The sequence below is a fragment of the Phascolarctos cinereus genome, unplaced genomic scaffold (assembly GCF_003287225.1).
Source record: "Phascolarctos cinereus isolate Bilbo 61053 unplaced genomic scaffold, phaCin_HiC Scaffold_5;HRSCAF=322, whole genome shotgun sequence".
NCBI lineage: Eukaryota > Metazoa > Chordata > Mammalia > Diprotodontia > Phascolarctidae > Phascolarctos > Phascolarctos cinereus.
The window spans coordinates 296,366,216-296,510,394 of NW_027555958.1; the positions used below are offsets into that span (position 1 = coordinate 296,366,216).

Below are 144,179 nucleotides of genomic sequence, written 5' to 3' on the forward strand. Positions count from 1 at the left end.
ATTTCTTTAAGGACAGGAATGAGTCGACAATCAACGAGCATTTTATGAAACATTTGTTGTATACCTATGCTATGCTAAGGGCAAAAGTTGTAAAGTCAAAACTGAAACAGTTCCTGCCCTCAAAGTCCTACATTCATTCTACTGGAGGAGATGATATCTATATATATAAGTATATCCATAATATGCTTCAAATTAATACAAGATAATTCTGGGAGGGGGGCAGTCACGAGTCTTGAAGACTCATCTTCAAGAGTTCAAATCTGGCCTCAGACACTTAATTTTCCCTAGCTGTGTGACCCTGGGCAAGTCACTTAACCCCATTGCCTAGCCAAAAAAAAAAAAAAGGACCAAAAGGTAGAAAGTTTCTGGGTTGAGAAGAGCTTTCTATCTTACCATTGAGGCAATAGGGAGTAACTAGAGTTTATTGAGTAAGAGAGGGACATGATCAAATCTGAATTTTTGAAAATTACTTTGGTGGCTGTGTGGAGTATAGACTGGAATCATTGAGAGAATGAAACAGGTAAACCAAATGGGAGGTAATAGTACAGGCAAGAGGTAATGAGGGTTTAAATTCCTGTGGTAGCTGTATGAGCACAGAGAAGAGGACTTATACTCAGGTGTGTGCTGAAGCCAGCTCAAACCTGTTTGGATTGTTAAATTTTCATTATAGGCTTTTATACCTTGGAAATTGGTAAAGGCTACAAATTAGGGCTTGATTTATTGATTGTCTAGACTTAAGAAAGTGAAGGGAAAAATGCTAGTGCAGATTAAACTTAAAAGTGTGTCATGGGTGTGTTTATTTTTTTCAGAAGGCTGGTTGTTAAACATTTACCACCATGTCCCTGAGTTATGGTGTGTTGTTTGAGGCTTGAGGAGAAAAGATAAGGTTTGGAACTCTGCGGAGAATAGGATAGAGAATTAATTAGGGAACAGTAGATACATTGCTTCTCTGGAGTGAGGGCCCATTTGAGATTAGATAATATGGATAAGCTCATGGCTTCCAGACAAGATGGCAACCTGAACAGGAGAGCTCCCAGCTCCCACAAACCTACTCCAGCAAAAACAAAACAAAACAAAAAAAGGAAATTCACACCAGATAAATGATCAGTCTTCCTTGGAGACTGAAGAAAAGGAGTACAGAGTGAGGGTGATACTGAGGTGTCTTGAAATGTAGAATTAGGAAAAAGGAAGAACTTGTGGCTTCAGTATGGTATAGATGGCTTAGGAGAGAAAAGGGAGGGGAATGAGATAAAGAACGAACCTGGATGACACTAGCCGTGTGACCCAGGGCAAGTCACTTAACCCCTGTTTGCCTCAGTTTCCTCATCTGTAAAATGAGCTAGAGAAGGAAACAGCAAACCACTTTAGTATCTTTGCCAAGGAAACCCCAAATGGGGTCACAAAGAGTTGGACATGACTGAAAAATGACTGAACAACAAAAAAGGGGCAGATCACAGGAGCTGAGGTTAACCAATTGTAAAATCAGGTCATTTAAAGGGACTTGACATCCTTTTAAATGACTTTAAAATGACACATCTAAATTGATGTCCCCATTTATTAGACCAGGAATTGGCATAGAAAGGAGGACGATTAGGCTGAAAGTTTCAAGCTTTTGTATGAGAGCCGCCTTAAAGAGGCAGATTGCCCACCTCCTGCAGACCCTGAATTTCACACCAAGTTGAATAAAGGTAAGGAAGTCCAATGAAATTCTGCCCTGTAAAGTTAAGCAAAATAAACTTAGTATCATAGGATCACAAAAAAAAAAGGATGATGGTGAACCAGGTGCAGAACCTATACATACCCCTACTGCATTCATTCATTTATTCAATAAGGATCTATTTTAGAAGCAATTGTACTAGGTGCTGGGGGTACAAAAACAGAAATGAAACAGCCCCTGACACCAAGGACCTTACATTCTAGTGAGGTGAAACAACACATACATAAATAAGTAACTAGAAAATACATACAATATACATAGCTGCAGAGGATAGAGTGCAGGACCTGGAGTCAGTAAGGATTGAGTTCAAATCCCACCTCAGACACTTAACTAGCTGTGTGACTCTGGGCACTTCACTTAACCTCTGTCTGCCTCAGTTTCCTGAACTGTAAAAAGTGAGAATAATAACAATAGCCCGTACTACCTCCTAGGGTTATTGTGAGGATAAAATGAAATAATATTTACAAAGCACAGTGCCTGGTACTGGTACATAGATCTTTTTTTTTGTTTGTTTTTGTTGGAAGGCAATTGAGGTTAGGTGACTTGCCCAGGATCACACAGCTAGTAAGTGTCTGAGGCTAGATTGGAACTCAGGTCCTCCTGACTCTAGGTCCAGAGCTCCATCCACTGCACCACCTAGCTCTTAATAAATACTTGTTTCCTTCCTTTCTAAATACAAAGTAAAATGAGATAGGGAAAAGCACTAACAGCAGAGGGGTTGAGGAAAGGCCTTCTTCAGGAAGTAACATTTAAGAGCTATATATTCCAAGAGGCAGAGGTGAGGGGGAAGAGCAGTCCAGGCATAGGGAACAACCCACGTAGAAGCCTTGCATGTGGGAGATGGTGTGTCAAATGTAGGAACGGTAACTGGACCAATTTGGATAGAATATAGAGCATGTGATAGGGGATGATATGAAAATCAGTCTAGAAAGATAATTTGGAGTTGATTGTGAAGAGTTTTATTTATTTATTTATTTTTAGGATTCTTATCATGGCTTTTATTTTTTCCACTTTTTAATATTTTTATTTAAAGTTTTGAGTACCAAATTCTATCCCTCCCTCCCTCCCTCTCCTCCTCTCACCTCTCCCTGAGATGGTAAACAATCAAATATAGGTTATACACATGGAATTATATAAAACATTTCCATATTAGTCATTTTGTATAAGAAGACAAAAAAAAAAAGAAAAAATGAAAGAAAGTGAAAAAGAGCATGCTTCAGTTTGTATTCAATCAATATCAGTTGTTTCTCTGGAGAAACATGCTTCATCATTAGTCCTTTGGGATTGTCTTGGATAATTTATTTCTGAGAATAGCTAAGTCATTGTGAAGAGTTTTAAATGCCAAACACAGAAGTTTGTATTTTAGCCTTGGGGCAGAAGTGTCTTCTACTTCCATTATATCTTTCCCCACAACCTGGAAGAGCAAGAAGCACATCCATTTAGACCGGCATCCAGAGGATACTCCAGCAACCTTCACCTTCAGCCTCTAAGTCATCACAGATGCCAAGCCTGAGGGTGCCCAAGGTATTGGGAAAGGAAGAGGTTACTTTTATTTCCAGGGACTCTGAGAGCTTAAGGCCTGTACAACATTCCCATGTACCTCATTCCATGCCATCTTGGGGTAAAGCATATATCCCAAGACAGAGTAAGGTGGGGATAAGGTCAGCCCACCTCCATGATTTTCTTCTTCATTTGCCATCAGCTACACATTGCAATAATCATACCTTTGTTCTTACCCATAATTACTTCATTTCCATGACTGAAATTGTTCTTTCAAAGCCTTAACCCCTTATATTTCAACCTTTCCCTTTTCCTCTTTTCTCCTATTTTTGGTCCTTTGACCACTTATTGTATAACGTTTCTTATTATACATTTTAATCAATTCCCAATATACTTTGGAGAACAGACTTCCATCCAAAAAAAAAACTTGCTGCAGAAATTGTTTTCCCCAGTAAATTGTTTCCCTTTGAATTTCAACTACATTGATTTTGTTGTGCCAAAACTTTTCAATTGGATATAATCAAAATTGTCCATTTCATCTCCTTTGATCCTCTTTGTCCCTTGCTGGTTAAAAAATCTTTCCTTATCCACAGTTGTGAAAACTATCTCCTTCCCTGTTCCTCTAAGTTGTTCATGATGTGACCATTTTTACCATCTGGAGTGTATTGCGGCATGTGGTGTGAGATCTTAGTCAAAACCTAATTTCTGCCAGACTAGTTTCTGTTTTTCCCAGTGTTTGGAGAATAATGAATCCTTATCCAAGTACTTAGGGTCTTCCACTTTGACTGTGCTATTATTTTTGTTTGTTTCTGAATCTTATATACCTAACTGTGCCACTGATCAACTATTCTATTTTTTTAACCAGTACCATGTAGTTTTAGTGATTACTAATTTGTAGTATAATTTGAGATATAGTCCTACTAGGTCCCTTTCCTTCTTAATTTTTTTCTCTATCATTTCCCTTTAGATTCTGGATCTTTTATTTCTCCAGATAAATTTTACTACTATTTTTTTCTTGCTGTGTAAAGAAACCCATAGGTAGTTTAACTGCTATGGCACTGAATTTTTTAAAAATTAATTTTAGTAATATTTTCATTTTTATTCTATATACATTCCTCAACCATGATCAATTATTATTTCTAGAATTATTTAAATCTATCTTTATTTCTATAAAAAGTGTTTTTAGTTGCACTTATATAATTTCTGTGTAGGCCTTGGTAGATGGACTGACAAATATTTTGTGTGTTCTATAGTTATTTTAAATGGCATTTCCCTTTCTATTTCTTGAGTTCTGTTGGTAATAGAAAAGTCTGATGACAGATATGGGCTTATTTTATAGCCTGCTACTTTGCCAAAGTAATCAATTTTTAGTTGACTCTTTAGGGTTTTCTCAGTAGACTATTATATCATCTGAAAAAGTGGTCATTTTATTTCCTCTTTATTTTCTCAATGTCTTTCTTCTGTTATTTACATAACTATAATTTATAGAGCTATATTAAATAAAGTGGTAATGGTGGTGGTAATGGACATTCTTCTGTGGAAGCATATAAAAAACATCCTTTTTATATGTGAGATCTTTCTTTTTTCTAACTCTCACATTTCCATTTTAATTCAACTAAAATATTAAGAAATCATATTTTTCCTCCCTATAATCCTTTCTAGACTTCTCTTTTTAGGAAAGTGTATAGGAAATAAAAAACGAAAAACTAAGGCATTGGAAAAATGGATTAAGGGTGGTACTCAAACTTGGAACACTTCTTGTGTTGAGATGATTATGTTAAGATGTTGCCTTTCTGGTTTCCAGGAAATTAAAGTATGGATCACAGGTAGGATCCTTCAGTTCTTGGAGGGAGTGGTCAAGGAAGGAATTGAGTAGTTCTACTTAAAGATTAAGTGGTGATTGCTCTAGAATTTGAACCCAAAATAGCATTTTGACATATTGTGATCTTTTCCTTTTTTAAGATTCCTGTAAATGTGACTTCAAATTATCTTAGGGCAGAGATGTCCAACAGCATGAAGAGACTGTGTCAATTTGCACATTTCTCTCTCTAAGGTAGAAATGCTTAGATTTAGAAAACAGTTAGGTTAATAAAACTGATTCTGGCAGACTTGTGCTTGAAACATAGATTCCAGTATTAATATATTTTTCTTTAATACTTTCTTCACACCTTATCTTATTGGAAAGGCCTCTGTTGTTTTTCCAGGACACAGAATGATGGCTCTCGGTTTTAGAGACATACTGTTTGCCATATTAAGGAAAAGTCCATTTGTTCCTATTTTTTTTTAACAGAAATTAATGTTGTATTTTGTCAAAAGTATTTTTTCTTCATCTAGTGATATAATTATGTGACTTTTATTGTTTTTGTTATTTATATGATCTATTATTTTATGGGTTTCCTAATGTTGAACCAGCCCTACATTCATAGTATAAATCCAGCTCAGTCATCATGTGTATATGTGCATACACAATACATATATGCATGTGGACATATACATGTATGTGTATATGTACATGTACATATATTTAATATACTGCAGTAGCTTCTTTGCTAATATTTTATTCAATATATTTGTGCCGATATTTACTAGAATATTGTTCTATAGTTATATTTCTCTGCCTTGTCTCTTCCTGCTTTAGGACTATATTTGTATCATAGAAGGAATTTGGTGGAATCCCTCTTTTTCCTATTTTTTTAAATTTAAAAAAAATTTTTAATGAGCCAATTAGGGCTAAGTGACTTGTCTAGAGTCACACAGCTAGGAAGTATTATGGGTCAGGAGCTGGATTTGAACTCAGGATTTGAACTCAGGTCCTCCTGATTCCAGGACCAGTGCTCTATCCACTGTGCCACCTAGCTGCCCCTCTTTTTCCTATTTTTACAACCAGTTTATCTAACATTGGAATTATAACTATTCTCTTTGCTTATTCTATCTTTCTTCTTAAACTCCTCTCTCTGTCCTTGCCCATTTTCCTATTTAGTTGAATGTATTTCTACCCCAAACTCTTTCTGTGCATGTAAACTTGTTCAACTCTCCTTTGTGTAGTTCAGAAAAGACTAAGATTCATGTGATTCCATTTCTCCCCACCCTTTCTTCCATGTTTATATACTTTTCTTATGTACCCACATTATGAGAAATAGTAAGTTCTATTCTTTTCTTCTTCACTTCTTCCCTAGTGCATTCCTTTTTCCATCCCTTTTATTTCCTTTCTTAAGAGCACTGAATCAAAACAAAACCATATTCACACCCTATATTTATCTTATTTAATTCTATGCCACCCTTGAAGACATTAGGATTCTGAAGGAACAGTTATCTCTTCCCTACTCCCCATTAGAATGTAATATGCACTTTAACATCATTTTAGCCTTTTTCAATGGGTATTTACTTTTCTATGTTTCTCTTGAATTCTGTTTGCACTTCAAAGTTTCTAATAAATTCTGGTCTTTTCATCAGAAAAACTTTAAAATCACCTATTCCATTAAAATCCACTTTCTCTTTTAGGATTATAGTTAATCCATCAAAACAAATAATTCTTTATTGTAAGCCTCTATTTTTTACCTTTTGGAATATTTTATTCCAAGATTGTCTTTCTTTTATGGTAGTAGCTGCCTAGACTTATGTGATACTGACTATAGCACCTCAGTATTTGGACTCTTTCTTTCTGGATGCTTATATTTTTTCTTTGATCTGAAAGCTCTGGATGTTGGCTATGACATTCTTAAGAGTCTTCATCTTTGGGTTTCTTTTAGGAAGTGAATAGTAGATTCTATATTTACTTTGCCCCTGGTCCTAATAGATTTGGACAGTTTTCTTTTATGATTTCTTGAAATATGGTAGGTAGGTTTTCTTGGTCATGATTCTCAACTTATATCTCCTTTCTAGGTCAATTGTTTAAAAAAAATAGATACCTTACATTTTCTCCTATTTTTTTCAATCTTTGATTTTGTCCTAATATTTTTTATTGTTTCATGGAATCATTGAGATCTGCTTGCTCCATTCTTATTTGCATGGAATCCACTACTTGGGCAAAGTTTTTCACTTTTTGTTCTAGATTATTTATTCTCCTTCCAATTCTTTCCTCTAGAACTCTTATTTCACTTATAATTTCATTTTTTTCCAAATGTATTGATTTATTTTTTTCTAGGAACTCACAGTTCTTGGAGCTAAGCCTTTTTTTTTTCTCTTAAGGCTCTACTTATAGTTGTTGTGGAATTACTCTTTTTTGAACCTGCGTTAGGGGAAAATCTCTTGATCCATAATATTTCTTCATAGTGTTTGATTATCATCTTCTTTTACTCATGACTTTAGCCTCAGTTCCTGGTTTGGGACTTTGTGCCAGGGATATACTCTGTCTCTTCCTCTACTTTTAAATGACTTAATCAGGCCCTTTTTGGTCTTGGCCTCCATTTTCTAGGCTCCAGTAATGGGTTTCCACTTCCCCTGGTGTGTCCATGCAGAGCCCTGCTGGCAAGTATTATTAGTATTCAGGGACCTCTTCTCCCACCACCATCACCATCACCACCATCTTGTTGTCTCAGTTAGAACACTACCAGTTCCTGGATCACCTCCATGGCCAGAGTTCTGAAACTTTCAACCATCCCTCCTCCAATCTGAGTTTCCCAAACAAATTTCTCTAGTTTTCTTAACCACCAGGAACAGAATACTACCTGAATGCTTCAGGTACATCTCTGGAGTATCTCTAGTCAAAGCATTGACAGGCTCCTGGATTATTTACCTGTATTCATGCTGGCTTCCCTGGTAAGATCTCTTTCCCAGTGCCTATGAGCTTCTAACTGGTTTTTTTTTTTGAGATTTTTTTTTTTTGGCAAAATCCTGAGCCATGTGAAAAGGCTTACTGAGTAGCCAAGTGTCAGGGGTCAGCCTTAGCATTGTCTTCCCTGGCCTATAATCCATGTTTCCCTAAGGCAGAACCCACACAATGTGTTATAACGTCCCCATTTGACTGTTTTGTTGTGACACAGCTAAAGTTCCCTATATATGCTCTAAGGATTCTCTTGCTGATTGGTCCATGTTGAAATGGACCAATCCCACTCCCTACACTAGCCCATAAAGTCCAGCCTGGCCTCTGCTTGGGGCCTTTGACCAGAGCACACTCATCCCACTGCATGGCCAGGTCACTTCTTTTTTTTTTTTTAATTTTTTTTTTTGGCTCGGCAATGGGGTTAAGTGACTTGCCCAGGGTCACACAGCTAGTGTGTTATATGTCTGAGGCCGGATTTGAACTCAGGTCTTCCTGAATCCAGGGCCAGTGCTCTATCCACTGTGCCACCTAGCTGCTTCCAGGTCATTTCTTGCATGCTTGTTTCTTGGGGTTGAGTTGGGCCCAGGGGACCAGATGCATTCTACCCTCCTGAGTTGTAAACAATACACTTTTGCCTCTAAACTCTCTGGTGTTCAATGCATTCTACCCATTCAAACTCCTATCAAACACTTATTCTTATTTCTCTTTGGGTTTCTTATTTGGATCATTATTTGCTCAGGGATACTTGTCGGAGTATACATGGTAGATCTGGGCTTCTCTATGACTTCCACACCTTCATTTTACCTGGATGTCCCAGCCTATTTTTTTAATGCCAATATCTTCTGGTGTGTGGCTAGAATCAGAGAACATCACAAAATCTGGAGAATTTAAGTTGAGGCTCAACCCGAGGACAATAAAGAAGTGCATATTGGGCATGAGTGAGTGGCGTGATTACAGACCAGGAAATACCCAGGAGAAGTAGTGTAGAAAAAGGCTTACGATGAAATAAAAGGGACTGGTCACATGGCAAGGTCCAGGGACAACCAATGAACAGCCTTTATACTACACTGGTAGCCTCGTAATATCAAAAGAACTCAAGGAAGACCATGTTGAGTGGACTTCCTATGATGAACTTAAAGAATGCCATGGACAAGCACCACACAGGATGGGAAGTCATGGATTGGTTACAATCTGTATCTTGGGAGGGAGTACCTGCCTTATTGAGATCCTAGATCCACTGGGGTAATGGAATTTCTCCAGCACCTGGCACAGTGCCTAGTACATGGTAGGCTCTTCATAAGTGTTTGTTGAATTGAATTGAATGAATGAATCTGTATAAGTCACAAAATCCAGATTTTTTTCAGATTTGGTTATAAATCTTCTATAGATACCTGGATCATTTTGTGAGCAGAAAGGCAGCAGAAAGGCAGGAAATAATAATAACTCATATTTATATAATAATAATAAACATAAAACACTTTAGAACTGACTAAATTTGTGCATACTTCAAGTTACCTCATTTGATCCTGATTCTACCACACTCCCCCTAAGATCAGGACTACAGGAGAAATTATTCTCCATTTTATAGATAAAGAAATTGACCCTCTGAAAGTATAAAAAGCATGTCTGTAGTTAGACAGCTGGTATGGATCTGGGGCAGGCTTTGAAACCAGGTATCTTGACTACAGGTTTAGCCCTCTATCCTCTATGCTACCATGGAAAGAGAAGAAAAGGGAAGGAAGAGAGAAAATTACTCTTCAAAGGATTAACTGTGTGAACAATCCCACATAGTCCCTCTTCCTTCTTCTGAATCTCCTCACTCCTCTCCCCACCCGTGACAGGCACCACCCCCAACAGAAGGCTTGCTGGGCTGACTGACCACCACCACTGTGAGTTTCCAGCAGGTGCCCACTTCTTCAAACTCAAGATTCATCCTCCAGTGCTCTGGCCCTCCTCCATTACCCTGGAAGCCAAGCCTTTCAGCCGGAGGCTCTGTCTGGGATTAGACATCTCACCTCCAGCTGCTGTTCTCATTTTCCATCCAGTTGCCCACAGTGAGGAGGGTAAGGGGGGATCTCAGTAGTAAGGAAATAAGCACTAAGGGTGATGGGAGTCATAGGGCTTTGGGGAGAATGCCCCTAGTCTACCCAAGTGGGAGAGGGAATTATGGTTATGGCTTAGGATCCATTCCAGGCTCTTTCATCTGTCCACCTGCCTGGCATTCCATCTTTGTCTCCATCTATTTGTGTGGGATGCACCTGCCCTCTCTGTTTCCTAAGCGTGCTCCATTTCCAAGATAATTTCTACCACTCCATGCTCTGACTTCAGATACTATTCCTTCTGGAATCTGCCCTCATTGCTTTTTTTGCCACAGCTCTGTCCCTCCCCCTCCTTCCCAGTCTTGCTCCATATTTCCCTCTTTCAGGAATCCTGCCCTGACTTCATTTATCCAGTTCTGCACCCCACCTCACCATCTCTTTCCACTCTCTCAGCCCTGATATCCAGGGCTCTGTATAGCTGAAGAGTCTAGTGTTCTTTTATCTATTCCAATCTGTGGTTCTATGTCCTGTCTCTCTCATCATATTTGGGGGTAAGGGAGGGTTCCCAAGAGCAGATTGTCTACCCACCATCAACCTGGGAGCTCAAAAAGGAGAAGGAGGAAGAGGAGGAGGAGGAAGAGAAGAAAGAGAAGAAGAAGCAGGAGGAGGAGGAGGAGGAGGAGAAGGAAGAGTTCACCCCAAGTAGCAAGGGACCTGGCCAGATCCCAATTGCACACGGACCTTCCTCTTCCTTTTCTACTCAGTGCTCTACCTTTCACCATCATGCCCCCCTCAAAACCCAACAACTCCAAAACCCGCTGAGCTGAAGGTTCTGCATCTCACCCGGGCTTCCTTCAGTCTTTGCCCATGTTTCTAGGACTCTCCTATTCTCCTAGCCCCTCCTGACCTGAGTGTAGATCCCCTCCTTTTCTTCCCCTTAGAATAATGGTTCTTAACCTGAAAGGGGGGGGGTCTGTGAATTTTTTAAACAATATTTTGATAACAATTTCAATATAATTGGTTTTGTATTTATTTTATTTTGTGCATATAAGAACATTATTCTGAGAAGGGGGTCCACAGGCTGTCAAAGGGGATCAAATAACTGAAAAGTACAAAAACTCCTCCTGCCTTAGTCCCTCTCTGAGTGAGGTAGAGTTTTTCAAATTGGTTTTTCTAGGGCTTAAGGGAGAGAAGTCGATCAAGCAAAGCAAATTTACTTTTCTTCTCCTTCTCCTCCTTCTCCTTGTCCTTCTCCTTCTCTTCTTCTCCTTCTTCTTCTTCTCCTCCTCCTCCTTCTTTTTCTCATCCTCCTCCTCTTCCTTTTTCTTCTCTTCCTTCTCCTCGTCTTCTTCCTTCTCCTTCTTGACCTTCCAAGTTGATAGAGGATAAACAGTCTGCTCTTAGTAAACCCATAGTGGCAGCTAGGTGGTTCAGTGAATAGACCACTGGACCTAGAGTTAGGAAGACCAGAGTTCAAATCTGGACTCAGACACTTACTAGCTGTGTGATCCTGGGCAAGTCACTTAACCTTTGTTTGCCTTAATCCACCAGAGAAGGAAATGGCAAACCACTCTAGTATCTTTGCCAAGAAAATTCCGTGGACATAGTCCATGGGGTCATGAAGAGTTGGACACGACTGAGTGACTGAACAACAAGCCAGCCATAAAGGCCAGCAGAGCTTCCTGGGATAACTCCAGTGAGTTACCAAACCTAATGACATCAGGAATAGACAATGTCCAGTTATGTCCCTTGTTTGGACTCTGAGAACCACATACAATTCTATCTTACGGAAGAAGGACTATTCCTTCACAAAGGTCCAAGAGCAAGGTTCTCAATCTAGGAATTCTGTGAGGTAGAGGTGAGATGGAAGAGTATTCAAAGCATGCAGGGGAGTGGGGCAGTTTGTGCAAAAGCACGGGGCAGGGGAGATAAAATGTCACATAGGGGAACAGCTAGGAGGTCACTTTCACTGGAAACATACCTTGTAGAAGAGAGTAATGTGAAATCAGTCTAGAAAGACAGGTTGGGGTCATATTTCAAAGTGTTTTTTTTAATATTTAAATTTATTTAAATTTTATTATTTTTTCCCTTTTTTCTGTTTTAGGCAATTGGGGTTAAGTGACTTGCCCAGGGTCACACAGCTAGTAAGTGTCAAGTGTTTAGTCTGAGGCCGAATCTGAACTCAGGTCCTCCTGACTTTTTCAGGGCCAGTGCTCTATCCACTGCTCCACCTAGCTGCCCCAAGAGTTTTTTTTTTTTTTTGGCTAGGCAATGGGGTTAAGTGACTTGCCCAGGGTCACACAGCTAGTAAGTATCATGTGTCTGTCAAAGTGGTTTTAAATACAAAATGGAATAATTTGTATTTTATCCGAGGTGCAGTAGGGAGCCATAGTTGCATCTTGAGCAGGGGAGTAAAGAAAATGACAGAGTATTTTGTCAAGACTGCATCCAACTTTTATGATTCTAAAACAAATGCCCTTTTAAAAATGTTTTTATTGATGTCTTTTTTATTATCACCATTATTCCCCCCAGTATCTCTCCCCCTTTCACTCCTAGAGAGCCATACCATATAGCAAATAGAATTTGTTAAGACAAAATAAAGGGGAAAAATCAGTATTAACTGATCAAAAAAAGTCTGAAAATATATGCCATGTACAACATAAGTGCACTTCCTACCAAAACAAGACAATTTCCCTTCAGATAGAAGACATGAGCAGGGTTTTCTTGAAAGCTCATCTGCCCAAACATGGCCATTTGCATGCCCATGTCAGGTTATATATAAGGTCATCTTTTTACCCTGGAACAATTTTTTTTAATTTATCTTGCCAAACCAAGGAGTGAGGGAAGAGTAAGGAAGGAAGGAAAAGAGGAAAGAGAATAATTTTAAAAAGGAGGGAGAAGAAAAGAAGGAGAGAAATATGTTTGTTTTAACAATACTTGTTTATTACAAGGGAGGGTTTCTGGTGAGGGGAGGGGAATTGATGGGAAGTAATAGAGATGGCCCCCCCAAATGCCCCAAAGAAAACAAAGAGAGGTTCAGAAGGGGGGGCACGAAAACAGAGCAATTTTGTAACTTTTGTAACCTAAACTTGTTAAGTTTCAATTACATTTTTTAAAATTACATAATAGCTCACAGTCATATTCAATCTTTTTTGCTCTTGTTTAGTTTTGCATTTGTGTGCTTTAATGATGATTAAGTTCATAAAAAATTAAAGTGAGAGAAAAATGAAGATGAAAAGAATAATGAAAAGAGAGGGGTAAGAGGGAAAGAAAAAAATAAGTAAAGAAAGAAGTCAAGTCAACAAACATTTACTAAGCCTGCCTTTTACCGAAGTATCAAGCATTTCTAGAGGAAATAGAGGAAAGGAGGAAAAGAAAGGTAGAGCTTGGAAGGAAAGGTCAAAGGGGTCATGAAGCTAGGGGGGTTCCAGGACTGAGGGTAGGAACACTTTTGTATGAAGACTCCCATTCTCCTGTATGTGTAGGGGGAAGGGGGGTACCATCACCCAGAGAGGAATGTGCTTTGGAGATGCTTGGCTCAGAGCCAAGAGGGGACCAGCCCCAGCAGGCCCTGGGAGCTCCATGGGGAGGAGAGAATAAGGATCAAACAGGCCCCACAGCCAGTTTGGGGTTTGCCTGACACCTCGGCCTTCAAGTCAGATCTGTCTGGGGCGGGACCAAAGGTATGCAGGAGCTGGCAGAGCCCCAAAGCATGGGAACTCTTGAAAAAACCTTGCCCTTCACCAGCCCCCAGGGAGGAGGGTTTTTCACCCTTACTCTAGAAGCCTCTGAATTCTCTTTGTCTGGCCTTAAGGGCAAGGTGGGCAGCAGCCCAGGTGCATACTGGGGGGAGCTGCCTGATGTTGGAGTTCTACCAGGAATTCAGCTACCCTCCGAGCAGAGGAACGTCGAGCTGGGAGAAACTGTCCACAGGGCATCAGTGCCTGTGTCTGGGAACTCAGCAGGGAAGTTAAGAAAGAGACGAAAGAAGAGAAAAAAAGAGGAAGAGAAGGAAAAAGAGAAGGAAAAGGGGGGAGGCGAGGATGTTCTTTTTCAAGCATTGGAGATGACAGAGGGGTCCTGAATCCCAGGTCACTCCCCTGGCATGTTGGGGTTTCTAGTTGGCTAAGAGTAGGAGGGAAAACATCTGATATTGAAGCAGAGGTCCTGAGGGGGAGGGGCAAAGTGACAGATATTGTCTTTAGAGATCAGTCTACTTACATTATGCCTTCTGAAGGCAGTTTCATAGGATCAGGTCTAGAGCTGAAACTGACCATAGCAGTCATTTAATTCAACTCTTCCATTCTACAGATGAATAAACAGAGGCCCAGAGATATGATATAACTTGCCCAAGGCCACACAGGTAGTAAGTAGCAGAACTGGGATTGCACCCAGGTCTTCTGATTCCAAATGTAGAATTCTATCTCCTGCACCCCTCCTGGCCACTCCTATGAACCAAGTCCCAGGTTATGGGACACTTTTACCCTTCAGGGTTCTAATAGGGATTAGTAGGACTAGAGAGTTCTGAGAGGGATCACATGCGCTTAGAGAACAAAATATGGATGAATGATGCTCAATAGCATTTTATTTATTTTTTTTTTACACAATTGGTGTTAAGTGACTTGCCAAGGGTCACACAGCTAGTAAGTGTCAAGTGTTTGGTCTGAGGCCAAATTTGAACTCAGGTCCTTCTGACTTCAGGGCTGGTGCTCCATCCACTGCGCCACCTAGCTGCCCCTCAATAGCCATTTTAAAAGCATATTTTCAGGGGCAGCTAGGTAGCGCAGTGGATAGAGCACTGGCCCTGGATTCAGGGGCACCTGAGTTCAAGTCCGGCCTCAGACACATCACACTGACTAGCTGTATGACCCTGGGTAAGTCACTTAATCCCCCATTGCCCAACCAAAAAAACAAAACACATATTTGCTACAAAAACAGGGTGATAGGGTAGAAAGGGTCAGTGTTCTTGCTGTTCGTGCTGTTTGGCCTTCATTTTCGAAGAGGGCCAATAACATCACAGCATAGGACTTGGAGGCAGGAGGCCTGGATTCCAGTTCTGCCTCTTGTACTATGTGACCTTGGGAAAGTCACTTAAGCTCTCTAGGGCCTCAGTTTCCCCTCCTATAAAGTGAGGTATTTGGATTAGAAGATTTCCAAGTCCCCTTCCAGCACCCTAGCCTCTATGACCCTGGGAAAATTGAATAGAGTGTCCAGTACTCAGTAAAGGCATGCAAAGTCCACCAATACTGTTTTAAGACCTACAAAATCTCTCAGGAATTCTATTCAACAAGCATGTATGAACCACCTGCTCTAACTAGACACCGTGCTAGGTTCTGGGGGTACAAAACAAAAAAGAAACAATCCCTGTTCTCGGGAGTTTACAATAGATTGTGGGGCGAGATTAAATATATTCAAATAAGGAGGAGAAGATAACAGGAGGAGGGGGAAAGCTTTAACAATTTAGGGCAGGAGTGGGGAACCTGTGGCCTTGAAGACACATGTGGCCTTCTAGATCCTTGAGTGCGGACTTTTGACTGAATCCAAATCTTACAGAACAATTAAAATTTGGATTCAGTCCAAAGGCGCACTTAAAGATCTAGAAGGCCACATGTGGCCTCAAGGCCACAGGTTCCCCACCCCTGATTTAGGAGATTAGAAAAGGCTTTGGGGAGGAGATGGCATCTGAACAGGATCTTTTTTTTCTGACAGAATTTTATTTCTTTATTTGTTTAACATTCATTTTTAAAATTTTGAGTTCCAAATTCTCTCCCCTCCCTCCAGCCTCTCCCCCACCCGCTGAGAACACAGGCAATATGATAGCCATCATACATGTGAATCCGTGCAAAACACATTTCCATATCATCTACCTTGTAAAAAAAAAAGTGAGAAAAATTTTTAAAGTGAAAAAAATATGCTTTAATCTGCATTCAGAGTTCATCAGTTTTCTCTAGAGGCAGATGGCATTTTTTATCCTTTGATATTGTCTTTGAACTGAGTCTTGAGGGAAAAAAGAATTCCCCCCCCCTTTTTGGTGAGGCAGTTGGGGTTAAGTGACTTGGCCAGAGTCACACAGCTAGCCAGCGTTGAGCATTATGCGTATGAGGTCACATTTGAACTCAGGTCCTCCTGACTCCAGGGCTGATGCTCTATCCATTAACCAACCTAGCTGCCCACCTGAAAGGACTTCTAAGAGGTGGAGATGAAGAGGGGCTGGGGGAGACAACTTGTGTGGAGGGAGGGAGACTGAAGAGGAAATGACAAGTTTGAGAAACAGTTAGCCATCCAGTTTGCCTAGAACAATGAGTTATGCAGAGTCTGGAAAGGTGGGTGGGAGGTTGTAGAAAGCTTTAAATGGCTGGCTGAGGAGTTTGTTATTTTGTATCCTAGGGGCAATAGGGAGCTCCTGAATGTGTTTGAATGGTGGAGTGGTCAGATCTGAGCTCTAGGAATATTAATTTGGCAGTTTTTAGAATGATCCAGGTGAGAAGCAGTGAAGGCCTGAATCAAGTTAGGGGCCACGAAAATGGAGGTAAGGGGATAGAGGTGAGATACATTATGAAGATAAAATGGACTAGCTGCGGTTGGGTAAATACTTTTTCAGAGAAAGGAGGGGAGGGTTTTAGGTGCATACTTCAGACAAATGAGTCCTCAGAGGTCTTCTGATTTATCATGCATATATGCATCGTATGTGCATAGTACTGTCTCCCCCATTAACCTCTAAACTCCTGAACAGCAGGGATTATCTTTTGCTTTTCTTTGTAACCCCAGCATTTAGCATAGTACGTGGCACATAGTAGGTGCTTAATAAATATTAGTCGACTGTCATTCCTTTGCGTCTTGGAGGGCTGAACTTTCTGAATCATTGTCCTCTTTTTCTTTGACACCATTTCTGTGTGTGTGTGTGTGTGTGTGTGTGTGTGTGTGTGTGTGTCTTTTTTCGGATCTGTGGTTACTGAATCCCAAGAAACACCTCCCCTTCCCCACCGCCACCCACGTGGCCTTTTAAGAAACTTCTCTGTCCATCCCTCCTCCTTTCAGACTCTGTGCCCCGAGAAGAGAAGCCAAACCCCAGTCTCTCTTTCTCCCCAACCTCTTCCCACAGTTTGAGGTCAGCCATTGCACAAAGATGAATCGGTGCCTCCCTTGGGAAAGGAGACCTTCAGTCTCATATCTGGTATACGCATACATACCGCTGTCCTGTCAAGTAGAGGCTCCAGGGCTTAACATTTTCCCTGACCATCATCCGAGCTCCATGAAGGGCAGAGGCCTCCCTAGTGGTTGGTGGGCCTGGGTCAGGGAAGACCCAATTATAGTTGCAGCAGCTGTCACACCATCAATCCTTGGCATCCCTCCAAAGTCCTCTTTGGAAGCCAGGGGTGGGGGCCAGAAGACCTTCAGATGGTATGCTACGGCCCCACCTACTCCAAAGTGGTGCCAAAGATAGCAACCTCAGAAACTTTCTTCATCTGTAAAATGAGGGGATTGGCCTCAAAAATCCCTTCCAGCTCTAAATCCATAACCCTATGAAATTAGGACTGGAGGCTTAGTTAAGCTCTCTGGTCAATGCAGTGACCAACTACAATTCCGGAAGACCAACGATGAAACCTGCTATCCATCTCTTGACAGCAGTGATGGACTTCAGATACAGATTGAGTTACTTTTTTTTTGGACATAACCAATATGGAAATTTATTTTTCTTGACTATGCATATTTGTCATAAGTTTGTATTGCAGTAGGGGAAGAGGAGGGGAGAAAAAATAAGTACTTGCTAATTGAAAGGAAATTTGATGATAATAATAATTAAAAAGAAATTAGGACTAGCTGAAAGTCAAACAGCAAGATAGATAGAAATCAGACATCGGGTCGCACCTTCCTTTCCTCTTCCATTCCCACTACTGCGGATGCCCACAGTAGGCCCGCTGTTCTTTATCCAGTGTCCCCCTCTTTGTGTTTCTCTGTGCCCTAGGTGTGTCTTATCTATCCCTTTAGACCGGGAACTCACTGAGGGCAGGGAGTGCATCTCCCCTCCCATCAGACAGGAAGCTTCCTGTGGGCAAGGTTTGCCGCCTCCTCCTCCCCCTGGCTCTCCTCTAAGTATTCAGCACAGAGCTCTACCCACAAAGCACACTAGCCCAAGGTGGAGATGGAAACTGGTGTTACATTGGCCCAGATCGCTAAGACTCTTCCGTGGCAGAACAACATGTACAGACAAGCCTCTCTAATAGGGAAGAATCTAGGCACAGCCCAGATCCCTACTTTCTAAAAGCAAAATAAACACTCTCTCTCTTAATCCCCTTTGGGACATGCTTCCTCCTTTTCCTCTCTAAATTCTCCTTGATCCTCCTCTCTTAGAGCCAATGATCCAAGCCCAGCAGATATTCTGTGAGTCAGGCGGAAAGGGCAAAGTTCTCTGGTGTAAGAGAATAAACGGTGGAATAAAAGGAGGTGTGGTTCCTTTCTGGGACCTAGCATGCGTGGATTCCCCATTCCCAATGACACTAATTGGGGAAAAGAGATACATTCTTCAGGTCACTCTCTCCCTCGCTGTCTAGCACCGCATATAACTGAGGTCAGTGCTGGGAGACGTCACCAAGGCTCTAGGAACCTAGGCCCCCTGGCCTGGCATTGCGGAGATATGTTAAATAGGCTGGACAGAAATGCGCACCTATCAGAGGCTATTTGTGGACCTTTTCCCTTTCTCTCTGCACCTCTTCCCCCTGCTCAGGAGGACAAGGGGGAAAGGAAGGAGGAGGGGGAGGGGGAAGGGGATGCTGCTGGGGTGAGAAAGACTTCTGCTGATCTTGCAATAATTTTGCGATAATTTATTTCTCCTTAGGGAGAAAGCAATATGTTTAGGGTCAAGGCAGGGAAACTGAGCCACAGAAGTAATTCATCAAGGTGGGTGATAAGTCAGGAAAACTCATTTCAGTTCCAGCTTTGCCACTAACCAGCTGGCTCAGTTTCCTCCACTTCCAGTCCCAATGTTCTTTAAAATTTTTTTTAAATTGACATCTTTTTTTTTTATATCACCGTCCTTTCCAAATATATTCCTCCTTTCTGATTTACTCATCCCTTGTAACACAACAAAATAAAAAAATTAAAAAGGAAAAAAAAGTTTGGCAAAACTAACCAACACATCACCTGAGTCTGAGAGATGCTATATGCAATGTTCCATACCCATAGTCCTCCACCTCTGGGGGCCTTCTCCAGTTGTCCTGATCCATACCTTGCCATTGGACTTAGATGGCTCCGGAGGAGAAAGTGAGGCTGATGACCTTGCATGGCCCTCCCTCACTTAAATCCAATTCACTTGCAAGGCATGGCATCCTCTTGTAGAACAAAGGACAACACAGTAACAAACCTCCACTTCTGCAGAGGTGTACATTTTCCCATCTCTTCTTCTGGCCCAAGCTTGGTCAATATAATCAATCAATCATATAGCATCCAGTTTGTGGTTTTTGTTTTTGGGTTGTTGTTGGGTTTTTTTTGCTCTTTCCATTTATATTATTATGCTGATTGTTCATATTGTTTTCCTTATTTGGCTTAGTTCATTCTGCATCAGTTCATGTAAATCTTCTCAAAAAGACTTATGAAGAGGAGGAGGCAGAGCCAAGATGGCAGAGAAAAGGTAGCAGCTCATCTGAGCTCTCCCCCAAACCCCTCTGAACACCTTTAAATAATGCCATAAAGCAATTCCTGAAGCAGCAGAACCCACAAAAGGACAGAGTGAAACAATTTTCCAGCCAAAGACAACTTAGAAGGTCGGCAGGAAAAGTCTGTTGCATCTGGGTGAGAGTGGAGCACAGTCCAGTGCAGGTCGCACCAGCATAGATCAGGCCCCAGCAAATCACAAGCAGGCCTTGGGAGCCACTGAATCAGCAGCAGCAGCTGCTGCTTCCAGAGCTCTCAGGCCACAAACAATAAGGGGGTTGAACAACTGATCAGAAGGAGATTACAAGGGTCTCTTTGCTGGCATTGGAGGCAGAATTCTGTTGCTTTGCCCATACTCAGGTCTAGGTGGCAGTCCCAGGGCAAGGAGGAGCACTAACACACCACAGCTTGCAGCCGCAGTGGAACAGGGACCCTCACCACAGTTCCAGGGAAGGAAAGAATGTTTGTGGTCACAGACCAGAGCACATATCAGGACAGTAGTAAATGTACCTCTTCTTAGATCATACCATCTTGGAAGAATGAAAACTTCCAGGTCCTTAGAAATATCTCTGAAAAGAGGTACACAAAACCCCTGAAACTTGGGACGTGAATCCTCCACCCTGGAGAGTTAAAAGTCAAGAAATAGGCTGGAAAAATGAGTAAACAACAGAAAAAAATTCTGATCATAGAAAGTTACTATGGTTACAAGGAAGATCAAAACACCTACTCAGAAGATAACAAAGTCAAAACTCCAACACCTAAAGCCTCCAAGAAAAATATGAATTGGTCTCAGGCCATGGAAGAGCTCAAAAACGATTTTGAAAATCAAGTAAGAGAGGTGGAAGAAAGGAAAGAAAAACAAGAGTGATGCAAGAAAATCATGAAAAAAAGAGTCCACAGCTTGGTAAAGAGACACAAAAAATACTGAAGAAAACAACTCTTTAAAAAACAGAATAGGCCAAGTGGTTAAAAAAAAAAGGTGCAAAAAGCCCATGAGGAGAAGAATGCTCTAAAAAGCAGAATTGGCCAAATGGAAAAAGAGGCACAAAAATTCACTGAAGAAAAAAAACTCCTTAAAAATAGAATTGACCAAATGGAAAAGGAGGTACAAAAGCTCACTAAAGAAAGTAATTCCTCAAAAATTAGAATTGAGCAAATGGAAGCTAATGGTTTTATGAGAAATAAAGAAACAATAAAACAAAACCAAAAGAATGAAAAATTAGAAGACAATGTGAACTATCTCACTGGAAAAACACCTGACCTGAAAAATAGATGCTGGAAAGATAATTTTAAAATTATTGGACCACCTGAAAGCCATAATGAGAAAAAGAGCCTAGACATCATCTTTCAAGAAATTATCAAGGAAAACTGCCTTGATATTATAGGACCAGAGGGTAAAATAGAAATTGAAAGAATCCACTCATTACCTCCTAAAAGATGTCCCAAAATGAAAACTCCCAGCAATATTATAGCCAAATTTCAGAGCTCCCCAGGTCAAGGAAAGAATATTGCAAGTAGCCAAAAAGAAACAACTCAAGTACTGTGGAGCCATAGCCAAGATAACACAAGATTTAGCAGCTTCTACATTAGAGGATCAGAGGACTTGGGATATGATATTTCAGAGGGCAAAGGAATTAGGATTATAACCAAGAATAACCTACTCAGGAAAGCTGAGTATAATCCTTCAGGGGGAAAAATGGATACTCAATGAAATAGAGAATTTTCAAATGAAATAGACTTGATAAAAAGACCAGAACTGAATCCGAAATTTAGCTTTCAAATACAAGACTCAAGCATAAAAAGGCAAACAGGAAAGGGAAATCATAAGAGACTTAATAAGCTTAAACTGTTTACATTCCTATATGGGAAGATGATACTTGCAACTCATAAACACTTTCTCATTATTAGGGCAGTTAGTATATACAGACAGAGGGCACAGGTGTGATTTGAATATGAAGAAATGATATTTTAAAAAATTAAATTAAGGGGTGAGAAAGAGTTACGCACTGGGAGAAAGGGAAAGGGAGGCATAGAATGGGGTAAATTATCTCACATAAAAGAGGAAAGAAAAAGCTTTTAGAGTGGGGGGGAAGATGGGGGTGGGTGGGAGGGGGAGGGAATGAGCCTTACTCTCATCAGAATTAGCTCAAAGAGGGAATAACATACACACTCAATTGCATATAGAAATCTATCTTACCCTACAGGAAAGCAGGAGGGGATAGGGATGAGAGAAAGGGGGCGGGGACAGAGGGGTGATAGAAGGGAAGGCAAATTGGGGGAGGTGGTAGTCAAAGGCAAAACACTTTTGAGGAGTGACAGGGTGAAAGGAAAGAATAAAATAAAAAAATCAAGAATAGAATAAACAGGAGGGGAGAGGCAAATAGGATGGAGGGAAATACATTTAGCAATCATAACTGTGAAAAAGTTTGAAGCAAGTATCTCCGATAAAGGCCTTGTTTCTCGAATATGTAGAGAACTAAGTCAAATTTATAAAAATAGGAGCCATTCCCCAATTGCTAAATGATCAAGAGATAGAAACAGTTTGCAGATGAAGTAATCAAGGCTACCTATAGCCAAATGAGAAGGTGCTCTAAATTGTTATTGAGGGGCAAGATAGGTGGCCAGGAGGATAGAGCTCTGGCCTTAGAGTCAGAAGGACCTGAGTTCAAATCCAGTCTCAGACACATAGCACTTACTAGCTGTCTGACCCTGGGCAAGTCACTTAACCCCGATTGCCTCACCAAAAAGCAAAACAAACAAACAAAAACAACTAAATTGCTATTGATTGGAGGAATACAAATTGAAACAATTCTGAGGTACTACCTGGTATCTATTAGATTGGCTAATAGGACAGAAAAGGAGAATGACAACTGTTGGAGGGGATGTGGGAAAAATGAGGCATTAATGCATTGTTGGTGAAGTTGTGAGCTAATTCAACCATTCTTTAGAGCAATTTGGAAGTATGCCCAAAGGGCTACAAAACTATGCATACCCTTTGACCTAGCAGTGTCACTACTAAGTGTGTATCCCAAAAGAGATTTTTTAAAAAGGGAAAAGGGCTTGCATGTATGGAAATATTTATAGCAGCTCCTTTCTGATGACAGGAAATTGGAAATTGGGAGGATGCCCATCAATTAGGGAATGGCTGAACCAATTGTGCTATGTGATTGTGATGGAATACTATCGTGCTATAAGAAATAATGAGAAGGATGCTCTCAGAAAGACCTGGAAAGATTTACATGGGTTGATGCAAAGTAAAATGTGCGATGTGCAAAGTAACAGCAATATTGTAAGATGATCAGCTGTGAGCGACTTAGCTATTCTTAGGAATACAATGATCTAAAACAACTCTGAAGGACTTAAGATGAAAAATGCTATCCATCTCCAGGCAAAGAACTGATGGTGTCTGAACACAGATTGAAGCATACCTTTTTTAAACTTTTAAACTAAAGAAGTTTTCCTGAGGTTTTTTTTTTTCTGGTCTATATTTTCTTTCACAACATGACTAATATGGAAATACGTTTTGCATGACTATACATGTATAACCTATATCGAATTGCTTGCCTTCTCAATGAGGGGGATGGGGAGGGAGGAAGGGAGAAAATTTGAAATTCAAAATTTTAAAAACAAATGTTAAAATGTTTTTTTACATGTAATTGGGGAAAAATAAAATACTAAATAATTTTTAAAAGACATGAAGAAATATAAATTTTTCATTTTTATAATTTCTTACAACACAGGAATAGCTTGGAATAAAAAAAGATCTCAGTTCAACTCTTGCCTTCGGACACTATCTGTGTGATCCTGGGTATGTCACTTAACCTCTTAGCCTCAGTTTCCTCATCTGTGAAATGGGGATAATATTAGTACCTAATCTCCCAGAGTTGGTTCTGAGGGTGAAATAAGATAATAGATGTAAAGCACTTTGCAAATCTTTCTAGATGTCTAAATCTTTCTATGTTTCTAGTGAAACATAAATGTCAGTTGTTATTATTAATAATCACAATCTGTTTAGCCATTCCCCCAATAAATCTAACTCAATGTTAAATGACCAGTGGGTTACTAGGGCAAAAGAAAAAGAGAGGTGTCCAGGAGTTAGGTTTCTTCAGCAGGAGGATGCAGCTCAAGGATTCCTGGTGGGGTGGGGAAAGGAGGTCCAGAATGCTGAAAGGAAGCCAGACCAAGAGTATGGGGCAAGGAGATGGGTTGGGAGGGAACAGGTGCAGTAGGCAAAGAAGAGAAGAAAATGGAAACATCAGAGCCTTTACAAGCACCTATGCTCAAACGCACCCATGCACAAACACACTTACATATACGTTCCCTCTCTTCCGTGCATACACATAGATACACATGCACTCACATACTCACACAGGGGCATACACATCCCTGGGCCCTCCTCCCCAAGTGGCACGGCTCAGCACAGGGTGGGGCACCACCCTCAGACCTCCCGGCACCTGGAGCAACCACTGGAACCAAACAAACCACTGGGGCTGCTCCAGCCCTGGCTCCCTTCGTACCCCCTCTTCCCTTGCCAAGCCACAGCCTCTTCAGAGATCCCACCCATCAGGGCCTGCAGGAGCTTAAGCTGGCTCTTTCAATTCAGCCAGAAACCCCATTCATCCCCAGGCTTCTGCTCCCACCTCCCCACCTGCCAGAAGGGTATACTGCATGCTGTGTCAAAAGGTGCATCTAGCCTGTCAACCCCAAGATTGAGGCTGGTGACTTTACCCAGCCCTCCTTCCCTTAAATCCAATTCACTTGCGTGTCATGGCATCACCTCCCTGATGTTATGGTCCTCTTCAAGAAGGAAGGACAAACAATAATGACACTATGTGCATGGAGTAAGGGTGGCGTTGCTCACCATTTTAGGCACCCACAGTTGGACATAGAAGGGCCCATAGAGAATTGCAGCAATGCCCATGTCTAGAATAGGTGTTGAGGTCTGGGACCAGGCAACTTGGGGAGGGGGCCTCCGATGTTTGTCCATCGACAGCCAAGAGCAAAAAGCCTAAAGCTTTTTGAGAGATAGAGGCCTAAATCTGGAGTCTCTTGACTTCTGGCCCCAGAACTCAATCTGCTCGGCTCTCCTGGGGACCTGCTTTACTCTCTGCATCCTGAGTAGTGCGTTGAGAAGACACCTCCTCTGGCCAGAGGTCCCACGCCCCTTTGGAAGGGCAAGCAAAGCAGGCACTACCTGGTCTCTGAGATGTTTTCTTGGTGTTCAGAGCACTGTGAGCTCCAGAAGGGAAGGGACTGTGTCTCATCTCAACTTTTATCTCCTCTAGAACTTAGGAAGATGATCATTATTTAGCATACAGTGCTACATAAATGTATGCTTTTAAAAAATATTATTTTATTTTTAATTTATGGGCTAAAATGAACATTTCTATAACATAGTATAAATAAAAAAGGATTGCACATGAAACTGAAAATCCATTATGTACAACTTGCTATTCCATTTACATATATAATGAATTAATATATATATAAAATTTATGTAGAATAAATTTTTTCTTTTTTTATTCTCTGCCCCCCTACCCTAGAGATGACTACCATTAGACACAAATAAGTATGTATGATTTTTTAAAAAAGTTTGATGTGTTTTGTTTTTCCATCCCTATCATTTTTAGACAGACCTAGTACTCATCCTACCCATCCACCCCCAAACTCTCAGAATTGAACTGTTATAAGAAAGCAAAACAGCTTAGCAAAAAGAATCAATATATTGAGCCTGATAAGGTAGGCATCATTCTGCCCACTAAGTCCCCCACCTCTCTGCATTATCTGCTCTCTGGGGGGCCATCTCCAGTCGTTCTGATCTACATCTGGCCACTGGACCCAGATGGCTCTGGAGGAGAAAGTGAGGCTGGTGACCTTGCACAGCTCTGCCTCACTTAAATCCAATTAACTTGCAAGTCATCACCTTCCAGATGTCACTGGTCCTCTTCGAAAATGAAGGACCAGGGGGCAGCTAGGTTGCACAGTGGATAGAGCACCGGCCCTGGATTCAGGAGGACCTGAGTTCAAATCCAGCCTCAGACACATAACACTTACTACTGTGTGACCCTGGGCAAGTCACTCAACAGCAATAAATAAATAAATAAAAATAACTGAGAATGAAGGATCAACAACAATCTTAAATCCTCAGAGTTCCACTTCTTTGGGGGGAATCTTTTCATTTACATTATTGTAATCAATGCTGAGGTTGTTCTTTGGTTTCTACTCTGGAAATAATAAGATAATACATGTAAAGTGTTTTGCAAACCTTAAAGCACTACATAAATGCTAACCATTGCTGTATCACTTTCATTATTATAATTTAAATACTTTTTTTTTACGCAATTGGGGTTAAGTGACTTGCCCAGGGTCACACAGCTAGTAAGTGTCAAGTGGTTGGTATGAGGCCGGATTTGAACTGAGGTCCTCCTAACTTCAGGGCTGGTGCTGTATCCACGGTGCCACCTAGCTGCCCCAATACATGTCTTTTGAATGAATGATGTTCTTCTGGTTTGGGGCTATGCCAGGTCATTCAAAAAGAGTGGTCAGAGGTTAAGGTCTCTATTCTTCCCCCCCAGCCCAGAGCCTTGTAGCACAGAGGCCCAGCTTGCTCTCCACTGTCACTCTTCCCATGCCCAGAGAGTCGCTGACCAAGCCAACAATTTCTGCCATCCCAGGAAGCTCTTCTCACCATCACCCCCTTCAGCCCCGCAGCACTGCCTGCCTCTCTTCATTTTTACCTCTACCTGAGCAGAGCCATCATACCACCATCTACACTGAGTGTTGAGGGCCCCAGTAGGTGAGAGCTTAACTCAGCCAGAGAAACCAGTCTTGGGCAGAGCTTGAAAGATAAAGTAAAAGCGTGGGAGAACATGGGGGTGTTGAGTTGGAGCCAACTAGTACCCCCCTCCAGGAACCCCGGAGGGCTCACTGAGGGAGAGAGAGGGTTGGCCTGTATGATTCTATAAGTCTTGGGCTGGGTGCCTACCCTAGGGGCACCATGCCATGTCACCCTGAGTTCTGCTATATTTGGGGGAGGAGGGATAGAGGAAGTTTGGGACAGATGGTGACATTCTAGGTGGTACCTCAACATAAAAAGGAAATGGGTACTCCAGAAAGGAGAGAGAGAGAGAAGGAAAGAGAGAGAGAGAGAGAGAGAGAGAGAGAGAGAGAGAGAGAGAGAGAGAGAGAGAGAAGCAGGAGGAAAAGAAGGAGAGAGGGAAAACTCTAATTACTGCCTGGCAGAGACAAGCTCTGTACTCTCCAGACTGTTTGATGTTTCTGGAGGAGGGGCAGCATCAAAGGAAAGAGGGAGGCAGGAAGATGGGGAGAGGAAGGAGCCACCCAGTTAGGACCCCCGACTCCTCCCCCCCTAAAAAACTTTCCTGCTCTGTAGTTAAATAGGTCAGGAGGTGAGCTATGGCCTTCTGGAGCTGATCTCTGGACAGTCTGCACGAACTTCAAGGCATGGCTGTACCACCCTTCCCACACCCTGGACACAAAGCAAGTTCCTCCCATCCCATAATTCCCCAAGCACCAGCCTCATAGCCTTCTAGAAGAGTCCAGTTTTAGGTGAGTATAGGAAAACATGGGGCGAGGCTTCTTCTCCAAAGATGCAGTTAGAAAAGAGATAGGAAGGTAGAACTCTAAGCACCCTCCACCGCCTGACCAGGAAGTCCTTCCAGCCATCTGACCTTGACCACAACTTCTTTACTTTTTCTTTGGTAGAGTTTAGTAGATAACCCATTATCCACAGGGTAGCTCATTCCCTCTCAAGTTCTCATTGCCACGGGTGTCGTGTCAGTTAAATCCCCTTCTCCTGGATTCGTATTCTTTCCCTATTCACTCTACTCTGTGTCTTTGGCATAGAGGTTATCTATTCCCTAGGGAAAGCCTGAGCTGACTCTTTAGGCTCAGGCTGAGATTCTGTATTAGAAGGTAAGTAGGGGGAAAAACAAAAAACAAAAAACTTCTTGTCAGAAGACCTGGGTTCAAATTTTAGCTTTACTACTTTAACTTGTATGACCTTGGACAAGTCATTTCCCACTTCTGGGCCTCAGTTTTCTCATCTGTAAAATGGGAGGGTTGAGGGGGCAGCTAGGTGGTGCAGTAGATAGAACACCAGCCCTGAAGTTCAAATCTGGCCTCAGACCAAACACTTGACTCTGACTAGCTGTGTGACCCTGGGCAAGTCACTTAATCCCAATTGCCTAAAATAAATAAATAAATAAGTGAAATGGGAGGGTTGAAATAGGCTGACAGTGTCTAAGATTTCTTGACATCCAATAAGCTGGAGGCAGGATTGGGAATCCAAAGAGATTTCCTAGTACAAAAAGAGAGTTTTACATGTGAATCCCTAAACTATCAGATCTCAATTTAAAATCAGACAAATTGATTTTTTAAATTGTTATAATAATAATAGCTGGCATTTATATAGTTCTCTAAGGTAAAGCACTTTACATGTTATTTCATTTGATTTTTAAAATAACCCTGTTAATAGGGGCTATTATTATCCTTCTTTTACAGATACAGAAACTGAGGTTCAGAGGGGTTCAGTGACTTGCTCAGGGTCACACAACTAGAATGTGTCTGAGGCAAGATTTGAACTCAGTGCTCTATCTACTACACCACCTGACTGCCTTCTGGGATGTTATAATGCCTTGTTTGAGAATTTTCACTCATTGCTCCATCCCTTTTCCAATCTGAGCCTCCATCTCTCAGCCCCTCAGATCAACTGGTCAACCAACCAGTATTTATTGAGCACCTCTTATGTGCCAAGCCAAGGGTCAGACCGACTGTGGTCTTCTTGGCCTCCTCCCTTGAACACTGAGAAAACTCTAGCCCTTTCCCCCAGCTCATTCAAGAAAGACTTCCTGGTGACAACAGGCCTTTCGATGTACTCCCACTAAAGGGTTGTGACCAGCTCCAGAATGAGGGTTTCTGGTTAGACTTGCAGATGGATACCCTGACAGGGAAGGGAGGGAGGGTTTCCAAGAATAAAACCCCAGTCTCATCTATTTGGCAATAGAGGGAGGCCGGGATTGATAAGGCCCAGCAGAGTCTGGGGGATGGGCTAGCTGACTTCTGTATGGAATTGGGCTGTGACCACAGGGAGCCTCAGCTGCCTGAGGTGCCGGTTGGGTGGAGAACCATCAGCTGCCTAGCCTGCACATCTCCATTCCTTAGGTGGCTCTCGGCCCCATGCAGGACAACCCTGCAATCCTCCTCTGAACACAGCAGTATACAGAGTCTTACCCTTGGGTGCAAACTCCTGATTCCAGGGCTCTTCCCATTATCCCATACTGACAATCCTTCCCGCTCCCCTTCCCTCATCCTCAGGCTAAAGGTAAACAGCATCTCAGATCGATGCAGGCTAGTCAGTATGCCCTTTCTCTAAGTTTGCTGGCTCATTTACGCTTTTCCTGAAGGGTGGGTGTCTAGAGCCTCCAAGCACATCTCCGTGTGTTGTCTTCACCCATTAGCACACAAGCTTTTTGAGGGCAGGAACTGTCCAGCTCTTTTTTTATTTGTATCCCTAGCGCTTAGCATAATGCTTGGAACGTATTATGTCCTTAAATGTCCCTCTCTCCCGGTCCCCCTCTCTCTCTCCCCTAGCACTTAATGAGCTTCAGTTAACATTGAGTAGGAGGGAAGTCACAGAAGTGTCAGGCACGGTGCCTCTAACCATGTTGGCTGGGTTACACATTCCCTGAAGGGTAGGGGAGGAAAAAGGAAGTTAGGCCAAATGCATTTGAACAGTTTCTGCCTTCATGCTTCCTTTATCCCTGGGACAGGTCTCTTTTCTCCTGGTGTCCACTTTCCAATCCCCCCTGCAGGCTGGCCTGCAAGAGGAGTCTGCGGTGAGGGCACCACCGCCCTGCAGGCTTTGTGTGCTGTTGATGCCAGCCGGGTGGGCTGGCATGGGGTGGGGAGAAGAAGGCAAAGACAGCTAATCCCCCCAGCGTCTCCCAGACGCCCACAGAGACCAGGGTGAGCTTTTTGTCTGTGAGCAGAGACGACAGGGAAGAGCTGGTGGATGTGGGAGGGGGAAGGTTGGGGGGGAGATTGGGGATGACAGGGAGGAAGGCTTTCTCTTTTTGTCTGTCTCCCCGCCTTGCCGCCTTGCTGGAGGGCAGGTAGGAGCCTGCAGTGGGAGGGGTGAAGGTGGGGAGGGGGGAGAGAGGGAGATTAGAGGAGAGACACACGCTCACCAGGTTGGGGTCCCCTCCCTCCAGTCTGCAGGGGCTGTGGCTTTGGGGTTTGGACAGGGTGAGACTCCCTAGGAGGGCAGTAGGGCATGTACCAGGGGAGGGATCTGTTTGTCCTTCTCTAGGAGGGGAAAGAGCATCAGTGGCCTACCTCCACCACATTCTGCTCCTTGGCCTGGCCTCAGAGTCCCCCAGAGGCCCCCCAGAAGTCCCCCTAAAGTCATCCCTATGGATAGCCTTACCAAACACAGTCACAATCACACACGGACCGTCACACATACTGACTCTCAGGAGCTCAGTTTCCCAGCCATCCATGGTTTCCATCCCAGTTCCCAGAAAACACAAATAGCTTCACGTTAAATGAAAATACTTTTTGGAAAAGAGTGGTGGATTGTCTCCCAGGATCACAATGATATCACCCCTATAGTCATAGCTGTATGCCCATCACACACAAGTAGCCTCACACTACACAATCACACTCCTTAAAATAGCTATACATTGTCTCCTGGGAGCAAAATTATACCATCACCCAAAGTCACAATCACAGTCACTATCACATGAAGCCACACAAATAGCCTCACACAGGTCACACAGCCCTACATTGGTACAGTCATACACAACATCAAAACCACATCTGTACAATCTGATGTCATTGCAAGCACACCGGTCACAATCCTACACAGATCAAGCTAGTTGCTCCTTGGTGTATGCGCCCATACCTTTGCACACAGATAAAATCATGGTTCGTCTCCGTGCCTCTCGCAGGATGCCCCCAAATCCTTCTGCTTTCTAGACTTTTGTTTTCTTGGGAAAGGGCAAAGGAATGGCATCCCTCCTCCTCCTACTAGTCCTATCTTGGCTGAATTCTTATGGGGACACTCAGAAGACATCAAGAGAAAGGGAAGCAAGATTCCACCAGAGCCCTGCTTGCCACCCCCATGGGTATGACAAATGTACAGTGTCCTGCTGTCTCCTAGATTGGGGCCTCTGGGTGCATAGAATGCTAGATTCAGGAAGACCTAAATTCAAATCCTGCCTCAGACATTAGATGCATAGTGGATAAAACACTGAAGCACTTGAGTTCTAATTCTGCCTCCGAAACTTGTTGTGTGACCCTGGGCACTTACATCAGCCTCAGTGTCCTCATTTCTAAAATGGGAATGATAATAACAAAACCTACTTTGTAGGGTTGTTGTGAGGATCAAATGAGGTAATATATGTCAAGTGTTTTGTAAACCTTAAAGTCTGCTAGCTATTAAAGTGCTAGCTATTATTAGTAACTCTCCTCCAGAGCTCTGAGAGAACCCTACACTTGTAGCCTCTCTCCAATCTCCATTCTTCACGGCAGTCCTCACTTTACTAATGAAGGAACTAGGGACCAGAGAGGGGGAGTGATTAGACCAGAGTCACACAGGTAGGAAGCCACTGATCTCGGCTTCAGACCTAGGTCCTCTGAGTCCACATCCAACGTATTTTCCCCCACGGTGTCTCGGCTCCAGCGAGCACCAAGAGCCATCAGCAGCCTTTTGTCTCTGGCAACAATGCCAGATCCTTCCCCAGGGCCCCTCTCTTCTCCCCTCTATAAGACTTCGATTTCCTTCCAGAGGATAGTGAGACAGCCAGGGATGGTGACAGCCCCTCCTCACCCTCCCTCCTTCCAGCTCCTCCATCCCCACCCCTGCCCGGGCTCCTCGGGCCGCCCGTGCCCATCCTGTTTGCCATTGGCATGCCAGGGGCCCTCTCTGCGGCTGGGTCCTAGAGAGGATAAAAGAACTCTGGCTCCTTCAGAAACCATGGCTAAATATACCCCCCTCACTGGCTTTCATGTGCCTAATTCAAACCAGCTGTAGGGCGAGACCCCAGCACTTCCGCCTCTCATACAGTTGGACTTCAGACTGTTCCCCAAACAGGCTGGGGAGGCATTGGAAGGAAGAGATCCCAGGAGGGAGGAGGTTGGGTAAAGGAGAGAGTTACGGCCTCCTTTGGGGTCCTGGTCATAGGAAGGAGCCAGGGGGTGTTGTCACTCAATAATAACTTGCTTTTCTCAGATTCTTCAACGTTGACAAAATATTTTCCTCACAACGACCCAGTGAGATTGGTAGTGATACTTATATTATTATCATGCCCAATTTACAAATAAGGCAACTAAAGTCTTGGGTGGTAGAAAGAACACTGATTCTGGGGTCATTGGACCTGGGTTCAAATCCCACTTCTGATGCTTGTGTGACCCTGGGTAGGATACCTAACCTTCTTGGTAGCTTCTTCATCTGAAAAAAAAAAAAGTCAGGTAGCCTAGATGGCCTCCCAGATCCATGATACTACAACAGCCACCTCAGGGCATCTGGCTAAGAAATGCCTAGGAACCTAAGTGACTTACCCAAGGCCACACAGCCATAGAAAGCTGAAGCTAGAAGTATTCACCAGAGCCAGTTGAAAACTCTCTAGTTTACCTGACTCTGGTTCAAGGTTTTCTTTCCATGTCACGATGCTCCTTCCCCATCCTGACCTTTAAAATGGGAGGTTCAGGTTCAGGCCAAAGAAAGCGGGTTGTGGGACTGAAAAAATATCAGGTGGTATTCAGGTACACTCATAAGTCAGATGCTTGCCTCTATCTTAGTTAGTCTTGACACTGAACTGCAAGCTTTAGAGGTGACCACAGTCGTGAATTCAAAAGATCTCCTGAATGGGGTGGCAAGTCACACACCAAGGATATAGAGACAGAGAAGGCTCTGGACATTAGGGCTGGAGAAGATAACTGAGGCAGGGCAAGCTTCCCAGAGCAGGGGAATGTGGAGCAAGGGTGAGAAAAGACCCCACTCAAGAGGGACCAGCTTCTTCCAGGACCCTTTGCTTCCCCTCCCCCTCCCCACCCTGACCCTGGTCCCTGTGAGAAGACCAACCTCTCAGTCCCCTCAGGGCCCACATCCTAGCTTCCCCTCCTTCTCCCTGTGGACTCCTCCCCTCAGCTGTGGTCTGAGCCAGGCTGTAGCTCCCACGCCCTGCCCAGTTTAGCTGCGCCCAGCCCAAGGCCCCCAAGGCCAGCCCACTCTCCTTGCTGAGCCCAGAGGCCTGAAATAGGAAGGAAGAGGAGCCTAAAAATATCCCTAATTACAGAGGGGCTGCTGGGGGGGAGTAGGGGGCGGGCGGCCGGCTCCTTTCTGGCTCCTCAGCCCAGCCACGCTCCTGCTCCCACTCTCCCACTCAGGGCCTGGAAGGAAGCAGCCTTGCCCCTCCCTGAGAGGCCATGGCCAGGCCTGCCAACAGAACAGAATGGCAGCCCACCCACCCCCCTCAGCACACACAGGCCAGCAGGCTATGGGGCAGAGGATTCGGGGGCACAGGGCTCTTCGGCACCCTCTCTTACCTCCTCAAGCAGGACAAAAGGAAAAGGAAGCTTGGTCTTCCCTCTGCCCCTTAGGCTCTTAAGCTCCCACTGCCACCCCACCCAGGAACTCCCCAGTGTCCAGAATACATCAATATCTGCTTCCTCTCTCTGGGACCTGGCTCTATCCATCCTAGCTTTGTCCAGATCGGCTCCCCACTCCCTTCTTCCAGAAAGCCTCCCGACTCCACTCACCTGATGCTCCTTCCATTCTCTTTCCTGATTCCCTCCCTCCCCATTGAGGAGCAATGCTCAGTAGCTGCAAAGTCTGTGTCTTTGTATCCTGTCTCCCCCCTCCTCAGTGCCTTCACTCCAAGATTACTTCTCCTTTACCCTGCATAGATCTTTATTTATTTATTTTTTAATTTTTTTCCCCCCAAAGCCTCTTTGAATATTTATTCTTTAGAAATTCACAATATTTACATAATAGATTGTAGCCCAATGGATAAGGCCCTGCATATATCTTGTGCATACACAGTTGTTTGCTTATTACTTCCCCTATTAGAATGTGAGCTCCCTGAGGGCAGAGACCCTGTTTTTGCCCTTTCTTTGTATCCCCAGAACTTAGTAGGATGCCTGGCACATAGTAAGTGCTTAATAAATGCTCGTTGACTGTTTCCTCTACCAGACTGGGCAATTACATGGGCCATGAGCGGACACACAGGACAGTGACAGAGATACAGACACAGAAATGCAGAGAATGTGGGAGATTACTAATAGGATATCCATCCCCAAAGTGGGGAAGGGCCCAGAGTAAAAGGGCAGTCTGTGTTAGACGGAGTTAATCAGAGAAGAGGGAGGCTGGCGGGGAGGGAAGGAGGGGGCTTTGAGTTGTTTGGAAGAGGTCATTGACAGGAAGAATCAGGAGTAGGAGGAAAAGGGCTGAGGGGACCTCACTCCTGACCTGTCCTATTAGGGTGGTTAACATCCCATAATCTCCATTAGAGCCTGCTCTCCCCTCCGCAAGCCCCAACCCTAAACCCCAGTTAGAGAGCTCCAGACCAGGTAACCCTCATCCCCATTTCATAGCCTTTGCCCCTTGTCCCCTAACCTTTGCCCTTTGCCAGACTGCCCATTACAGCCCCAGGAAAGAAGTGGGTGGGCGTTTTTTGAAGGATTAGACACTATAGGAGAATGGGAAAGGGGGAAGACCGGGCTGAGGAGGGCTACGATGGGGAGCTGTCTCCATCTTGTGGCCACAGACTTAAATGACAGTTCTCCCCAAACCTGAGGAGGAAAGTGAGGGGCGATGGGGAGGCGAAATGGGACCTAGAAAGGAAGAAAGGAAGGGATGAATGAATGAGTGAATGAGTGAATGAATGAATGAATGAATGAATGAATGGATGGATGGATGGATGGTTGAATGAATGAATGAATGAATTTTTAAGTGCTTACTATGTGCCAAGCACTGTAATAAATGCTTGGAAATAGAAATTTAAAAACCAGAGATAGTCTCTGCTCTCAAGGAGCTCACACTATAACCAGAGACAACACTACAAAAGAAAGCTCATTTGCAAGGTAGGTAGAAAGGCCCAGGGGCCTTTAGGCTAAGACTAGGTCAGATGATGGTGGGGTTGGCAGGGGTCTGCAGGGAGTACAGAGAGGTAGGACAGGTGGTGAGGCCCTCAGACACAGTGTCAGGGAAAAGAGGAGCAGAGATGAGAGAGAGAAACGAGGGATTGTGCGAGGATAAAAGAGAAGGTGACACCCAACTCAGTTCAACAAGACATAGGGCTAGGTACTGAGAATCCTTAGACAAAAGGGAAGAAGCTCATGGTTTCATTGCATTGGGTGGGGAGGGACAAATAGACAATGAATAAATTAGCAAAATAGAATCTGAGGAGTGAACTAAGTAACTAAGGTGGAATGGGAAGAATCAGAAAGGCTTCCAAGAGCAGCCAGAAGAAGGGAACAAACATTTATTGAGTGCCTACTGTGTGCCAGGCCCTCTGCTATCACTTTACAATAATGATCTTATTTCACTCCTCACAACCCTGGAAGGTAAATGCTGTTATTATCCCCATTTTACAGTTGGGAACTGAGGCAGACGGAAGTGACATGCCCAGGGTAGTACAGTTAGTAAGTATCTAAGGCTGAGATTTGAATTCAGATCTTCCTGACTCAAGGCCCAGAGATCTTTGCATTATGGCACCACCTAGCTGTTATTTAGTCATTTTTCAATCACATCTGAGTCTTTGTGACCCCATTTAGGATTTTCCTGGCAAAGATACTGGAATGATTTGCCATTTCCTTCTCCAGCTCATTTTACAGTTGAGGAACTGAAGCAAACGGGGTTAAGTGCCTTGCCCAGGGTCACACAACTAATAAGTGTCTCAGGTTGGATTTGAACTCAAGTTCTCCCCACTCAAGGCCCAGTGTTCTATCTACTGAGCTGCCTAAATAGCTCTGTCAAATACTGTTAAAGGAAGGGCTGGTCTTAGCCTGGATTGAATGAGAGAGAAGACCTTGTGTTTTCTTCAGTAGCCCCATCTTTCTCCAGCCTTACCCCTGACCCCCAGGGCCCAGGGGGGAATCCCCTTCTGCCTTTCGAAGGCAGTTTCTACAGCTTAGACTCTGAACACAGGCCCTAGTGTCTTTGGGGGAAAGTTGCCCAGGCTTTGGTTGGGACTGAAGAGACTAACCTGTCTCTGATGTTCACTTCATCTTGAGCTACAGCTGAGAGGGGGTAAAATCACTGCAGTCTGGCCTTGCACCTCCTGTGCCTGGTTTCCAGGTGAAGGAGGGATAGATGTTTGTAATGAAGCGACACCCTATCATCCTATATTATTTTGAGTAATACTCCCAAGAAGGCCCCAACAGTCTGAACTGTGGACCAAGATTTCATTTTAACAAGTGTTTTTTTAAATTTTGCTATTTTATTTATGTATTTTCAGTTTTCAACATTCACTTCCATAATTAACAAGCGTTTAAAAAAAAAAGCAATTACCACGTACAAGACACTATCCTAAGAGACAGGGATACAAAGAAAAATGACCAATCCCTTCCCATTCAAGGAGCTTACATTCAGGGTAGGGGGCGGGGGGAAGAGATGACATGTACACAGACTGGTATAATACAGTAAGGATTGGGGAGTCATGGAGACAAGAAAGCCATCTGACAAGGCATTCTAGAAAAATCGGAGGACAGAGGCAGTGCTTTTGAGGGGAAGGGGAAGGTAAGCAGGAAGATGTAATACCCTTGGAGGAAGATTCTGAACAGGATAAGAAGGAAGAACAAGACTTATGATCTCAGTACAGGGGACTCCCAGTACAGAAATTCCCCCCACTAATGCAGATTGCCATCACTTATGAAACTTTGAGGCTTAGAAGGTTGTCTGGACCACTGAAAGATTAAATGGGGGCAGCCAGGTGGTGCAGTGGATAGAGCACCGACCCTGCAGTCAGGAGGACCTGAGCTCAAATCCAGCCTCAGACACATAACACTTACTAGCTGTGTGACTTTGAACAAGTCACTTAACCCCATTGCCTAGCCGGAAAAAAAAAAAAGGAAAGATTAAATGATTAATCTAAGATCACACTGCTAATACAAGTCGCAGGATTTTGGATTACAAGCCATCTCAAAAACTATCTAGTTCAGAAGTTCTCCAGGTTTTCCGCCGCCCCAAAGAGTTTTGTTTATAATGGTTATATTTGTAGATACTGTTTAGTCGTTTCAGTCCTGTCTGACTCTTCATAACGCAATTTTGAGGTTTTCTTGGTAGAGATACTGGAGTGGTTTGCCATTTCCCTCTCCAGCTCATTTTACAGATGAGGAACTGAGGCAAACAGGGTTAAGTGACTTGCCCAGGGTCACACAGCTAGGTAAGTGTCTGAGGTCGAATTTGAACTCAAGAAGATGAGTCTTCCTGATTCCAAGCCCAGCACTCTATCCATTGTGCCACCTAGCTGCCCTATCTATAGATGTTTACCATATTTGAAATTAAAATATTATAATAAAATTACTATGAAAATAGTTTTGACCTTGAGGACTTATGAAAGGGACTCCCAGTTGTCCTTTTTATATTTTCAGAACCAGTGATCAGAACTAGTCATTTTAAAAACAATGAAGCAGGCCCACAGAGACTAAATAACTTACCCAAAATCACAGAGCCTGAATTTTTACCCAGGTTCCTCTGACTTCAAATCTGTTACTTTTTCTCCTACACTGAACTGAAATCAAATGATGACATTTGTCTGAAGTAGAATTTAAGCCCAGGGCTCCTGACCATATATAAGTCTGGCTCTTTATCCACTGTGCTACATTATCTTTCTTAAAGGAATGTAAGGATTTTGAAAGGTTAGTTGGAGGATGAGAGGGTGTGGATAAAAGCATAAAATGTTAGGACAGGAAGCAGATGGATGGCAGAGAGCTAAAGGGTCTATCTACAGCAGGGTTTTCTTTTCTTATCTTTTCTTTTTGCTTTTTTAAATTTTTTAGGCAATTGGGGTTAAGTGACTTGCCCAGGGTCACACAGCTAGGAAGTATCAAGTGTTCGGTCTGAGGCCGGATTTGAACTCAGGTCCTCCTGAGTCCAGGGCCAGTACTCTATCCACTGCACCACCTAGCTGCCCCTTACAGCACGCTTTTCAACTGTTTCAGCCAACTCACCTCCCATTTCCCCAGGGATATCCCCAGACTAGCTCTTAAATCCCCAGTCCTGGTCTATCACCTTGTTTTCTGACCTTAGGGCTTGCCAGTTCCTGGAGAAAGGGAGCTCTCTTTCAGCTGAATCCCAGGAAAAACCTGACATGGTCCGTCTCCCCAGTCTAAACAGGTCAGGTCATAGTGGCCGGTGCCTGCCTACAAACATGCCTGCATGGGCATGGTAAACAAGATGGTGAATGTAGAAATGTGGACTCATTCCCTTTATCTGTGACTCTATTTCCACCATCATCACAAGTGTACATGGATACTTTCCCCCATACCTTGGCATTTAGAGCATGCACCTGGTCATCCGGGTCAGGGAGGAGGGGGCAAAGCATCCCATCCATGAAGAAAGTAAGGGGTCTGGGTCCCTCAACCTCACCTTCTTTCTACCCACCCCCAGTCCATATCTCACTGGTTGCTTCCTTCCAGGGGTGGGAGGTTGGGAAGGCAGACTTGTTTACTGCTTCTCCTCAGGGCAGTGGTGATGAGCTCAGGTTGGCAGGGTGCCTTCCCCCTGGGCAGGACCAGGCTTGAGTCATGGGGGTCAGATGACTACAGAGGCTAAATCTGGCCCCATCCCACAGCCCCCAGGGAGTAGCCTGGACACCCCACCCCTAGCTGGGGTGGGACACCATCCCCAAAGCTGGTCAGACACCCCTGCTAAATCTAGGCCATAGGGCAGAGTGTCCAGCAACACAGATCATGACTGCTCCCTTTCGCCCAAGGCAAAGGGTGGGGACTGGTTTCCCCATTGGCACCTGCATCCTTCCTCTTACCCCTGAAGGAGGCCTCATCCATAGATCCCAATCATTGCATTCTAGGAGAGTATCCATACATCTATATGATGAATTTCTGAAGTGCGATCTATGCCTCCTTTGCTATTGAGTCGTTTTTAGTTGTGTCTGACTCTCTGTGACCCCATTTGGAGTTTCCTTGGCAAAGATACTGGAGTGGTTTGCCATTTCCTTCTCCAGCTCATTTGACAGACGAGGAAACTGAGGCAAACAGGGTTTAAGTGACTTATCCAGAGTTACACAGCCAGCAAGTGTCTGAGGCCAGATTTGAACTCACAAAGGTGAGTTCAGACCCAGCTTTCTATCCACTGTGCCACCTAGCTGCCAGCCATATTCAAAGATCCATATGTAGTCTTGGAATTAACCAGGATTTTAAAACCAGCCATCTGACCTTGGCCTAGTTACCTCCCCTTCCTGAGTCACAAAATCACAGAGTTTTGAGAGCCAGAAGGGATCTCCAAAGACATCATGTCCAACCTATGCATAAAAGGAAAAGAGAGCATTCACACTCTGCTTAAAGACCTCCAAAGAGGGGGAACCTATCACCCTCCTAGGTAGTCCTACCCACATATGGATGGTTCTAAATGTTAGAAAGTTGATTCTGGCATCAAACCTAAATATTCCTCTTTACAACTTTGACCTATGGCTTTTGGTTCTCTCTTCTGGAGCCACATAGAATGAGTCTAATCACTCCCACAATAACAGCCTTTCAATACTTGAAGACAGCTGCCATATTCTACCCCTCACCCACCTCCCCACCCCCAATCTTCTCTTCTCCAGGCTAAACATGACCAGTTGCTTCAATACATTCCTCATGTGGCATGGACTCAAGGTCTTCTACCATCCTGGTTGACTTCTTCTAGACTCTCTCTCTAGTGTATCAATGTCTTCCTTAAATATAAAACTGAACACAACATCCCTGTCTTTTAATGCAGCCCAAGATTACATTAGGGTTTTTTGTTTTTGGGGTCTTTTTGGCTGTCACATCACTGCTAACTCATGGCGCTTGCAGCCCACTAAATCCCTCAGAACTTTTCCAGAACAACTGATGTCTATCCATATCTCCCCTGTCTTAAACTTATGAAGTTGAATGTTTGTACCCAAGAGTAAGACTTTACATTTATCCCTATTGTATTTCATCTTATTTGATTTGTCTCAATGACCTAAGCCTGTGGAGATCCTGTTGGATCTGAACTCTGTCATACACTGTGTTCTCTCTCCCTCCCATCTTGGTGTCACACATCTGTTAAGTCATCTATGCCTTGATCTCTTCTTTTACATTTATTTTTTATCTTATGTTTTTCTCAATTACATATAAACAAAAAATTTTAACATTCATTTTAAAAAATTTTGAGTTCCAAATTCTCTCCCCTCCTCCCCTCTCCCTTCCTTGAGAAAGAAAAGCAATATGATATAGATTATACATGTGTAGTCATTACGCCTTTATCCTTCAATAGTCATTTATAAAAATGTTAAAACAGCACAAAGCCAAGCACAGGTCCCTCGATACCCCACTGGAGACCTCCTGCATCATTGACATGGAACCATTAAGAACACCTCTTTAAGTCCAGCCATCCAACCTGATCTGAATCCAGCTCATTATATCCAGCTGCCCTCATTCTCTTCCTTTTTTCAAAGATTTGGGAAACACTTGTTTTTCTCTACTTCTACTGTAGTCTGCTTCCTGTCCATCTCCATGCCATGCTGTCTCCACTCTAGCCATCCTCCCCAAAGGAACCTTGGGAGGCAGCTACGTGGCACAGTAGATAGAGCCTCACCAAAAAAAAAAAACAGAGAATATCTCCCCTCATCCTTTAAGGGGCAGCTAGATGGTAAAGTGGATAGAGCACCGGCCCTGGAGTCAGGAGGACTGAGTTCAAATCTGGCCTTAGACACTTGACACTTACCAGCTGTGTGACCCAGGACAAGTCACTTAACCCCACTGCCTTACCAAAAAAAAAAAAAAAAAGCAAAGGAACCTTGGACTCTGTACCCTGGAACCGTCCTGGGCTCTCACAGGTCCTGAGGATGAATACATCAGGGGTGGCTAGATGGTATCTTACTCTCTACTTACTTAGTGTGAACATCAACTCCCTATTAACCATTTCTTCCATGCCTAGATGACATTTCTAGTGTAAAGATCATTCATCTTGCCGGAGAAAACAGAAGCAAGAAAAGAAGGGAGCAGTTTTCTTTGATTCACCTCTTTCTGCCAATATAACTTTTTTTTTTTGGCTAGGCAATGGGGTTAAGTGACTTGCCCAGGGTCACACAGCTAGTAAGTGTTATGTGTCTGAGGCCAAATTTGAACTCAGGTCCTCCTGAATCCAGGGCCGGTGCTCTATCCACCGTGCCACCTAGTTGCCCCCTGCCAATATAACTTTTTTAAAAGTGACTGTGTTCTTTGCCCTTAGCCTTACTCACTTCCTCACCTCATTCTGAGCTTTAGCATTTCTGGCCTTTTTTTTTTCTTCCATACATTTTTTTTTTAAAATCTGAGTTGGTGATTGAGTTCCCTGTGCATCCAATTTTCCTCTTTAATGGAATTGTTTCCCTTTGTGTCTTCAGAGTTGAATTCTTGAGCCTCCTCCATCCACCCCATGATGACATTTTCTGTGGCATTTAAATCCCCAGGATCCTACTTATCTTTTCTCTGAACCCTGTGAAATTTACTTCCTCCCTCCAAATTCTGGGGTGCATGTCACAGTGGATTTTCCCTCCTTCATCACAAACTCTAGGAGGGAATGGTTATTTTCCCCATCCCCTCCCAGGATCCTACCATTTCTATCCCAGCAGCAAGCTCCTCCTTGTTAGTGACAGGCAGATCCAGGATGGAATTTCCCCCTTGCTGACTCCTCCATCTTTTGAAGGCTGAAATGGTCCCTAAGGCGAGTCATGGAATTGTTAGCTTCCCTACTTTCAGTAGGGAGAAAGAGCTTCAGTAGATATCTGAATAATTGAAATCTATATACATATAGGTATACTTATTTGTATATTATGTATATGCACAGGTATATTTGTGTGTATATGATGTAAATATATGTATGTATATATATATATATATACATCACACACACACACACAAATATATACAGAGGCATATGCCATGCCTCTGTACCCAAATTGTGATCTATTTCCCAAACTCCTCATCTGTTTCCTCTTCCTGGCCATGTGGTCTGTAGCAGATATTCCAAACACTCCATCACTTTTCCCCTCCTCCATTGACCTTGGCTGTACTGTGCTTCTCCCCCTCTAGTTTCTGGATTTCCTCACATGAGTATACGTTCTTTCTATAGAGTACTATCCAACTCCCCACCCCTTTTACCTATCCTGTTTCTTTTTAATAGGGTGTACCCAGTCAGAGTCACATTCTAGTCATGGGCTTCATCCTACCAAGTCTCAGCCCTGCCTGTGAGGTCAAATTCACCTCACTGTATTAGGAGCTCTACTGTTTGTTGCCTAAACTTTGGGCATTTGTATGTGGACGTTTGAGGCCACCGGTTTTGACGACTTTCTCGTTTCTTGGATTTTGGTCTCCTGTAAGCTTCTGGGTGTCTCAGCTGCCTTTCTTCTTTCTCCACCGTAGCTGCTCTTGCTGGTGTCTGACTTGGGTGGTGGGGGGAGGTATACACAGGTGCTCTTCTCCCTCCCCTCTCTTTATTGTTTTTATGATCTCAGACATGGCTGCTGTGTCATTTGGCTTTATTTAAATGTTTTCCTAAGGGAAAATGACTATGTTGTAAAAGAAAAAAAAAAAGCAAAAGGAACTACAAAAAGTTTTAAGATTTCCTTTTTTATTATTATGAACTTGACAAACTTTCATCAACGTGAACATTTTCTTATATTAAAAAAAAAACATAAAAAGAGGATTGCCATCTCAGGGAGGGGATAGGTGAGGGAGGGAGGGAGAAAATTTGGAACACAATTTTTTTAAAGTGATTGTTCAAGGGGGCTGCTAGGTGGCACAGTGGATAGAGCACCAGCCCTGGATTCAGGAGGACCTGAGTTCAAATCCAGCCTCACACATATAACACTTACTAGCTGTGTGACCCTAGGCAAGTCACTTCATTGCCTAGCCAAAAAATATATATATTAAAAAAAGATTGTTCAAAATGGTCTTTACATGTAGTTGGGAAAAATAAAATATTATTTTTAAAAATGCAAAAAAAAGAGAATTGGATATTTATGAATCTCCATGTACAGCTTTAAAAAAACTCAGTAGTTCCAATATTGCCTTACTTATCTATATCTGCTTCTGAATTTCTTCCTGTTCCTTCCATGTGTTTTTAAAATATTTTATTCAAGGGGCAGCTAGGTTTTGGAGTGGATAGAGCACCAGTCCTGAAGTCAGGAGGACCTGAGTTCAAATCTGGCCTCAGACCAAACACTTGACACTTACTAGCTGTGTGACCCTGGGCTAGTCACTTAACTCTAATTGCCTAAAAAATATATATGTGTGTGTGTGTGTGTGTGTGTGTGTGTATTTCATTCAGATCCAACCATTTTGGAGAACAATTTGGAACTATGCCCAAAGGGCTATAAAAATGTGCATACCCTTTGATCCAGCAATAGCACTTCTAGGGCTATATTCCAAAGAGATCAGACAAATGGGAAAAGGACCCACATGTACAAAAATATTCATAGCAGCTCTTTTTGTGGTGGCAAAGAATTGGAAATTGAGAGGATGCCCATCAACTGGGGAATGGCTGAGCAGGTTATGGTATATGAATGTAATGGAATACTATTGTGCTATAAGAAATGATGAACAGATTGACTTCAGAAAAACCTGGAAAGATCTGTATGGTCTGATGCTGAGTGAAGTGAGCAGAACCAAGAGGACTTTATACACAATAACAGCCACATTGTGTGATGACTAATATTGATAAACTTAACCATTCTCAGCATTACAAGGATCTAAGACATCTCCAGAGGCCTCATGATGGAAAAATGCTATCCACATCCAAAGAAAGAACTGTGGAAGTTGAATCACTGTCATTTTTTTTCTCTTCTGTTGAGTTTTGTTTCCTCTTTCTGATGGTTCCTCCTATTGTTTTAATTTTTACTTACAACTTCACTAATGTGAAAATATGCTTAATAGGAATGTAAATGTATAGCCTATATCAGATTGTGCACAGTCTTGGGGAGGGTGGTGGGGAGGAAGGGGGAGAAAAATTTTAAAATCAAAAGCATATGGAAGTGATTGTTGATAAATCAAAATAAATTAATAAAATTTTAAAAATGCATTTCATTCATTCTTTTCTTTTAAAAAATAAATTTTTATTGGTAGCTTTTGTTTTTACCTCCCCTAAATTTCTCCCAGTATCCTTCTCCATTCTCAAGGGAGCTGGGTTGTGCAGGCCTAGAATCAGGAAGACCAGCATTAAAAACTGACCCCAGAGACTTACTAACTATATGACCCTGGGCAAGTCACTTAACTTTTACCTGCCTTAGTTTCCTCAACTATAAAATGAGGATCATAATAGCACCTACTTCATAGGACTGTTGTAAGGACTGAATAAAATAATATTTATAAAGTGCTTGGTACATAGTAGGTGCTTAATAAATGCTTATTCCATTATAAATATAAAAATAATGTTTTTATAGAAAAAAAAGAAGAAAAATCAGGAAAACATCAATACATCAAAAAATGTTTTGAAAATATATGTAATGTTCCATACCATGGACCTCCCACTTTTGTAAAAGAGTAAAGGATGGCATCTTCTCATATCTCTCCTTTGGGGCTGTGCTTCTTTGTAGTTTTGCAGTATTCACTTGTATTTGCTCCGGGTTTGTTGTTTTTTCTATTTAAATTATTAAAGTCATTGTCATCTTGCCTCTGCTTAATCCACTCTGTATCATCATGGAAGTCTTTCTATCTTTCTATAGCCTTCTACATTTTTATATTCTATATTTCTATAGCTTTTTATAGCTTCTCTATATTTATCACATTCATCATTTCTTATAGCATAGTAACATCCCCATTACATTCAAACATCACAATTTGTTTGGTCGTTCCCCAATCAATGGAACTGTTTCCAGTTTTCTGCTACCACCAAAAAAAAGGACTGCTATAAATATTTGGGTGTCTATGGAGACTTTTCTTCGCATCAATGACTTCCCCATGAGGTATGTGCATAGTAGTAGAATCTCTGAATCAAAAGGAATGGCCATTTTAGTCACTTTATTTGCATGATTCCAAATTCCTTTCCAGAATGGTTGTATTGATTCATAGCTGCACCAACAATGCACTGATTTGCCTATCTTCCTACAACCCCTCCCATATTGATGATTGCCATCTTTTTTTATTTTTGCCAGTTTGCTGGGTGGAAAGTATCCCCTATCCACTTAAGTTTAAAGTCTCTTCAGTCCTTAAGTTTCAAGTTTCTCCTGTGTCCAAGCTCGGACAAGACAGTTTCTAAGGTCCCTCTTAACTCTAAAAGTATATGCTTTTGTGGCTCTGTGATCTAGGGATCACGTGCAGCTTTCCTCTACGGGAGAGTTGACCACAACACAAACAGAATTTAGAGCTGGAGGGGAACTTTAACATCATCTAGTCCAACCCCCTCATTTTGTAGACAATGAAACTGAGGTCTAGAGAGGCCAAGTGACTTGCCCTAGGCCACATCAATAACAAGCTGAAGAACCAAAATTTGAATCCAGATCCCTTGACCCCAAATAGGGTAGTGAGCAACTTCTGGATTATCTACTGGCTTGGATTACTCACCTCCCTGCTTCCCTCCATTTGTAAGATAACTGAGAATCATAAGATGGCAGATTTGCAGCTGGAAGGGACCTTGGAGAAAGACCATTGAGGACAATGCTGTCATTTAACAGAAGAAGAAACTGAAGGCCAGACATGTGACTTGCCCAGGGCCACATAGTGGAAGAGCTGGGATTTGAACCAAGGTCCTTGGACTCCAGATCCAGTACCCTTTCTATTGCCCCACGCTGCCTCCCCAAGCCTATTCATCACATTCTAATTTATACTGTATGTGTATGACTCATCATTCCTAGCAAACCATAATTAATCAATCAGCAAGTATCTATTTTAACAAATATTTATACTTAATAATACTTGCACTTCACAAATATTTTATACTTAATAAATAAATATTTTAATACACAGTTACTATGCCAAACACTGGTAAGAGCTGAAGATATAATGAAAAGGCCCAAACAGTCCCTGGCACACAGCGAGGTCCTTGAGAGCAGAGACCCTTGGTGACTTAATTATTTCCTCTAGTGCCCAGCACTTAGTGTTAATTTTGTGAATTAATGATTAACTGGAATTTTAATACCATTTCTGCCACTAAGTAGCTTGAGCACCTTGAGTAACTTGAGCAAGTTTTCTAAGCTTTAATTTTTTTGTCTATAACATGAGGAGCTTGGACTAGAGGGTCTCAAAAATCCCTTCCAACTCTGATATTCTATATTCTATAATCTACAATCCCTCCCAGCTCTAACATTCTAGGTTCTAACAACCCTTCCAGTACTAATAGTCTAGGTTCTCTGCTCTAGGATCCCTACCAACTCAGTTCTGATATTCTATGTTATATACTTTAATCTAGGTGGTATAGTAGACAGAGCGCCAGACCTGGAATCAGGAAGACCTGAGCTCAAATCCAGCCTCAGTTGGCAACATGAACTGTAACACAAACTGGAGAAGGAAATAGCAAACCACTACAGTATCCTTGCTAAGAAAATCCCAAATGGAGTCACAAAGAATCAGATACAACTGCAACCACTGAGCAATAACATAGTTTAAAACCCCTCCCAACTCTGCCATTCTATGTAACATGAACAGGGCCCTTCTGGCCCTGATATCATCATCTTTAACGTCCCTCCTAATACATATGTAGAGCCTATATCAGACTGCACGCCGTCTTGGGGAGGGAGGAGGAGAAAATTTAAAACTCAAAAGCTTATGGAAGTGAGTGTTGAAGACTAAAAATAAATTAATTTTTAAAAAAATAAATAAAATCCCTCCTAGTTCTGACATTCTATATGATCTGTCTTCTAAAGTCCCTCCCAGCTCTCACATTCAAGGGTCTAAGGGCCCTTCCAGCACTAACATTCCTTTACAAGGTCCCTTCCAACTCTGACCCTGTAATTCTGTAATTAGACAAACTGATGAGCTGGTAGGGTTTTTGCTATAGATAAAAAACAGGGAGCTTTGGAGAAATGAGAGGCCTTTATCCTTTCGATTTTCTTCTCCCAATATCCAGCTGGCACTCATTCTTTGTTCCCATGGGTCCTTTGGCCACATCGGCTTCCTCCCCTGCCACGCCTCTCACTTTTGGTATCCCCCTACACACACTCTCTCTCTCTCTCTCTCTCTCTCTCTCTCTCTCTCTCTCTCTCTCTCTCTCTCACACACACACACACACACACACACACACACTCCCTGTCTGTCTCCTGCTTCAAGCCCTGACAGTGCCCACTCATCCTTCTCTCCACCCACTCCTTCAGATCTCTGGGCTCTGGCATCCCCCTCTCCCTTTGTCAGCTTGGCACTACATCTTTCAGCCCTCAGCCTGCCAAGCTGGGGGCCTTACATGCCCCCCCTCCACTTCTCCATGCCTGGGCATCCTTTCTCCTTCCCCTTGGCTTTGGCAGTCTCTTCAAGCCTCAACACTATCCTCATCCACCTGCCCTTAGGGGCTGGAGACTCAAAGATTCATGCCCAAGTCAGTTTGGCCATCCTCTTGCCTCAAGGCCAACCCAAGCCTCCACTGGCCCAAAGAGACCATCATCTTCTGCTCCTAGAGTCCTATAAAAAGAAATTCTGCAGCCTCCCTCAGGCATCCATTCAGGGGATGAAGTCTCCTATTTACAGAGCACTGGGGCCTTATTAAAACAAACCTATTTCCCTCCTGCTGCATACTTAGGACGATGTTAAAGTGACTTCCATTTGAGAAAGAGATGCAGACAACTCAATCATCAGCAAATAGAGGCAACTCTTGACTATCTGGCTCGTGGCCAAAGGAGGGCCAGATAATCATCATTTCTTAAAAGTAAATAATCCAAAAAGCATATAATCCGAAAATGATTCTATTTGGCTTCGGAATGAGTCACACACATAAACACATACATACACACCCAGTACCAAGACCCAGCTGGGCAGTGGAGAGGAGGAGGAGGAGGGGGAGGTCACAGATAATCTATGTATAAAGTATTAATACTATTAATAACTCACAGTCAGATGGTACTTTAAAGTTCCCAATGCACACCGACCCTGTGAAATAGGCAAGACAAACTTTACAATCCCTTATTTCATGTATGAGGAAAGTGGGAGTCAGGAACAACCCAGGTTTCCTGACTCTGAGGCCAGTGCTAGCTGCCCATCAATAGTTCAAGTCAATTTGGCAAACATTTATTAATGTATGGCCTCAGACACTTACTAGCTGTGTGATCTTGGGCAAGTCAATTCATCCTGTTTGCCTCAGTTCCTCAACATGTAAAATGAGTCACAGAATGAAATGGAAAACCCCTCCAGTATCTTTGCCAAGAAAACCCCAAATGGGCCACGAAAAGTTGGACACGACTGAAAAATAACTCAACAACAATGTGTAAGGTGTATGCTTCAGCTCTAGAGATACAAAGATAAAATATTATAGCCCTGGACCTCTAGCATTTAACAGTCTACAAGACTGGAAAAATTTATAGTAAGAGTCCAGCACCCATCGTTCAAAATATCAGTTTCACTGATGTCTTTTGTTTTTTACATCACAGTCTTCTCTGGATATACAATCCTCTCCTCAGCTCCCCATTCCTCAGTCTCCAATCAAACTTTCCCTTTATAACAAAGAAAGCAATTAAGCAAAATCAACCAATACCATGTCTGGCAATGTATGAACCATTCTCCCCTCTCTGCCTCTATGCTGAGATAGCCTTTTCTTTTTAAAAAAATTTTTAATTTAAAAAATGGGTTTTTCTTTATAAAAATTTTCTTTCATATTATTATGAACTTGACAACTATGATCTTTCTATATTCAAAGAAAACAGGAAAAAAAGATTGTATATAAAGGCACAAATCTCTATTACATGCAGCTTGGTTTTTTTTAAAGTATATAATACATTTAACACAACAGTTCTAAAGTTGTCTTCATCGCCAGTCTCTTTCTGAACTTCCTTCTACCCTCTTCTGGATATTTGAAAAAATATTCTTTTCTTTCTTCTTCCTTTTCTTTTTTTTATTTTTTGGGGTACAGAATTAATACTTCTACTTCCCCCTCAAAAAAACTCTGCCCCTACAAACCCTCACATACATGCATGGACATGCACATGCGCGTGCGCGTGCGTGCACACACACACACGCGCATGCACACCAAGTTCTCCCTTGTATCTCAGTGATCTTTTATTTATGTTGTAATCATTGCCAGTATCCACTTCTCAACATTCTTAGCAAAACTCAGAGCTGGCCTTGGTCTCAAGGTCACCTTATACAGCATTACCCTTGCTCAGGTCAAAGGTAAAAACCTAGCTTTCAGACCAAAAAAAAAAATTGATAGATGTTCATCAATAACAGAGATTCCATGATCTCCCATGGGGTTCTAGCATTTATATCATTTTTGCCTCTAGTAAACCTAAACTGATAAATCAAGTTTTAGTCTGCTTTCTCACCTGAGGACCCTCTAAAAGGACAGAGAACTATTGGTCACAGCCTAGTTGAGAGCTGACAGTGTCAGAAGTGGAAAGAATTTTATGGCTTATCTTATCCAACTCCATCATTTGATGGGGGGGGGAAGGGGAAGAAAAGCAAGACCCAGACATGCTAGCTGATTTGCCCAGCATCACACAACACCGGAAGAAAAAAAAGGTCAATGAATAAGGACATTTGGGCAAAAGGGATTGGGATTATTGAGAAAGAAGAAGGGGAGTCCAAGAAAAGTTGGTCTTGGATAACAGGTTGTAGGGAAGAGGCTGTGAAGAATGGACCCCATGGAGATTATAAACTCCCTAAGGGTAGAAGCTGTATGCCACCACAGCACATTGTTGTTCAGTCATTTCAATCATATCCGACTCTTCATGACCCCATTTGGGGTTTTCTTGGCAAAGATACTGGAGTGGTTTGCCATTTCCTTCGCTGCTTATTTTACAGATGAGGAAAATGAGATACAGCAAACACTTTAAGGTGGGGAGGCGCTTCACTAAAGGTCTTATTGACTGAATTAGTTTCTTGGAGACTTCAGCTTTTTCAACAAGATTTTCTTAAAAATTAAGCACCTTACTCTGTGCCACACAAAGACAAAAGTGAATTTATCCCTGCCCTCAAGAAGCTTACATTCTACTGTAAATTATTTTGTCGACCTAGACTTTTGTTCATGGCTCTCTGCTCTTAGTACTTCCTAAACTTCCCTTATCTCCAAACCCCAACTAGAGGCACACTCTGATCTTGGCTCTGAGCCTTCTTGGTTATCCAGGCTCAGAGAGTTACCACATTACAACTTATTACATTATTATTACTTATTACATTAATAATTACATATTATTATAATCCCCTATTACTGCGTTGTTGTTGTTCTTCTTCTTCTCCTCCTCCTCCTCCTCCTTCTTCTTCTTTTCCTCCTCCTCCTCTTCCTCCTCCTTCTTCTTCTCCTCCTCCTCCTCCTCTTCCTCCTTCTCCTCCTCCTCCTTCTTCTCCTTCTCCTTCTCCTTCTCCTTCTCCTTCTCCTTCTCCTTCTCCTTCTCCTTCTCCTTCTCCTTCTCCTCCTCCTCCTCTCTCCTCCTCCTCCTCCTTCCTCCTCTCCTCCTCCTCCTCCTCCTCCTCCTCCTCCTCCTCCTCTCCTCCTCTCCTCCTCCTCTCCTCCTCCTCCTCCTCCTCCTTCTTCTTCTTCTTCTTCTTCTTCTTCTTTTCCTCCTCCTCCTCTTTCTCCTCCTCCTTCTTCTCCTCCTCCTCCTTCTTCTCCTCCTCCACCTCCACCTCCTCCTGCTGTTTTCTTGCCACCTAGTTCTAGCACCCAATATCCAGGATTGTGCTCCTTGTATCTAGTTATTTTTCCTTTCTCACACCTGTGACCACCCCTTCCCCCAGAACAAAATAAAATGTTTCCTTTATTCACAAGCAGGGGAATAGTAACAGAAACATCAAGAATAAGAGTTCAGGTAAGTGACAGGATCTATAAAACTACTTTGATATAGTAGAAAGAGCACCAGATTTGCAGTTTGAAGACCTGGATTCAAGAGGCACAATTCTCCTACTTACTAAAAACTGTGTGAACTTTATAAGCCATGAACCTGTATGGGCCTCAGTCTCCTCATCTGTAACATAAGAGTGTTGGACTAGAGTAGAGCTTCTCAACCTTTTTTTGTATCATAATTCCCTTTGGTGGTCCTCTGGAGACAATGGATGCCTATTTGGAATAATGTTTTTGGATGCATAAGACAAAATACATGATTACAAAGGAAACTAATTATATTGAAATATAGTTATCAAAATACTTAAAAAATAAGTCCATGAGCCCCAAATTAAGAACCTTTGATAGATGATTTCAAAGGGTACCTCCAAACTCTAAAACATTATAATTCTATCCAGACTAGATGAGGTGGTATCCTAAATTCCTCAACTACGCTCTGGCTTACAGTTCCTCCTAGTTTGACCCATGATTCTCTCAGCCAGTAGCCTTTAGCTGCATGTATTATATCTGTCCCCCAAACGAGAATGGCACCTTCCCCACCAGAACAACCCCCACTACATAGTGTATTTGTGATTCACTTGGATACTCTGGTCCAAGCCAAATGAAAAATCCCCAGCTCACCTTCAACCAGCTTATAAGCTTCCCAATTAATAGCAGCCTTTTTCATCTTCCCTTCAATTTCCTAATGAATAATAACTATATATTATCTCTTCTTTGTCCCCTAATGGGCTCATGTTTTTAAAAAACTTATCACATCCAAATAAAGTTTTTTTCCTCACCCAGAGTCAGTCAACAAGCATTTATTAAGTGCCTACTATGTGCCAGGCACTGTGCTGAGAGTTCAGACACAGAAAAAGGCAAAATACGGTCCCTGGTCTTAAGGAACTCACATTCTAATGGGGGAGATAACATGCAAACAGCTAGATACAAACAAGATAGGTACTGACTAATGTGGAGATCAGGAAAGGAATACAATAATTGAGTCAGATGCCAGTTTATCTTTAGAATTCAAAAAAGAGAGCTCCTTTTGTTACATCTGCCTCACCTGGTTCCTCTTTTTGTTACAGCGGCATCTTTTTGTGCCAGCTCAGACAGAAGAAATAAGATATTTGCCTGATGTGGGTAAGATGATGGGTATGTAGACGCGCATGGTGATAATGCTATGTAGCACAATGGATAGACCCAGATTCAAGCCCTGCCTAGTAACCCACAGTGGTTGCATGATCCTGGTCAAGTCATTTAACTTCTCATTGCTCTAGGCAACTCCCTGTTAGCAATCAATCAACAAGTACTTATGAAGCACCTACTATGTACTAGGTACTATACACTAGGTGTTAGGGATACAAGTATAAACTTTGTATTATAAAGGATGAAACAATCCTTACGTGAAAGGAGCTCACATTCTACTGAGAGAGACAAGTACTTATAAAAATACGTACAGCATTAATATAAAGTGAATAAATACAAATGTAAACAAACTAATTAAATACCAGGTAGCTTCAGGAGAGAGGACACCAGCAGTTGGTGGGAGCGAGAAAGCTTCACACAGAAGGTGGCGCCTAAGCAGCATCTTCAAAGAAGAGAGGGACTCTGGGAGGCAGAGGCAGGGAAAGAGCATCCTAAGCATGGGGGACTTTGGATGTATCTGTTTCATGTTGTCCCTCCCATTAGATTGTAAGTTCCTTGAGGTCTTTTGCCTCTTTTCATATCCCTGGTGCTTAGCAGGTGGCTGGTGCACTCAATAAATGTTTATTGAATTGAGGTGGGGTGTCAAGAGTGAGGAAGATATTAGTTGTAATTCTTACTTACAACATCACTAATGTGAAAATATGTTTAATAGGAATGTATATGTATAGCCTGCCATCTTGGGGAGGGAGGTGGGAAGGGAGGGGGAGGAAAATTTAAAACTCAAAAGCTTATGGAAGTGATTGTTGATAATTCAAAATAAATTAATTTTTTAAAAAAATTAAAAACAAAAACAAAAACAAAGAGTGAGGAAGAGAAAGAAGGCTGCTTTGTTTAGCTGGAAGATTTTGGGAGGGAGGGCACAATGACCAATGAGTCTAGAAGATAGTACAGGGAGTTCCCTGGCCTGGGAGTTCCCTATCCTAGTGAAATCAGAGATCCAACTCTTTTTTCCATCCCTATGTTGTTGGGTGTTAGTTCCTAAAGGTCAACCTCAGACAGCTAGATGCCCTGCGGGGTTAGTGCAGAGGATGGGACAAAACACCTGAGAAACTAGTCATAAGGAGTTTGTGAGAAGAGGATCCCATTCTCTTCAGTTCCAGAGAGCCCACTGGGTAGAGAAGATTGTCAATGAAGCATGAGTTCTGTGCCCTAACAAAGCATTCTGCTACATTCATGTTTCTGATAGAGACTGTGCCCCTACTGCAAGCTAACCGTGTCCCCTGTGTGTTATTGCTAGGGGGAACCAGGAAAGCTTGGGGAAGTGCTTGGCTCCTCACTCCTTTCAGACTAGCAACAGAAGGTCAGAAGGGTCCTTGTCATCAACCAGGCTAATTATCTTTTCCATTAGTCATTAGCCTTCTTCTCTGACCAATAGCCTGGGAAGGAAACAGCAGCCTTTTCTAGCTTAAGCTTTCCTTCCTTAGCTAAGGAGGTCACATTCATGGAGCCTTTATTGAAACACACATAATCTGGGGAGACAAAGAGCTCATCCTTCAGGGGGAAAAAAAATCTGTCTAAGCAGTAGTAGTATGGTGTGTGCCTCCATCAAGCTCAGAATCTGAGAAGCGACACCCTGGAGAGTCCCCAGACTGATGTGGACAGTGTAAAGAATGTTTAATATATTGATTGAGGAAGACCAATGAAATACGAGTCTAGAATTTGCTCTGAAAATAAGAAACTGCATTCTGCTCACGCTCTTTCAATTTCCTTGCAGTCATGGCAACCTGGCTCTCTCCTGAAGACAATGCATCCCTAGGCAACCTCACCAGTACTGGCTGTGTTGTATCTCATGCTTCCAACATACTGGGCTGGGAGGAGGGGCAGGTAAGGTCCTTGCTCCAAACTGCCTCTTCCAGGGTCTCTCCCTCCCCACCTTCACTCAGTGATGTCCTCTCCTTTGGCCTTCACTTGTTCCAGATTTATCAGCCTATCCAGATCCCCAGGGCTGTTACCTACCAACCTCCGTGTCTTTTCTCCTCTCCTTTCTTAAGGAATGAATTTGTTTTCATTTAAAAAGCATTTGTTTTCTCTCCTTCCCACTTCCTCCTTCTCTTGAAAAAATAAAAAAGAAAGAAAAACAGAACCCTTATAACAAATATGCAGTCAAGCAAAACAAATTTTAGCACTGGGCATGTCCAAAAACCTCTGTCTTGTTCTTCACCCCGAGTCCCTCACCCCTCTCTGAGGAGATGGGTAGCATGTTTCATTGTGAGTCCTCTGAAATCAGGGTTGGTCACTATGTTGATCGGGGTTCTTAAGATTCATTCAAAGTTATTGGTCTTAACAATGGTGTTACTGTATGAATTGTTCTCCTGGTTCTAGTCCGCTCTCCATCAGTGAATACATTTTCTCAGGCTTTTCCAACACTGTTCCTTCTCTTCAGAAGAGAAAGCCCCTACATCCATCCTCAGGGAGCTCCCAGTCTGATGGGGAAGTTGCTGACTCAGCCCTATGTGGCTTAGCTTGATGTTGCAATGAGGCAGATGCCAAAGGTAAGTGGCTCAAAGAGTACTGGGGACAAAGGCCAGCCTTTGATGTAACATGACTTTGGGTCCATGTGGGCATAATCACAGATTGCCTACTAGTGAATTGCTAGGAGGAAAAAAATAATTTAGGTTGATACTCTATGAGTGATTCGTGGAAAGAAATGGATAGGCTGAGCTATGGATTATGAACCCATTAAAGTCAATTGTCAAGGGAAGGGACAGGTGACTCAGTTTCCTTCTCCATACTATGGTTCTAATGGGAGTATGTTTGCTTTCCTAAAGCATTTCCTAAGTGTATCAGACCTTAAAAGATCTAGGTGGCAACCTTTTTAAAAAAGCTTTCTGCCTCCTGAGCTCACTGCATTCAGAATACAAAGCTCCAAAGGCCGATGGCTCTCCTATACCCATAAAGAGTAGTACAAGCAGAAAAAAAAGAGACCCCACTGCCAGTGAAAAACTCAAAATGCCTCAGTTGTGGATCAGATCCAAGCCCCTTTCTAAGAGTCTCTCTGGAGGGTTTTAAGACACACATCACATGCCAAGGAATTCTGGTTGCCCCATCTTTTACTTCTTCTCCCTCTCTCCCCCCTATTTTTTTTCATTTTTCCTTCCTGTCTTTATTTCTCTCTCCTTTTATTGCTCACTCTCTTCCTCTTGTTTCTCCCTTCATCCATTTCTCCCTCTCTCTTTCTTTTTCCTTCTTTCTCTTCCTCCCCTCATTTACATTGTTCAGTAAGGACATTTTTTACTTGTCAACTAAAGTCTTATTTCTTGCATTTCCATTTTCCTGGGGAATTTCATCACTGGTCCCATCCTCCCTTTTCTGATTGGTTCCCATCTCTGCCTCCCAGGCTTCATTCACCTTTCCCAGCTTGGACCTCCCCTCTCCATCTCTTCTGGGGTTGGAAGGAGCGGGAGGGGGAAAGCAGATAAAGCTCCGCCTCCCCTCTCTTCTTTCTCTCTCTCCTTCTCCCTACTCTTTCTTTTCTTTCTCTTCATGCCTTCTCTTCTTTCCTTTTGCCTCCTTCCTCCGGAGGGAGGTATGAGATTCCTGGGGTACAGAGCCCCTACTTCCCATTTTTTTGCATCTGGGGAATCCGTCCCCTTTCAATTAAGGGACTGATATGACAGACTGGACACTTGGAGGTGGAGAGGAGACCCTCCGCCTTTAGCTTCTCTGATTTGCACACCCTTCCCCTCACCCCCTGCCGGTTTCGTGGGCACAGAGACTTATGCCCTCGTCTGCATCCTTGACCCTTGCCCGGCCTGCCCCCGGCTGCCAGCCTCAGCGCCCAGGGCGTGGGCGGGAAGGGGCCAGCAGCGGGCTGCGGTAATCACAGAGCGGCGCCGACTCTGCTACAGCCGGCCCAGCTTTGTCTTTTCCTGCCCCGGCGAGGTGCGGTTGGCCGGGGGCAGCGCCCTGGTGGCAGAGGGCAAAGAGGACTGGCCGAAGGCTCGGCCGCCCAGGATGGGTTTAGAAAGCTGGAAGCTCTGGCCAAGACCACAACCGAGGTGGAAGCGACGGAAATAGCTGCTGTTTCCATACCGTGCGACCTCCCCGCCTCCCTCTGTCCCCGTATTGCTTCCCTCCTTCCTCTCTCCTTCTGGCCTCTCCTCCCTCTCTCCCTTCCCGCACTCCTGGCTTGGGTTTTCCTCTCCCTTCTTTTCTGGCGCCTTCCCTTTTAACTCGTCTCCACATCCCGCTAGCTCCCTGCAGCCTCCAGCCTAGGGGGCGTCTGCATGGGCGTCCCCACCACATCCTGCCCCACACTAAAGAAACAGAAGAGGCCAAATCAACCAGGCTCCTTCCCATGAAGTCAGGAGGAATAATCCTAGGCGCAAAGGGACCCACAATCTGTGAATGTACCCCTAAGCAGTACACCTCCAGTCTGTTTCAGAGAAGAATCTTCTATTCCTGCCTTTTCCTTTCCCCCCACCCAAGCTGATCGGGATCAGTCCTTTGTTGGGGGTGGGGTTCTGGATGTTGCGGAGAGCACCACAGGAAACACTGTTCCCCCCTTTAGAAAGCTCCTAGTCTGATGAAAGGAAGAAAGAATTACGGAATCTGAGTTGGGATATCAGAGGTCACTTAGTCCTAATTCATACCTGAATAGGTGTTTCACCTGTTATTAGGGAACTCCAAGTCTGATCCAGGAGGAGGGGAGAGGACACAGAATCACAGAATCTGAATCGTGATTCCAGAGATTACTTATTCTAATTCACGCTTGAGCAGAATTGTCTTTCTTTAAGAAATCCAAGTCATCCATTGTTTATTAAAAGAATTCTATAATAGGAACTCACTACATCTTGAGTCAGCCCATCCCACTTTGGCGCAGCTGGAATTGAGAACTGTTTGCCTTATGTACAAGATAATCCTCCTCTCCAAAGTGTCCAACAATTATTTCCTGTTCTTCCCTCTGTGGCCAAGCAGAATAAAATGATCCCTCTTCCACATGACAGTCCTTCAATCACTTGATGACAACCATCGTCATGTCCCCCTTAAATCTTTTTTTCAATGGGTTAAACATCATCCATTGTTTCAACAAATTCATAGTTTCCATTCCTCTTAACATCTTGGTCCCCCTCTGGATGTCAGTTTGTCAATATCCTACCCTAGCATGTGATATCCAGAACTGAATACAATACCCTAGATGTGATCTAACCTGGACAGATACAAAGGATCATCTCATTATGTACAGATTATCTCTATTAAGGCAGCTGAAGACTGTTAGCTGTTTTTGGATGGCATGTCATAGCACTTACTGAGAGCTTGCAAATCACTAAAATTCCCTTATCTTCTTCCATGAAAACTGTTGTCTAACCTTCATATTATACTAATGAAATTGATTTTTTTTAACCAGAGTGCAGGATTTTTTCATTTATCCCCATTCATTTTCATCTTACTGGATTCACCCTATTGGTCTAGGTAAAAAGATATTTTTGGTGACTCAGTGGATAGAGCACTGGGCTTGGAATCAGGAAAACTCATCTTCTTGAGTTCAAATCTGGTCTCAGACACTAGCCATGGACCGTGGACAAGTCACTTAACCCTTAACCTTGACAGATGAATTACCTCATCTATAAAATGAGCTGGAGAAGGAAGTGGCAAACTACTCCAGCATTTCTGCCAAGAAACCCCAAAATGGGGTCACAGAGAGTTAGACACAACTCACAACAACAACAATAAATTCTGTAGTTAGTCATCCCTCCCAGCGAGGTGTCAACCATAAGGTAAACAAACATCACTACATCCATCTATCCAACTCACTGACAATGTAGAGAAAGTGCACATCTACGTATGACAGCAAATCCACAAGCATATATTAAAGACTTACTGTGTGCCAGGCACTGTGCTTACAGCTGGGGGTACAAATACAAACAAAAAGAAAGGGAGCCCCTGCTTTCAAGGAGTTTACATTACAATGGGGGAAGGCAACACATACAAAGGAAGCTGAAGGTGGGGGAGTGAAAAGGTAAGCTGTGCTATCATATTTGAAGGAGAAATGAGATAGAGACAGTGGAATGGAGGACAAGACTATGGGAAGACAAGATTTTACCTCCCCACTCTAGAAACAGACTTTGATATTAGCACAAAGTACAGCCCAGATTTCATACGGTGTAGCTCAGGTATTGAGTGGTCCACTCATCTGCAGACTGAGAGGGAACAACCCCTACCATACCCATAGCTAAAAACCCTTTCACCACCCCTTACTCTTCCAAGCCCAAGGATACCGTATCCAGGCTACTTAAGGGTAACCTATTCCTCTTCTCCAGTTGCCATTTTCTGTTCTTTCATTCTTATTTACCTCAACCTTACTGCTTTTGTGTTCCAGATTTGCTCTACTCGCTACTTCCACTGTGCCCTCTGGAATCCTTGTTTTATCATTAACAAAATTCTCTTCATTTCAGAACTTTTCCTATTGTGTTCCTTCCATCTTCTAGTAGTCATGGAGCCTGGCTCATCCCAGGAAACACCGAATCCCAGGTCAGCCTTTTCAGTGCCCAGCTCACTGTCCAACTCCTTAATGTAGTTGATGACGTTCTCTCAAATATCAAAGCCTCCCAGTTCCTCATTCTCATCTCCCATGCTCTACTCCTTCACTGCACACAATCACACATCTATAATTTTTCCATTTAAATGATGAAAAATTCTGGAATTCCCTTATCTGAACTCAACTTTCTACCATTCTCTCTCTCCTTAAGCCTCACTCCTCTTAAGTCTGTTCTTTTTCCTCACCCTGACATTCAGTCTCCCCATGCCTTCAGGAGTAGCCCTCCCAGGCCATCACCTTGATTTGGCTTTACTTTTCTTTCTTCCTGATCTCAGTTCTACAGTTAAGCAAGCTCAACGTTACAGATGACAGACTGAGAGATGGGAGGGACCTTCAAGGTCTACATTGTCCTACTGAAACTCATACCTTGCCAAACTCAAATCTTGGATTGTTCTCCCTCCTCCCTCCCCCACCTCATCTGCTTTTTCCATTCCTACTCCCATGGTGCTGAAAGGAGCTGAAGGAAGTCATGAAACCCCACCTTCTGGATACACTACATACATACATACATACATACATACATACATACATACATACATACATACATACATACATGTTATCTGATCTCAAATGGAACCTGCACCCAGGCAATCCTTTTAGTCCTCCCTAATTGACCTAATTAGGAGCAGCTAGGTGGTGAAGCAGATAAAGTGCCAGGCCTGCAGTCAGGAAGACTCATCTTCCTGAGTTCAAATCTGGCCTCAGAAACTTATTGGCTGGGACCTAGGCAAGTCATTTAACCCTGTGTGCCTCAGTTCCCTCATCCTGTCAAATAAGCTGGAGAAGAAAACAACAAAAACTCCAGTACCTTTGCCAAGAAAACTTCAAATGGGTTTGTGAAGAGTCAGACATGACTGAAAACGACAGAACAAAAATAAATATCTGAGAGCTAGTTAGAGCTGGCTCCAACACACCCTCACCCACTCTCCTTTAAAACAATCCCCATATTCTGTACCAGGTCATATTGTACTTAATCAATACCGGTTTGTGTTCTTCAGTGTTGATTTCTGTAACTTAATCTTGTTTCTCCAATCCAACTGGAAGGTCCTCGAGATTTCTCAACACTCTACACTTCCATGCTTTCAAACATCTTTAAACCCAGCTGGCTGCAAAAGACTCAATGTGTTCAGGGTCAGAAATGATAGTTCAGCATCTAGGAAGGGGTTCAGTGTCAGGTATGACAGGGGGCTCAATATTAATGTTAGGGATGAGGTGCTTGGTGTCAGGGACAGGGAGTTCATTGGCATGGATGGGGACTCAGTGCCTGGGACAAGGTTCAGTGTCGGGTATGGGGGGTTCAGTGTTAGGGATGGGATGCTTAGTGTAAGGGATGGGGACTCAGTATCTTCGATAAGGAGTTTGCTTTTATGGTTGGGGCTTGGTACCAAGGATTGAGAAACACACTGGCATAGATGGGGGCTCAGTGTCAGGGAGAGGACTCAGTGTCAAGGATGATTGTCATTGTCAATGTCAAGGATGGGTACTCAGCATCTGGCATGGAAGTGTCAAAGATGGGAGCTCAATGTCAGAGATGGGGAGGGGGATTCATATCAAGGATCAGGGCTCCATATGAGGGATAGGGATCTAAATAATAGAGCTGGAGGGTCTGAGGTCAGAATTGGAAGTTGTGGTTTATGTTGGGACTTCATCCTGTTCCCCCCTTCTACTACTTAGTTACCCCTCTGAGGCAGCAGGATGAAGTCCCAGAACATACCTGACAACCTCAACAATCTCCCTACTTTATAGGTGAGAAAACAGAAGCCCAGGGAGGCTGGCCTGCTATTCCAGGCTCTCAGTAAGGTTCTTTTTCAAACCCAAGCAACAGACAGTACTTCATTGTGAGCCTAAAGGGGAACCTAGCCAAAGGGTAGAAGGAGTGCCATTCTGGGAATTTACATTAGCCAGCTAAGCTGATATCAATACCCTAGGTGATCTAATTATGTTGGTAGAATAGGAAGGAGACCCTCCCCCTCTATTACAAAACCAAATCCCTCCTTCTTAGGGATCTTTCCTTGAAAGCATTGGCCTCACTTCACTTTGGGAGGGGAGCTGCTAAGAGATTGGTCTCCAGCCTGTCAGATAAATAGAGCAAAGGAAGAGCAGGAGACAGAGAACCCCAGAGTTGAGTGAACCAGGCAACCCACTGAGAGGCTCAGGGCAGAACTTTCCCCCTTGTGCCCTTCCTTGGACATTCAGCCAAAGAGCCCAGAGTCTAGAGGAAGAAAGGACACATCCCTAGGGTGAAATCAAGGTCCCAGGTTGAGTAAAAGAACGGAATATGCCCTCCTGCCTTGCCTTGCTTCTCCTAATGTGTCTGTCCCTGAAGATGGTTGGTTCTCAGACAGAGGAGCCTCGCTCTGAAGATGAGCCTTGGTTGATCCTGAGCCTGAAGGTACTCTCAGGACAGAGGGTTGGGTTTGGGTATTAGGGCCAGGTAATGGGGACCTTGTGCTAGGGAGCCCTGAAGTGAGAAGTAGACAAGAAGTGACAATGGATACCATGGAGTGAGGAGGAGCAATGGAGAGTCCTGCCCTGGTGTTGCCCATTATCCCATTTCCTACATTCCCCAAACCAGGAGGGCCATCTGTGAAAATAGTCTGGTGACCCACAGGGGTGGGGTTTCCCCTGACCTAGGAACTTTTACTCTTTAGTCAATATTTTGTTTTTAGTTTTATGCCTTGGAGGATCAAGGATTCTGAACCTTTTCTTTGTCATGGACCCCTTTGGCAGTCTGGTGAGGCCTATAAACACGTTTGGAAATGCAGAAAATAAAACACCTAGGATTACAAAAGAAAACAATTAAATAGTTCTCAATTTTTTAAAAAAGAAAACACGTTCACAAAAACCACACTAAGAATAACTGAATGGGAGTCTTGCCTGTCTGGAGATCTAGGAACTGTGTATATTTTTTCAATGGTTTCAGGAGACAGTTTCTTTACTCCAGAGCAGGGGTTCTTAAGTCCTGATTCAGGGACCCTCAAGGGATTCCATGGATAGATTTCAGGGGGCCTGTGAACTTAGATGGGAAAAAAATTTTTGCATCTTTAGTCTCATTAGCCTGAAATTTAGCTATTTCCTTCTCTAAAAACATGATTCTGAGGCATCCACAGGCTTCACCAGACTGTCAAGGGTGTCCATGACACACAGAAAAGATTCAGAACCTCTGGGCTAGAGGAACTCAGCCCTCATCTCCAGAACTTTTTATAGGGGGATGGAGAACAAATCCTTTATATTTCAATGATGCTTCAAGGAGACTTATATGTGTGTATGCTTGAATGTATATGCTGTATCCGGATGCTGGTGTTGTGTTGCTGCTACATGTATGGACATGTATGTGTGTGTGTGTGTGTGTGTGTGTGTGTGTGCTGAGAGATCATAGGATCATTTAGGGACCTTCAAGATCATCAAATACAACTTCCTTATTTTATGGATGAGGAAATTGAAGCCTAGATTGATAAAGTGATTTGCCCAAAATCACACTGGTACTAAGTGATGGGCTTGGGATTCAGATGTAAGCCCCCTGACCAAATAAATGCATTGCCCTTTATTCCCAGTTATACTGATTCTGTGCATATGTATGTGGATGAGGTTAAATTTATGATGGAAGTATGGTATCTACCTTAAAGAGGAAGGCTTTCGACAGAGGAACAACTTTCATTACCTGAAGTAAAAACCTCAGTGTTTTATTTCCTGAACTGACTGAGTGCCCATTATCTTCCCCCGACCTTGAGATTAAACACCCTGCACTGGTCACTTTGGGTAGAATCACAAAAAAGAAGACGAGGGTTCCCCTTGTTCGCCTGGGCCGGGCAAAGGCAAATGCAGATAAATAATAGAGTTCAGACTCTGGGCTTGTTTGGGGAGGGCATATGCTAGGGAATGTGAGTCAGGAAGAGTTTCCTAGAAGTCAGGAGAAGTGGGGAAAAGCAGGAAAGTCTAGAAGAACCACTCTGGAAGATCTGTATCTTGGAATATTTGCTCCCAGGGCAGTAAAACTAAGGACAGGGCAAGCAGCAAGCAACTGCCCTCAACCTAACTTTTTTTTTTCAACCTAACTTTTTAAGCCCGAATACTTTGGGGGAGGCCATTTACAAGGCAGGATGGGGTCAAGCTGGAGAAAAACTTACCTTCCACTATGTATAGGAAGTGGGCTGTTTGGCAGCTTCTCATTTCAGCTAATTCTTCTTGCTGCCCCGAAAATGAAGGATAAACAATAACAACAAAAACCTCTTCTTGCTAACTAGCTGCTAAATTCAATTGTTTGTTTCTACCCCCAATGTGACTGCAGGTTGCTTTTAGCACCCACTAAACCTGGCACCTGCCACCAATACTCTGATGGTCCCATCCTAGTTAGAGCTCTAGCTAAACCCGGCTCCTCTGCATTCTAATTGAAGGGAGAGTGTTAGAGCTGCTAAAAGCAAACTAAATTGAATTTGGGGGACAGTTCTACTGGGGCCTGGGAACATTCTAACCCTTAGAAATGAGCCTACAAATGCAGTAAATTTCTAACGTTCCATACTAATGTAAAACTGCCAGGCTATAGATCGGTAAAAGAAATACTTCAAAAAAGGTTCAGCCACATTTTATATGATTTCCTTATTTATCCAGTTACTTATCCCTGGTTTCCTTTAAGTTCCAATCAAAATCTCATCTTTTACCAGAAGCCTTCCCCAACCCCTCTTAATTCCAATACCTTCCCTCTTTTAATTATTTCCTATTTATCCTGTATGTAGCTTAGTATTTGTTTGCATGTTGTTTCCCTACCAAACTGCAAGCTTCTTGAAGGAAGGGGCTGTCTGGTCTCTTTTTGTATCTCTAGTGTGTTTATGGTACACTGTAGGTGCTTAATAAATGGCTTTTTAAAATTATTTTATGTTTTATGTAACTTAGTTACATTGAGTATAGCAGGAGGCAGTGTGGAAGAGCATTAGACCGAGTGTTAAGGGTTATTGAGTTGTTTTCAATCGTGTCTGACTCTTCCTGATTCTATTTGTGGTTTTTTGGCAAAGATACTGGAGTGATTTGCCATTTCCTTCTCCAGCTCATCTGACAGATGAGGAAACTAAGGCAAACAGAGTTAAGTGACTTGTCCAGAGTCACACAGCTAGTAAATGTCCAAGGCCAGGGATTTAAGAGACCTGGACTCAAGTCCCAGTCTTGCTACTTAGCTGTGTGATTAGAGGGCAAGTCACTTTCCCTTCCGGGTCTCGGTTTCTTCATCTATAAAATGAGGCTCTTGGACTCCGTGATCCCTATGGGCCCTTCCAGCCCAGATGTTCTGTGGCTCGGTGATTCTCTCAGATACAACACACTGACAGCCCTGACGATACCCAGCAACCTGCTTCGGAGCAGGGAGGAGGCTGGCTGGGGATGGATATGGTTCTCCCTTTGCTGTGGTGAGCCCTCAAAGTCCAGATACAGAGTTGCCAGTGGCTTAAATAAATTAATAAACAAACGGTGAAGGCCATAGACAAGGAAGAGATTCCCCAGGGTCAGCATCTTGTGCTACAGCTTGGTCCAGTCCCATTTCTTTTTCTCTGTCTTGGTTTTGGGAGCTGGACCACAGTGGGAGGGACAGAGGACTTACACTGTAGGTAAGAGGCAACCCGGGGCTCCTGCCCTGGAAGGAGGAGCTCCCTGCTGGGCCTGGATGGCTTCTCTGCAGTCCTACAGGCAAACAGGCAGGATGAAAAGTCAGCAAGTGTAACAAGGTAAACAAAAAAGGACAGTAAAACAAAGGGGAATGCCAGGTAATTATACTGACCAATTTGGGCTCCGGAGAAGAGATACAGAAGCACCACCCCAATAGTAGTAAAGAGTGGGGTTACAGGTACATAACTGCATATATTGTCTGATGAGGTCACTGTATCAGTTGGATTTATCTGTTTTTCATTTTCGTAATGAAAAAAAATTTGTTGTTGTTGTTATGCAGGGGCCAGTATATACAGGAATGTGGGGTGTAAAAACAAAAGGCAACAATAAAATTTATTTTAAAAAAATTTTAAGGGGCATTGTAGTTTTGGAGTCAGAAGACCTGGGTTCAAATCCTGAGCTCTGATATTCATTAGCAAGTCAATTTCTCTTGACTTTAGTTTCTGCCTCTGGAAAGTGGATGGAGTAGATTAGATGGTCTCTAAGGTTTCTTCCAGCTCTAAAATTCCATTATTTCACCAGTTAGGTGGTTTCTTCTGAGACACAGAACAGAAGACTCACGGAACTACCCAGTATTCACACTGGAACAAACAACTCCTTTTCTAAACTTGTCTTCCAAGAGTTAGCCTTTTCCCCAGGTTAAGTGGTTTTCAAAGAGCTTTTCACAAGTGGGTCCAAATCTCCAAAGTGACTTTTCAGGTTCCCTGTCTGGCTGAGAAACTGCAGCCCTGGAGACAGATGGATTGGGACTGATGTTCTTTGGGAGGAGACTGATTGGAAGTGACTGAATCAGCCCAGGGCTTAGAAAACATCCCACTTCCTCATCCCAGAGACTGCTCAGAAGAAGACAGGCTGTGAAAATCAAAGGTGGTTTATATAACCTACCTCCTCCCCCCATCCTGATGTGATCCCCACTGGTCAGTGGCATCTCTCTCTGTGTTTCCCTGACATCCTTCTGGCACAGGCTTTCCCAGAGGACATCATATCCATCTCCCTCCCCTAAACTCACTCCTAGGGGCTGTCAACCCTTGTCTTACACATAATCAGAGGAGGCCCCCACCTCATTGGGTAAGGCAAGTCATAAGGAATTTCATGGCTTTTAGAGCTGGAATTTGGGAGGCTGTCAAACCAACTCTCATTTTACAGATGAGGAAAACGAAGCCCAATGGTTTGCTCCCTCTCCACTGCAGAATCCCTGGACTTCTTTCTCCATCATGCCCTAGGCCATCTCCGTAGGCCCTTTCAGCTTCCATTCATGTGCTATCTTCCCCCATTAGACTGTAAGCTCCTTGAGGACAGGGACCATCTTTCTTCTGACACTTAGCACAGTACCTGGCACATAGCAAGCATTTAATAAATGCTTGTTGACTTGACTCACAAAAGCTAAGCAATTTCTCTAGGACACACAAGTAGTAAGAACATCTGTGATTTAAGTCCCGATTCCAAATTGTGTTCTTTCCATGACCTATTAGCCTAAGGCTGATAAATGGCTTGAACCGACCTCACTCAGATTCTCTCTCCCCAAAGGCAGGTGATCAGTCACCTCTTGGTAAGTGGGAAGTTGGAGAAATCTCAGAGATGATGAAGAACTTGGGCCCTGTCACGGAAGAGAAACTAGGATTTGAACTAAGGCTTTGAGATCCATCAAATATCAGAGCAGCTGTTTCTATGTCCCTGGCAATATCCCAGACCCCTCTCACGCTGTATCCTTACTGGGGTTCCCTTTAGGGAGGGGGTAAGCCCAGTCTGGGTCACCTAACAATATCAAAACAGCAACAAGAACATGGAAGTAGGAGGGATGATCATGCTGGGGAAAATCGGCGGGAGAAGCAGAGGGAGGGGAACGTCATGCTGAACTAAGCTCCTTAGCTTCTTCTTCCTTGTCAAGGTTGGAGACATTCTTCCAACTGGCTGGTTTTAGATCCCTGATGCCATAGGGAAATCCTATGGCATCCAGGGGTCCAGGCTTCACTACTGAGGCCTCTTAACTAGTGGTTAAAATACTGGATTTGACCATCAAGAAGACCTGGGTTCAAATGCCAGAAACATCACGGAGTAGCCCTTGCAACATAATGGCTGTGTGATCCTGGGGCAAGTCACTGAATCTCTGTGCTTTAGGCAATTCTCTAAGACTATAAAAGAGAAAAAAGGTTCCAACCTGCCTTGGTAGAAGCAATTTCCTCACTAGGAAATCCCTATATCAGTGAAATCACAGGTTTAAAAAAACAAACAGCAACTACACAGTAGCTGTAAAATGGGGATAATAATGCTACCCAGGGTTCCTGGCTCGCAGGGTATGTGAGGCTGAAATAAGACAATGCACATAAAGCAGGTTTGCACATCTGAAAGTGCCTATGGGAGCTCCAGTTATTATTATTGCTTCACCCTCAATTCACTTCGGGCTTTTCTAGGAAGGAGAGTTGCCAAGGATTTCACTGCAGCCGTTGGTACAGGAGGTAAAAAGAAGAAAGACAGGCCAATTCTACCCACTGATGGGGAAACGGGCAAGAGGTGAGTGGGCCAGGGATTGGAGCGCGGAGAGGGAGGTGAGAAAGGGACCATCCTCAGTCTGTGGAGAGTGGATCCTGCTTGAGTTAAGGGATTCTGGGACAAGAAAAGAGGGTACATAAAAGGCACTAGGGCCCTCAGGGCCACCTCCAGTCTTGCTCCAGGCTTCTCATCTTTAACACTCAAAAACAACAGGCAACTGACCAAAGCTCTGGGGCTGAGACTCCACAAAGTGCAGTAGTTTCCCCAGACCAGTGCTGTCAAACTCCAATAGAAATGGAGGTCACTTAATAGTACACAAAGACTCCAATGGAACACATATTGACTTCGACAACCACATATTCACATTATCTATATCCTATTGTGTTTTTATTTATTTTGTTAAATATTTCCCAATGACATTTTAATCTGGTTCCAGGGCCTTGTCTGACATCCTCGGCCCAGACCACAATATCACTGATTTTGCACAATCCTGGCATATTTGTTGTTGTTGTTCAATCGTTTCAGTCACGTCTAACTCTTCATGACCCCATTTGAGGTTTTCTTGGCAGAGATACTGGAGTAGTTTGCCATTTCCTTCTCTGGTTCATTTTACAGATGAAGAAACTAAGGCAAACAGGGTTAAGTGACTGGCCCAGGGTCGCACAGCTAGTAACTAAGCGCTTAATAAATACCTGTTGACTGACTGACTGACTTGGATTATCTTGGGGAGTAATAACGCCAATAATCCAAAGTAGTGATTTAAAAAAATCAATGCTCTATATTGTCTTTGGGATTCAATCAAAGATCTCTTTGTATTCAACAGCAAATCTTCCTTCAATTCTATTAAATAAAAGAGACCTATTTAGCATGCACTCACTATGTATGGCAGGAGAGGGCCTTGTGTTAAAGTGTTGGCTCTACTGCTTACTTATGCTGCCTGCCTTTGTGACACCAGGCAGGTCACCTAATCTCTCTGGAGACCTCAATGTCATCATTTGTAATAAATAAATAAATAGATGGATGGATGGAAGGATGGATGAATGAATGGATAGACAGATAGACAAAGTGATGTTGTATCCTCATGACTTCTAAAGTCTTCTCCAGCTCGACTCTGTGATTCTCTGAGCCTGCAGGCACTAGGTCTGTTTCACTCAGACAGACCTTAAAATATGTCTGTTATTCCCTGAGGCTGTTCTCACCTGTCACTTCACATACTAAAGGAAAGTCAGCCTTGGGAAGCTAAACCCTCTCATGTCACAGATCTTGGAATTAGAAGAGCCTTCTACAGGCTAACTGGTCCAATCCCTTGCCTTTGGGCCATAAAGGCATTATTATCCCTATCTGACATATAAGATAACTGAGGTCCAGAGACATAGGATGACTTGCCTGCTCAAGGTTATACAGCTAGTTAATGACAGAACCAGAACTAGAACCCAGGTTTCTCATCTCTCTAGGAACCACCCTTTTTTCTACATTATTTCCTGCATCTAAAAAAGAGGCTTGGACTTCAGTTTCTAAATAAAAACCAACATTCTTATAACCCTCTTCAATTTGCAAAGGGCTTTTCAAACATCTCTTTTGAGCCATACAACAACCCTGTGGGGTAGGTACTATAGGTATTATCCCCATCCCCATTCTACAGATGAAGAAACTGAGGCTTAGAGAGATGTGTGTTGCCTATAGTCATACAACTTGTAAGCTTGTAAGTTTCTTTTTCTTTTCTTTTCTTTCCTTTTTTTTTTTGAGGCAATTAGGGTTAAGTGACTTGCCCAGGGTCACACAGCCAGTAAGGGTCAGAGGTCAAATTTGAACACAGGTCCTCCTGACTCCAGGGCCAGTGCTCTATCCACTATGCCACCTAGCCGCCCAGCTTTTAAGTTTCAGAGGCAAGAGTTGAACCCAGGTCTTTCTGACACCCTGTCCAGCATGCATTCCATTACACACTACAATAGTTCTCCAAGGTTCCTTCTAGTTTAAAATCAGATAATCCACATGCAAATAATTATTCACAATCAGAGTCCTTGCAATTGGGAGTCTGGGGAGGGAACTATAGGAGACACTGAGACCACCTTCCTCTCCTATTCAACCTCCCACCCCACATATAACCTTCTAAGGGGGACATGGGGGAGAGTGAAAGGTCTGAAGCTTGTCTCTCTCTCTCTCTTTACTCCCAGGGAAGTCACTGATCCAGTCAGTGGAGAACAAAGGTAAGTGATGCTTACACTATTCCCCTTGGTGGCCTCTTTCCAAAGGTCTCCCTCCCCAAAACATATAGGAAGAGAGGAGAGGCACGCTGCCAGAGTCCAGGGCAGTCAGCCAGGCAGGTCTGCTCTATAGTGGGTAGAGCAAGCACAGTCCTGATCACAAGCTACCTTCCCCTAGAGAGGGTGGGTTTAGTACATGGGGAATGATGGAGGGGTTAAGACGAGATCAATGTGGTGTAGTGAAAAGTGTGAAGTCAGGAAAGGGATGAGATTGAATGCTTATCTCAGACATCATCCGTATGATCTTTGGCAAGGTACCCAACCTCTTTAGCCACATTTTTCTCATCTCTAAAATGGGAATAACAATACCTATTTCACAGGGTCAAATGACATGAGAGAAAGGTGAGGAGAAGGGAAGGAAAGAGAAGAAAATTTAGCCCTGCCACAGGCTGGGGAATTGGGAGGGCTCATCATCTGGGCTTTGAAAAGTAAACACACAGGAAAAGAAAATAAATTTTTGTTTATTAAATATATCATATAATACATAATTTTTAAATAAAAAATTTTAAAAAGAATAGTAACCATGAATCATCCACAAAGTCATAATTCCCCTCCTCCAAAACCCTAGAAAACCAACAAGTATCTTTTTAGAAAACACAGGCCTCCAGCCCTGTCACAGCTCTTAAGACAAAAGCACTCTCTTTCTGTCTCTCCTTGTCTCTGTCTGTCTACTCCCCCTACCTTCACATTAGGGCACCAAGAAGACATGTTTATAGGCCTCATGGGGAGATCAACTAACCAAGGTGGGTGACATTCCCCAGGTGGTCGGTCCCCAGTGCAGCTCAATAAAAAAGCCCCAAAGTTGTCTCAGCCCAAGGAAATGGCACCCCTTGACAAGGTGGGTCACCTACCCCTCCAAGTCAGGTAAGTAAATCCCAACAAATCCAGGATGCTGAGCAACGTCCGATGGCTCAGAAACGTGCTACCTCCGTTTCTTTATCTGTAAAATAGGGATAATAGCTGCCTCCCAGGGTTGTTGTGAGGACCAAATAATATAATTGTAAAGTGCTTAGCACAGAGCCCAGCACATATAAAGCCTTATGTCAATGTTAGATTATTGTTATTATCATTATTATTCCTAGGACAAGGAGCTCCCACTCAAGCTCTGACCCTATTTCCCTCAGTAAGATTCCCCTTGGACCTTTTCTAATGGCAAATGAGGTATGGGAGTGAGTGGGTGAGAGGAAAGAATAAGTGGGCCTAGCAGTAGCACCTGGAATATGGCCTGCTATGAAACTGACTTCTTTGCCCTCCTAATCCCAATTCTAACATCAGCTCACCAGTCTCTTTTGAAGAGAATTTCATACCTATGGAGAGAGATAGTTGAGAGACAATTGGAAATGGGGGACTCATAATATCTGGTTTTGAATCCCAAATCTGTCACTCACTAGCTGTGTGAGAAAATCACTTCATTTCTTTGAGACTCAAGTTGAACTCATCTGTAACACAGGGGTAATACAATCTAACCTGAGAGGCATCATGCTGGAATGGAGAGAGAGCTAGCTTCTCCATCAGGAAGACCTAGTTCAAACCCTACTTATAACACGTAATAGCTGTGTAACCACAGACATGTTATTTAACCTCTTAGTTGCCATTGGCAATTAACTTAAAAGCGTAAGTTACAGCTAAGTCTCTGCAATTTAAAACTTGAATACCTATCCTGTCCACCTCACAGGGCTGTTTCAAAAACCAAATCATGTAAAAGTACATAAAGGGGCCTTGTAAATTCTAAAGCAACACCACATCAGGAGTTTTATTGATATTTGAAAAAAGAATCCTCAAGGTGTCCAAAAGAGTCTCTGCTGTTGCCTGCTTCAGGTCCTGAAATTTCACCATTAGAGATTCATTCTTTTGGCTCTAGGGTTTTCCATGCAGGTATTGCTGGCAGGGGGCATCACCTTCCAAGGATTTGGGTTAGCACCTAAGCAAACTGGGCTGACATATTGAACATAGAATTAGGAAGACTCTGGTTTGAATCCTGTTCTGGGAAATGTGTTAAATGTATGACCCTGGGCAAGTCCCTCAATATTTCTAAGCCTCAGTTTTCTCATCTATAAAATGGGAATAATCACATCTGCCCTTCAAGGGTTGTTGTGAAGCTCAAATGAGATAACGGATATACCAAGCTGTGTGAATTTTATAGTATAATATAAATGTGAGCTACGATAATTATTGTGATTGTGGTTAAAGTTAAGTGTCTGCTTAAGAACCATGAGATGCAAAGAGTAGGGAGGTGAAGAAGAGATGGAAGGGCTCTCAAAGACGAACTTCACTGACCTCACTAGTCTACCCGGAAGTGGACTTCACAGAGAAACTTAACTCCAAAGATATTAATTCAAATCGGGCTTCTCCCCACCACACTACACTCATCACGCTCCCAGAACGTCTTTCTCTAGCCTCTGTTCTGGGTGCTGAGGGTGATAAGTGCATTCCACTAACGACCTAAGGCAAACATCTTTAGGAAGGTAAATCTATTGGGAGAATGAAATACCCTAACACTTTGTACTTAGAGAGGAATCATCAAATGTTATAACTGGGATCATGTAGTCCAAGTCCCCTCTGTAAGTGCTCCAGGCCTTCCTTTCAAATGTCATAGAAGGCATCCCAAAACTAGAGGGAAGGGAATTGTGGGATTAACTAGTGTTTTGGTATCCTCTAGGGCCACTGTTTCCTTTCTATTCTATTCGTTCTTATAACTGAGTTGAGTACAGAGTTTTACCAGAGTCCTTGCCTGACAGAAGCTTGAAATTTCTCAGAAGATGTGGACAAATAAAAAACACCACATATGCCTACAGGTTCAATAACCAGGAGATGACAAGAGCCCTGGACTAAGGAGGGAGGAGACCTACTCTTGCCACTTTCTTCTTTGTGACCTTGGACAAGACACTCCACTTCCCTAACTCCCATATTCCTCATCTGTAAAATGGGGGAATGGATCAAGATCCTCTCAAGTCTTCTCTGCCTCTGAAATTCTGTCATTCCAGAATCTTAATCTTTTTCAATTTTTTTTTTCATTTTCAGCCCTCTATGTGGATTGGGAAGATAAGGGCCAAGGGTCAGAGTGGAAACCTTGACCCCAGGCTACCAAGAATGAAAGCTCCCCCTATCCCCAATCCCCCTATCACCCGGAGACCACATCTGAAGAGGCTAACCCTTTATCCATGTGTCTGCTAGCCTCCCAGAATCCCCAAATATAATCTCCCACTGGCATTTGACACCGGCCTTGCACTGATACCAAACTGACTGTGTCTTTTTTGAGTATAGAGTACTCTCCTGTAAAATTGCTGCTATGTTAAAATGTGCTGACATCTTGTTGGACAGCCTGCTTTTTTCTTCCAAAAACCCTTGGGGGCTTCTCTCTCAGGCACAAGATCTGGGGGGTCTGGTGTTTGTTTGCCTAGCATTCCCACCAAAACCTGACTCTCTTTGCCAACCAGCTCCATTGTTTCTGTTCTCACCTCCCACTCCTCACCTAAAGGCAACAGAGCCTCAATTCTGTTTCCAAGGAGAAAGGAAGAGAGGGAGCTTAAACAACCCAGACACCCTGGATACTACTCAGTGGCTTGGCAGAGTCATAAACAATCACAGACTTAAAGCTAAAAGGAACCCTAGAAGTCATCTAGCTGAACCCCCTCATTTTACAAATGAAGAATTGGAACCCAGAGAAGTTATGGCTAGCCCAGCTAGTAAAATGTCAGATATTCAGCTGTCTGCCTTACAAGTTTAGGTGAGCCTGGCTAGTTGTGAGATTGTGTTAAGCACTGTAAAAAGAGAATTATCGTATGATCATCATACTCAAAGCAGAGTTCCAAATGTGATCAGGGAGACCACCCCTCCCTCCTCCCATCTCCACCCTCATGGAGCTCCCAGTCTTGGTAATAAACAAGACTGTTCCCAATCCCGAGGGCCAATGTGAGGTGACAGTCCCTGCCCACAAGAGAACTGCCAATCTAACAGAGGAAACTACACACATGAAACAACTCAAAAACACGTTATAAAACAACATATATGTACCAGCAGGAGCAAAAGGGTAGGTCACAGGTGTTAAGGTCTCAAGTGTCAGGGGTGGGGTGAAACAGGGAAGATTTTCTGGGAAGAGGAGAGTCTTAAGTCAGCTTTGGAAGGAAGGGAAGGACATGGATCAGTGAGGATAAAAAGGCAGTTCATGTGCCAGGAACAGTGTAAACAACAGTACAGAGGCAAGAGGGAATAAAACATATGGGGGAGGACACAGAGGCCCTGCCCTCCCCACAGCTGGCAGGTCTCCTCATTGGCCTCATGAGAAAGCAACCCAAGTGCTCCACTGTTGCCTGCTCTGAGATGACCATGAACTGTGCCTGTGGACTGAAGACACCCAGACCCTTATTTTATTACCATGCACCCTGGGATGGAACATAACTGCATTCATAGCTCGGTGCTCCCTCTCCCCCAAAACTGATATGGTTACAAGAGGAATCCTGACCCACCTAGGCATTTGTCTGAGGGTAGGGTTTAACGCTGCCTCCCTCCAGCCTTAGCATTATTCCCTAGGGCCTCTAAATAGCCTCTCCTTCAAACCAAAACATTTTGGCTGAGTGGCACTCAGGGTCTGCAGAAAGGGCACTGGTTTACTTAGTGGCTCAGGCACCAGGGAGATCACGGGTATAACTCCTGACTGGGCCATCTAACTTTAGAGAAACCCCAACTTGGATCCCCAATCCTAGCTAGCTGTCTCAAATGTGCTGTAGATCTTGAGGGAGCCTGGGTCAAAATGGGATGGCACAGTATCATCCAAGCCTACTAGGTTCCTACTAGGAACACACTCAAAACATGACCTGCTGAAGAGGATCATGAGCGTTATTTTGCCATATGGAAGATCACAGTAAAACCAGTTCAATAAATCTTTATTACCAGCTTTTTTTGTGCCTAGTTATATGCTTAGTAGGCACTGGTGTGTGGAGAAGAGTGAATACAAAAGGTGACTCTGACTTTGAAGGACTTACAATCAAATTAGGGAGAAAAGGTTGAAGAAAATAGAGAACTAAATGTGGCAGAATAAAATAAAGTGCAAAATGGAATACAAGCAAAGAGCTTTATTCTTTCGGTTTATTGTGCTTCATGTATTAAACAGATAGTGCTGTGGGGAGGGAAGATGTATAGGAGAGGAGATTTGAACTGGGTCTTAAAGTGAGCAAACCTGCTTCATATTACAGAAGCACATTTTGTGGAATAACATGAAATAAGATGGGCAGCTAGGTGACAAAATGGATAAGAGTACCAGGCCAGGAGTCAAGAAGACTCATCTTTCCGAGTTCAAATCCAGATACTTTCTAGCTGTGTGACTTTGGGCAAGTCACTTAACCCTATTTGCCTCAGTTTCTTCATCTATAAAATGAGCTGGAGAAGGAAATGGTAAAACACTCCTCCAGTATTTTTGCCAAGAAAACCCCAACTGGGGTCACAAAAAGTCGGACACAACTGAACAATAGGAACATGAAGATTGGATAGAAGAAACTTTATATATAGATACAGATATATATCACATGGGATCAAATTACAGAGGGCTTTGTATTTGAACGTCAGAATGAGAATTTTGGACTTGAGCCAATGGGCAACAGGAAACCATCACTGGTCCTTGAGCAAAGAAATAGAATATGATCAAAGTGGAGTCTTTAGAGTGAATGGCTATTCTGCCATTTATCTTAATGACTTCCAGAACAAAGGGGGAAGGAGTAGATGGAAAAGTTCTAAACTAGAAAACAAAACAAACCAAAACAAAAACAAAAAAACAAAAAAACCCACGGGTCAGAAACTTGTCACCTCTCATCTGGAAGGTTCCCTACTTGAGGGATGGGAATTAGAAACAAGAATTGTTTCCTGGAGCAAGTTGGGAGGGGTGTTCCTGGGATGAGACACAGCTTAGTATAAGGTAAGAGACAGAAGTGGAACACCCAGACAAAGGAAGCTTTGAGCAGCTGTGTCTGGCAGGAGTGGAGGTGGTGGGGTGGTGGGGTGGTGGGCTGGGGTGCTCGTCTTCTTACTGGCAAAGTGCAAAGCCCTGAGCTGAGCTGATTGTGGACACACCTTGTCTCCCATCATAGGTAGCCAGCTAATGGAAGCCAGTCTTGACATCTCCACGTGCATTTCCATGAATTAAGGGTTGGAGATTTAGGAGAGCTTTGGTATACAAGGAAAGTGAAGCAAGATGCTTTCAGCCACAAACACAAAACTAAAAATGACCACATGCTTGGCAAGGCCCACTGCTGGTTGCCTGGGAGGCGAGTTGCTTGTCAAACTGAAGTCGTCTATATTTGATCTTAGAACATTTGGGAGAAGCAGTGGAGTTCAAGTTGTGCAAGAGCTTGGGCTATTTTCTCCATTCTTGGGCACAAATAAACAACCCCTGCCCCCAAACAAAGGGTGACACCACAGCGCTGAGCTTTGGCATATGGATTGCACAAGGTGGAAAGGGGCAGGGAGTCGGTACAAAGAACATTTTTGCCATGATGTACTCATTTCTTCCTTTTCTCAGGGCATCTGTGTACCTTCATTAGCACTTGGTAAAGGACAGCACAGAATGTGGACAGTCAGACTGCCCCCAGCAGCAAGGACCTGGAGAAAGTCATGGAAGTTCCCTCCTTTCAAGTCTGGCTTAGGCAACATGCTACATGGAGGGGAGAGGGGGGAGGAGATCTGAGAGCTCTGTTAGGGTTGTTTTTTTTTCAGTATTAAAACTTCATGGTTCCCAACTTGGAATTTCTAGGCTAACAAACTCTAGCACCTGTCAAGCGTCCATTACTTGGCAAAGGGTTTTCCAAATTTTATTTCCCCCATGTTACAGTTCCAATGACCAGCCCAAGGCCAAACAGTAGCAAAGCTAGGACTGAAATCCAGGTACTTCCTGCTCCTTGCTTAGCAGTCTTTTCAATGAGACAATTCTTCCTACAACTAGAGCCTCCTTGAAAAACTCAGTGCTGCTGCCAGTTTGACTTCCAACTTGATAATCTCTCTAGAAACAGTTATTGGAGGGTAGTAAAAACTAGTGGAACAAGCCCTAGATTTAGAACCAAAGGTCTAGATTTCAGTTCTGGCACTTACCTGTGTGACCTTGAACAAATCATTTAATCTCTTTTGGCTTCCTTGGCTATGAAATGAGGGGGTTGGGCTTGATACAGTCCTGTTTAACTCTGAATCTACAACCCTAACTATTCCCAGTAGTCACAGAACCAAAGAATCAAAGTCATTTTAAAATATGCACGCCATCATAAATAGTATTTAGAAATGGAGGGGACCTTTAGAAAGTCATCTTGCCCAAATTTTACAGAGGGAAAAACTGAGGCCCAATAGGTTGTCTATGGTAGAGCTGAGATTCGAACCCAGATCCTAACTCCAAAACCAGCATCTTCTCACTGCATCACACTTTGCCTCCCTCCTGAGACAGACAACCTGGAAGGTTTGCTCCTAAGTAAATTTTAAGGGATGGCTCATTTAGGAACGACATATAGCACTAAGACCAAGGATACAGGATGTATTGTGAAGTGGGCCATCTAAACCTGCATGACATGGTATAAACCAAAAAACCCAATGACTTAGTACTGTTTCCAGGCATCCCAGTGCACTGAAAAAAACACTGAGTTGGAGTTAAGTTGGAGTCTCCACACAAGAGTCCAAATTCTGGCTCTGTCACCTGCGTGACCCTGGGCAGGTCACTTCAGCTCTGGGCCTCTCAGGTTCTCCTCCTCCTTTTTTTTTTTTTAAATATAAATTTATTTTTAGTTTTCAATATTTACTTCCCCAAGATTTTGACTTCCTCCCCTCCTCTTGTAAAATGATTAGGCTGCATCAGATGACCCATAAGGTCTCTTCCAGTTTTAGGTCTATGCTCCTATGGCCACATACCTAAGCCCCCTTAAATGAGGAAGAAGAGATACATCAGAAAGAGCTCTTCTGGCTCTGGAGTCAGAGGCCATGGGTTCAAGTTCCATTTCTGACATTTACTGCCTGTGAGACTTTGGGAAAGTCCTTTGGCCCGTTTGTTTGCTCATTGGTAAAATGCAAGCAGTGCAGGGGCCCAGCACAGCCATCCCTCCCTTCCTTCACAATTACACTAAACCTATAGATGTTAGGTCAGAACAACCATTTAGCAAAGGGCAACTCATCTCATCCTCCTCCTTTAAGGCAGCTCACTCTTATTTTCCCCTGTATTAGCTCCAACGACCAAATCAAGGTCATGAAAGTTGGGAAAATTAAGGTCCATGGAAATGAAATGATTTACCCAGGATTACATAGTGATGGCAGAGGTGTCCTGCCTCCCAGTCTGGCAAGGTAGCTCTAGTCCAGGGTTTCTTTACCCTGGGGGTCCATGGATAGATTTCAAGGGCTTGGGGGTCCATGGACAGATTTCAAGGGGCCTATTAATTTGGGTGGGGAAAAAAAGTCACATCTTTAAGTTTCACCTCTGAAATTGACCATTTCCTTCAATTATAAATACAATGGCATTCTAATACAATGGGCTTCACCAGTCTGCCAAAGGGACTGATGACACAAAAAAGTTAAGACCTAAAAAAATGCTACTTAGCCCAGGGAAATAAAAAAAGAAATGAATGAATAGATGTAGAGATGAAAGGAAGGATGGGAGGAAAAGGAAGTGAGGAATGGAGGGAGGGAAACAAGGGGGGGAGGGGAGGGAAGGAATTGAAGGAATGAAGGAAAGGAGAGAGATAATCATCAGGGCTATATGTTCCTCTACTTGCTGAATATATATATCACTTTCTCTTCCTCCATTAAGTCTAAGCAATAAAAACCAGTGATCTATTTTAAAGAACAGGACTCTGTGCAGTATTATATAGGAGAGGACAAACGGATGGACCCACCATGGAATCCAAACAGCTTGCCTTCCTCCTGAGACAGACAACTTTGCACCTAGGTCTAACTTAGAACTCTCACTTTAAGTCCTTGAAGTGTACTGGAAAAAGCTCTGAACTTGTAATCATAAAGACTCTCAGAAAACTTGAGCCCCGACTTTGCCATTTACTAGCTATATATCTTAAGAGAGGCATTTCCCTTCTCTGGACCTGTTTTCTTATCTGTAAAATGGATTTGGACTAGATAATTTTTTAAGCCTCTTTCAGCTCTAACATTCTGTGATTTGTGAAATTCAAATTTCTGATTCTTTATTGGAGGAAGAGTCGCTCCCTCATGCAAAAGTGAAGGTGCTGTCCAGCTTTGAAGATGGCAAAAGGAGGTGAAATCTCCACGCTAAAGAGGCTATGAAAAACAGAAATATCTTGTTTAGGGACAGATACAGGAGGCCCATAGGCACAGCACATGGACCTATGGTAGGAAGACTCTTTATTTGTGAAACACCTCTCCACATCCCAGCATCAACAGAATCTTCCTGGCCCGTATCAGCTACATATTTGAAGAAGTAGTAAAAAGCCCATGCTGTTGCAAAGGGTGGAGTACTGGTAACATCTTTCTTTTGCCTTTTCCAGGAGAGGGAGGCGATGATCATAATCATAACTACTACCACATATGTATCGTTTACCATGTGCCAGACGCTGTGCTAAGCACTTTACAGTTATTGTCTCACTGGATCCCCACAATAACCCCAGACGAAACGGGCAGAAGATATGAGGCACTCCAGTGGAAAGAGCACCAGGGGCCTGGAGTCAGAGGTTCTAGGTTCCAGTCACATTCTACCATTCGCTACTGGTGTGATCATGAGCAAGTCCCTTCTCTTTGGGCTTCCTCATCTACAAAATGAGAGGGGCTGGACAAGACGACCTCCAAGTTCTACTCAGCTCTAAATCTACGCTTCTATGAGGAAAGTGGCAGGATGGGGAGGGCCTACTCACCTTGTCTACTTCCAACCAGATTAAACTAGTGGGTCTCAATGAAGAGGACAGAAATCAAAGAACTAAAAACAATCTTACCTCACTGGTCACAAGGAATTTTACCTCAAGATCATTAGGGCATGGTGCTCAAGTCATAGTTCATTTCTTATAGACACCAGTCACGCAGGGGGAAAAAAAAAATCAAAAACCTAGTTTCATGGCCATAGACTTGACTCTTCCACCCTCGTCAGCGACCTCCCAGATGTGGAAAGCAAGGTGAGAGGTGGTGAGAGGTTACACATGGCTTGGTACAACATGTACCACTGGAAAAACAACCTACAGTGTATGCTCTACTATCATCAGGGGACCAAGTACCATCACCTTCAATAAAGAACACATGTTAGTGGCCCCAAACCAGTCCATATAAAAGCCTCGGCAAGAAAGAAGATTTTAGAGCAGAGAACATGCTTTATTGAGAAATAGATACAGAACCGCACATTCTACCACATGTGGAAAAGGGTTCAGCTTCTGTGTAAGAAAGGCCTATACCCCTCAGGAGAAAATCCCCAGCCAGCTTGCTTCTGTAATCGACATTCTACAGTGACAAGGAAGCTTGGGGCTGGAAGGAAAGGGAGGGGAGCCGCCACTGAGCATGCTTGAAACCAGCCCCCCACAAACCCACGGTGATTATAAATAGTGTATAGAAGTGACAGGAGCAAGGCACGACTGACCACAGGTTAGGGGTTGTGGTGAGGGCTCCACATCAAGACAACAGTATTGCAGGAGACCAAGTTGGAAAGGGTGACATGTCAAACATCAAAGGCTGCTCGGAGATAGTACATATGGAGACTGGCGAGAAGTGAGCCACAATGGCTCATTCTCCCCCCAAATCACTTTAACAACATCAAAAACAGAAGTGAATTGTAGACCAGAAAGAGCAGGGGAAGGGGGTGGGGCTGAGAAGGGTAGCATCTCAGAAGGGGTAAAAGCGCTTCTGTTCTCAAAGGGTATGAGGTGCTGCTGCCAGAGAAGCAAACTCGCGGTATGGTGGAGGAGGATGCTATTACTTTGACTTGCACAGCAACAACAGCAGCAGCAGACAAAGGATTGCTTAGTCATTTTCTCCTCCTCTGTGGTTGTTGGGACAAGGTTAATGCAACCAGTGTAAAAGTAAGGGTGTTTTGCATGTGCTCCCGCCAGCATTTGCTGTGACCCCACAAAGAAGGGCAAAGGACTGTACTGGGCCAGAATGGCACTGGAGGGAAAAAGAAGTATGGAATAGAAAGAATAAGCTAAGACACAATGTGAAAAATGAGCACTGGAAAGGGTCCTTGGGGACTGCCAGTGTGGAAGAGGGTAAAGTCTGGAAAGGCCATTGTTTCTGCTCTTTGTTCTAGGGAACTTCCCTGACAATGTGACGGGGAGGCCAATGTTCCCTCCCCTTCATCAAAACAAGTAACCTTCCCTGGAAATGGTCCCAAATTAGAGCACAACATCACCATGCGCTGCTAAATTCGTCTTCTCCTCCTCCCCAACCTCCACCTTGCACTGGTGCTTAAACTAACCCCCAGCCCTGGACAGCCTGATGGGTTTCTTAAAAGGGGTGGACGTGGAAGTGGGTTAGAAGTCCTTAAAACAAAAGAACTAAGAAGGTCAAAAACAGGGTGAAAATGCAGTGTGGCTTAACCATGGCCATCTCCCCCACACTCTGCATCTTTGCCTCCTTCCTGACCCTCTGAAAGAGACCTGGGGAACCGTCAAGGTGAAGAGGGAAGTAACTGGGTTCAGAAGGGACCTGGGCTGATCTTGCTCAGCCCCGAAGGAGTACTATTACAGACAGTTTAAAGGACACAACACAACCTGGTGGGGCTTGAAACATGAGGGGGGAACCAGTGACTGGACAGGTACAGTACCACATCCGAACTCCTTGGGTCAGTGCTTATGTGGGAGCTTCAATCGAGTCCAATACAGATGCATTCCAGGCAACCTCACTGAGGCCGAAACAATAGTTCCTCAGAACCAGCGTCTGCATTTTACACAAAGGGTCGGAGCCAGGACAGTCCCAAGGGGGAATGGCCTTCCCGAAGGATACTGCACATGCCAATCACGACAGTAACAGAAATGGACAGCCAGATCCCAAGGGGGCTTCCTACTGCAGGGGTTCGCTGGCTCAGGGATCCCCAGCCAGTTTAAGTTCCTTTGGGAGGGGTCCATTTCAAACAGCTGGGATCCATGGTCTTATTGGTGTTGGATCTCTTTGCCTCTTTGGCTATCCACTCATCGATCAAGTCCTGAGAGAAGTGAAGAACACAAAGACACAGGGTCACCCAAGGGCTTCCCTACACGCAGCACCCACAAGCTGAACCCACCGTTCAGAAACCACCTCTACAAGGACCAAAATACTCAATATGTGTTCAGACTTTCTGCTTTCACAACCCTCATCTTTATCTGAGTCTCATGAGAATTCGGTGGGCTTGGGAAAGTATCGTCCCCACCTTCCTAATAAGGCAAGAAGCTCATTGAAGTTAAGGGAATTGCCCAGGGTCACACAGCTGGTCACTAAGAGAGACAAGTGGGACCAGAACCTGGGTCTCCTCACTCCCTCCACTTCCTATTCCAAAGATTATTCAAAACTTGAGGAGAAAAATCAACCAGATGTCCCGTAAGTATGATTAGATTCTCTCTTGTTGAAATTTAAAACCATTTTTTCATGTCCTGCCCTCAACAAAGACAGAAAAAAAAATCAGTCACCCTTCTTTCATTCTAAATTAAAGTCATGGATGGATAAGGACAGCAAATTAAACTACCTCTAAAAGGCAAGGGTCCATGGCTGACAGATCCCTTTCAAAAGAATCCATCTCCCAGCAGCAAAGTCTCCTATCTCTGGGAGATAGAAATTCTCCCAAAGCACAGACTGAAGCTTTGCAACTCATACTGGCCAACACAGAGACGGACCTAACAAAAAGTACTGGTAATGAAGACAGAGATTAATTTAAGGAGAAAGCAAAAGTCAAGAACTATAGTAAGCTAAAGAAATGAAGACTGAAAGAACTGCTATGTCTCTCCTAAGGACAAATCTGGCTATTGCCAGATAGAATTCCACACCTTGCTCCATTGAATCCCAAGCCACAGACTGTTCCACCCAAGCAGGCAAAAAAAGAAATCTCACCTGTCTCTTTAGAACCAGGTGTTTGCCTTTCCAGTACTTGAGCATCTGAAGGGCCTGCAGGGTACTAACAATGTCCACAGGGTTCACAGCAGTCTCCTGGCTGATTTCTGTAACCCAAGATTCCATCAAGGACATAAGCACAGAGATAGGAGGAACACTACTATCACCACCATCCCTCCCTTCCTTCCTTAAACATCAACTGTAATTCAACTGGATTCAGAATCCTGCCTTTTGTATTGAATTCCAACATGTCTAAAGAGCAGTAAGTTGTGGCCTTCGGTGAGTTCTGAAAGCTGGTACAGGAAAGAGGGAGTTACACATGACAGGGAACAAGGGAACTATCTCACCTTGGCATCACTATCTGGGGGATACCATCCTCTGTTTTCTCATCATAATTAGCACACAGTTCATACAGCCAAGTGCTACAGAATACTGTGTTAGCAGATCTGAACAACAGGAAGAAAGAAATCTACCTTTTGGAGGCTTTGAAAGAATGACTGGCACAAGTGGCTGGCCATCAACTGTGGAAAAGCACCTCATGCAACCAACACCCTTCACAAGGAATTCAAAATGTTGACCCTTCATAACTTTACAAATTTATGAAGCTGCCGGGGCCTGGGCGGAGGCTGGAAGTGATGGCCTCTAAGGCTCCCTCTAGTTCTAAAGCTAAGATCCCATGATCCTCAGTGCTTACCTCATCTTCCTCGCTTTAAATGAGACTCCAGCACAGAGGACTTCATGACCTTCTTAGGGTCACATGCCCGTCAGATAAAAGTTAAGACACCTCTGCTGTCAGCCACCTACCTCTGCTGCCTTAGAACTCCACATGTTCTAGAAGCCTACCTTTTATAGAGATTTCTTTGCCTTGAAAATTGTGCAAATATCGAAGCAGCACTTCTTTCCAGTAACTCCGGTAGCTGATGAGGCCCAGATCAGACAGCGGGCGTTCTGGGGAGCCAACCTTTTCTTCTACTTTGGAAAGCAAATAACCTGCCAAGGAAAACAAAATCTGCATTCACTGACTCTCCCTAGACCTGAATTCCCCAGTGGTGTCACCAAGAGACAACATGATGCCATGGAACAAATTTAGGAATAAATACGGTCAATCCCACTGCTCACTGTGGGTAATAGGATGTTCCACTTAGAAAGAGGGAAAATAATCCAACTCACTAATCAGGCCCTGATTAGCCAATCATAGGTACCTACATTTCTGACCAAAGAAAATCATTTGATGGGCAGTCAGTGTTATACACTGTTATATTTAAATAGTAAATAGCATATTTAACAAAGAGTTATGGTAGGCAAAAAAGCCACTATTGCCTCACCTGAGCACAACTAACTGCATGACCCTGGACAAGTCACTTAACACCTCACATCTCAACAGCTCTCAGATTTGTTTCCAAATCTATAAAATGGGGATAATAATAGTACCTACCTCACAGAGTTGTTGTACAAATGAGATAATAGATGTAAAGTATTCTACAAACTTTAAAGCACTATATAAACATTAGCTCTTATTATTAAAATACCAGAGCCCATTAATCAGCTACCTTAAAAAAGGTTACATAGCACAAATGCCAATGAAGAATGATCCCACAGCAATGCCCCCAAGGAACCAGTGACAGCAGATGTTCTTGGCAGAATATTCCCCCTATATTTCTGCCTTTCCTGCCTCTGTGCATAAAGATCGAGTGTTCACCAAATAACTAGACACCATAAAAATTGCTCAGAATGGACATCCCTATTTTAACTGTCTAATGTGTAGCCTGTCTCTATCACATTAGGAAGACCTTGAAAATAGTACTGAAGTCAGAGTGTTGGGAAAGATGAGATCAAAAGTCCCTGCTAGCTTTAAATCCCATGATGCCTGTCTCCTCCAACCTTTGATTTTACCTCACACCCCCACCCCTACCTACAGCCAAGTCTCAACACAGTATGTACTCAATATGTGCTGTGTGGACTGATATTTCAGCACTATCATGATCCCAGCAAACACACCCACACACACTTACTGAAGTCAATGAGCATCTTGCCATAGCCTTGTCGCATGTACTGAGGCATGGTGAGGATGCAGGACACATTGTAATTGAGGAAAGAATTCTTTTCCTGAAATCAAAAGAAAATATATCAGAAAATCACAGGCATTTAGAACTAAAGGAGTCAGCAAGTTGGCTCAAGTCTGCCATGCCATATGCACGAGGGAAACAACGCTCACCAGGGAAGAGGAATGAGTTACCCGGCTAGTTGGCTAGCCCATTCCATGATGGCACAAGCTATTAATGCAGGGGTTTCCAGAGCTTGGAGACTTAAGGCTAAAGCTCCATCATCAAAAAAGGGCTGACTCTGGCCCTTTTGCACCATGTAGTGAGTGGGGGTGAAGCCGTGCAGACTGATGAGTCAGCCAGCTACCCTCATTAAAGAGTAGCTTCAAAAGGAGGCAGTCTACTAGGGAGAGGGCAATACAGACAATAATCCCTGTAGCCTGAATTTCCCTCAGAGCTGGGGAAGTCCAGATATTTGAAGGCTGAATTTGGTTTATGCCCCTTAAGAAAACAAGGACACTGTCACAAAGATGTCAAAGCAATCCAGCTCAGGAGCTGGACAGCAGCTCCCAAGCTAAGACCACAGAGAGAGCAAAGATTAAAGAGACGTTCCCTCCCCTCCAACTCCTACCCCACAAAGATATGCACTTGTTAGTTACCAAGCAGGAGCCCTGGTCCAGTCATAAGCAGGTAACCCTGGCAAGCACACCCTGAAATGAGGGAATGTGGGGGTTCTAATAAAGAAATGGACATTTTTACTAGACAACCTCTGGTATGTCTCTGTAGGAAGAGCTGTGACAAATCCTGAGATAGTACCATAATTCCAAGATTTAGTAACTGATACATGGTTTATATCAGATAACTCCTCCCAATAACTGGACGCATAATTTACACCAAGTCATAAATACTCCTAACCTTGGAGAAGTATCCAATCAAGTGACAGCCAGTATTGTCAGCTTCTGTCATGACATAGAAGAGGAAGGGCTCCACATCATAATACAGCGTCTTATGGTCCAGGAAGAGCTTGGCCAGCAGGCAGAGGTTTTGGCAATATATCTGGAAGCAGAGAGAGATAAGAGGGACTGTGGTTTATCAGGCTAACGGGTTTAAGACTGAAGCTAAGACCCAATCATTTCAGTTATGCCTAACGAAACTGAAAGGTGGGCATTCTGGTCATATGGTTAGGAAGGGTCTGTTGTTCAGGTAGGAGAGAAAGTTCCAAACCATGATCAACATGCTGAGGAGTAGACAGCCAAAAGCTAGGGATACTATCCCATAAGAGATCTTTATATCCAGCCGCAGACTCTCTCCTGAGCTCTAGTCCCACAACTCCAACTGCTCATAGGATATTTCAAATGAGATATCACTGAGATCTACATCTCACACTCAACATAACCAGAACAGAATTCATATTTTACCCCACCAAAACCATCCCTCTACCAATGTCGATGTTATCCTTAACTCCTCACTCACCCCACACACCCAATCTCTTGCCATTTCTACCTCTACAACATCTTTAGCATCCAACTGGTTCTCTTTCCTCACACGACCACCATCTTTGTTCAGGTTCTCATTACCTCCACTTGGATTACTGCAATGGTGTCCCTGCCTCAAGTTTTCTCAGTCCAATCCATTCTTCTCACTGCTCCTTAATCATAGAACTAATCGCATACCTCCCTCACTCAGTAAACTCCAGAGGTTCCCTATTACCTCTGTTAAGTCCACATAAACTCCAGTTTGGCTTTTAAAGTCCCCCACAACCTGTTTCCAACCTATCTTTCCGACTTCATTATTTATTACTCCCTTTCCCATACTCTACAGTTCGACTAAACTGGCTTTGTTTCTGTTTCCTATCTCCAAGCTTTTGTATTAGCCATCACACATGCCTGGAATGCACATCTTCCTCCTTTACCTGTACCCCACAGAATCTCTCACTTCCTTAAAGAAACAACTCAGATACCATCTGTTAAAGGAATCAACCATTGTGCCTACCAATTGCTAGTGTCTTCTCTCCCTAACTATCCTGGATTTACTTTATATACACTTCTATATGCAAATATCTCCCCTGCAAGACTGTAAGGTCCTTGGGAGTAGGAACTGTTTCATCTTTGGCTTTATATCTCTAGCACTTAGCACATAACAAAAACTTGTTGAGTCAGACAAGAAAGAAGATAAAGAGTTAAAAAAACGGGCTCAGGTTCTCTAATATTTGGTAACCTTGGGGCAAAGAGAAAACATTAAGGCTAAAGATATAAAGCAGGAGAAAGAAGGGTGAATGGACAAGCCTGACCAAACCAGCCCAGCCTACTTCCATAACTGCTAATATATTCTGAAACAACTGAAGCAGGTTTATCTTCAGAGCTAGTCATTGGTATGGTATAATTTTAAGAAAATACTATTTTGTTCCCGGGGAAGAATCAGAGTATAAGAGTCTCTTCTCTACCTGAGGGTGCATTACACCATCTCTGCCCCTAGGTCAGTCACCTCCTCTTTTACCTTGTTCTTTTTGCCGTCAACTTCAAACACAGAAATGGAGCCTTTACGATAGATCTCATCTCCTGGTGGATGTTTCCATACACATTTTGCCTGTAGAGAAAAGGAAATTCCCATCAGAAGTGCACTGCCACTCAAAGTTTAAAGGGAACACTAAAGCTGACTAGTTGAGCTGAGTGAGACTTTAGGCTGGAAAGCAGCTAGATACACACTCAGGGAGAACACTGACTGTCCCATAAAAGAGCTTTTTTCCTAAAGTAATAGCTTCTGAAGTTACTACAAACTCCTATTTTTGCTGCAGTGTCGACTAAGCTTTTTGGCACTGTTTCATCACAGGAGATTAAAATCATCCACTACGTAAATGCCAGCTAAATACCCCTGCAATAATATAAAATCCCTCCCGCCAATAGGAAACGCATAAGCAGCTTAGCTCTGGCATGTTAAAGCTGCCAAGTACTTTACTATAACCTTTACCAGCAACTTCCCAACCCCACCTGAGTGGGCAGGTTCCCCATTTTTCAATGAGGAAACCAAGCTATAATGTAATCATGTAATTATTAAAACAAAAAACCCTTCTTGGCCATAAGAAGAATTAAAAGAAAGTTCTTCTGTGGCTCTCAGAAAAGGCTGACAATCCCATGCTTGGAAACCAGCTTGGAAATACAGTGTCCCCGACCACTAGGGGGCACTAGCCGCCTCTTTTCTTATCCTGAGTCCAGCATTTAACACCATTGGCTACATGGTTTGGGTATTATAGACAGTGGCCTAAAAAATTTAAGTGTGAATAAAATTTTAAAAATTCAATCTCATTTTAAAATACAGTAGAGGATCTTGCTATTAAAAGGAAAAGGGATTCCTTCTGCAAAACAAAGCAGTGTGCCCTTATTTCTGTATAGCATGGAATAGAGGAGAGACTGAGGGACAGACCATCTGGCTTCTAGTCTCAGTTTTTCCAGCTTTTTGACTCTGGGAAAAATCACAACATTTTCCCCTCAGTTCCTCAAATATAAAATGAGGGGGCTGGCCTAAATGATGTCTAACATCTCTTCCAGTTTTAGTATTCTGGTTCAAAACTTCTGCTCACGTATCCTCTTCCCTGCAGGCTACTATCAGCCTTCTCCCTAGTCTAAGAACTAAGCCATGAAACTATGGATTATCTACAGCTAGAGACGGGGAGAAAAGGGGTCATAATATTATTATCATACTGAAGAAGGGGCTGGGGAAGGCGGAGGGAAACAGGTGTAGGTGCCAACCAGGAGTGGTGGCACAAGGAAAAGAAATCAGAGAGGATATCATGAGAAACAGGCTGGATCTCTAGCATCTGAGAGTGTTTTAAAGGCAGATGAGAAATGTTAAAAGAGGGTATTGCCCACCCCATTCTGCTTCCTTCTCACACCCATGAGACACTTTAGATGGCATAGCATAATTTCAGGAACAAGAAGAGACTCCTCAAACAATGGCTCCCACAACTCTCTGTGTTGCTGGAAATTTCTTTAAAAGAAAGTGTTACCCATGCTATCAATTGCAATCGCTATCTTAAGGTTTTTTGTGATAAAGTACCAGGGGACAGATTATCAGGAAATGAGAGATGTATCAAAACAAAATGTAGCAATTAAAACATTTTAAAACTTCTTTTTGAAAAGACAAAACATTCTATCCTGGAATTAGAGATGGGAAGTTAAAAAATGCAGATACCTGAGTTAATATAGTCATGTATGACATTCAGTCAAAATATAAACAATACCAAATCCTTTCCTATTTTGAAGTAGGAAGATGTATAGAGAGGAGGGGAGAGTAAAGCCCATTACACTGATTTTACAGTTTTACCACAATCTAACCCAGTTTTTATATTTATCTGTGTGTGAACAATAGAAGTGGGGAACAAAGTCTTCCTCTACTTGCTAAGTGGATTAGTGAATAGAATGCTAGACTTAGAGTCAGGAAGACCTGAGCTGGAAGCCTGCCTCTGATATTTATTAAACAGATTAGATATTCTGGACAATCACATAACCTCACATCCTTGGTCTCCTCATCTGTAAGAGGAGGATAATAATAGCACCTACCTTGCAGGGTTGTTGTAAGGACATGAGTGAGATAATGTGGGAAGTGCTTTACAAACCTTAAAGAACCATAAACATGTTAGTTATCATAATTTTGGGTGAAAACTCTTCAGACCTGAGTGCCACTAACTGGACCAAGCAATGCTGCTTAAATGCCATGTGCATGTCCGTGTCCGTGTGTGTGTGGGTGTGTATGCATGTGTGTGTATAAGGAGAGAAAAAAGGGAAAATAATCAGACCAGTAAAAGGAATGGAAAATAAACAATTGTAGATTATGAGGAGAGTGTGAACAGCTTCCTCAGGTACTACTCAATGGCAACTACATCACAAATTGCATACTCCTGGGTTGGAATTAACCTTCTCTTGAGGCCTTATTAGCTACACATTATCTGTAGATTTCAAATGCCCATTAATATAAATAATTTAAAGCTGGCTCTAATGTACCTGCAGTCCACAATAAATTCCTCAGAAACCACAACCAAAGCTTATAGACTGGTGGTAAAGAGGCTTACCATGTGTCGACGAAGTATAGTTTGGCTCTTCATGTATTTGAGACAGAATTCGCACATGTAGAGCCGTCCTAGGCGTGCATACTCTTCCGGGTAGGGCGAGTGGTACCAGGTATCTAATTCATATCGGCCAAAGGCAATTGTTTTAATCATGTTGCTACCCTCCGTGATTTGGCCCTGCAGCCGCAGCTTCTCCTATATCAAGCAAGGAAACAAAAGCCAGAGGAAGATTGGAATTCAACATCATCATAATCCTCAATATCAGAAAGCCCATAACCACCTAACTACACTTAACATCATGCTACCTATATCAAGGTAGCCTCTATAAGTGGAGACACATTTGCTGACAAGGACAAACATAATTGACTGACTATACATACACACACAGCATGTGGATATCATCTTTGTATTTATATTATCTTTGCACTACAAGTATTTTATTTCAATCTGGCATTCCCTAGCCATCAGAATGAAAGGCTCTTATAAATATGAAAGGAGGTACAATGACTAAAAGATCACCTACTGCAATTCAAAACCCAAAATGGTTCTGGATTCTTGATTGCCGAATTATGCCCCAATTACTATAGCTGAGAATTGGCTGTAAAAATAACTCTTATGTCTATTCATCTGTACATCAAGGTCAATATGAAAAGGAAAGCAAAAGAAGAAGTAAAAGGGGAGCCACAGAAGTTTCACCCCTAGAAGGTATGGCCTCAAAAAACAAGCACGTTTCTTCTAACAATTTAAGATTTACTATTTAATGTTGGAAAAGAGAAAAACTGCCTGTGTGTCTGTTTTGGTTTACACCTGTGATTTTATCCTTATGAAGGTCACCACTCCTTTATAAATTACTGTCCTAGGCAAACCCATGATTCCAGAGGACTGAAGACAATCGTGCTACACATCTCTTTCCAGAGAGGTGATGGATTTAACATGCAGAATGAGACTCTCATTTTTGGATGTGATCAATGTAGAAATTAATATTTTGCTGGACTATATGTATGTGTTATGAAGGTTTTACTTTTCTTGCCTTTTTTGTTCAATGAGAAAGAGGACAGAGAAGAAAAAAATAATTGATAAAAATCAAAATAAAATTTTAAATAAAAAAACTTCTATAATGAAAAAAAGATTTACTATTTAAACCTGTTATATCTCCCTCACTCAAAAGTTCAGTCTTCTAAAAGAGTATCTGCTAGTCCAGTTTTTTAAAATTTTCTACAATGACAGAACTCTTCACTTTAAGTAAAATTTCACTGAAACACTTGTACAAAGTTTTTTTTTTAACTGATTTTAAATTCCTACTACGAATGGCACCAAACAGTATATCTGATTTTTTAAAAAATCTCTTTTAAGGAGTAGCTAGGTAGCACAGTAGATACAGCTCTGGCCTTGGAGTCAGGAGGACCTGAGTTCAAATATGGCCTCAGACACTTGACACTTACTAGCTGTGTGACCCTGGGCAAGTCACTTAACCCTGACTGCCTCACCAAAAGGCAAAAAATATATATATACACACATATATCTTTTAAGATTAATTTATTCCAAGCTGACTAGCAATAGTTGATAGTCAAAAAACAAGTTACACTAACAGCAGAAGCTGAAAAAGGAAGAAGTGTGCTTGAGAGCAGAAGTAATAGGCCATGGGAGTAGTATTCAGATAATCGTCACTAGGGCAATAACAAACAGACCTATTGACAGAAAAGAGAATGACCAAGAGATGACCACGACAGAACAGAAAGAAAAACAGCAACATACCACCATCCAGCAGTCTGGGACCTGTAAAAGGGAAAGGTCCAGTTCTACACACTTACAGTCCCTGCAGCACCACAGGAACATTCTAACTCACAAGGACACAGACACCTGAGGGCACTCCATTGAGTGCCTACAGAGCTAGCTAGCAATACCTCCCCCACCAAAGGCATTACTGGATGTGCACAGCTTTGATGGTTCACAAAAACCCTGAATCATGAAGAAGAAATACCAAAGATAATTTAACCTAGGGAAGAGAAGAATATAATACACTGTGGAACTATATGGTCCCCATCTTGCAAAAGAGTTGTGCTCCAAAGGGCTGCAGGTAAATTTGTCACATTATAAACTTTTTTTAAATAATATTTTTCTCCAATTATATGTAAAAACAACTTTTTATGTTCCAGTTTTTTTAAGTTCTGAGTTGTAAATTCTATCCATCTCTCCTTCTCCTCTCCCCTCTCTAAGAGGGTAAGAATCTGATATAGGTTCCATTGTATAAACTTTAGAAGGCATTTTCCTACAGAAACATACTGGTCAAAATATAAAACATACATAAAGTATGTCCTAAAAATACTATGTTACCACTGGTATTTAAAACAAAGTATAACACATTTTCTATAGAGAAATACATTCAGAGTTCCAACTACTAAAAGGTATCTTTCTCTCCCACCGCAATGAGAAGAGGTATTTCTCTTCACACCCTTTCTTTCCCTTCCCCACTCCTACCCCAGCCAAGCCTCTAGTCTTTCAACTTGCCAGATGGGGGAAGGAAGACTCCCTTAGCTCCACACTACAGAAAGTAGAAAGGAGGAAAGAAGTGAGAGATAGGGGCTGCAGGGAACTGGGGACAAAGAATCAGAGACAGGACCCTTCTGGCAATGAAAACATCCCTTCTTAGGCCTGGACTGGAGTCTTTTTTTATCCTGTGGATCCCAGAGACAGGCGTATCTGCTTCCCCTTCTACTGGTACCACCTTTGAAAAAAGGTATTTCTTCCACTTGTCCAAACACAAAAAAATCATCCTCAACTTCTCACCTACTCCTGTCCTAGAAGAATACAGCTTTTTAGAGCTTTTAAGGATTTTACTTCTAGTAATGAAGGGAAATGAGAAACAGCAGACAACAGAGAACATACTCAAGCTAATCTAGGTATCTCATCATAGAAGTGCTGGAAACTCTGGGCTGAAATATGCTAGTTGACTGACACTCTTCCTTGGAGCTATACAGATGGAATATGGTGGCTGAAGAGGAAGACAGGAACAGGAGATGCCTGAGAGAGTTGCCCAGTCCTTTTGTCTCCTTTCTGACACCTCATATCTGATCCCAGTTTGCGGTAACAATCAAGGTTACAGAAATACAGGGATTAGTATGTATGTGTTAAAGGAATGGAAAGTAGGAATCTATGGTCGCAGGCACTAGCGAAGAGAAGGGAAAGGGGACAAAAATCAGTAACAAAGCAAGGATATTTCCTGTGACCATGTAGCTCAGATGACAAGAACATAAGTATATATAAACCAAGATTGCCTATAATCTAAAATGTGGTTTATTATTTTGATCTAGTAAAAGCAAGGTTTTTCCCCCAAATGATAACCTGAGAAATACTTGTGTTTTTTCATACTATAAATAGTGGTTCTATGAGAAAATTATAATACAAGCATTATCTTCCTCCCCAAAATATTAAATATGAAATTACATATCAAATATTTATGTACGGCCACTTGGAGGCATAAAAATAAACTTAATCTCCTGTATTTTGTTCTAAAAATTTCTGAGACTCCCTTTATTCTAAGAATATTACCCAATTCCAAACTAGTGTTTTTAAGTTCTTTCGATACATTTTAAGCCTAAAAGTGTTTCACATCAAAATTAATTTGAGGAAATGCAAATTTAAAGGATTAACAGATAGTCATCTAGAAAGACAATTCCCTAACAGAAATGCTTCCTTTCCTACCTTCTTCTGGTAAGTATGGCATTATAATGGTACAGGTTATCAAATCAACCTAATTATTACAAAGTAAAAGCACATTAAAATCAATGGTTTGGTCCTCCAAAATTGCTTCCATTTGGAATGTTATATATCTTTTTTCTATTAGTGACATACCCAAGACATCTTTGCAACTTATTTTGGTGTGTTGGCTTAAGAGTTTGGATAGATTTTTTTGCTTCAGATGGAATAGAAAGAGGATCCTTGACAGTATCACTAAAGAGGTACAAAAAATGAACTACCATTGGTTCAGTGATGCTCTTTATTGTTAAAATACAGTCTATAATCATACAGTCATTAAAGGAAAGTGCTAACACAAGGTTATTTAGAGAAATCTTTTCGTAAACAGATGAAGAAATGGTATTTGAAAAAATAATCCTTTTGGTGTCATTATGATGGCATCTTACCTAATTCCAAGCCAATAACTAGATCTAGCAAACCTGGGAGAGTAGAAGGTGTAAGCTAGCTCTAGACCCTTCCTTGATTCTATTTTATTTTGGAAAGACTCCACAGCTCAGAAACTAATTCTTACAAGACAACTTCTAGTCCTATAAGATGATCCAAACACTGAGATGACAAATTAGATAAAAAACTTGAGACTAGTAGAACAAAAAAGAGTCCCTTCCCTGTTTAAAAAAAAAAGTTAAGGGAAAAGCTTTGGGTCTATGCCCAGATGCCAATCATATTGCCCATATTCAAGAACAGCCCTAAGTACAAGCATCATTCTGAATAAGCTTCATGTATCAAATTTTAAACAAGGACGAAATAGGGAAATGATTTAAGTTCCCAAGTAATTTTCAGCTGGATTATAGTAGCCATGACACAGTAGAAAGAGCCCTGGACTGGGAATCAAGTGATCTGGGTTTGAATATCTGCTCTGCTCCCAGCTAGGTGTGTGGCTTTACATAAATCACTTAACCTTTCTGGACCTCTATTTCCAGTGCAGACATTTTATAGCATTTTAGACAGAAAAACTCACCACTAGATGTCACTGTCACAGCCTGACAAATCTAGTGACACCAAAGTGATGGAGCGGAACAAGATGGCTTTGGAACCACAAGACCCAAGCTCTGTTACTTCCTCATAGGTTCAATGATCTTGAACCAGAAGGGACCTTAGAGACCATCTGGTCCAAACTCCTCACTTTGCAGATGAGGAAACTGAAGCTCAGGGGGGCTAAGTGACTTACAGCTCAAGGTGGCATAGCTAATAAACGTCAGAGATGTGACTGGAACTCGGGTCTTCTGGCTCCAGAGGCTCCTTACTACCTATGTGACCTCAGGAAAATAATTCCACCTCAATGGAGCTCGATTTCCTCAACTGTAAAATAAAGGAATTGGTCTGGATCATCTCGAAGGTCCCTTCTAGCTCTACATATGCAATTCTTAGAACTGGGGAAACTGTAGCATTCCCCAAGAATAGGGGATGGAGAAAGGAGAGGAAAGGGAAAACACAGATAAAAGTGGCAGGTGCTGAAGCGTGAAAGTGAAGGTGAAAGAATGCGAAGCTCTGGAAGTGCCACTGTACAGCTGTGGTTGGTGATGCTCCTAAGACATGCTCCTACTCCTAGGACCATAGCAGGTATCCACCTAGTATAGGATGGGCTGACTTCCAGATTCCAAAGTGTTAAAGAGCGAGCAAGAAAGCAAATGAGGAAGCCTTTCCCAGCAATGTGGCTGCTACCATAAAGCCATCTTCTTTACGTGTTCAGCAGAGTCTATTAGGAAATTCCTTCCACTGGCCCCCATTCCCATGAAGACAACAGGAAAAGAGAATTCACCTCACATTAAAGTGAACTGTTGGAATACACCTACTCTTTAAAGTATGTATTTTCAATCTCCCACAAAAATTAATTATCAAAATTTTCTTAAAACTACTAAATATTCTACTCAGGGCACCAAAATTCAAATGTGAAAGGAAAATTAATGGGAATCTGAACAAAATAGTATCTTGGAAATATACAATTCTGTGGCAACAGTAGATTCAATAGTTATCAATGAAACTTTTACTTTAATAAGAAATACATTTCTTTGCCAAAGGAGGGAATTCAAAATATGAAACTCTATTTTGGCTCTGGATCAAATAGGCCTCCAAAAAACCCAAACCAAAACAAACAAACAAAAAAACCCAAATAGGCCTCCAATCACTCTGAGAAACATCCCCTAATGTTTCTAAATACCCTCCCCTTCCCTTAGTGGCTGTTTGACTTCCTAGGACATTAGAAGACTTACCAAATCCTCTGATGCTCGAGCTTGCGCCCTTCGGAAAAGGTCTAAGTCATACTCGCTGGTCAGGTTTTCCAGCAGAGGCTCCCGGGTGCTTCCATAGGTCTGTCTGTGCTCCTAGAAAACATCAGATGACAGCATGACACCTCCAGGCTCCTGGTACGTGGACCCACAAGCCTTCTCAATCCAAGTCTGCCATGCCATAAATAATTTAACTTCTTTTCATTTTTTTCAAGGGCCTAATGATTCAACACCACAAGTTAGCTATGTCAACCTTAAAGTCACCCACCCTAAGTGATTCTGGAAAGGACAAAACTCAGAGGCAACTTTGGGGGGGATAGAGGACATGGGATGGATGGGATCAGAAAAGGTCTCACATAAGAGACAGTTCATGAGTTGAGCTCTGAAGGGAACCAGGAATTCTAAAAAGCAGGGAGCGTGTCTCAAACATAAGGGAACACCTGTGCAAAGATTTGCAGACAAGAGATAGAAGAATGTGTGTGAGATACAGGAAGAAAGCTAATCTGTAACATACACATTCAATTGGGTACAGAAATCTGTCTTACTCTACAGGAAAATAGGGGGAGAAGGGGACAAGAGAGCAGGGGGATGATAGAGAGGAAGGCAGACTGGGAAAGGGTGTAATCAGAAATAAATACTTCTGAGGAGGGCAGGATAGGATTAAGGGAAATAGAGTTAGTTTTTTACAACATGTCTACTATGGAAGTGTTTTGCATAACTGCACATGTACAACCTATATTGAGTCTTTTCAATGAGGGTGGTGGGGAGGGAGGAAGAGAAAAATTTGAAACCTAAAGTTTTAAAAACGTATGTTTAAAATAAATGCTTTCACATGCTATTGGGAAATAAGAAATACAGGAAATAGGGTACAGAAGTCTATCCTGCCCTACAGGAAAATAGAAGGGGAAGGGGATAAGAGAAGGGGGGAAAGACAGAAGAGACTAGGGGAAGTGATATACAGAATGCATGCCATCTTGGGGTGGGGGGAGGGGTGAGATGGGGTGAAAATATGGAACTCAAAAACTTGTGGAAGTAAATGTTGAAAAAATAAATAAATTTTAAAAAAAGGGGGGGGGGGAAGAAAGCTAATCTGGCCAAACTCAACAGTACACACAAAGAAATAATTGACAATAAAGTTGAAGCCATGCTGTGAAGGGCTTTAACTGTCAAAGGGCAGTGTTTGTATTTGATTTTAAAGCTAATGGGAAGCCAACTTGAGTGTTTATTGAGCAGTAAGGACATAATCAGACTTATGCTTTAGGAACAACACTCTGGCAGCTGTGTGAAAGATGAATTAGAAAAAAGAGAGAGAATTGAGATAGGAAAAGTAATTAGAAGGCTACTGCAGTAGCCTAGGTGAGAATTGAGAGTAGCCATTCAACTGGGGACAGGTAGCTAAGATGTTGAAAAGGTGGAATCAAGTTTTAGCAATTGAAATATGTTAAGTGATCAAGAGTGAGAGACTAAAGAAGACTCCAAGGTTATGAACCTGAATGACCAGAAGATGGTGGTGCTCTTGATCAAAATAAAGAACTGAGGAGGAAGAACTCTGGGGAGGAGGGAAATAATTAATTCGGTTTTGAATTGCTGAGTTTGAACTACTTAGAATACATAGAATTATTTATGTCCAATGAGCAGGTAGTAACACGGGAGTGGAGCTAAGGAGAGAAACTAGGGCTGAAAATACAACTATGGAAATCATCTGCATAGTAATAACTGAGTTCATGGGAGCTGATGAAGTTACCAAGAAAGAAAACACAGAGATAAAAAGAGAAGGGGCCTAGGGCAGAGATTTAAGGTTAGAGGACACATATGGATAACTAAGTAAAGGACACTGAGAAGCAAGAGAGGGCAATGTCATGAAAACCTAGGGAGAAGGGAGCATCCAGGAGGAGAGGTGGTCGATGTTGTCAAAAGCTAAAGTGAGGTCAAGAAGGATGAGGACTGAGAAAAGCCATAGGGTTTGGTATGAGATCGCTGGAAACTTGGAGTGAGCTGGTTCAGTTGAATGATGAGGTGGAAAGGAAGACTGCCTAGTGCTGAGGAGAGAGCGCGAGAACAAGTGATGACAATGAGGGGACAGCTTTTTCAAGGAGTTTGGCTGTGAAAAGAAGAGACAGATGATGGCAGCTTAAGGGAATGACAGGTCAAGAAAGGATTGTTTTTAATGCTAGAAATGCCTCATGCTGATCAATCACAATTCATAAGATCCAAATACTATTTTTATATTACGTCCCACTCACCTCCTTTCCCACCATCAACAGCCCTAATATTGAGTATAATAGTAACTTCTGCTGAGTTTCAGTGACATTGCATCCACACACTTCTAAGTTGATTTCAAGCAGAAAGTACTTTAAGCAAAGAATGCCTGGAACCGAAGGTATTAAATGTGCTCATAAGGTTTTGGTAAAACAATGCATTTAGTATCTTACCATATATTTCTCTTTTTGCTCTTTGCTCAGTCCCGAGTTCCTCTTCTTCCTGAGCTCAGCTACCTTCTCCTTATAGCGAAGCTGCCTTTCTGTTGGTGCCTAGAAAGCAGCAGAAGAAAACTACGAAGTTAAACAAATTCAAATTCAGAATCACACTACTATGACAATATGGAATACACTGAGCTGGTATCCAACCAAGGGGACAACTGTGTACAGAACAGTCATTTTGTAGATCTCTGTCGCAGATTTTTAAATTCTAAACTGGTGCACTTGCATACACATACATACGCATACACAGATATATAGATACACACATATATGCACATATATACTGATATACACACACCCACCCACACACACACACACACCCTTTCTCATTCTTCCTTCACTATCATTTAGAACAATCCTGGATTCCTTTCGAGCTACAATCAAATGATCACCTTTTCTTCCCATGACTTCAATATTACTCTCTCTTGGTTCTCCAGCTACCTCTCTGATAAGTGCGTTCTCTGTTCTTCTTCTCTCTAGTCCTTCCCTCGGTTGGATCTAATTCACTCCCCCAGTTTCAATTATCACCTTATATGAAGATGACTCCCAAATCTCTGTCTCCAGCTGTGATTTTCCAAGTATTTGATAGATACCTCCAGCTGAACATCTCAGTGACATCTTAAACTCAACATGTCCAAAAGATGCCATCTTCCATTCAAAACATTCCCTCCTCATGTTATATATCTATTGCATCCACCAGTTTTCCTCAGAACTTTGGGGTCATCTTTGACTTCTGCCTCCCTTTCACTACCCACCCTTCATGCAACCTTGTCAAATCCACCTACATTATCACTTCTATTTCTGTTTCAACCATCCTAGTTTAGATCATCATCACCTCTCAAATTAACTGTAAGAGCAGTCTAACTGGTCTTCCTATTTCCAACCTTTTGCCTCAACATTATATCCTTTATGTCACTACCAGAGTAATCTCATCTATGTAGTTATTATCCCTTCCATATCATGAAAGTGCAGCACCCCCAAAATCTGGAAAATCTATATAAAAATTTTTGGCCCTCCCTTTATCAGAGAAAAAGTCTGAATTATTACAGTATTAAAAGCTAAAATATGTTGATATTTCATATGTGTGTATATATATATACACACACACACACACACACATATATATATGTATGTATATATGTATTTATGTGTTTCTAAACTTTTTCTATGTCATCTGCTAGCCTTTCTGTGTTGTCTTTGGCTTATGTAAAACTCCCCAAAAATTCCCATTTAATTTCTTATGCTGACCTACAATATATCGAAACCATAATAGGGAAAGTTGTGATGTGGAAAGGATAACTTTTTATTTTTATTTTATCTAATGTATTTTAATCTCACTAATGATTTTACTTCCTTGTTCAAAAACCTTCATATCTCTCTACGGCCTAGTGAATAAAATACAAACTCTTTAGCTTAACCTTCTCCAATCAAGCTCAAAACTACTCCCTCAGTTTTATTTCACAGCACCTCTCCTCCTGCACTGCACCGTTCATTATATTCAGTGAGGCCTGGATATTTGTCCATAACACATACTTCCCTCTTTAGCCCCTGCACTTTTTTCATACTCTGATCCCGTGCCTGAAACAAATCCCACACATACTTTCCTACCAACCTCACCCCCAGAACCCCAATCATCTCTACATAATGCTATCCTTCCCTTCCTTTGAAGTACAGCTCAGATATTATGTCTTATGCAAAACCTTCCTTGATGTTCCCAGTTAGAAGGGCTCCATCTCTCCTCCAACTGCTTTTGTCCCTGCTCTTTCATTTTCTTACACACTTAATCATTTTCTGATCTGTATTAGTTATTTACATAAAAGTCTCATGTCCACTACTAAACTTCAAGGTTCTCAAAGGCGGGAAATGTCTCATTTTCATCTCTGTATTCCCAGCTCTATACAGAGTAATAAATGTTTGCTGAAAAAGTCTGCCATCTATGTTTTCATCTATAAAATTAGGATGACAACATTATTGCATTAGTTACTTCATAAGGTTTCTAAACAAATCAAATGAGATCATACGAAGTACTTTTAAATTCTAAGCCACTATAGAAAACTCAATTACATTCCTACCCCATGGATCCCACCAGTCATGGAAAAACCACAAGCTAAATATATAACATTTGGGGGTTTTTTCTTATAGCAAATTCTAGTTTTTCTCACAACTGCCTTGTAAGGTAGAGAGCTGACAGCTGACATTTATACAGTGCTTTACAGTTTACAAAGCCTTTTCTAATGTTTATACATTTCTTAAACAAATCTGTAGCAAAGGGGTGGAAGCCAATCAAATATAAGCACATAGGAAATAATGGACATGGGCAGTAGCTTGTCCATCAACCATAGGAACTGCATCTAATGTAGGCAAGGCCCATACCTAGCTGCAAATATTAAGCTCCAAAGGAGACCTAGGATGTGCCCCAAAATCACGAGTGGCCATTACATTAGTAAGGCACTCACCTGGTGCCTGGTTGCATGCCTATTGTTGTCATCTTGCCTGTGGGATAGCATTCTCTCTTCTATCTGCTTATCCCTGCTCTGTGCTCTTACCTGGAAGGGAAAAAAACCCCCGACTACCATTATGCACACTGTGAGAGTAGGCGTTATAAAAAGTGCAGACTACAAATCATCTGAAGTATAGAAATAAATTTTAATAATAGGTCCTGAATTTATATAACACTTTTACTTTCAAAGTGTTTTCAACTCTTAATCTCATTTTATCATCATCATATGCCTATGAAATCTGTAGGGCAAGGGTTATTATACCTCTTCTTTTTTTCAGATAGAGGAACTGAAGACCAGAGAAGTAAAGTCACACAGCTAACTGGGAAGACTCAACAGTGAATCTGTATCCTCTGACTGGTGGTCTAGTGCCCTTTCATCAAAAAGCCAAGAACCACGAACTTGCAATGTGGCCACCTGCTTAAGCCAGCCTTATATTACCACCACCCCACCCCTTCTGGAACTGGTATAGGGAATGTGGAGCCATATGTATATACCTATTCCCTCCTCTAATATCCTATAGATATTAAGAGCAAAAATATCCCCAGGAAAATTCAAGGAGAAAATCTTTTCTTCCATTTTTTTCTTACTCCTCCAACAAAGAGTCAAAAAGATCTGGAACAGGTTGGCAGAGGAAAGGGTAGACAACAAGGAGGGGAGGGGGAAAATAGAAAATGAAGAAAATATTTCAGGGGAGATTTTTATATGTTGTTGAACAGCCTTTACTGCCCGCCAAATAAATTTTGGAAAACTACCCAACAGAAAGGCTCAAATATTTAGAGCTGCAAGGGACCTCAGGGATCATCTAATTCAACCCTTCCATTTTATAGATGAGGAAACTGAAGCCCAGAGATGTCTGCCTAGCTTTGGGCAGGTAGTGGGTGGCATGGCAGGGATCTGAAACCAAAGTCATCTGAGTCCAAATTCAGGACTCATTCCACTACTCTATTCTGCCTCCCTTACATTTTTATGTAACATTATCTTTAGTATCAGATCACTATCAGTCTTGAAAGGTCCTGGGTCTATGTCATGTGAAGAACAGTTGAAGGCATCAGACATACTTAGTCTAAAGAAAGGTCAGACTCAGGAAGAACATGACAAATGTGTTCATGTATTTGAAGGCTAACATGTGGAGGAGGAATTAGACATGTTCTGTTGGGCCCCAGGAGGCAGACTTAGCTGCAAATGGGCAAATGGAAGCTAGGATGTTAGTTAAGAAAAAAAATAAGCAAACAACCTGATAAGAATTAGATTTGTACAAAAGGGGAATAGCTTGCCTTGAGAGGTACTGGCTTCCCCCTCCCTGAAGTCTGCCAATAGGCTGGCTGACTACTTGTTGGATACGTTAATTATCATGAGGATTCTTTCATGCCCAAGTTGAATTTCTGTGAAGGTGAGAGTCGGCTAGGGGGTGCCATGGTGCATAGAGTACTGGGCCTGGAGTCAGGAAGATTGATCTTTCTGAGTTCAAATCCAGGCTGACACTTACTAGCTGTGTGACCCTGGGCAAGTCACTTAACCCTGTTTGCCTCAATTTCCTTATCTGTAAAATGAACTGGAGAAAGAAATGACAAACCGCTTCAGTATCTTTGCCAAGAAAACCCCAAACAGATTCACAAAGAGATGGACACAACTGAACACAACTGAACAACAGTGCACATGCCTGCCTCTAAGGGGATGCTTCATCTTCACAAGACAAGATGGACCCAATGTCTCTTTTACTTGTAGAGGTCATCTTCTTGTCAACTTCTTTTTTTTTTTTTTGCTTTTTGCTAGGTAATCAGGGTTAAGTGACTTGCCCACGGTCACACCGCTAATAAGTGTTGTGTGTCTGAGACCAGATTTGGGTCCTCCTGACTTCGAGGCTGGAGCTCCATCCACTGCACCACCTAGCTGCCCCCTTCTTGTCATCTTTTGAAAGAGGATGGTGAATCTATTCTCATCTTTCTAACTAGGCCTCAAGGTGAAACAGACACTGATGTATGTGTCAAGATTAGTAGCAAAGGACTTACTGACCTTCTCAGTCAAAAGATTTAGCATAAAAACTGGTTGCAGATTTGAAGTCAAAACTCAGGTTTTCTCTGGCACTCCATGAATGTGAGTTACCCAGAAGCCGAAAAGAACTGTATTGCTTTATTAAAAAACTCAAAAATCACTGAACAAGCATTTATTAAACAACTACTTCACCATTAGGCACTATGTGATACAAAGATAAAACAAAAGAAATAGTCCCTGCCCAGAAGGAGTCCAGTTCCTAACTTCTGAACCCTGCCCTTTCTAGTGCTAGCTCATGGTGGAACTTCCAACAATGCCTGAGGCCTCCTTGCCCTCAAAAAACCTACTCCCCCCAACAGGGAAGACCCACCCCCCTTCTTCCATTGGTGAGCTACTCCTGGAGCCTCCACTGTGTGAAGAGATTGAGGCTATTCCTCTGGACAACAGAACCATGCTCCCACCCTGCCTCCCCAGCTCCCTTTTGTGTGTTGTTTCTCCCTATTAGAATGTAAGCCCTTTGAGGACAGGAAGAATCTTTTTGCTCATATTTGTATCCCCAGTGCCTGGCATATAACAGGAGTTTAAGAGATGCTTGTTTCCTTCCTTCTCTTCTTCCTTCCATTCTATTAATATGGTAACTTTTAAAGCACAAGAAGTTAGTCACACATAATACACTTTATGTCTCTGAACTTACAAACTTAGTCTATGGAGGGAACAAAAAAAACTGTATTTTTAAATTTTCCCTAACTTGTTTTCACTTTAATAAGTGGCTTTAAAATTTCTAGAAATTTTACACCTTTACTTATAACCAAGGGCAAAAATCTGTCAGGTTATATAGGTTAGAGTTAAGGTTGGGTCAATGACCAGAATTTTTCTTTTGTGAAATTAACTCCCTCAGAAAGGGATCAAAGGAGTGACCTTAAGCTCCATGGTTAGAGTCCGATGATCTAACCAGTTATGCTGACCTACAAAGATACTTCAGAAGGAACCCATTCAGGACCCAAGACTGACAATTAAGTGTTTTCAAATGTTTTCAGTTTATGGGATTGTTGTGAGATAACCTATGTAAAGCACTTTGCAAACCTGAAAGCACTATATAAATGGTAGCAATTATATTAGAAATGCCAAACTCTGATGCCCCAATCACATTCTTAGAAGCAGCAGTAATTCCCAAGCACACAGACTATTTCAAAGTTTTAATCGAGTACCTATGGGCGGCCTGGGAAGAAATGTTCTCAGAAAATTTAGGAAGTATCAATTGTAGGTTGCTAGGAAGGGTAAAGGGCAAATTTAAGAGTACAATCTGATAGCATGAATTATTCCAATCAGTTCATCTGTGTGCTTATTAATAAACAAATGAAACTGAAAGGAGGACTTCCCAAGTAGCTTTGATGTGGAAGTTCACTTGAACTCTAGAGGTTGATGCTCTATAAAAGAGAAGCAAATTACCTTGCATTCATCAGCAGAAAGATTATGATAGAGCGGGCATCCTGATATGGAGAAGTGTCTTTCATGTTTCCCTGTTAGATGTCCTGTGGAGAAAACCAATTTTAATTTTAATTCTGGACAGAGGATGCCTTTATGCAGAAAGGAAAGACACCTTTGTCTCCCCGAGAAGGAGAAAAGGGGCTTCATTTGGTTGGCAGCAAAGAAGCTCACGAATAAATGTTAAAAGGTAGTCTTTGTAGCTTAGGTGCAACCATTTGAAACCATCAGTAAATCTGAATCAAATGTGGAGCTAAAGTTGTGGGTTTCCCTCCCCACTAAGCAGTGAATTCAAATTTATCCCTAATTCTGTCAAATGAAAAGACCTCACCTGAATATTTGGCCAGAGGCAGTATGTTCAAAAACCCCCAAATTATTGGATGCAAACGTAAATACTTTCAAGAACTAGGGAGCGATTAATTCTTTTCACTAAAGTGTAGTAAAGAGAGGGTTATCTCACTTTCCTATAAAGAAGACCTCTAAGTGTGACCTATGGGATTATCTCTTACAGTATGACTATTTGTAATATGTTAATGTTTACACTTTGATTCTTTTGCATGAGGTTATTTACTTATGATAATTAAAAACACTGCACTGGCATTTCCCAGAAAAGTAGTATTATTCTTCTCATTCATGACAGTGAATGGTATTGTTTTGTTTTGTTTCGTTTTGTTTCTTTCTCTCAGTAACAAGTGAAACTATATGGGAAAGACAGTCCTGGGGGATTCTGCCTCGATAAAATGTTTCATATTTCTGAAAAAATTCTAAAAACCTAAAGTATCCTAAAGCATCAAGCACCAAACTACTAAGAACAGGAAACCAGACAAAAAGATCATAGATCTGGAGTGAGAAGGTAACTGGGAAGTCAAAACCCAGACACTGAAGCAGTGTGGCAAATTCAACACCCTCGGCTTTTAACTATCTATCTGCCTTCAAAAAGCAGTGACTCTCGTACTCTGCTCCACCATCTCAGCTATAAGGCTCCTTATTTCCTTCTGCATCTGTGGGACAGTTCACTTGAGCAGACGATAGAAAGTCCAATCTCTTGCCTCCTAAGACAATTCTACAAAGCAAGAAAACATTATGAAGAAGCTTTCTATTAAATTGTAAGTCTGTCCTTTAATCTCTTTACATGACTAAACAAAAATAGCAAGATTCTAAACACCCGGAGGTGAAATTTACCCTGAAAGGGAAAATCAAATAAATGACAGTTTTTTCTGTCTCTGGAATCGCAGCTCTTTCCTGACTTTGCTGATTTTTGCTGCCTCTTAAGAGACTCTGCTTTTCTTACTTCTCCTTTCACCTCTAGCAATGTGATTGGGATTTCATTAGAGAACCACCTCCTGGTACTTGGGCTATTGCCATAATAGCACAGAGACACAAAATGCCTTATGGACAAGGCCTGTAGAAAAGTATTCCTGCATTAATTTATAGTAGCAAATTTCCTTTTAAATCAGATCAAAAAAGCATTATTACATAGGCAACTGGCTAAGGACTAGAGATAAAGACATTATAGTAAATCATTTAATAAAACTTGATTTGATCAGCATATGGCCACTAAAAAGTCAAGAGTCTGAATCAAGACGGGATATAAAATATCTGGCTTATCTTTACCCAAATTTGAGAAAGAACAGGAAGACACAAAGAAACCTGGAATCGGTATGAACTGACCTAGAGAGTTACAGCCTGGTGTTGGGCACTTCATATTGAAATTGTAGCTCTCGTGGAATCGGCGGCGCTTAGGGCGATGAGACAGGTCACTGCCAGAATCCTTCATAGACATGTCCTTGGCAATACTTTCATCATGGGACACATTGGGACTGGAGATGTCTATATCAGACTCAGAGGAGGGTGCATTGCCCGTAGGAGTTCGAGGTGGAGACTCATCATGATCTGCTGTGTTCTTAGTATCTAATGGAAAAACAAGTGGTGAGTTTCTATAGCATGTCATAACTAAAACCTACAGTCAATTATGCAGATGCTGATGTACAGACACAGTGGCAGTCTACGGACTATCAAGTTCTTTGATTCTGTAACTTCATCCAATTGATCAAGGCCCTTTGGCCATTTCACTGATCATTAAGATGGAAAGGGAAAAACAAAAGAAAAAAAGGTCATTTTTTTTTCTAGTAAGCAGTTTTAACCAGTAGCTAAAATTTAGTTTTAGAAACTTAAGCATTTTATTTATCTGGCTCCCTCCCCATTCACAAAAAACAAACATAATTTAACTTGGTTAGAAATTTTAAAAAAAATCTATTGCCAGCCTAACTCTCTCCTTCCAGTGCAATATGCACAAGAAAGAAGATAAATTCAATCAACTACCTTTATAAGCAGAAACCACTGGGAACGGAAGACTGGCTTACAGGGAACGTCTTGGTGGGGGAAAAACAGGGCACGGTCTGCATCAACCCAAATGTCCAACTTACTCCCAAGGCCTCCAGAGTTAGACAAAAGAGTCACTATCACAATGAACTGACATGCCCTACTGCTGATGGAAAACATTCATCCGTAAGTTCCAACACAGACATTCAGTGAAACAGTTATCCTCATTTGAATGGACTCTAGAAGACTGAGTCCATTCTATGCAAGGCCCCCAAACCCCAGATGGCCAATGAAACAACCTGATCTCCCTGAGATCTCTCAGACTGGGATCAGCTGGATTGCCACAGAAATTTTAGAGCCCAAAACTCATCCAGAACCAAACTGCCCTCAAGGAGGAGCAGGCAGGATACCATGTAAATAGCCATACTCTTCACCATAGTTAATATCATGACATTCCCAGCTACCCATTTAAGGATAACACTCAACCCTCCTTGAAAAGCTGACCGGTTCCTCTGCAACTGCTCTGAATTACATCTTTTCCTACTCACCTCGATCTGAAAAATCAACCACTTGCTCAGTTTCTGAGCCAGATGAACGTGTCTGCCGGAGAGGGTACTTTTTGGGTGTTACTGGTGTGGGCTGCTGTTGACTACGGGTCACTCTTCTGGTAGAATAGGCTGGTTCTTCAGAGCCAAATGACTGCAAGTTACGAACTGGGCTAGAATCTGGAACCATTAAAAAAAAATCGGAGAAATCATTAAAGAAAGAAATCCCCATAGTTCCTCCCACCCAAAAGCAAATTAATTTGATGCAGGTCCCATTTCTGTCCACAAGTTACACAAGTATTAGTTGGGACGAAATCAACAAATAACCATAGGCCAGAGGGTAGGAGAGAATTTGTAACTGAAAATTTAAAAGATGAACATAAAAAAAATAGATATATAAATGAAGATTCAGCTCAAGCAACACCTTCAACATGCTAACTTTTCTTCCTAATTTCCTCCAACTGTCTTCCCCTCCCTTAAGAAGTCTACCCCGTTTATTTAAAAAAAAAAAAGGATATATTTATGTATGTTGTCTCCTTCAAGAGAATGAAAGCTCCTTGAAAGCAAGGACTGTTTCATTTTATCTTGGTATATGCAGCACCTAACTCATGGTTGCGGCAATAAATGTTTATTAACTGAAAAACAACCAACCAACCATGGGCCCCAAAACATCTGGTCCTACCTTACGTAAAATGGCAGTCCACCCACATAAGTTACAAAGTGCAAATATTTTCTTATGTGAAAATCAACTATGCTCTTAATTAGCCTCTTGGACACGCTTTCAAACATCATCATCCTAATGGATTTATAGACATCAAGGGCCATAGCTATTTAATTTTCTTCAGACAGTGTCTCACACAGCACCATATACATGAAAGCACTTAAAGCCTGATGGATAGTAAAACCTTCCCTGGAGCACTCAAAACTGGATTATTACATGTGTCTTCAACTTGACACTAAAACCCTGAAAGTCTAAACCTGTCATGAGGAAAAACACACCCAGGATTTAAACATATTTTAAGCTTGCTAAAGAAATATGAGATAGAAATGATGCAATTTTTTTGCAGGTCCCTAACTTTCCAAAGTAAGGGTAAAGGAAAACTGCAAAGCCCAATATTTCAAGGGGAAAAGTTATGATGTGGTCCCCAAGGGGTAAAACAGTTCAGGAAGAGGCCTTGATCTCCTATTCATTTGTTGCTGTTGTTTGATATCCACAGCTTCTGGTGAACTGCCAACTGCCCTGTACAAGGGCAATGGCTCTTTCTAAGAATACCATGTCATTTTATGATACTTGCATTTTTGGAACAAATCAAATCAGAGGAGGAAGGAAATAAACTTCAGCTGGAAACAAAAACACAAAAGTGAAGTCAAAAGTAGCAATTGTGAAGAGTCTTGAAACCTATTCTTGTGCCTTATTGAGAAGATATTTCCTATTTTCTGTAGTACATTCAGATTAATGAAACCAGAAGCTACTGTCTCTAAACTGCTCAAAGCACAATTTAGTTTCCAAACCAAAAGATCTTCTTACTTCTGTGCTCTGAAGTATCTGCCACCTCCTTCCTCCTCCCCCCAACCCTGACAAGTTGGTTCTAGGTCAAGATACAAGAGCTGACCACAGAAAGGCGAACATACTCACAATTATGTGTGTCTATTCCCTTCTGTAGATAAAATTGCAATTTCATACCGGTTTCATAAGAATACATCTATTAGGTACCCATCTTGCAGAGGGGGAAACTGGCCTAAATGAGATTAAAACCACCAAAGTCATGAGCAAGTCAAAAAGTGAATAATATTTCTTCCATCAAACACTTTAAACATTAGACCAAGGACAACAGCTATAGATTGTCTCTTGACAGATGGACCTATTAGAAAAAGACTTTCCCTAAAAGTACCACTTTTAATGACTTGATTTTTTTTTAACAGTAATTTACCACTGCATTATAGCACACTCAGGGAACTTCTTCCATTACTTAACCAGGATCACTAAGCACTGGGCCAATACTATGATAAGTAGCCAGCCAGCCATCTTACTGTATGTGGTCAGGAAGAACAATGCTCTTTACCTTGAGAACTCTGACTCAGCCTAGCTGAAGAGCGCGTAACTCGAGCAGATCGCCGGGACGTCCCATCACTTTCCGAACTATCTGTATGTTCAATATCTGTAGAGAAATCGGAATCTTCGGTTCCATCAGAACTACTGCCTGCATTCCTCTGTAATATCACAGATCCAGACATTAGCAAGGGAGCATTTATTCTTTGGATTTATATTAATAACAGAAGTAAAACAGTTTATGATACTATAGTTACTTTAAGTATATTTAAAAATCAAAGCTCAAGGTATGAGCAATACTCTTACCAGGCCACATTCAACTTCTCTGAAATTAGTATATTTCATTTAAACAATATATGAACTTTTATTTAGTCCTCAGGTAAATAAATTGTGGTTGCAGTATCATTGACTTTGTTTTAAGAAGTTGCTGGGAAGATCTGAGCAACCTGACCATCAGTTCCACACTCTCAAAATGAAAACTACCAACCTCAAATGGCTGGATTGATGTGACCAAGAACTCATAGGGTCAGACTTGAGAAGAGAAATTAGTGCCAGGTTCTTTCCCTTGTGCCTCTAAAAACAGCTTTTGTTTAAGTCCCAATGTTACAGTGTCATGATGGAATCTCTCACTCTCTCTAAACATCTGTCACATTTGAAAGGAACCAGACATCAACTCAAAAATATGAGAGCCCATGCTTTGTAGAAGTGCATTTCAAGGGAAAGAATGCAAGCCAAATTAAATAGGGAAATTCCTTTCCCCTCCCTATATTCTCTCCCCTTGAAGCTTCCCCACATGAAGGTTAAAAGGTGCTCAAAACAGCACATCAACAGATACAGCTTTTTTACGTCCCTCAACCATTAATCACCATTTTCTAAATATCTTCATGAGCTAAAGGCTCTTCAAGGTAGAATGCTGTTTTACTAAGAGCTCTAACACCATATTTGCCTCCATACAAACATGTACTCACATAGATTTATGATTTCAACAACTAAATACCTGAGAAGCCATCTTTTTCCAACTTACCAAGTTAAAGGATCCACTCAAAAAATTTCATGATCTGTAACGCTAACAATAACCACCTCAAATTTCACTTCAACTCTATGATGGTAGTATCTTTTAACTCAAATTTACTGGTAAAGAATTTCTGGAAAGACAAGTTGGGGAGTCCATCACCTGCCTAGAATGTTTTCAGGGCAACACACCCAGAGGTAATGGTGACACAGTTTTGGGCCTGGAAATACCTACCACTATCTAGATGTGTGACTTTGGTCAAATTACTCAGTCAATCTGGCACTCAGTTTTGCATCTGTAGAATAAAGTTAGGTGGTGAAGTGCACTGATAAGAAGTGCTGGGCCTGAAGTCAGGAATTCAAATCCAGCCTCCAACTAGTTGTATGACCCTAAACAAGTCTTTCAATCTTTGTCTGCCTCAGATGCCTCATCTGCAAAATGGGAATAATAGCATCTACCTCCCAGGGCTATAGTAAGGATCAAATGAGATATCTGTAAAGTGCTTCACTATGCTTAAAGCTAGATAAATGCTAGCGATGATGATGATGGTGGTGGTAGTGATAACTCTAGCAGTTAATTATTTCCATGAAAGAGGTGACCTGTCATTTTGAAGAGTTCTGCTTTTTTTCTTTTTCACCCCCTACTGATATTGTAACAAGCACCCCCTGCTAGGCTGCGGTCAAGAGTCTTTGCATCAACAGCCTGGAGAGAGCGGGGCACTCTCCTAAGAGGGCAGATTCGCACCCCAACACAAAACCCCGCCGCTTTGTTATGTCCCCCACCTGGGAAGGGATGAAGGCTCAAAAAGCCCCGCCCCCACCAATCGCCAAAGCGGAAGGGAGGAACGGAAGTTCTCCCAGCCAATAGTCAACCCCACGCAGCTAATCCTGGGGGCGCGCCCCCGCGAGACAGACTGCCGGAACCAACGAATCAGGAGAAGAGGGATCGCTCCCACCAGCCAGTCGAGGCCTAGTAAGGCCGGACCGGCAGCCGCCCCCGCACGCGGGGAGGTGACCGTTGGGCCCAAACAGGCGGCGTGGCCAGCCAATGAGTACGGTTCTCTGCATCCGAGTGACCAATCGAAATTCAGAAAGGCCCCAGTTCTAGCCAACCAGAAAACGTGAATAGTGCAAGCCAAGGCCGAGGCCCGTATCTTGCCCGCATTTTCCTGTCGGACTCGGGCAGGGAAAGTAGCTCCACAGCCAGACTATGTGGTGCAGAAGGAGGGGATGCAGCCGCTACGGGGCGGGACCAGAGTTCATGCAGCGCACCAAGCTGTCCTCAAGAGCCCGCCAAGTACCCAGTTTTTCTCTCACCTTCCTTCGCGGCATCGCCGCCGGCTGCGGCCCGGCGGTTCCGACCCGGGCAGCAGCAGCAGCAGCGTTAGCTCCGGCGGGCTCCGTGGCGGCCTTTTTAACGGTCCCAACTCTTGAGGACGAGCTTAAGTCCCCTCCTGCCTCACAGCGTCTCTACCCTAATGCGCAGGCGCTTCAGCCAGCGGCGCCTTTCCCTCAACTTCCGGCTAGGAATATGTCATGTGACACTGTTGACCCAAACCGCGGCCCGCGACCGTCCCTTTGGCGTTTGAGGGCGGCTTCCGCCATCTTGGGCTTGGGCAAAAATTTAATCAAATGGTGTCAGATATGGTAGCCATCTTTGCTTGGTTAGTGGGTGGTTTGCTTGAGTTGTATGGTCAGCCATCTTTGTTTGGGGCAAAGAATCTTTAAGCAGTTTGCCGTTGAAGTTCAAGTTTCTCTCATCTTTACCGTGGGCAGAGTTTGCCTCCTGGGTTTATTAATTTAATGGAGGCAGGAAGGAAGCCCTCTACCGTCCACGCACCCCGTCATCCATCCCTTATTTAACCCTTTTATATCTTGACTTTAAAAAATAAAATAAAATATGACGTTTCTAAGATAAGCTGCATTGAAAACCTATAGTTTGCAAAGAAATCGAAATTTATAAAAATAAGTCATTTCCTAATTGATAAGTGATCAAAAGCAATTCTCAAAGGAAGAAATCAAAAGCCATATGAAGTAGTGTTCCAAATCATTAATACTTAGAGAAATGCAAATTAAAGCAATTCTGAAAATCACTTCACAAAGATTGGCAAAATTGTCTATGTTGGAGGGGCTTCAGGGGAGAGGAATGAGTACATTAATGCACTATTGGTAGAGCTGTGAATTGGTCCAGCCTTTCAAAAGTAATTCCGAAAGCAATTTGAAACAATACCCCCAAAATCACTAAACTGTTCATAGAATAACTTTACTGGGCCTATACCCCCAAAGACATCAAAGAAAGAAGAGAAGAACCCGTGTGTACAAAAATATAGGGGCTCTTTTTGTAGTGGCCAAGGACTGGAAACAAAGGAAGTGTCCATCAATCAGGGAATGGCAAAACATTATGGTATAAGAGTGTAACAGATCACTACTGTATTGTAAAAAGTGTGAAAAGGGTTCAAAGAAACGTGAAAATTTTTATGAACCGATGCAGGATGAAGTAAGCAGAACCCAAAGAATAATATAACATTGTAAAGGCAAACAACTTTGAAAGACTTAAGAACTCTTATCAGTGCAAAGAACCAACCACAATTCCAGAGGACCAGTGATGGAGTCTTGATGGAGTCAAGATGCAGAATGAGACATATTTTTGGACCTAGCTGACATTAGACTCCATTTTGTTTAACAATGCCTATGTGTAGAGCACTGGGCCTGGAATCAGAAAGGCCTGAGTTCAAATATGTCCTCAGACACTAACTATGTGAATCTGGGCAAGTTAACCTCTTTTTTCCTTATCTATAAAATGGGGATAATAATGGCACCTACTTCACATGGTGGTTGTGAGGATCAAAAGAGATAATAATTGAAAAGCAATTTAGCTTCCTGCCTAGTGCATAGTAAGCTCTATATAAATGTTTATTATTATAATTTTTTTTCTTTTCAATGGAAGTGGGGATGGAAGAGGAATGAAATAATTACTTATTAACTGGCAAATTAAATTTAAACAAAGGAATCCAAACTGATCACAATTACATCTGTCAATCTATAAAGATTGATTAGGTACTCCCTAGTCTCAGGCACTGAGCTAGCCACTAGGAATACAAAGACACAGATGAAAGTCCCTGCTCTCAATGAGACATGTTCGCATGAAACTATATACAAAAAAATAAAAATTAAGCAACAGTATGATTTCAAGCACTGTGTATGGAGCCCTGATTTGGATTGGGATATGAGGGCTAGAATTATACAAGAGGAAAGAAAGGCCTTAGTTTTCTAAGCTTTCCCAGTATGTTAAAGGAGATGTTGTTCTTGGGGTAGTAACTTGGGGGAGAAACACACAAGATATATGAATTGTAAAGATATCCGTTAGTGAAATTCAAAAAGTCTCAAAATCTTTCCATTAGCTCAACAACCATTTTTTGAGGTCATGGTCACTTGTGGGTGGGGGAGTTAATATAAAGATGAGAAGTCTGCCCTCCTAAAGCCAATTACAGACAGATAAAAGAATTAAAACATACTTCTTCAATACTTGAAAAGATCTGTGATTTTCCTGATGTAGGTAGCTGAGGCCACTCCAAGGGAGTCAGAACAGACATTTCTAACTTCTTCTCCCCCACACCCTGCTCCAAGGGAGACTTTAGTTCCTCCTAGGAGGGGAAGCAAGAGGTTGGGGCCTGCTAGAATTATATCTGTCTACTCCCTTAGATATTATTATCCTAAGGAATATGATTGGGTTCCATCTAACATCTGATTCCTTTGTCACTTTAGGGGGGAAGGGGACTTCAAGTTCTATATCCAAGGCTTGACACCTTTCCCACCTAATACCAGTTCTACAATAAGCATATATAGAAACAAAACAAAACAAAAAAAACCAAGTACATATATTGCATAGCAAAGAAACCTCTTTATCCAGGGCAACGTCGAAACAGAAATCAGAGAAGATGTACACATAGTAGAATATGTACTGGAATATACATAATTAAGGAGCTCTCCCATTGGGAGCCAGGTAACTCAATTCAACCAAAAGACAGGGTCCTGGATCTTACCAAAGGGAAAATTCCCCAGTCTCTCTAAAGTAGTAAGCCAGAGACAGTGACATGATGGAGACTGCTGGCTCCTCTCATGTCTTCCCAGAGTCTTTACCTTTGGCAACCTGAAGTACGATTGGCTTTTTCCATCTTCCTTCTCAAAGAAAAAGCCAGGCAACTTGCTGTTCAAAGCATCCTGAACAGAGAGTGGCCATGAAGAGGAACAGCAGAAAACAGAAGGTCTGGTCTCTCTATCTTTTGGCCGCTCCAGAGCAGGATACTCATCTCCACCAATAAGGAGAAAGTCCCATACCAAATGACTTTGGCAGGAAGTACAATTAAATGAACCACTGCTTACACAGTCATAGCCCTGGGAATTTAAAAGCAAAAATTGGAACAGTCCTTTCCCTCAAGGAGTTTACATTTTATTGCATCCCATACACATACAAATAAACACAAACTATATATAAGACAGATTCAAAGTAATGGGACTAGGAGGGCCCCTAATGGCTGGGGAGATCTGAAAAGACCTCAAATCGGCACTTAAGGCCAGATTGGAAGGGAGGTAGGCGGTCTAAGAGGAAGAGGATCTTCCTCTGTACTCTGAACCTTTCTAGTTTTCATGGAACCAATTTATCCTCCGTTGGTCTGGCTTTCAGGAGTTCAACGGTCATCTCCATGAGGCTTTGGAGGAGAATTTGGTAAAGGATGAAATAGATAGATAGATATACATATACACACAAAATGGTACAAGATAGAGGGTAAAAAATAAATTAGTTTTGTTTTATTTGTAGTTGCATGGGGTAGGATTTTCTGTGTGTTACAAGATGACTTCTGCTCTAAAGCCTATGAGACCGTGATCTGGCTAGTGAATTGGCAAAGTGGAGTGGAAATTACTTTTGAGCTGATCCTTATGGATTTTCAAATGAGATTTCTTTAAATAAAATTTAATATATAGTTAATAATATGTGTGTGTGTGGCAAATCTGAACTATGTGTCAGCTATTTTTTTAATTTCCTTTTCTAGTCTATTCTGTGATCAGTTCCTAAGTAGTCTACCCTATCAGTTTATCCCTTCTCCAAATGCATCCTTCACACCGATGATGTAGAAAAGAGTGCTCAAGGCTGATGGAGCAAGCAGGATATAGGATGTGAGATATGAGATAAGATGCAGGATGTGACCAGCCAGAAAAGTGATCAAAAAAGACTATGCATTGAAGCTCTCCACTGTAGACTTCCTGTGTGCTTTTACAAAGCACCCCCAATTACCTGACATTCCAGAACAACTCTTCCCTCCCCTTTCCCTTTCCTGTTCTCCTTGCTTATCTGTATGACAAAGGCACTTCCAGACTACCTGATATTCCAGGCATTCCAGAGCTGTGCTTGTCCCTCCTCCCTTCTGCTGTTCCCCTTCCACCTATCCTGTCAAACTATATAGGCCAGACACCTAAACTGGCAGATGGCTCTGCCTCATTTCGAGGAGCAGGGCCTGCCACCTGTGCTCCACCATCTATGGGAGCAGTCCTGCATGGGTGTGTCACCCCGATAAATGCTTTTCTTTAACTTGGAAAACTGTCCGAATGAATTTCTTTCAGGACACTAGAACCCACACATCTTTACTCCATCATTTCTCATGGCACCCCAACATTCTTGGGGTGCGCTCTGAACTCTTCAAAACCATTGCCAAATTAATCTTCCTAACGTACTGCTCTGGTCTTCTCCTCTCAAAAATTGTCACTGTCTTCCATTGCTTATTGAGTACTATCTAATCTAAACCCGAGCCCACTCTGGCTCTTGTTTGGCACCTCGTGGTCCTTTAAAAAAAGATTGTTGAAATCTTGACAAGGTCCTCCACAATTTGTCTTCAACCTGCCTTTTGAGTTGTATTTCATGCTATTCTTTCATATCATCTAAGATCTGACCAAAATAGTGTATTCTCCCTATGCAGTTCTCCTACACTCGTCTTGTCTTTGTCCATGCATTTAACCTATGTCTGGAATGGATTCCTCCATCTCCTTCCCTTCCTTTCCCACCCCAAACTTCATCTTTTGAATACCTTTTCCTTCTGTCAAGCCCCAACTCAAGTACCACCATCTCCATGAAGCAACCCTGCCCCCATCGTCTCCACCCTAGCTCAAAGTGATTCTTCCTCCTTACATTTTTCTTAGCAATTTTCTTAGAGTTTGCATTTATCACATTTACCCTAGCCATAAACCTATATCACTCCCATTATTAATTTGTAAGCTCTTTGAAAGCAGGACCTGAATTCTTTTTAGCCAGTCTGTTTAGCATTCTGCTTTGCACAGAATAAACACTAAATAGTTGTTGAATTGAATTGAATTCAGGTGGAGGAGACCCTTGGAGGACTTTCCAAATAGAAGGATGAAATTTCAAAGGGAGAAGGCCAGCCGGTTCAGAAATAGTAATTTAAAATTTACAATTTTAGCTAAGTGGTAAATGGCACTCTCCTTTTCCTCCTCCACAAAATATATGTGGATTTCAGATTAGTCTTGTATGGCTAGGGTAAAAATAATCATGGCAACTTTGGGTTTTCAATAGGGCAATGTTTAAGAACTGTTTGAGAGGCTGGTTTTAGGATGTGTGAACTATGGAGGCCCATAAAAAGAAAAATGGAAAGATTTAGAAAACACAAAGGAAGAAGGCAAGTGTAGCAGTGTCTGTTTTAAAGCAACTAAGAAGGAGGAAAACCAGCTGGAATTTGTCAAAGGTTCGTATTGGTTACAGGGAAGAGCTGAAAGAAGAGATAAATATTATCCAGGCAGGCAGAAAACTTCTGCAGAAGAGAAGCTTAATAGTAGATTCCAGGTGGGATCTAGGGAAACAAACTGCCTGTAACTCAGCTTCCAGGTAGCTCCAGAGAGAAGTTTTCACTTGGAACTTAAAGGGTGGACCTGGAGCTCTTCCAGGAGAGATTAAAAGACCTCAAGGATCAGGGTCAAAAACCTGGGATTGGAAGATACAGTAATAGTCTGTAAATGTCTATTAATGTATTAAGCCGAGTCAAAATGAATTGATTAGTGAAACTGAACTGAACCAATAGAGAATACACCCACCTACCCAACCTGATGAATCGTAGCAGCATCGTTTTTACAACCTAAATTAGGGAGGGGTTAGCAAACTACTGCCTAGGCTAAACCCAGCTTGCCTGTTTTTGTGCAGCGGGCAAGCTCAGAATGTTTTTACCTTTTACAGGGGCCGGCAGGATTTGGCCCTAGAGCTGAAGTTTGCTGACCCCCTGTTCTGAATGACTGATGTGTTGCAGAGAACGAATACTAGAGAAAATTTAAAAGGGATAGTAATGATACAGCCCAAAGAAGAGACAGAATCTGACGATTCCTCAGATAGTGACAGTAGAAAGTATGCCTTCAGTGAAATGTCAGGAAACTTTCTGTTTGGCAGTGCCCTGAGCCCATTTTTTCCCTGGCCCTTTGAAAAAAAAAATTAATGGGGTTTAATGACACCTAATAACAAATTTTTAAATTGTTCTTCAAGTATTTGTTTACATGAATTTACACATTTCATTCATACTATTGTGATATATTTGATTTACACATCGGTCACTTTGTAACTTTTATGATATCGTCTTCATTCACAGATGTGCTCCTTCCCCAACCATACTGTGGGTTTTGTTTGGTCAAGGACCACATTTTCTATTTCTTCTGATTCCCCATCAGCACCAGGACTAACGTTTAGTAGAAAGCCCCATATACAGTAACATGCACTTAGTAAATGCCTGTTCACAAGCTTACTTGTTACTGCTAAAGACTCAGCCTCCAGGATTTGTAACTAAGAACCCTTCTTTACCTTGGTTCCCCAGAATGAATGAATGAATGAAGCATTTATTAAGCACTGACTATGTGCAAAGCACTGAGAATACAAATAGAAAACTAAGACAGCCCCTCCTCTCAAGGAGCACACCTTGTAACAGAGGAAACAGCACATACAGGTTTCAGCTGCAAGTCAGATGGAAAAGTTCCATGGTCCTTTGGGTATGGAGGCAAAGCAGATGAATGTCAGTGCTTCTTCTTGAATGTCCTTGTCGCTGATAAAATACCTATTTCTGACGCAGAACCGTTTGACAATGCTAAGGACTTTGGTGGCAAGAATTTTCTGTTCTTCGGTAGCTGTGACAGTTAATACCTGTAGAAGTAGTTGCTACCTGCCTCTCCAGGATAATGACTGAGGGCAGAGCTGGAAGGGCTGTCATTCCCAAGGCTTGGTTCAGAGTTGGGCTCCTGGGCAATCTCCGCCAGGATCAAAGAGAAGATGGTGGTCAAGTCAAGGTGGGGATAGCGGTCTGATTTGCCTAGAACGTGCTGACTCCTGTCTCTCTCCCCAGGGTGCTTTGCCTAAAATATATTTCCCCATGCAGCGATATCTCTCCTTTTCCTTCAAAACTTAACTGCTTCAGGCAGTCACCTGTCCTGATTCTACTTGCCCTGCCTCATTCTCATCCTCTTAGTCACTCCAACAACAACTCAAGTGCATGTATAATACAGTAAAGATAAATATCTTTGCATAATGTAATAAACATTTAAAAAACATCTGCTTGAAGGACTTGAATAAGTCAGTAATAGGCCCTAGCAAAGATACAAAGTTGAGATTAGAGCTGCCCTCAAGCACCTTTCAGTTCATAATGAGGAAAATTCACTAGTGGCACAGGGTTGTTGTGGGGATCAAATGAGGTAATATTTGCAAAGTGCTTTGCAAACCTTAGAATGCTACATCACTACATCAGATCCTTGTCAGAATGAACTTGACTCTACCACTTAAAAAAAACAAACAAACTAATTAGTGGATCTTCCCAGAGTCAGGGAATCATAAAATCGCAGATGTTAAGCTGGAAGGGAACTTAGAGGTCATCTACACCATGTCCCTCATCGTAGATAGATCATGAATTGGCAAATGTTTTCTTTCAAGGTCCAAATACTTCTGTAAACTATTTAAAAGTAAATATCTTAGGTTTATTTTAGGCCAAGAGAGCAAAATAGAGGCTGGCACTTCTATAACAAGAGAGAAAACAAATTTTCATAAATTTTTATTCATAAAATTCAAAATGTAATAATAATCCAGTACAATTTTTGGGGGGCTACAAATCTACTAATGAGAAGAATGGGATTTTTTTGAGGAGGATAACATTTTATTTAATTAAGATTTAAAGTTAGTGTTTCTGTTTCCTATCTTCAAAATTGATAGCAAAATGTTTGTCTGTTAATGCTGATCTGTGATGAGGTTTTATGTATTTCATCTTTGAAAATGTCTTTGTACATAGACAGGTGCTGCCAAATACTGATATCAGTCCACAAGCATATGATTTTAGCTGAGCCAAAAGGCTAATAGTTTTAAATAAATTTGTTTTCTCTGGATAAATTTCTTCAGCTACTGCAATCACATACGGTTTAATTAAATCACCATCAGTAAAGGCTTTCCTTGCTTGGCTAACGAATGAGCCACTCAAAAACTTTGATTGCAGCCTCATTTTCATTTTTTTTTTACAATTTTTGTCAAGAAATGCTTCTGTGATGAGATATTCCATTTTAAATTTTCTAATTTTTCCCTGCTGTTACTTTCCTGTGAATTGGGAATACTGTGACGAGTGCTTAATCTGGTAATGTATCCTTTTGTCGTAGCCATAGTGTCCTTGCATAATGAACATGATGCTTTGCCCTCTAATTCTATAACAAAATAATCTATACTCCACTGTGCCTTAAAAGCTTAACATTCAAAATCCATTTTTCTTTTCTTGTTTGGATATGATGGGTACACCCTGGTAATTTTTAAAAATATCACAGTACAGCAATATATGTGGCACTCAAAATGTTGTCAACTTGTAACTGCATCACTGTGATGTGCAATAAGAATCCCAAAACCAGTCTGCTGTTAGAGCTCGAAATCAGCCATAGACAATACATAAATGAGTGAGTGTAGCTGTGTTAATAAAAATTTATGGACAATGAAATTTGAATTTCATATAATTTTCATGTGTCATGAGATGTTATTCTTTTGATTTTTTCAACCATTTAAAAATGTAAAAAGCATTCTTAGCTCTCTTCTTCTCCTCCTTAGAACAGTACTTTCTCAGCAGCAGCACAGGTGGTGACATACATATGGCAGTGAATACCTAAGCTTGCCTAGGTGAGCCTGCGAATGGATCTCAAATATCTAGCTGTGTCTTCTGCTTTGTGTTTCTTTTCCTGAGCACAGGTGACAGAATAGTGAGCCTGAGATGGACGTTTCTAGCCATTGAGGCTGGAATGCAATGGACAGGGAACAGATAGCAAAGTGTGCAGGTTAAAGCAAGAGTGTCCTCTGAGGAGTGTGAGGTCTGGCAGTCAAGAAGAGAGCCAATTATGGGGGAGAAAAAAAAACCCCAGCTCTTGAGAGGGAATCACTCTTCACCTCTCAGGAGAAAAAAGGATTTCTCTTTACTCCTTTTCCCTTTCCCTCACATCTGTCTTTCAACAGAACTAATCACCCAGTAAAAAAAATAGCTTTTGCTTTAAGAATCTGTAGATTTCCCAGGGGTTCTAGGGTAGAAGCAGAATGGCAAGAGAGTGTAAGAAAAGCCTGATCCCCTCTCTTTGGTAGCAAGCTCTCCCCAATACAGAACCCAGCCTTCATGAGCCCAAAGGAGGGAACGCTTTGTGAGAGAGCACCTCTTCAGCCATGGATGACAATAGTAAATAACCTTAACCATAAACTGCACCCTTAAAAACATATAATTAGTTGAACCGCTGATAGGCCCTCCTTCCTTGTTCCTGCTTTGGTTGGGAGTAAGTATCTCTTATCTTTCTGGGCAGTTGTTAATTTTGTTCTTTCTCAGGACACCCCCCCTCATGAGAGGAAGTCATTGGACAGATCCCAACAGGATCAGGCCACAGTTCTCTAGCCTCTGCAGCTGGGGTTATAAATAACTGCCAAAACTAAACAGCCGAATAACTGCATTTTGAAAATTGCTTAAAAAAATCACTGTGGAATCCTGATTTGATAACACTCTACACACAAACACACACACACACACACACACACACAATATTTTCCCAACTTGCCTTTTCCCAACTCCCCTATCCTACTGACCCACAGCTCCCCAGAGAAGACAACAGTAAACTTGAACACAAAGGACATCTTATGATGAAAGAGACATTCTCTTCCATATTTACTGGGGCCAGAGCAATCCAGAGCTGTAGCTACATTACATCATGCCATGTTGTTATGGCAGCAGAGACCTCTCTGTCTATGATAACTGGATTTACTGTAATAGACAATTCTTCCCTGGGATCTCGTATCCAAAACTCACTTACCAGAACAACCAGGGAGTTGTTTTTTATGATCTGGTCTTCATTTTTTTTTTCAATAAAGCCAAATACCTTTATTGCCACTTCCCAGGGAGAAATATTCTGAAGGAACAGAGAGTTAGGCTGCAGTCTCAGAGGTGACATTAATCTCTAGTTAGTTGTTACCCAGAGGACAGGGATTATGCTTTCTATTTCTTTGATATTTCCCCTTCCTCTCCCATCTTTCCCCTCCTGCTCCTTAACCCAGTTAGCCTCACTGGAAACCATGTACAGAGTAGAAATGTCAGAATATACTTTTTAGTGGGAAGGAAAGAGAGAAAAGACGGAACGGAGGAAATGTCAATGGCCACTCTGATTACAGAATAAGTTAGATAACACTAACACTGTGTTAGAAGCTGTTGCCCCTCTGCCTATTAAATGTATTGGTTCTGTGGACTGATTAATTTTCTGCTAAGTAATCAAGGCAGTTGACAAACCCAGGGAGAAGGTGAAGCTCACAGGGAATCAGCCTCTTTTGTTTATTAGCCCTAACAAAAGCAAGATAGTCTCACTGATCCTACATCAGTAAAATGTAGGTCATCTCATGCACTATAGATTGTTTTCCCAGGAGCAGAGAGTGAGAATGGGTCATCTTTGCGACTGAAAAGATGTGTTATATACAATATCTGACCAATGGACCAATGACTCACTTGACCACACTACAATCCAACCCACTATCCTGGCCTTGCTAGTACTATGCTCTAACTAGCTGAGCTTAAGGGCCTAGATGGGATTGTGAGGGATGAGAGTTATTTTCCTGTTGTTTTAAGAGTTGCACCTAAATGAGATGGTTTCCAGGTTTCTCCAGACCAGAGTCTAAAAGGAGTTTTCTGCTCTTGGTCATTTCAATACTAAGTTAGTCTTACTCAGCTTACTTAATATGTCATTTCTCCATGGATCTTGGCAAAAATTAAAGGACAGAAGAGATGCAGAGCTTTCATAGGAGAACTAGGGGCACTCCTTGGCACTTGAAAGAGATCTGATAGGGGTCATATTAACATACATCTTCCCTTCCAGGAAATGCAAAAATAACACATTTAGGGGTGCAGCAAGCACTTGGCATAGAGCCTGGCCAGGACCTTTAGTATTGGCAGCCTCATAATTCTTATCCAAGGGTCTCCTCTCCAGATTGGGTGGAGAACATAGATGTGCAGAGGAACCAGATCTCTTAAAATGGAGAATAAGTGATAGGGCTATCAGGGGATGAGAGCCATAGTGCTGGGTCTGTTCCAAATGCTACTATGAAGCTGATATCCCAGGCAAGGTACCCCACCCACACTCCACCCCTTCTCTGCTGCCCCACCAACAAGGATCTACCTACCTCAGAAGGATGCGAGGATGTAGGAAAAGCAAATGCAACATCTTGTGGTTCCTCCCCAGCCAGGGCAAGATTCCAAAGTGGTTTTCCTAAAATTCAGGTCTAACCAAGCATGTTATTCACCCTACTCAATAAAACCCCAGTGCTTCCCCCATGGCATTTAGGATTAAATAGAAGCTCCTTTGTTTGGCTTTTAAAGCCCATGACTCCAACCTACTTCATTATACATTATCCCTTTCCTGCCTTCTTCCAGTCTAGCCAACTGACAATTGCAAAATATTCTATCTGTCCTTCTCTTCTTTCTTGTATTGATCATTACCCGTGCCTAGAATGCAGCCCCTCACCTCTGCCTCATAGATCACTTGTTTCCTTCAACACTCAGCTGTCTAAGTATTTCCTGATCTCCCTAACTACTAATGTCTTTCCTCCCTGAACTACCTATGCACATGTTGTCTTCCTTGAAAGAATATAATCCCCTTGAGTACAGAGATGATTATAATAATAGCTAGTATTTATATAGTACCTGCTATGTGCCAGACACTGTGCTAAGTGCTTTACAAATATTAACTCATTTGATTGTCACAACAATTCTGGGAGATAGGTGCTATTATTATTTCCATTTTACAGATGAGAAAGCTGAGATAAACAGAGGTTAAGTGACATGCCCAAGGTCACACAGCTACTAAGAGTCTGAGGCTAAGTTTGAACTCAGGTCTTCCTGACTCCAGGCCCTACACTCCATCCACCACACCACCCAGTTGCTTCGATGCTTTATTTTTGTCCTGGAATACTCAAGCACCTACAGTACCTGGCACATAGTAAGAGCTTCATAACTATTTGTTGAATAATAGAGTGCATAGAAAACACTGTGAAGTTGTAATGATATCATTTGGGAAAGGATTATAAATCCTAATTGAACAATCATGTATTAAGCACCTGCTCCATAGAAGACACTGGGCTATATTGGAGGGATTTGAAGACAAATAGAAAAAAACAGCTCCTGTCCTCAAGGAACTTACATTCTATTGTTTTGTTGAATTATAATTAAAATGGAAAACATAGTCCTAGAATTGCATATAGCCATGTTCTATCTACATCTACATATAGCATGCAGTTCTGGTTCCTGCATACCAGGAAAAACTAACCAAGAGATGGAAAAAGTCCAGAGAAGGCCAACTAAATTGATTAGGATAGGGAAGGGAAAGACTGTTTTACAGGCATAAACTAAAAAGATTAGGACTTTCCTACCTGGAAAGGTGAAAGCTGAGAGATTATCCAAGTGTATGAAAACATGAAGGCTGTGGCTAAAACAAAAATAGGCTCATTTATCAAAGCCCACAATAGGAGAACTAGGGGCACTCCTTGGCACTTGAAAGAGATCTTTCAGGCAATTAGTAAATGCATAGAATTCATTACCCTGAGGAGTGGCAGAGGCAGAAAATATATCAAAAATAAGTTGGAAAAGGGTTTAGGTGATATAGAGGGAAGGAGGTAGAACCAAGAGAAGAATTTACATTGTTCATCCTACCCACACCTTTGCAATAATGTAAAGAAAACAATATGGAAAGATACCAGAACTCTGGCCAGTGCAGTGAGCATCGGCAACTCCCTTCCCACAGGAGTGATGAGTGAAACATGCCTCTCTCTTTTAAGAAAAAAATCATGGACCCTCAATGTGGAATGAGAGTTATCAGGCCAAGATATGGATGTGTTTTGTTTAACAGTACTCCTTGGTTCCAAGAGAAGGTTCTTTGGGGGTAGGTGAGGAAGGAGTTATTGAGAAGTGACCACAGTATAAAAAGGAGCAGCAATTGCTTTTTTTTTTTTAAAGAATAGGGCAAATATCTGAGAACTCTTTTAGATTTAGGTCTATGAGCCGATGAAGTCAATTTTTCTAGATTTCAGTTTCTTCCTTTGTTAAATAAGGGAGCTAGACTTGGTCTCTAAGGTGTCTAAATCTATTACTCAAAGGCATTTGAATTCTCTAAGTCTCCTTTTTGTCATCTAATCTAATTCAATAAACGTTTACTAAACATTGAAAAAAAAAGAATAGGGCAAATAAGTGAATACATAATGGTTTCATAATATATGGGAGTTAGGGAAGTATGGGGCCTATTCCTTAGACTTTTGATATTATCTTCATGAAAGAAAACTAACGTGCTTTCCTATGAAATGTCCCCTGGTTTCACTTTGAGACAGACTCAATAGATCCTATGTCTGATCTAATACGGCATTTCTCTTCTTCTCCAGGACCTTAAGCATATCCCTTGTGGGTACAATCTACCTAAAGAAAGAGCTTAAATCCCAGAAGTGTTGCATGTTGTTTAGAAATAAATGCAGCTGCATGTCAAAAGGCAACTAATACTGTGAGGTTAAGAGTTCCCAGGCTGACAGCTGGGAAATTTTAGTTGCTGTTTCATGGACATCACTGGTATTTAACAATACATCCCTGGTACTTATTCCCCTAGGTCAGGGGTGGGAGCATTTAGAAGTTGTTTTCAGCTATTTGGTACTTGTTAAAAACAGAAAACTAGGTCAGTAGAAAACTCTAGATAAGTAAGAAGCAATAGTAATAAAAAAAAGAGTAGCCCAGTATTTGATACATTCAAGAATATAAATTAGTGAGGGGTAAAGATTCTCTTTTAACAAGAGCTGCTAGGAAAACTAGAAAATGGATTGAGAGGAATTAGAGTTAGACCAACAACTTATACCATATACCACAATAATCTAAAAATGTATGTACCCTGACTAGAAAAGGTCACAACAGAAAAGACAATTAGAAGAGAATGAGATTGTGTACAAAGTTTCATTAATATGGCTAGAGGGAGAATTCTTAACTAAATAAAGAATAGAGAAGATAATAAAAGATTGAATAGGCAATTTTTACTAAGTAAAATTAAAAAGCTTTTGCATGAATAAAATTTTAAAAGACAAAATTAGAAGAGAAATTATAAAATGGGAAAATATTTGTACCAAATATCACTATAAAAGTCCAATATCTACCACATACAAGGAATTGACATGATTAAATAACATCGAGTCATTCCCTAATAAATACATGATTAAAGGATATAAACAAATAGCTTTCAAAAGAAGATATGCAGGGAACAGCTAGGTGATGCAGTGGATAGAGCACGTCTTGACTGAAGTCAAGAGGACCTGAGTTCCTATCCTGTCTCAGCCTAAACACTTGACACTTACTAGCCATGTGACCCTGGGCAAGTCACTTAACCCCAATTGCCTAAAATAAATAAATAAACAAAAGAAGATATGCAAAGTATTAGTAGATGAAGACTGGACACGTAATTCCATTGATACAGGGAATTCTCAGGTGAGGAAACTCCCTCCACCAATGTAGGTCATCACCTTCTCTGGGACTTAAAGTCTCAGAGAATTGCTTAGAGGCAACCTTATTGAGAGGTTAAGAGATAGACTAATTCACACAGCTAATATTAGAGGAAAGTGGGGCTTAAACCCAGGTCCTCTTGGCTTCAAGGCCTGTTCTCTTTCCATTATACCATACTGCCTCTAAAGTACAAATGATCATATGAAAATGTGCTTAAAATCACCGATTTTTAATTTAATTAACTAATTTAATAAAGTCCTAATAAAGGAGAAATGCAAATTAAAATACTTCTGAGGTTTTACTTCACCATACTATTCCACTAACATGCTTCTCTACAAAGTGTCCCTTGGTTCCTCTTTGAAACAGCCTATTAGGCTTGGTAAATCTTTGATCTAATCTAGTATGGCAAATTGGCAAAAATGAAAAAAGATGTGAACAGTCAATAGTGGTGGAGTTATAGGAAGGTAGGCACACTGATCACTGTTGGTGATGCTATGAAATGTTCCAACCATTCTGCATTTTCGTTCAGAATTATGCTTTTTAAAAGTGTATAAATTCTCTATACCCTTTGACCCAGAAATGTCACTACTGGGCATATACCCCAAAAAATTCAAAGTCCAGAAACAAAAGTCCAATAAATACTAAAATACTCATAAAAGTCTTCTTTATAGTTAAGAAAAAAAAAAAAAAGAAAACAACAACCTGGAGGCAAAGTAGGTAGTCCCAGCTTGGGGAATGGTTAAAAGAACTATGGTATTATTAGGTTGTAAAAAAAGATGGATATGAGAAATTAAGAAAAACATGGGATGATTTGTATGAACTGATGCAGTGAAATAAGGAGTACCAAAAGAATAATATGTACATTTATCACAATAATGTAAATGAAAAAGGAAGTTGAACTCTGAATAATTAACAAAATGGTAAAGGTCCTGGAGAAGAAATTAAAAAAGATACATCCTCTCTCACAGCAGAAAGGTGGGGGACTACCAGGACTGAAAATAGTATACTTTGTCAGGCTCAGTCTTTACAAATGATGTTTTTGCTTAATTGCTTTCCTTCTTAAGTGAGGATTCACTTTAGGCAGTGGCCAATATGACTGTAAGGTGAAGACAAAATACATACTGATGGGCACATTGACACTTGCAGACTCTCTCTCTGCTGCTATCACTGAGCAACCTCTCCTGCGAATTCACTCTCTCTAAATTTATCACCCAATCCAGTTCCTGTGGCTGTTATCTGTTGGTCCCCTGGTCATTTTCCTTCATTTCCTTACGAGATCAATGCCTAGCTCACAGTCTTCGTTTCTATCCCAAATCTGCTCTTCTACTATACTATCAAATGTAAAATCCACGGTTTGGCTTGTAAAGCCCTCCATAATTGCTCCTTTTTTACCTTTCCAATCTTTATACCTCACACCAACATATTCTGCAATCCCATGGCATTGGCCTCTTAGATATTCCTTGCTCAAGACACTCTATCACTTGACTGGGCATTTTCACTGGCTGTGCTCCATGCCTGGAATTCATCCCCTCCTCTCCTCCACCACTGAGTTTCCCTGCCTTCCTTCAAGGTTCAGCTAAAATCTCATCTTCTGCAAGAAGCCTTTCTGGTCCCCCTTAATGCCTGTGCCTTCTCTCTGAGATTATCTCCAATTTGTCCTGTATCTAACTTGTTTGTACATCGTTGTTTGCATGTTGTCTTTTTCCATTAATTTCCTCTTTGGGAGGAGAGATTGTTTTTGCCTTTCTTTGTATCCCAGCTCTTATCATAGTGCCGGGCACATAGTAGATGCTTAATGTTTGTTGATTTGACTTGATAACTTGACTAGGAGACTTCAGTATACTCTGACCTCCCAGTTCATTGGTCTACTCAAGTATCTTGACCTACTCCTACGCTTCACTTATCTACATTCAGGGATGGTCCTACCCTTCACCTTGCTGTCATCTGCAAGTATTCCATTTCCATGATCAAGAATTCTGAAATTCCTTTATCAAATCAAAACTTCCTATAATTACATCTTTCTATGCCTTCCTTGTAAACCTATTCTTCATATTCATCTTAATCTCTAATTCTCAAACCCCGCAGGACCTTCCCTGGCCATCACCCCTGCTCTGGCTACAGTCTGCTCACCTTCCAATCTCAATTTTTTAGTTAATCAGTTCAGCTCTACAGTTAATCAATTCAGCTCTTCACCACCCTCTTTTCCTTTGTCCCACCAACTGCTCATGATTTGCCAAAGTCCAAATCTGGATTTTTTCAATTATTTCTCTCCCTTACCCCTGTTTAAGTGAGGCCAAATGGAGCTTGAGGAAGTCATGAAACCTGCTGACCCAAGTCCACTACAAATTTATGTTATATGATCTCAACTTGGGCCCTCACTGTAGCAAAGCAATCCTTTTACTCCTCCCTAGTTAGTTTTCCATCTAATTCACCAAAGCAGTTGAATCAGACCTTCCTTCTCTCCTCAATCCTCCCACAGTATCCTCTCCCCCTACCTCTCTGGTGAGAACTTTACTTTAATGGGAAAATTGATGCCATTCAGCATGGGACCCTCCTCTCACTTTTTTTCCCTCAAATCACAACCTATTAATATCATTCCATTCTATCTCCTTTGCTCTAATCCCAAAGCTGAATCCTCTACATGTACCCTTGCTCCCTGACATCTTTTCCAGCAGATTGCTATTCCCTCTCTCCTATTATTTTCTCCCTCCTTCTAATCTTCAATTTCTATACTTACTGGGTTATTCCCTGCTGCCTACAAATGCAACCAAGCCTTCTCCCATTCTTTAAAAAACAAAGCAAAAAACAAAAAGTCCTCATTAGGCCCTATCACTCCTGTAAGCTATTGACCTATATATCTTTTGTCCCTTTCTCGGCTAAACTTCTTGAAAAAACTGTCTATACTTGTTGCCTCTACTTCTTCTCCCATTTTTTCCTAAACCCTCTGCGACCTGGATTCCTACTTCATCACTCAACTGAAACTGCTCCCTCCAAAGTTACTGTTGATCTTTTATTAATTGCCATACCTAATGGCATTTGCTCAATGCTCAACCTTCTTACCCTCTGCAAAGCAGTTGACTCTATTGACCATTCTGTCCTCCTGGATTCTCTCTCTTTTCTGAGTTTTCATGAAACTGCTTTTTCCTGGTTCTTCTCCTCTCCTACTTCTTTGACCATTCCATCCATGGTCTCTTTAGGTAGACAGATCATCATCTATACCATATCCCTTGACTGAGTGTACCTGAAGACTCTGTTCCGGGTCTTCTCTTTTTTCTTTACATTCTCTCACTTGGTGACCTCATCAGCTCCCATTGGTTTAATTATCATCTCTATGCAGATGACTCCTACATCTATATATCTAACCCTAGATATTTCCCCAAATCCGGTCCTCTATCACCAACTGCTTATTAGACGTTTTTAACGGATGTTCTGTAGCCCTCTCAAATGCAACATGTCCAGAACAGAACTCAATAACTTTCTTCCTAAATCCATCACTTTTCCAAACTTCCCTATTTCTGTTAAGGGTACCACTATCCTTCCAGTCACCCCGGTGTGCAGTTTCCGCAGCATTCTAGACTCTCACTTACCACACATATCCAAGCATTTTCTAAATCTGGCCATTTCCTACCTCCACAACATCTCTCACCTACATCTCCTTCCCTCTATTCAGACATCTACAACCCTGGTTCAGACCCCTATCACCTCTTTCCTTGACTATTATTGTAATAGCCTCCTAACTGGTCTCACTGCCTCAAATCTCTCCCCACTGCAATCCATCCTCCATACATCTTCTAAAGTGATATTCCTAAAGTAAGGGTCTGATCATGTCACATATGACTTATGACTTAATAAATTTTTATGGCTTCCTATTCCTTCTAAGATCACATATAAACTCTTCTCTTTGGCATTTCAAGCCCTTCATAGCCTGGTCCCATCCTACCTTTCCAGCTTTATCGCACATTTCTCTGCTCTGTGAATGCACTCTACAATCCAGTAAAACTGGCCTTCTTGCTTTTTGCTCACATGTGACATTTGGCTTTCTGTCTCCATGTATTTTCATGGCTGTCCCCCATGCCTGGAATGTACTTACCCTCCTTACCTCTGCCTCTTGGAATCCCTAGCTTCCTTCCAGACTTTGCTCAAGTTCTGCTTTCTTCATGAGACCTTTCCTGTTCCCCCAGCTGCTGGTGTCTTTTGCTCTGAAGTTGCCTGTTATAACAGACTATAGATAGATAGATCCAGGGTACCGAGGCTCCCTCTTCCCCTAAAAAGCTCCATCTCTGGACTCACACAGACTAGGTTCATTCCCAGGCAATCTGAACTCTAAAGAGAGGGATAAGGTTCTCCCTCCTGTTATTTGGCTCTTAATGTTCCCATTCCATGGCCCCAGGTAAATTCATTTAAAACTTAGCTATAGTACACATCTAAGGTCTCAGTAGAAATCAATAGGGTCTTTTCTAGAAAAGTGCTCAAATTACAAGACAGCTATTTGTTCCCTCTTTCACATAGTGCTTTACATATAGTAAGCATTTAGCAAATGCTTTCTCATTCTTTCATTCATTCCTCCACAACAAAAGACTCATAAGTGAATTGACAACATAGCCCACAAATCATTTATGTGACTGTTGAATAGGCATCCCATCTTCACCTTACCTTTGTACCGTGGGAACAACTCACACAAGGTCTGTGTCTTGGATGAACCTCGTGCATGGCTTCAGCTCACCCTCCTATCTGGGCGCACCTTCTTCAAGGCAGAGTTGTAGAAAACTCTTCCTGCTGTCAGACAACACTGGAGGGGGATAGGGTATGTTCAGGGAAGACTAACACGTCTGGTGTGAGGGCTGCTTTCCACCTTTGGTGCCCTTTTGATTGAAACCTGTCGCTCCAAGAAGTTGTAGCATATACAGAAGCCACACCCCAGCAAACCATCTTAGCAGATGGGCTAAACCAGGTTGAGGATAATTGACTCATTGATGAGTTAGGGGGGTGTCTGCTCCAAGCATGTGAACACTTCCCCGGGGCGGAATGGGTAGATGAGAACAATGTGTTCCAACAGCCGCAAAGGTGGCTGAAGAAGTTACCATGGGGCGCTTAGAAGTTGGTTAGACATTGAAGATGCCAAGGCCGTCCACTGCATCCTGAGCCATTACCATCATCTTGATTTTTGTCTTGCCACTGGACTTTGATGACTCTGGAAGAGAGTGAGGCCAACAATTCTGTGCAACTCTGCCTCACTTAAACCCAATTTATGTGTGAATCAAAAGACATCACCCATACCATTTTACTATTTTTACCTACCTGACTGTCTTGTGGTGACAGGCAAGTGACAAAGCAGCAGGTCTGAATACATAGGGAGCTATGCCCACAGGCAGCCCGGGCCATAGGGTCCTCTCAATGAAATGAAGCAGTGGTAGGATTTGGCAGCCCCCTGGTTGTCTGAGCAGCCTTTTTGAAGGACCACACCGCTCACCTCCTGACATGAGGAAGGGACTGAAAAAGGTGCCTTAAAAATTGTCTGTTTCACCCAACCCTGGCCTACTTACCAGGACTGGAGGGAATCCCACGCTGTGGTCAAAACATACACAAAAAAAACCCCACAAAAACTTTTGCAAAGATGATTCCATCCATCACCAGTACATGGAACATGCACATACTTATGGACAATATGATATCCAGTAGACCCGAAAGATGGACAGCTCTTGTTGCAAGAGAACTCAGCAGGTATCACATTCAAATAGCAGCCTTGGGTAAAACAAGGCTGACAAATGAAGGCCAGCTTACTGAAGTTGGAGCTGGATACAAGTTTTTCTGGAGTGGCCACAGCGAAGGGGAACATCTTGAAGCTGGCATAGGTTTTGCAATCAAAACTAATCAAGTCAACAAGCTTGTATGCCTACCAAAAGGACTGAATGATAGGCTCATGACAATGTGATTGGCACTTGTAGGAAAGCACCATATCACCATTATTAGTGTGTATGATTCCACAATGACAAACTTTGATGAGGTCAAAGAAAAACTTTATGAATACCTGGAGACCCTCATCATCAATGTGCCAAAAGAGGACAAGCTTATAATTCTAGGTGATTTTAATCCAAGAATGGGCACAGACTACCAGATATGACAAGGAATGGAGTCCAAAAGAGCAACAGAAACAACCACTTGTTACTGAAGACATGTGCATCTCATGACATTCTCACCACCAATACTGTCCTCCATTTACCTAAATGCAATAAAATTTCATGTATGCACCCTCCCAGCAAACATTGACATTTAATAGACTATGTTGTTGTAAGGAGAACAGAGGGACAGGATGTGAGAGTGATGAAGGTGATGTGTGCTGCAGCGTGCTGAACTGATCATAGACTTATCCTCTCCAAGCTAGATATTTGCATTCAATAAAAGCAGTGGCCCTAAGACCAGATGACCACCAGAAGACTTAATGTCAACAGAATAGAGTGCTTCTCACTTCTCGAGTGGGACTAGTTTGTTGCTAACTTGGAGGGGAAGCTAAGCCAATACACAGTTGGCAACAATGAAGAAGAAAAGGAGCAGGCAGCTTTCAGAGACTTGGTGTACAGCATCGCATTTACTCATGTGGGCCAGAACATTGGCAAACATTAAGATTGGTTTGATGAAAATGACGGGAAAATTCAACAGCTGCTAAATGAAAAATGAGAGCTCCACAGGGTCTACCAGCAGGATGATCCATCTCCATCAAAAGTAAGATGCAAGGGAAGCTTAGAGAGATGCAGGATTCTTGGCTCCGTGATGACGGCAGATGAAATTCAGTTTTACACTGATAGTAACAATCCAAAGTACTTTTATGATGCCCTGAAGACTACTTGTGGGCCAAAGACCCATGGTGCATCTCAACTACTCAGTGTTGATGGAGCCACATTGATTAGTGATAAGGACATTATCCTGGAGAGATGGGCTGAACACTTCCATCATGTTCTCAACAGACCATCATCAATCAATACTGAAGTCATTGACTGTATTTTTCAGGTTGAAGTCAATCCCTCTCTAGCTGAACTTTCAACTGAAAAAGAGTTTTTGAATGCCATTAGGCTCCTATCATGTAGCAAAGCACCTGGTGCAGATTCCATTCCAGCAGAGATTTACAAGATAGGAGGTACACTGCTCATAAAAGAGTTGACTGAAATTTTCTAGGTTATATGGCAAGAGGATAATCTCCTTTGATTATCCCTCTGGAGTTCAAGGATGGCTCCATTGTCCATCTCTATAAAAGTAAAGGAAATAGATTGTCCTATGACAGTCATGGAGGGAGGGGGGGTCCTCTCTCTTAGTCATTGTTGTCAAGATTCTTGCCAGAGTCTTCCTTAATAAGAATTGAAATCCTTCACCTGGTCATCTACCCGAGAGCAAGTATAGCTTCAGAAAGGGCAGAATTATAAGTTTGTCCTTTTTTAGCACATTGATGGTGAGGGTCTCCAGGTATTTATAAAATTTTTCTTTGACCTCATCAGGGTTTGTCATGGTGGAACAACTGACATGTTGTTTGCTGCCCAACAACTCTGGGAGAAATGCCAGGAGCAGAACACAAAGTTTATCAATCTGACCAAGGCCCTTGATTCTGTCAGTCATGAGGGCTTGTGGAAAATTATGGCAAAATTTGGGTGCCCAGAGAAGTTTGTCAGTATTATACATCAGTTTCATGATGGCATTTTTGCAGAGGTTCTGGATAATGGATAATGCTCTTGAGCTTTTCCAGTCACCAAAGGAGTGAAGCAGGGCTATGTGCTGCTGCCATGCTTTTTAGCGTGATATTTTCAGCAATATTGTCAGAAGCCTTCAGTGAGGATGAAAACAGCATCAAGGTCTGCTACTACACTGAGGGTAAATCATTTGACTTGAAAAACCAAGACTAAAGTGGAGGGAGAGTTGGTGCTCAACTTTTTGTTCACAGATGATTGTGCACTCAATGCAACCTTGGAGGCTAAGATGCACGAGAGTGTGGATTGATTCTCTGCCGCTTGTGCTAATTTTGACCTAACAGTTAACACCAAGAAAACAAAGGGTCTCCACTAGCCAGTACCACACCATCCACCCATGGAACCATTGGTTACTGCAAATGGAGCAATATTGAATTCTGTGGATAAGTTCACTTACTTTGGCAGTATACTTTTAGGGATGTCCACATAGATGATGTGGTGGACATATACATTGCCAGAGCTAGTTTGGTATTTGGTAAGCTCCAAAAGAAAGTGTTGGAGAGAAGAGATATCAGGCTGCCCACCAAACTGAAAGTTTGTGCTGACTTCATCGTTGTATGCCTGTGAAACCTGGAGAGACTACCAGCGTCATGCCAGGAAATTGAATCATTTCCATTTGAATTGTCTTAGGAAGATTCTAAAGACAACCTGGCAGGATAAGGTAGCAGACACTAAAGTCCTTTCTCAAGCTAAACTGACAAGCATTCCAAATCTACTGCAGAGAGCACAACTCCAATGGGCTGGCCATGTTCAAATGCCAAAGGTACATTTGCCTAAAAGACTATTTTACAGAGAACTCACACAAGGCAAAAATTCACATGGAGGTCAGAAGAAATGATACAAGGACACTGTCAAGGTCTCTCTGAAAAATTCGGGAATCAACTGCATGTCATGAGAGACACTGGCAAAGGACCACCCAGCATAATGTACCCACATCAAAGAAGGTGCTATGCTCTGTAAGCAAAGCAGAATTGCAGTAACTCAAAAGAAACAGGAGATACGCACAAATAAAGACATCTCCACTCCAAATGTTCATGTGGACTATTTGTGCATGACTTGTGGTAGAGGCTTCTGAGCTCATGTTGGTCTGATCAGCTACAGTCAGACACACTGTACTTTGACTCCAACATAGTGATGTCATTTTGGCCCTCTTTGAGCAGGAAAGATAACAACCAACCAGCACTAACTGGAGGACCTAAGAGCTTCCAACCTCATCAATTCACAAGGCTGAGTATAGAAACATCTATCTTGGGATTGCTATTCAGTTACTTGTACTCAGGGAAAGAAATACAAGAGGCAGTCAGAGGCTTGAGGTCTAGTGTTAGGTTCATTGAGACCAGCACATGTCATATGTAGGCAGTTGCTCTTGCAGCTGGCTAGATGCCAAGTTTGTGCCACAAAAAGTCCAAGAGAGAGTCCCAACCAAGCTGCATGATCAGAAGGGAGGAAGCTGACATCAAGAGCAGAAATTGTCTCTGCCTTTAAAGTCTATTAAATGGGCCAGCTCTAGCTGCTCAGTGGCCAATCCTTTTGGATGCAACACTGACCCCATCACCGAGGTGGGGTAGGAGAAGGGGGGAGGGCATGAGGGGATGGTACATGGGGACCAATCAGAAGCCTCTGGTTGCACCTAAATCAATCAGCCCACTAAAAAGGGCCAGAGCCTGGAAGGAGTTCTGTTCCAGGGACAGCACGCATATCACCAGAAGGAACCCAATTCCAGTCATGCTCCCTAGAAGGGATGGCCACTGTTATACTTGTATTTGTTTCATTTATGTTTCTATATACATGTTGTCTCACTCATTAAAACGTAAGCTCCTTGAGGGCAGAGATTACTTTGCTTTTGTCTTATATCCTCAACCCTAGCACAACACCTGACACATAGTCAGAGCTTACTAAATGATTGTTCAATAGATATTTATTAAGTGTCTGATATGCAAGGCATTAGAATCACAAAGACAAGGTTGTGCAGAAGATAGAGCACTGGGCCTAGAGTCAGGAAGACTAGAGTTCAAAACCTGCCTCAGACATCTACTAGCTGCGTGACCCTGGACAAGTTGCTTAACCTCTGTCTGCCTCAATTTCCTCAACTATAAGATAGGATTGATAATAGCATTGCCTCCAATGGTTATTGTGAGGATAAAATGAGTTAATATTTGTAAAGTGCTTTGTAAACTTTAAAGCTATACATCGATGCTAGCTATTATTATTAATAACTGATGGGATCTGGGAAGTTTCCACCAAGGAGCAAATTTTTAAGTTGAGCCTTGAAGGATGATAATGATTCTGGGAGATGGAAGTGATGAAAGAGGACATCCTGTGCATGGGGGTTAGCCTATGCAAATGACCAGAAAGGAATGCTGAGTTCAGGGAAGGGGCAGGTCAGTGTGGCTGGAGAGTGCATGCTTGGAACCAGATGGCAGAGGGCTTTCAATGCCAGGATGAGTAGTATTTCATTTTCCCATAGGCAACAGGGAGTCACTGAAGGTTTTTGAGCAGGCGAGTGACAGCAACCAATTCACAAACATGTATTATGCACTTACTCTTTACTACAGACCATACTAGCAATCCAAAGACAAAAATGAAACAAACCATGCCCTCAAGAAGCTTACATTCTGTTGGAGGTAAAAATATGCACATATATGGTCAGACCTGTACCTGAGGAAGATTGTTTTGGCAGATACATATCAATGCGTTAGAAAGGAGAATGTAGGGCAGAGCCAAGATGGCAGAGTGAAAGCAGCAACTTGCTTGAGCTCTCCCCCAAACCCCTCCAAATACCTATAAAAAAAATGTCTCTAAACAAATTCTAAGGCAGCAGAACCCACAAAAAGACAGAGTGAAACAAATTTCCATCCCAAGACAACCTGGATGATTGATCAGAAAGGTATTCACATGGGGCTGGGAGCGCAGCACAGCGCAGCGTGGGCACCGCAGGCTGCAGTGAACCTGGAGCAGGCTTCAGAGGACTGAATTGCGGGCAGCTGTGGTGGTTTCCAGACCCCTCAATCCACGAATGCCAGAGACAACTTAGAAGGTCAGTGGGAAAAGTCTGTTTCTGCGGTGCTGAGAGAGGAAGGTGGGATCTCAGCTCCATTCCGCGAGAACGAGGCCCTGGGGTGGGCAGCTGCTTCCTGAGCTTCTGGCCCACAGACTGAGGGGGAATCGAGTGGCTGATCAGAGGGGAATTGCAGGGATCTCTCTGCTGATGCTGAGGCAGGAATTTCTTGTTTTGCCTGCGGTTGGATCTGGGTCACAGTTTTGGATGGTGGTCCTGGGGTAAGGAGGAGTGCTGGCTCAGTGGAGCTTGTAGTGGCCGTAGACAGAAAACCTTCCTCACAGTTCCAGGACAGAAAGGAGTGCTTGTGGTCACTAATAGACCACAGCACAGGCCAGGAAAGGAGTAAACACCTCGCCCCTTATCATACCACCTTGGAAGAACTGAAAGTTTACAGGTCCCTACAAGTATCTCTGAAAACAGCTATACAAACCCCTGAAGCTTGGGACAGTACATTCTCCACATTGGAAGCAGACTATTACCTTAACAAAGAGTTTAAAACTCAAGTAATTGGCTAGGATCATGAGCAAGCAGCACAAAAAGAGTCAGACTATATTATATCACTTTGGTGACAAGATCAAAATATACAACCAGAAGAAGACAATAAAGTCAGAGCTCCTACATCCAAAGCCTCCAAGAAAAATATGAATCAGTCCCAGGCCTTGGAAGAGCTCAAAAGGGATTTTGAGAAGCAAGTAAGAGAAGTAGAGGAAAAACTGGGAAGAGAAATGAGAGTGATGCAAGAAAATCATGAAAAACAAGTCAACAGCTTGCTAAAGGAGACCCAAAAAAATACTGAAGAAAATAACACCTTAAAAAATAGCCTAACCCAAATGGCAAAAGAGGTCCAAAAAGCCAATGAGGAGAAGAATGCCCTAAAAAGAAAAATTGGCCAAATGGAAAAGGAAGTCCAAAAGATTACTGAAGAAAATACTTCCTTAAAAATTAGAATACAGCAATTGGAAGCTAGTGACTTTATGAGAAATCAAGACACTGTAAAACAAATCCAAAAGAATGAAAAATAGAAAAGAATGTGAAATATCTCATTGGAAAAACAACTGACCTGGAAAATAGATCCAGGAGAGAGAATTTAAAAATTATTGGACTATCTGAAAGCCATGATCAAAAAAAGAGCCTAGACATCATCTTTCAAGAAATTATCAAGGAAAACTGCCCTGATATAGTAGAACCAGAGGGCAAAATAGAAATTGAAAGAATCCACGATCTCCTCCTGAAAGAGATCCCCAAAGGAAAACTCCTAGGAATATTGTAGCCAAATTCCAGAGTTCCCAGGTCAAGGAGAAAATATTACAAGCTGCCAGAAAGAAACAATTCAAGTACTGTGGAAACACAATCAGGATAACACAAGATTTAGCAGCTTCTACATTAAAGGACCGCAGGGCATGGAATATAATATTCCAGAGGGCAAAGGAGATAGGATTACAACCAAGAATCACCTACCCAGCAAAACTGAGTATAATCCTTCAGGGGAAAAAATGGTCATTCAGTGAAATAGAGGACTTTCAAGCATTCTTGATGAAAAGACCAGAGCTGAATAGAAAATTTGACTTTCAAATACAAGACTCAAGTGGAACATGAAGAGGTAAACAGGAAAGAGAAATCATAAGAGACTTATTAAGTTGAACTGTTTACATTCCTGCATGGAAAGATGATATTTATAACTCATGAGACCTTTGTCAGTATTAGGGTAGTTGGAGGAAAAAAATTATATGTATGTATAGGTAGATAGATAGATAGATAGATAGATAGATAGATAGATAGATAGATAGATAGAGGCACAGGGTGAGTTGAAGATTAAGGGGTCATATCTGGAGAATAAAATTAAGGGATGAGAGAGGATTATATTGAGAAGAAGAAAGGGAGAGGTAGAATGGGTAAATTATCTCACAAAAAAAACAGAAAAAAAGTGCTCTTACAGTGGAGGGGAAATGGGGGAAGGTGAGAGGAAATGAGTGAATCTTATTCTCATAGGATTTGGCTTACAGAGGGAATAACATACACATTCAATTGGGTAAGGAAATCTGTTTTACCCTACGGGAAAATAGGGGAAAAAAGGGACAAGAGAGCAGGGGGATGATAGAGAGGAGGGCAGACTGGGAAAGGGGGTAATCAGAAGAAATACTTCTGAGGAGGGACAGGGTCAAAAGAAAGAATAGAATAAATGGGAGGGCAGGATAGGATTAAGGGAAATAGAGTTAGTTTTTCACAACATGCCTGCTATGGAAGTGTTTTGCATAACTGCACATGTATAACCTATATTGAGTTGCTTGCCTTTTCAATGAGGGTGGGTGGGGAGAGAGGAAGGGAGAAGATTTGAAACCTAAAGTTTTAAAAACATATGTTTAAAATAAATGTTTTCACATGCTACTAGGAAATACGAAATACAGGAAATGGGGTGCAGAAGTCTATCCTGCCCTACAGGAAAATACAAGGGGAAGGGGATAAGAGAAGGGGGAAGAGATAGAGAGAGACAGACTAGGGGAAGGGATATTCAGAATGCATGCCATCTTGGGTTGGGGGGAGGAGTGAGATGGGGTGAAAATTTGGAACTCAAAATCTTGTGGAAATAAATATTGAAAACTGAAAATAAATAAATTTATATATACAAAAAAAATTAAGTATGCATTAGGTAAAAATTTAAACAAAAAAGAAAGGAGAATGTATTGGAATCAGGGAGACCAATAAGGAGGTAATTACAATTGTTTAGTTGAGGTGATAAAGACTTGAATCCTTAGGATGGTGGCTACGTAATTATAGAGAAGTAACTATGGGATGAATGTAGGAAATATTGGTAGGTAGAATTGGCAAGACTTGGCAACTGATTGGATTGTGGAGTAAAGGAGAGAGAAGAATCAGGAACGACTTAAAGGTTTCAACTTGGGTGACAGGTGATCTGGAGCCTTTAACAGAAATTAGGAAGTTTGAGGCACAGTGCAAATTTTAGATAATGAGTTCCATTTCGAACATGTTTATTTTGAGATGTTAGTGGAATATCAGGAGATGTGAGAGTAGAGTTCAGGAGAGAGATTAGGGCTGGGTATATCAATTTAGGGGCAGCTAAGTGGCCCAGTGTATAGAGTGCTGGACAGAGATTTAGAAACAACTTAGCCTCAGACACTTACTAGCTGTGTGACCCTGGGCAAGTCACTTAACCCTGTTTGCCTCAGTTTCCTCATATGTAAAATAGCTAGAGAAGAAAATGGCAAACCACTCCAATATCTTTGACAAGAAAACCCCAATTGGGGTCACAATAAGTTGGACATGACTGAACGACAACAACCACAATACCAATTTGAGAGTCATCAACTTAGAAATGATTATTGAACCAGTGAGACTCGAAGAGATCATCAAGGAAGAGAGTGAGGAAAAAGAAAAGAAGGGGACCCAGGACAGAGCCACAATCAGAGGACAGGTGAAAGGAGGCAAGGAATCAATGAGGAAGTAGCGAAAAAGACTGAAAAGGAGGGGTCAGAAAGTTAGAAAGAGAACCAGTAATCACAGTCATATCACAGAAGTCGAGGAAAGAAAGAGGGTGCAATGGACAATGACTAAAGCTCACAGATGAAGGAATATGAAAACTAAGAAAAGGCCATTGGATTCAGCACTTAGGAGATGGCTAGTAATATTTGGGTGAAAAGTTTCTGTAGAAACTAACTGCCAACTATTAGATTGTCTATGAATGTCTCATTGTCATATCTCATTGCAATTCCAAGCCAAAAGGACTAGACCAGGCTGAATCAGGCACAGACTACAACACAGTAGAGCTCAGAAGTCAGATTGTAAAGGGTTGAGACTTTTTTTCTAGTAGTTTGGCATTGAAAAGGAAAAGATAGATAGGTAAGCTTGAGGGAATCACAGCCTGGTCATGTTTGTGGGCAGTCACAAAGGACCTGATGATAGAGAGATTGAATTCAATTCAGCAAATACATATGAATTACATACTATGTGCAAAGCAGGAGTCAAAGGAATATATGATCACAGATTTAGAGTTGGAAGGGACATTAGATAGAAGGCATCTAGTCCAACCTCCCACATTTTACATGTTACTGACGAAGAAAGTGAGGCCATGGAATTTAAGTGACTTGCCTAAGATTACATGGTAAAAGTGACAAAGCTTATCCACCTCTAGAGAACGTACTGATTGAGTCTGAATGCAGATCAAATCATACCATTTTTCTTTTTTCTTTTTTTGGTCTGCATCTTCTTTCACAACATGACTAATTTGGAAATATGTTTTGCATAATTACATGTATACAACCTATGTAAAATTGGAGGGAGAGGAGAGAATTTAGAATTCAAAATTTTTTAAAATGAACATTAAAAATTGTTTTTTATATGTAATTGGAAAAAAATTTATTAAAGAAATAAAAGTGGCAAAGCTGAGATTTAAACCCAGATACCCTGCTTTCACTGAGCCAGACTGCCTGCTCTGGCGAAATGCAAAATAGTTTCTGTCTTAAATCAGATTATCTGGAGTCTCATCCCTGCCACTTGCCACTGTCGCTATCCAGAGACCACTGACCCTCCCTGCCACCCCAATTATCTCTGCTGCCACTCTCTCTGGCACAAAGAATCATGGATATTTGAATAGTCGTGGGTAAAAATGAGCAGACTGAGCCAGCTGAGAAACATAATGACATGGCAGCCTGCATGAAGTCCATAACTGAGCAAGGAGCTGAATTATCCAATGAGGAAAGGAATCTGTTGATTACAAAAATGCTGTAGGGACCCGAAGGTCATGCTGGAGGGTCGTTTCAAATATTGAGCAAAAGACGGAGGGTACTGGGAATAAACAGCAGATGGCCAGAGAATACAGTGAGAAAATTGAGACTCACCTAAGAGACATATGTAATGACGTACTGTCTCTTTTGGAAGAGTTCTTGATTCCTTATACTTCACAAGCAGAAAGCAAAGTTTTCTATTTGAAAATGAAAGGAGACTACTACCGTTATTTGGCTGAGGTCGCTGTTGGTGATAACAAGAAAAATAGTATATCAGTCACAACAAGCATATCGAGATGTTTGAAATCAGCAAAAAGGAGATACAAACAGTGCATCCTGTGAGATTGAGTCTGGCCTTGAACTTCTCTGTGTTCTACTATGAGATCCTGAACTCGCCGGAGAAAGCCTACTCCCTTGCAAAGGTAGCTTTTGGTGAAACCGTTGCTGACCTTAATACATTAAGTGAAGACTCATACAAAGACAGCACATCAATAATGCAATTACAGAGAGACAAGTTGACATTGTGGACATCAGACCCCAAGGAGATGAAACTGAAGCAGGAGAAGGAGAGGAGAATTAACCAACCTTCGACTTTTGTCTGCCTCATTCTAAAATGTACACAGCAGACCATTTGTCATCCATGCTGTACCACAAACAGTTTTTGTTTATGATTTGTAACAGGTTTATGTTACTTCTATTTGGATTTCTAGATATCCTATATGGTTTTTATGTTTAATATTAGGTAAGTAGAGTCAGCATTCGGGGAGTTATCTGTTTCCATCTGAGGTGGCCAATGTAAGGATATGGAATTGTTATACACATTTTACATGTTTGGCATAGTACTTTCAGTATGTCATAAATTCACAAGCCAATGTTAAAACGGCTTCCATATCTAAGCAAAAAACCCCTGAAACTGCCTCCATATTGACCTATCATGGTGGGGGGAGGGTGGGGAAAGGGATAATTTGTTCCAGCCACTGTTGTAGTTATTGTGGGTACTTTAGGGTTGGAACATTCATGGCTGTGGTAGAAAGATGTCCCATAGACGCTGTATTGCATGTCAGGCCATGTGTATCTATGGAATACACAGTCTCAACAGGTACACCTTTATGATTGCAGCTGCAAAAGTATTCCCTAAGACAAAGTTTTAACCCAGCAATTTAATCTGGAGAAGGGCAGAAATGGTTCATATTCCATTATTACTCACATCCATTATTTGTGAAGTTATGCCTTCATTATTTTTGCTATATTCATTTGTATTTAAATGGTTTAGGCAACCTAAGAACAAATGTGCAAGTAAAGATGCAGTAAAAAAATGAATTGCTTGAGATTCATAAAGTCACTATGTCAAGACCAGCAGTAAAACCAAAAACCCATGTATTTAACACTTTTTAAAAGTTTTTCACTTTTGTGATTTTTTTAAAATACTTGCTTGACATGCATGTGTTGTAAAAATAGTTAATAGGGAAATAATTTAAGATGATGACTAGCTTTTTTTAATGTCTTATGAAATTTTCATGAACAACCCAAGCATAATGGTTAAGAACATGTGTATTAAGTTGATGTAAATGGAAAAAAAAGTTTTATAAATTACTTTTCAACTGTCAATCAGGTTTCCTTCTAAAAGGGGTTAGGGAGATAACATGTACAGAGATAAGTAAATTCAAGGTAATTTGAGGAGGAAGAGAACATTAATCTTTTTTTTTTTTTGGCTAGGCAATAAGATTAAGTGACTTGTCCAGGGTCACACAGCTAGTAAGTGTCAAGTGTCTGGAGTCAGATTTGAATTCAGGTCCTCCTAACTCCTACCTAGGGACAGTGCTCTATCCACTTCACCACCTTGGTGCCCCAGGTAAAGAGCATTAATAACTGGGATTTCAGGAAAGGCCTCAAATGGGAGGTGGATCCTGAGCTGGACCTTTAAGAAAGCTGGGATTTTAAGAGACGGTGGTGAGAAGGATGTTCATTCCAGGTATGGGAACAGCTCATGTAAGGGCATGTAAATGGGAAATGGAATACCAAGTTTAGGGAATAACTAGAAAGTCTGTGTTGTAGTCTAAGGCTGATTCAGGGTGGTCCTCAATTTGGAATTGGAATGAAATATGACAATGAGACACTCATAGACCATCTATCATTTAGCAAAAAAGAGCTTTACTTAGCCATGGCAAGGAAGAGATATTCAACAGGAACATGGCATTGATTCAGCTGGGTGTAGCTTCTCTGCTTTCACATTGACTGTAATGACCAAGACTGAGGAAGGAGCTCCTGACTCTTTGTGCAATGATTTCAGACTATTAGGAAGCTCAGATGAGCCCTAGTCCTCTGAGCCAATTAATTCTCAAGGATAATTTCAGTACCTTTTAAGGAAAAATTAGCCTAGCTCATGGGGTAGAGCCTTTGGATATTGTTCCTACCACACCCCAGCCCTTGGTGGCAACATCTTGAATGCCTTCTAGAAGACCTTAGTCATTTTGTACAAGAAGACTCAAATATAAGGGAAAAAAATGAAAGTAAGTGAACAATAGCATGCTTCAGTCTGTATAGAATCAATATCAATTCTTTCTCTGGAGGTAGGTAGTATGCTTCATCATTAGTCTTTTGGGATTGTCTTGGATCATTGTATTGCTGAAGTCATTCACAATTCTTCATCCAACAATACTGCTGTTGCTGTGTACAGTGTTCTCCTGGTTCTGCTCACTTCACTTTGCATCAGTTCGTGCAAGTCTTTCCAGGTTTTTCTGAAATCATCCTGCTTGTCCTTTCTTATAGCATGATAATATTCTATTACAACCATATGCCACAGCTTGTTTAGCCATTCCCCAATTGATGGGTATTCCTTTGATTTCCAGTTCTCAGCCACCCCAAAAAGATCTACTATAAATATTTTTGTACAAATAGGTCCTTTTACCTTTTTCGGGGGTGTCTTTGGGATATAGACCTAGCAATGGTATTTCTGGATCAAAGGGTATGCACAGTTTTATAGCCCTTTGGGCAGAGTTCAAAATTGCTCTCTGGAATGGTTGGATCAGTTCAGAACTCTACCGACAGTGCATGAGTGTCCCAGTTTTCCCACATCCCCTCCAATATCAAACATTTCCATTTTTTTTCATATTAGCCACTCTGATATGGGTGAGGTGGTACCTCAGAGTTGTTTTAATTTGCATTTCTTTGATCAATAGTGA

At 42.1% G+C, this 144,179-nt stretch overlaps 2 protein-coding genes and 1 pseudogene across 4 annotated transcripts; 2 read left to right on the forward strand and 1 right to left on the reverse strand.

The window, feature by feature from the left end:
• The first annotated feature begins 60,806 nt into the window (after positions 1–60,806).
• Positions 60,807–72,162, forward strand: TAC4 (tachykinin precursor 4). 2 transcript variants are annotated; one of them, XM_020997776.2, is made up of 5 exons: positions 60,807–60,952; positions 66,624–66,723; positions 68,877–68,909; positions 69,659–69,709; positions 71,988–72,162. In XM_020997776.2, the coding sequence occupies exons 1-5, from the start codon at positions 60,839–60,841 to the stop codon at positions 72,038–72,040; spliced, it is 351 nt and encodes a 116-aa protein (XP_020853435.1). In that variant the 5' UTR covers positions 60,807–60,838; the 3' UTR covers positions 72,041–72,162. The 2 variants fall into 2 exon arrangements, with proteins under 2 accessions (XP_020853435.1, XP_020853436.1); XM_020997777.2 differs by lacking the exon at positions 69,659–69,709.
• Positions 72,163–79,229: 7,067 nt separating this feature from the next.
• Positions 79,230–110,928, reverse strand: KAT7 (lysine acetyltransferase 7). 2 transcript variants are annotated; one of them, XM_020997440.2, is made up of 15 exons: positions 110,739–110,928; positions 108,424–108,571; positions 106,364–106,540; positions 105,165–105,404; positions 103,458–103,540; positions 99,972–100,061; positions 97,468–97,566; positions 95,021–95,131; positions 89,058–89,249; positions 86,489–86,578; positions 84,908–85,048; positions 83,963–84,056; positions 82,794–82,940; positions 81,951–82,057; positions 79,230–81,072 (listed from the first exon to the last, which is right to left on the reverse strand). In XM_020997440.2, exons 1-15 carry the CDS (start codon positions 110,751–110,753, stop codon positions 80,971–80,973), a joined length of 1,836 nt encoding a protein of 611 aa, XP_020853099.1. In that variant the 5' UTR covers positions 110,754–110,928; the 3' UTR covers positions 79,230–80,970. The 2 variants fall into 2 exon arrangements, with proteins under 2 accessions (XP_020853099.1, XP_020853100.1); XM_020997441.2 differs by lacking the exon at positions 99,972–100,061.
• A 29,974-nt stretch (positions 110,929–140,902) lies between these two features.
• On the forward strand, positions 140,903–141,577 carry LOC110215886 (14-3-3 protein zeta/delta pseudogene; annotated as a pseudogene).
• The last annotated feature ends 2,602 nt before the right edge of the window (positions 141,578–144,179 follow it).

Coding starts and splice junctions, on each gene's coding strand:
- TAC4 (XM_020997776.2), top strand. CDS start 60,839: ATGCCCTCCTGCCTTGCCTTGCTTCTCCTAATGTGTCTGTCCCTGAAG. Junction 60,953..66,623: donor GGTTGATCCTGAGCCTGAAG/GTACTCTCAGGA, acceptor GGGCTTTTCTAG/GAAGGAGAGTTGCCAAGGAT. Junction 69,710..71,987: donor GGGGAGATCAACTAACCAAG/GTGGGTGACATT, acceptor TTTCATTTTCAG/CCCTCTATGTGGATTGGGAA.
- KAT7 (XM_020997440.2), bottom strand. Junction 103,541..105,164: donor ACCAGGCTGTAACTCTCTAG/GTCAGTTCATAC, acceptor TTTTCTCCACAG/GACATCTAACAGGGAAACAT. Junction 81,073..81,950: donor ACCTGGTTCTAAAGAGACAG/GTGAGATTTCTT, acceptor CACTTCTCTCAG/GACTTGATCGATGAGTGGAT.